Source organism: Salvelinus namaycush, chromosome 1, assembly GCF_016432855.1.
Source record: "Salvelinus namaycush isolate Seneca chromosome 1, SaNama_1.0, whole genome shotgun sequence".
NCBI classification, from domain to species: Eukaryota; Metazoa; Chordata; class Actinopteri; order Salmoniformes; family Salmonidae; genus Salvelinus; species Salvelinus namaycush.
Window position 1 is genome coordinate 29,481,421 of NC_052307.1, and position 137,816 is coordinate 29,619,236.

The 137,816-nt window shown below is 45.6% G+C and overlaps 8 protein-coding genes, 1 long non-coding RNA gene and 1 pseudogene across 12 annotated transcripts in view; 6 read left to right on the plus strand and 4 right to left on the minus strand.

Moving 5' to 3' along the window:
* Positions 1-19,478: 19,478 nt before the first annotated feature.
* Positions 19,479-24,820, minus strand: LOC120051341 (annotated as a pseudogene).
* Positions 24,821-33,944: 9,124 nt separating this feature from the next.
* On the plus strand, positions 33,945-49,990 carry si:ch211-166a6.5 (clustered mitochondria protein homolog). Its single transcript, XM_038974001.1, has 28 exons — positions 33,945-34,211; positions 37,348-37,457; positions 39,359-39,530; positions 40,350-40,487; positions 40,681-40,838; positions 40,915-41,069; positions 41,462-41,584; positions 41,688-41,820; positions 41,964-42,056; positions 42,214-42,380; positions 42,524-42,706; positions 42,937-43,335; positions 43,505-43,578; positions 43,665-43,769; positions 43,912-44,012; positions 44,096-44,248; positions 45,194-45,256; positions 45,392-45,624; positions 45,778-45,862; positions 45,952-46,105; positions 46,219-46,358; positions 46,469-46,549; positions 46,712-46,837; positions 46,966-47,075; positions 47,174-47,267; positions 48,760-48,876; positions 48,972-49,051; positions 49,150-49,990. The coding sequence occupies exons 1-28, from the start codon at positions 34,163-34,165 to the stop codon at positions 49,844-49,846; spliced, it is 4,293 nt and encodes a 1,430-aa protein (XP_038829929.1). The 5' UTR covers positions 33,945-34,162; the 3' UTR covers positions 49,847-49,990.
* A 1,080-nt stretch (positions 49,991-51,070) lies between these two features.
* Positions 51,071-53,526, minus strand: srrd (SRR1 domain containing). The gene is made up of 7 exons (XM_038974216.1): positions 52,877-53,526; positions 52,681-52,721; positions 52,315-52,526; positions 51,945-52,043; positions 51,704-51,855; positions 51,582-51,627; positions 51,071-51,458 (listed from the first exon to the last, which is right to left on the minus strand). The coding sequence occupies exons 1-7, from the start codon at positions 53,023-53,025 to the stop codon at positions 51,204-51,206; spliced, it is 954 nt and encodes a 317-aa protein (XP_038830144.1). The 5' UTR covers positions 53,026-53,526; the 3' UTR covers positions 51,071-51,203.
* tfip11 (tuftelin interacting protein 11) lies at positions 53,303-61,003 on the plus strand. The gene is made up of 15 exons (XM_038974105.1): positions 53,303-53,352; positions 53,791-54,009; positions 54,155-54,326; positions 54,504-54,672; positions 54,798-54,925; positions 57,667-57,828; positions 57,953-58,144; positions 58,277-58,456; positions 58,585-58,719; positions 58,855-58,961; positions 59,088-59,256; positions 59,478-59,721; positions 59,950-60,092; positions 60,247-60,412; positions 60,511-61,003. The coding sequence occupies exons 2-15, from the start codon at positions 53,801-53,803 to the stop codon at positions 60,858-60,860; spliced, it is 2,526 nt and encodes an 841-aa protein (XP_038830033.1). The 5' UTR covers positions 53,303-53,352; positions 53,791-53,800; the 3' UTR covers positions 60,861-61,003.
* Positions 61,004-61,701: 698 nt separating this feature from the next.
* Positions 61,702-76,590, plus strand: LOC120029000 (THO complex subunit 5 homolog). The gene is made up of 20 exons (XM_038974321.1): positions 61,702-61,796; positions 66,196-66,310; positions 66,522-66,665; positions 66,768-66,881; positions 70,071-70,168; positions 70,289-70,435; positions 70,530-70,644; positions 70,923-71,055; positions 71,309-71,386; positions 71,553-71,599; positions 72,537-72,636; positions 73,589-73,697; positions 73,774-73,875; positions 74,001-74,097; positions 74,200-74,311; positions 75,113-75,216; positions 75,451-75,538; positions 75,687-75,802; positions 75,954-76,144; positions 76,222-76,590. Exons 2-20 carry the CDS (start codon positions 66,218-66,220, stop codon positions 76,283-76,285), a joined length of 2,052 nt encoding a protein of 683 aa, XP_038830249.1. The 5' UTR covers positions 61,702-61,796; positions 66,196-66,217; the 3' UTR covers positions 76,286-76,590.
* A 6,339-nt stretch (positions 76,591-82,929) lies between these two features.
* On the minus strand, positions 82,930-86,529 carry LOC120051349 (neurofilament medium polypeptide-like). The gene is made up of 4 exons (XM_038998179.1): positions 85,743-86,529; positions 84,603-84,802; positions 84,281-84,405; positions 82,930-84,132 (listed from the first exon to the last, which is right to left on the minus strand). Exons 1-4 carry the CDS (start codon positions 86,527-86,529, stop codon positions 82,947-82,949), a joined length of 2,298 nt encoding a protein of 765 aa, XP_038854107.1. The 3' UTR covers positions 82,930-82,946.
* Positions 86,530-96,359: 9,830 nt separating this feature from the next.
* On the plus strand, positions 96,360-111,028 carry fancg (FA complementation group G). The gene is made up of 13 exons (XM_039002527.1): positions 96,360-96,559; positions 105,829-105,928; positions 106,088-106,213; positions 106,309-106,484; positions 106,676-106,811; positions 106,905-107,035; positions 107,118-107,264; positions 107,345-107,502; positions 107,624-108,010; positions 109,862-109,902; positions 110,005-110,148; positions 110,236-110,350; positions 110,523-111,028. Exons 1-13 carry the CDS (start codon positions 96,485-96,487, stop codon positions 110,623-110,625), a joined length of 1,839 nt encoding a protein of 612 aa, XP_038858455.1. The 5' UTR covers positions 96,360-96,484; the 3' UTR covers positions 110,626-111,028.
* Positions 111,029-111,537: 509 nt separating this feature from the next.
* LOC120029088 (transitional endoplasmic reticulum ATPase-like) lies at positions 111,538-121,660 on the plus strand. Its single transcript, XM_038974428.1, has 17 exons — positions 111,538-111,679; positions 112,730-112,841; positions 113,020-113,192; positions 116,500-116,642; positions 116,741-116,871; positions 117,091-117,222; positions 117,607-117,709; positions 117,851-117,984; positions 118,219-118,354; positions 118,461-118,573; positions 119,302-119,466; positions 119,590-119,712; positions 119,801-120,013; positions 120,155-120,463; positions 120,665-120,820; positions 120,922-121,076; positions 121,165-121,660. The coding sequence occupies exons 1-17, from the start codon at positions 111,663-111,665 to the stop codon at positions 121,268-121,270; spliced, it is 2,421 nt and encodes an 806-aa protein (XP_038830356.1). The 5' UTR covers positions 111,538-111,662; the 3' UTR covers positions 121,271-121,660.
* Positions 121,661-122,370: 710 nt separating this feature from the next.
* Positions 122,371-126,262, plus strand: LOC120029187. 3 transcript variants are annotated; one of them, XR_005473580.1, is made up of 6 exons: positions 122,371-122,710; positions 123,241-123,274; positions 125,085-125,137; positions 125,334-125,498; positions 125,599-125,681; positions 125,866-126,262. It is a non-coding gene; the product is annotated as an uncharacterized LOC120029187 (long non-coding RNA). The 3 variants fall into 3 exon arrangements; XR_005473579.1 differs by having other exon boundaries at positions 122,371-123,274; XR_005473566.1 differs by lacking the exons at positions 122,371-122,710; positions 123,241-123,274 and having other exon boundaries at positions 124,285-125,137.
* Positions 126,263-129,290: 3,028 nt separating this feature from the next.
* The window catches only part of LOC120029344 (dnaJ homolog subfamily B member 5-like), a 9,710-nt gene continuing 1,184 nt past the window's right edge, over positions 129,291-137,816 (minus strand). For both annotated transcript variants that reach the window (XM_038974605.1, XM_038974667.1), the window contains exons 2-4: positions 136,939-137,191; positions 135,581-136,236; positions 129,291-129,596 (exon numbers count right to left, since the gene is read on the minus strand). In XM_038974605.1, coding sequence (XP_038830533.1) covers positions 129,363-129,596; positions 135,581-136,236; positions 136,939-137,149 — 1,101 coding nt within the window. In that variant the 5' untranslated portion in view covers positions 137,150-137,191 and the 3' untranslated portion in view covers positions 129,291-129,362. The remainder of the gene's footprint in view (positions 129,597-135,580; positions 136,237-136,938; positions 137,192-137,816) is intronic.

The window sequence follows — 137,816 nt, forward strand, 5'->3', positions numbered from 1 at the left end:
ACGCTGGAGAAGTGTGCTCTTCATGGATGAATCCAGGTTTTAACTGTACCAGGCAGATGGCAGACAGTGTGTATAGCGTGTGCAGACAGTGTGCTGATGTCAACGTTGTGAACAGAGTGCCCCATGCTGGCGATGGGGTTATAGTACGGGCAGGCATAAACTACGGACAATGAACACAACTGCATTTTTTCAACGACAATTTGAATGAACAAAGATACCGGGAAGAGATCCTGAGGCCCATTGTCGTGCCATTCATCCTAGGCCATCATCTCATATTTCAGCATGATAATGCACAGCCCCATGTCACAAGGATCTATACACAATTCAAGGAAGCTGAAAATGTCCCAGTTCTTCCATAGCCTGCATACTCACCAGACATGTCACCCATTGAGCATGTTTGGGATGCTCTGGATTGATGTGTATGACAGCATGTTCCAGTTCCAGCCAATATCCAGCAACTTCAAACAGCCATTGAAGAGGAGTGGGACAACATTCCACAAGCCACAATCAACAGCCTGATCAACTCTATGTAAAGAACATGTGTCAGGCAGCATGAGGCAAATAGTGGTCATAGCAGATACTGACTGGTTTTCTGATCCACAGCCCAAACTTTTTTAAGTTGTCTGTGACCAACAGATGCATATCTTCCCAGTCATGTGAAATCCATAGATAGGGCCTAATTTATTTATTTAAATTTACTGATTTCCTCATATGAACTGTAAAATCTTTGAAATTGTTGCATGTTACTTTTATATTTTTGTTCAGTGTACAGTACCAGTCAAAAGCTTGGACACACCTACTCATTCAAGAGTTTTTCTTTATTTTTACTATGTTCTACATTGGAGAAAAACAGTGAAGACATCAAAACTATTAAATAACACATGGAATTCTTCAAAGTAGCCACCCTTTGCCTTGATGACAACTTTGCACACTCTTGGCATTCTCTCAACCAGCTTCACCTGGAATGCTTTTCCAACAGTCTTGAAGGAGTTCCCACATATGCTGAGCACTTGTTGGCTGCTTTTCCTTCACTCTGGAGTCCAACTCATCCCAAACCATCTCAATTGGGTGAGGTCGGGTGATTGTGGAGGCCAGGTCATCTGATGCAGCACTCCATCACTCTCCTTCTTGGTCAAATAGCCCTTTTTTTATTTTATTTTATTTCACCTTTATTTAACCAGGTTAGCTAGTTGAGAACAAGTTCTCATTTACAACTGCGACCTGGCCAATATAAAGCAAAGCAGTGCGACACAAACAACAACACAGAGTTACACATGGAATAAACAAGCATACAGTCAATAACACAATAGAAAAAAAGAACGTCTATATACAGTGTGTGCAAATGGCGTGAGGCGGTAAGACAATAAATAGGTCATAGTAACGAAGTAATTACAATTTAGCAAATTAACACTGGAGTGATAGATGAGCAGATGGTGATGGGCAAGTAGAAATACTGATGTGGAAAAGAGCAGAAAAGTAAATAAAAACAATCTGGGGATGAGGTAGGTAGATTGGGTGGGCAATTTACAGATGGTCTATGTACAGCTGCAGCGATCGGTTAGCTGCTCAGATAGCTGATGTTTAAAGTTAGTGAGGGAAATGTAAGTCTCCAGCTTCAGCTATTTTTGCAATTCGTTCCAGTCATTGGCAGCAGAGAACTGGAAGGAAAGGTGGCCAACGTAGGTGTTGGCTTTGGGGATGACCAGTGAGATATACCTGCTGGAGCGCGTGCTATGGGTGGGCATTGTTATCATGACCAGTGAGCTGAGATAAGGCGGGGCTATACCTAGCATAGACTTATAGATGACCTGGAGCCAGTGGTTCTGGCGACGAATATGTAGCGAGGCCCAGCCGACTAGAGCATACAGGTTGCAGTGGTGGGTGGTATAAGGGGCTTTGGTGACAAAACGGATGGCACTGTGATAGACTGCATCCAGTTTGCTGAGTAGAGTGTTGGAAGCTATTTTGTAAATCACATCACCAAAGTCGAGGATCGGTAGGATAGTCAGTTTTACGAGGGTATGTTTGGCAGCGTGAGTGAAGGAGGCTTTGTTGCGAAATAGGAAGCCGATTCTAGATATAATTTTGGATTGGAGATGTTTAATATGAGTCTGGAAGGAGAGTTTACAGTCTAGCCAGACACCTAGGTATTTGTAGTTGTCCACATATTCTAAGTCAGAACCGTCCAGAGTAGTAATGCTAGTTGGAAGGGCGGGTGTGGGCAGCGAACGGTTGAAAAGCATGCATTTGGTTTTACTAGCGTTTAAGAGCAGTTGGAGGCCATGGAAGAAGTGTTGTATTGCATTGAAGCTCGTTTGGAGGTTAGTTAACACAGTGTCCAAAGAAGGGCCAGATGTATACAGAATGGTGTCGTCTGCGTAGAGGTGGATCAGGGAATCACCCGCAGTAGAGCGACATCACTGATATATACAGAGAAAAGACTCGGCCCGAGAATTGAACCCTGTGGTACCCCCAAAGAGACTGCCAGAGGTCTGGACAACAGGCCCTCTGATTTGACACACTGAACTCTGTCTGAGAAGTAGTTGGTGAACCAATCGAGGCAGTCATCAGAGAAACCAAGGCTGTTGAGTCTGCCGATAAGAATACGGCGATTGACAGAATCGAAAGCCTTGGCCAGGTCGATGAAGACGGTTGCATAGTACTGTCTTTTATCGATGGCGGTTTTGATATCGTTTAGTACCTTGAGCGTGGCTGAGATGCACCTGTGAACAGCTCAGAAACCGGATTGCACTGTGGAGAAGGTACGGTGGGATTCGAAATGGTCAGTGATCTGTTTATTGACTTGGCTTTCGAAGACTTTAGAAAGGCAGGGCAGGATGGATATAGGTCTATAACAGTTTGGGTCTAGAGTGTCACCCCCTTTGAAGAGGGGGATGACCGCGGCAGCTTTCCAATCTTTAGGGATCTCGGACGATACGAAAGAGAGGTTGAACAGACTGGTAATAAGGGTTGCAACAATGGCGGCGGATCATTTTAGAAAGAGAGGGTTCAGATTGTCTGTATGTATGGGTCCAAGTTTTGCAGCTCTTTCAGAACATCTGCTATCTGGATTTGGGTGAAGGAGAAGCTGGGGAGGCTTGGGAAAGTAGCTGCGGGGGGGGTGTGGAGCTGTTGGCCGGGGTTGGGGTAGCCAGGAGGAAAGCATGGCCAGCTGTAGAGAAATGCTTATTGAAATTCTCGATTATCGTCGATTTATCGGTGGTGACAGTGTTACCTAGCCTCAGTGCAGTGGGCAGCTGGGAGGAAGTGCTCTCTCCTTACACAGCCTGGATATGTGTTGGGTCATTGTCCTGTTGAAAACAAATGAAAGTCCTACTAAGTGCAAATCAGATGGGATGGCGTATCGCTGCAGAATGCTGTGGTAGCCATGCTGGTTAAGTGTGCCTTGAATTAAAACAAAATCACTGACAGTGTCACCAGCGAAGTACCCCCACATCATCACACCTCCTCCATGCTTCATGTTGGGAAACACAGATGCTCAAATCATCGGTTCACCTACTGTGCGTCTCACAAAGACACCGCGGTTGGAACCAAAAATCTCAAATTTGGACTCATCCGACCAAAGGAAAGATTTTCACCGTTCTAATGTCCATTGCTCATATTTCTTGGCCCAAGCAAGTCTCTTCTTATTATTGGTATCCTTTAGTAGTGGTTTCTTTGCGTCAAATCGACCATGAAGGCCTGAGTCACACAGTCTCCTCTGAACAGTTGATGTTGAGATATGTCTGTTACTTGAACTCTGTGAAGCATTTATTTGGGCTGCAATTTCTGAGGCTGGTAACTCTATTGAACGTATCCTCTGCAGTAGAGGTGACTCTGGGTCTTCCTTTCCTGTGGCGTTCCTCATGAGAGCCAGTTTCATCATAACACTTGATGGTTTTTGCGACTGCACTTGAAGAAACCTTCAAAGCTCTTGAAATTTTCAGCATTGACTGACCTTCATGTCTTAAAGTAATGATGGACTGTCGTTTCCCTTTGCTTATTTGAGCTGTTCTTGCCATAATATGGACTTGGTCTTTTACCAAATAGGGCAATCTTCTGTATACCACCCCTACCTTGTCACAACACAACTGATTGGCTCAAATGCATTAAGAAGGAAAGAAATTCCACAAATTAACTTTGAACAAGGCAAACCTGTTAATTGAAATGCATTCCAGGTGACTACCTCATGAAGATGGTTGAGAGAATGCCAAGTGTGTGCAAAGCTGTCATCAAGGCAAAGGGTGGCTATTTGAAGAATCTCAAATATAAAATATATTTTGATTTGTTTAACACTTTTTTGGTTACTACATGATTCCATATGTGTTATTTCATAGTTTTGATGTCTTCAGTATTATTCTACAATGTAGAAACTAGTAAAAATAAAGAATAACCCTTGAATGAGTAGGTGTGTCCAAACTTTTGACTGGTGCTGTATATACATATCATGGTGTGTATAGACAGTATGGACAGTATATGAATAGAAAAGGTGTGTACAACACAAGTTATATAGGATGAGCCATGACTAGAATACAGTATACTGTATATTACCTTATGTGTTATCTCATAATGATCTTGACTAACTTACACAGCAATTTTGAGTCAGTTAAAAAATTCTACATAGAGATCATATCATCATATTTTAAGTTAATAATAAGACATAAGGCCCATATATGCTTATATCAAGCAATACGGTACACCAGTCAGCTTCAAATTAAATGTTATTAATATTATACATTTTGGTTTTAAATACATAATGTCACGAAGTGCAAAACTTTATGTTAACAGAACAAAATACATAATTTGGGAGTGAAGCAGAGGGTGAGTGCTCACAGAGCAGGGGTTAGGGGTCAGAGGTTAGGCGTCAGAGATTAGGGATATCTCACAAAGCCCATTTTAAGCAGGGAATCAGCTGCCTAGTCAGAACCTCCAAGCCTCTTCTGTGGTTGAAGAATGTTGAGAAACTGAGATCTACTGTTCAGCTATCTCTGGTCCAGTGCATTACATTAAGCCGCACCTAACACACTGGACCAGAGCTATTGTTCAGCTAGCTCTGACTAGCAGAGGAGAGTGAGGTCAGTGATGATTCATGCCATGTTAAAGGACTGCTGTGGGTTTGTTGCTGGTTGACTGACAGCGAAACCAGCAGAGTTGGGGTCAATTCAGTAAGTACACTGAAATTCCAACTCCAATTCTCTTCAATGTTGGGGTCAATTTCTGAATTGAAACCAACCCTGGAAACCAGTGTCAGAGATATCTCCAGAGAGAGAGGGAATGTATGTATAGCTACAGGGGTGCTGCTGACATATCCTGTATAGCAGGATACTGAATTTCACTCACAAGACATACCGAAACAAGACAACCCTGCCCCCTTGCTCACCTCATACATTCCTGACTCTCCGATAAAGTACTTGGAGGAAAACATTTCTTGTGTCAGTTCCATTAAAGATATATATCATAGTTATTTTTACAATAGTTGAAATACTTAGCCTTTACATCATACAAATAAATACAACAACTTAATTACCCATAGTCAGTCAGTCAGTCAGTTATGCTAGAGAGGAGTGACATCAGAATATCATTTTTATGGTAACACTTTACTTAGGGTGGTGATATGTAGCAATAATAAAGCATTCATAAAGGCTTTATATGCATGACAAAGAGTCAATGCCCTACATGTTTTTATACCCTTTATAAATGTTTTTATGAGGTCTTATGCAGCATCTAAGTAAAGCGTTAGCCTTTTGGTAGTCAGGACTGATACGTACTGATATACAACCACTTAACACAAAGGAGAGGAATCATCGTCCTGCATAATCGTCAGTCTTTGTATATGTATTATAGGAATAATAAAGTCAAAGGCAAAGTAAAAAATAAGTGACTTTATCCTAAATTTCTATCGGTTATTTTTGAGACATGATCAAAAAGTATGTGATTGGTTAGAAACCCACAGTCGGTCCCTAAAACAGGAGGATCTGTCCTAGATCCTTCCGTGTGGTTTTAAGAATCCTGGCTTAGGAAGGCCACCAAAAATTCTGAGATTTTCATACCCAACTACAACATTTTCCGTCAAGATAGAACTGCCAAAGGGGGAGGAGAGTTTGCAAAGTTCTGTCATACTCTCCAGGTCTATGCCCAAACAGTTCGAGCTTCTAATTAAAACAATTCATCTCGCCAGAAATAAGTCTCTCACTGTTGCCTCCTGTTTTAGACCCCCTCAGCTCCCAGCTGTGCCCTGTACACCATATGTGAATAGATTGCCCCCCATCTATCTTCAGAGTTCGTTCTGTTAGGTGACCTAAACTGGGATATGCTTAACACCCCAGCAGTCCTACAATCTAAGCTAGATGCCCTCAATCTCACACAAATGATCAAGGAAACCACCAGGTACAACCCTAAATCCGTAAACATGGGCACCCTCATAGATATTATCCTGACCAACCTGCCCTCCAAATACACCTCTGCTGTTTTCAATCAGGATCTCAGCGATCACTGCCTCATTGCCTGCATCTGCTATGGGTCCGCGGTCAAACGACCACCCCTCATCACTGTCAAACGCTCCCTAAAACACTTCTGCGAGCAGGCCTTTCTAATCGACCTGGCCCAGGTATCCTGGAAGGATATTGACCTCATCCCGTCAGTCGAGGATGCCTGGTCATTCTTTAAAAGTAATTTCCTCACCATCTTAAATAAGCATACCCCTTTCAAAAAATGTAGAACTAAGAACAGATATAGCCCTTGGTTCACTCCAGACCTGACTGCCCTTGACCAGCACAAAAACATCCTGTAGCGGACTGCAATAGCATCAAATAGTCCCCGCGATATGCAACTGTTAATGGAAGTCAGGAACCAATACACACAGTCAGTCAGGAAAGCAAAGGCTAGCTTTTTCAAACAGAAATTTGCATCCTTTAGCTCTAACTCCAAAAAGTTTTGGGACACTGTAAAGTCCATGGAGAACAAGAGCACCTCCTCCCAGCTCTACGGCTGGCCATGCTTTCCTCCTGGCTACCCCAACCCTGGCCAACAGCTCCGCACCCCTCGCAGCTACTTGCCCGAGCCGCCCCAGTTTCTCCTTCACCCAAATCCAGATCGCAGATGTTCTGAAAGAGCTGCAAAACCTGGACCCATACAAATCAGCTGGGCTAGACAATCGGAACCCTCTCTTTCTAAAATGATCCGCCGCCATTGTTGCAACCCCTATTACCAGTCTGTTCAACCTCTCTTTCGTATCGTTCTAGATCCCTAAAGATTGGAAAGCTGCCGTGGTCATCCCCCTCTTCAAAGATCCTCGACTTCGGTGATGTCATCTACAAAATAGCTTCCAATACTCTACTCAGCAATTTGGATGCAGTCTATCACAGTGCCATCCGTTTTGTCACCAAAGCGCCTTATACCACCCACCACTGCGACCTGTATGCTCTAGTCGGCTGGCCCTCGCTACATATTCGTCGCCAGACCCACTGGCTCCAGGTCATCTATAAGTCTATGCTAGGTAAAGCTCCACCTTATCTCAGCTCACTGGTCACGATAACAACACCCACCCGTAGACTTTCTTTTTTTCTATTGTGTTATTGACTGTACGCTTGTTTATTCCATGTTTAACTCTGTGTTGTTGTTTGTGTCGCACTGCTTTGCTTTATCTTGGCCAGGTCGCAGTTGTAAATGAGAACTTGTTCTCAACTAGCTTACCTGGTTAAATAAAGGTTAAATAACTTTAAAAAATTTAAAAAGGAGAAAAGAAACCATTCTTCACTGTGGTTGTCCCATAGAGTTGTATAGAGGGCTCACTTAGATATTCTTAATGTCACTGCCGATGTGGTCACAGAAGGAGCCATTTCAGAGATAGGAGATGAGCTCTCTAGTACTTCTCAATGGGTTCTCCAGTCCTCTTCACGTCACCTGGTAGAGGTTTGGTTCTTCAGGGAAGTCACACCTCTGACACACACACCCAGAGGCAAATGCCATTTTGTCCGAGGAGTTGACTCGACAGTTTTGTGAGGCTCAGACACAAGGCATTCTGGGAGAGAGCTGTGGCTGTATCTGTGGGCGCGTTCAACATTGCAGCCAACTTTAAAGGCGGGTCGAGACTGACTGATCTACAAATCCCCATGCATCACAAATTACTACTATATTGTAGATCAGTCAGTCACAATTTACCCATGATGCATCACGGTTTTGATGCTCTCGAACACAGCCTGGGGCTCTGTGGTCGGCTGTCCTTCATCTTGTTGCTTTCATTACCATTGTTGCTTTCATTTCCAGTAACTTATTAATAACGCTCTGTGTATGTATAAAGCCTTTGTAACTCTCCGTATGGTTATAAATCCTTTATAACTCGGTGTGGTTATTTGGTGTGGTAAGTCTTTATGTGTGTTGCTATTGACTAACTTGACTCCTTTCAGCTCATAGTAGAGCAAAGGGCCTTAACAGTGCATCTCTATTGAACTCATGTGTTGTTATTTAGCCTTTGTTTCTGTGTTTATAAAGCCTTAATTACTGCTGCTCAAAGGCCACACCCATTTTGTCTGCAGCAGAGCAGTGTCCTCAGACTCTCTACACACACAGGAGACATGAGCGGTATTAGCATTACACACACACACACACACACACACACACACACACACACACACACACACACACACACACACACACACACACACACACACACACACACACACACACACACACACACACACACACACACACACACACACGCCTCTTCACGTACACCTTCAGGGTCAGAGGTCAAAGATGGACCAATCACACTAAGGCAGACAGGTTCATAGGCCCGGTCCAGAAACAACCCCTAACAATTACCTTCCATTTGCATATCTGAAAGGACTGGGAAGGAAAACCCAAAAGGATGCTGGCTCCACCTAGCCTTCCAATAGGCTTAGAGAAGTTTCTGCCATTTTGCACACACCTAGATGGTTCTGTCAGATCTGCAGATGATGAAGCTAGCTAGAGAATAAGAAGTGTTTCTGGACCAGGTCGTAAGTTTAGTGACTGCTGTTTAAAGGGAAGATTGGTATAAATTGTGAATGAGTGGAGTTAGAGAGTGGAGTGGGAGAGTTTACTGAGCAAGGGGAGGGAACAAGTAAAGTTTGTGAGTGAAATGAACAAGTGGAGTTATAGAAAAAATTAAGTTGCGCTTCAGGAAGCAGCAACCACTTGGAAAAGCCAGGCAGCCAATCAGGGCTCTGGGAGGGGGCAAGTAGCATGGGAGAGGGGAGAGGCCAGGTGTATGACGAGAAGGGGAGGAGGAGGGGGGGGGGGGGGGGGGGGGGGTCGGAGCTAGCAGGGCAACAGGTGAGAGATGCTAAGAAAAGAGTGTTTAAAAGCCTAGATATGCTGAGAGGAAAGGGCTGAAAATAACACACTACTGAAGAGAGAGTGAGATACTGCATCAATATAACACATTCAAGTTAAGATAATACTTTAGTTAATTAATGCTATTGATTTAATCAAAATTATTTCTACAGTTTTATTATCTACAGTTTTAAAATCAGTCTGTGGATATCACTGAAATACTCTTGTAACTAGTCTGTCAGAAAATACTGTTTTAGCTAGTAGTAGCCTCAAACTAAGTGGTTTGAGAGGCCCAAATCAGCAGTCTTCAATTTCCAGGTAGAGGCTAGGGGAATCTATGGCTATGGGACTCTATAAATCCTAAATATGTATCATTATCAGCCATCTTATCCCACATATGTGGCTATTTTTCCCAAATACGTGGCTCCAAGTTCAAGCCAAAATATTAAGGAAAATATAAAGCCGTGACTATAACTAGGCCATTATATTATGGAAAGGTTCCAACAAACTTATAATGCACCACAGTACACATTGGTGTAACGTCTGCATCCAACTCTCACTCTCAAACACATAGATCCCCTGAACGCAGCTCACTCTCCAGATCCCAATCACCTGAATTCTGATCACCTGTGACACATTATGACACACTATTTAGTTCAGTTCTTTGCACCACATATTGTGAGGTATTGTTTGTTTTGTGACATGTTGTCACGTTCTGACCTTAGTTCCTTTTTTATGTCTTTATTTTAGTTTGGTCAGGACGTGAGTTGGGGTGGGCATTCTATGTTTTGTAGTCTAGGTTTTGTATTTCTGTGTTTGGCCTGGTATGGTTCTCAATCAGAGGCAGCTGTCGATCGTTGTCTCTGATTGAGAATCATACTTAGGTAGCCTGTTTTCCCACTATGGGTTGTGGGTAGTTGTTTTCTGTGTCTGTGTTTTACCATACAGAACTGTTTCAGTTTCGTTCATTTCTCTTTTTGTTTTGTCATTCAGTGTTCAGTTGCATTTCATTAAAATGGACACTTACCACGCTGCACATTGGTCCGATCTTTCATACTCGTCATTAGACGAGGACGAGTACCGTTACACATGTTTATATTTGGAGTGCTGGTTTTCCTGTAATTTATGCCTCCTGTGTATGATAGTTTTTGCCTGCCTCACTAACGATGCCTATTCACTGCCTGTACTTTAGCCTATCGGCTTTCCTTTTATCAACCTATTGCCTGATCTCCCAGATGATGTTCTAGCCTTTTCCCTGCCTGTACTGTTGCCTTTTTGGACCCCCCCCCGTGTATGACCTTCTGCCTGCCCCTGGACCCAGCTTGTGTTTTTTGAAGCTAATCTGGCTGATTGACTCCCAAGTGGCGCAGCTGTCTAAGGCACAGTGTCTGTGCTAGATGCTTCACTAGACACCCTGTTTCAAATCCATGCTGCATTTCTATCAAATTAAGTGCCTTATGTTATAATAGTTTCTGTATGTCATGTTATGCTGTTTCTGCTGCAGCTCACTGTGTATGCCGTGTAATATATTTATTATAACTGCGGACATGTGAGGTAATGTTACTCATTTCATAACCTTTATGGTGTTGTATTCAATTGTGCTTATGTAGCTACCTACATTCTTCTCTTAGTGCTAATTGCCTCAGAAGTATTAGCTTGTATTGTATTTTGACGTTACCCTGGCCTTATGACTCCCAAGTGGTGCAGCAGTCTAAGGCACAGCATCTCAGTGCTAGAGGCGTCACTACAGACACCCTGGTTCAAATCCAGGCTGTGTTTCTATCAAAGTGCCTTATTACATGAATACTTTCTGTATGTGATTTGTATGTTAAATGTATGTCCCATTAGAAAAATACCTTGTTCAGTAATAGTTCACCGCCAACTAACAGGTGAGATTATTTGGCCATTGTGGGCAGCGGCGACCAGATGGAAAAATATCTTCTTATACCACTTGGTCATTTTCTGAGTGCATTCCACACACTGTTTATAATGTCCGCCTTATCCACTGCCCCCATTTTTGAGGTTATAGTCAAGCGCACAGTCTGGTTTGATTTCTCTCTCCCATCAGGTGGAGCACCTTCCCTGTGGGCAACATGGTTGCTGTATGGACAGTGCAGAGGACATGGACGTCTCGTTTGTCATGCCACTTTACTGTCAGCTGTTGACCGTTCTCCTTGAACTCCACCTCCCCGCATATCCTTCCTGTTTGACCTGACTGTGCCACAGGCCCCTGTGCTGTTGGAGAGCAGATGCTGGAAGAGTGTGGGACTGATGTAACAATTTTCCATATACAAAGTGTGTCCCTTGCTGAGATGAGGAGCCAGTACGGTCATCACCACGGACCCGGACACCCCAAGCCCCTCATAATGTTGGATGTCAGTGGTAGACCCTGTGTAAACTATAATGTCCTGGACAACTCCTGTCTTCATTCTGTCTTCATTCGCACATTACCCCAAACCTGTGTCTTTTGGAGGGAATATATTGACGGAACGCCAGCTTACCTTTCCCTAACATCAGGTACTCATCCATGCATAGGTCCTTGTATGGCGCAAAGACCTGACCAAATGCTGATGTCAGGCTGGTAAGAACATTTATTTTGTGTAACGGGGTCATTTAGGTTGGCAGTAGCATTGTTGACGAAATGCAGGCATCGCAGCAGAACTAGGAAGCGGTCTTGGGAAAAGAGGGTGCCAAAGAAGGGAGTTGCAAACATAGGATCTGTGCTCCAGTATTCTCTTAGGGAGTTCTTCTTTACTATCCCCATGAGAAGGACTGTCACCAGGAAGGTATACATTTCACTAATTGTGGTTGTCACCCATTTAGCAAGTTTCCCCCTCACTCCTGGCTCTCTTCTCTTGTAGTTCCAAGGCATAGCGATTGGTCTCCTCTGCGATGTCTCCCACCAGCCCCTCTGTCAGAAACAACTTGAAGCGCTCTGCCTCAGATGGAAATGGCAAGGAGTGTTGCACTCCAGACTGGGACTCATCAACGTAAACAGCAGGGCCAGGAGGGGTGATATGGCTGGCGGCTTTCCAGCTACCACAGAACTCCTGTACTTCAGCCACTGTCGGTCTGCCTTCACCAGCATCTTAAAAGGGACCTGGGACTTTGTCAGTGGACAAGGAGTCCTCAGATTCAGGGTTCTCAATGGCTACAAGGTTGGGGGGGGCAGCTCCTCATTGTCAGAATCTGATTCCTGACTTTCATACTCAGACTCATTGTCAGAATTTTAAGAGAATCTCCAGATTTTCCGTATTTGTGAGTTGTCTCCTTCTGAAAGACATTGATAATGCCTGGTACATAAATAACACTGAGTGGGAGTGAGAGGTTATGTGATTGACTGCTGGCATGTGCCACTTGTATCAATAAGTTACTATCAGAAAATATTTTGTGTGGTAATTATTTACTGTTTTATTCACATGTTTTCAATTTCCGGTGACAAATCATGCATTCTGATTCTTGCATAGACTGTAATGGGCATGTGTGTAAAATACTTTTTTTTAAGGTTGTACTGATTATGATGAACTAAGCTAATTCCAGCTGTTTGTGTGGAGCCATGTTTGTTGACATACAATGCATTCTGGGTTTCACATAATTATGTCAAACCAAAGATGTTATAACCTAGTGAGGTGAATAAGGGTTCACTCATTTTGAGAACTTCTGGAAATTAATGGTGGGATGTGAACGATGGTAGACGCACCCCCTTCATGCATACTATAAACGGACCAAACAGACAATAAATAAACTCGTCTTATTTATGGTTTCTGTGAGGGGGGGAAAAAAGCATGGCAGCGCGCAGAAACTACCCATCGTCGGCTTACTTTCGATATCTAGAGTTCAACTCTCTTTCACACGATGGTGAGCTCACCCGTGATGTGATTAATTTCTATTAGCTACTTCATGTTCGTCAGCTGAGAGTTATACAAATATGCCCGCTTGTGTTACGTCAATCTTTCCTCTGTTAGCGCTAGGACAACTGTAGCCTACATTTTTCCGGGTTTGGATGATTGTGTTATGCTTTAGTTACTTCTGTGAATGTCTGAACATTGCATCCAAAAATAAACTGCTCACATTCTGGACATCACTTTAATGACTGTGTTTGTGCAAAATGTTTCTGAAAACTGTGGCCAGCTCAAATGCTGATTGTTGCGTCATTCGAAACTGACCATTCTAAATAAGCGTTCTAATCACACCGGTTTGATCGTACACTACAGGGACCACTGTAGAATGATCACGTACGTGTGAAAAGGTTAAATTGTATTCATTTGATTATTGCTTAAACAATCAAAGGAGGTTCTATCATAAGTAAACAAAATCAATGCATGAAACCAAAGACTTTCAAACCCTTCATTCTGGGTTGTACAATCCAACGAGAAACTGATCCTCTTTCCATAGCCCTTACTTGTAAAACCATTGCAGTAGAATGTTTTAACTTAAGACGTTCGCTTCATACAGCTACACATATGCTTCATTACACAATTTCATTAATGGATTCTGGCAATGACATTTCAGCTGGAGCTTTTGTCGTGAGTGGCATGTTAATGACAGATCAACCTGATAACCCAAATAAACAATTTTGCACAAGCCTAAATCAATTACGGGCACGGTTGACCACCCCCTCCTTCCCGGCACTCATTCTTCTGGCATTTCTTCTTCAGATAGTGTTTCAGTTTGTCCAATGCTCATGTTCAAAGTGGATGGCCCTTGATAATGTCCCGATTTCTCTCACCTGAGCCACCATGATCCTTTACGGTCCATTATATCTTGTCCTTTTTCCAACCAGTACACCAGCAGCATGAGAAGTTTGGACGGGATCTCTCTCCATGCTCACTCCACGTGGACACATGCCGCACTCCTGAGATAAAAGGCAGTTGATAGCTTCGACTGGACGCTGTGCACAGGTTGCTGGCTCGGACTCAGGAAGGACAGGGCCATAGTGAAAGCCATTGTAGTCATTAATTCAGCCGGTTAGAGGGGGTGAGGCTCACACTGTTCTCGGATGAATTATCCCTTCCATGCATCTAGACACCATCTGTGGTTACCTTCGCCATAACCTCGAAAGAGGACAGACCAGAACAACCGTTTAGTTTAGGGCATTTCTGATTCAGGAAATCCAGGCAAACGATTCACTGTACGACAAATTATTACTTCTACCAATATTCTTAATACAAAGAGAATAACAAGACACATTTGAAACCATTTTTGCAAATTGGCTTACACTCACTCACTCCCCGAAAACTTCAATCCATTTGGAGTAACTGTCAACCCTTACCAACATATATTTTTCCCTTTTACAGGTAGGCATGTGAAGAAAATCTATTTGCATATTTACCAAAGGTCCCCAGGGGACTGGTAATTCCCTCTTTAGACACATGACTCACATCGTGATTCATGCTTCCTAAAAAACAACAACACTGCCGGTTAAATAAAAATAAACGAATCAGAATAACAAGTTCAATTAGAATTACAACCCTTGTGTTACGAATCCCGCCGAGGATGGTGCCTCTTCCCGTTCGGGCGGCGCTCGGCGGTCGTCGTCTCCGGTCTACTAGCTGCCACCGATCCCCTTTTCTGTTTTCATTTAGGTTTGTCTAATTGGTTACACCTGTTTTGTGTTTAGGGTAGGGGGTTATTTAAACCCAGTTGGCCCGCCGACTTTTGTGCGGGCTTGTTATTCTGTTTGTTGTGGTGGTGTTTTTGTGTAGTGGATTCGGTCCTAATTTATGTTGGACAGTATTTTTGACGCGTCTACCCCAGCTCCTTCACGGACGTCGCAACCTACTCCTTCCACGTCAGCGTCTGGTTCAGGCGCGTTGTGTCTCGCGCTCCCGAGGGAGTACGACGGAGCGGTGGCTGGGTGCCAGGGGTTTTTGCTCCAGTTGGAGCTCTACTTGGCTACTGTTCATCCGACTCCCTCGGGAGAGGAGAGTGTTAGCCTCCTCATCTCCTGTCTGACGGGTAGAGCCCTGGAATGGGCTAACGCGGTCTGGAACGGCCCAGACTCGGTTCGAGACCACTACCCAGAGTTCACCCGCCGCTTTCGGGCCGTATTTGACCACCCTCAGGAGGGCCGAGTGGTGGGTGAGCAACTGTTCCACCTCAGACAGGAGACGAGGAGTGCGCAAGACTTCGCGTTGGAGTTCCGGACCTTGGCTGCTGGTGCGGGGTGGAATGACAGGGCCCTGATGGACCATTACCGATGTAGCCTTCGGGAGGACGTCCGTCGGGAGCTAGCTTGTCGGGACACTACACTCTCCCTCGATGAGCTTATTGACATGTCAATACGACTGGACAACCTGCTAGCTGCCCGCGGGCGTTCAGAGGGGGTCCTGTCAGTTCCACCTCCCAGCCCTCCCGCTCCAACTCCGATGGAGTTGGGAGGGGCTGCATCTAGGGGGGCCGGAGGACATCTAGGGGGGCCGCGGACATCGAGCGGGCGTTGAGGGTAGAACCTGTGCCGTCCCAGTGTCCGACTGGCCTTAGGTACGTACCGCTTGGTGTCCGTGATCGATTGATTCGGTGGGCTCACACACTACCTTCTTCGGGTCATCCGGGGATTGAGAGGACAGTGCGGGGTCTTAGGGGGAAATACTGGTGGCCCACCTTGGCTAAGGACGTGAGACTCTATGTCTCCTCCTGCTCGGTATGCGCTCAGAGTAAGGCTCCTAGGCACCTACCGAGAGGGAAGTTACAACCCCTCCCGGTTCCACAACGGCCATGGTCTCATCTCTCGGTAGATTTTCTGACTGATCTTCCTCCATCTCAGGGGAACACTACCGTTCTGGTCGTTGTGGATCGGTTCTCTAAGTCCTGTCGTCTCCTCCCATTGCCTGGTCTCCCTACGGCCCTACAGACTGCGGAGGCTCTATTTACCCACGTCTTCCGGCATTACGGGGTGCCGGAGGACATCGTATCTGATCGAGGTCCCCAGTTCACGTCCCGGGTGTGGAGGGCGTTTATGGAGCGTCTGGGGGTCTCGGTCAGCCTCACCTCTGGGTATCACCCCGAAAGTAATGGGCAGGTGGAAAGAGTGAACCAGGAAGTGGGTAGGTTTCTGAGGTCGTATTGCCAGGACCGGCCAGGAGAGTGGGCAAGGTACGTCCCGTGGGCAGAGTTGGCCCAGAACTCACTCCGCCACTCATCAACGAACATGTCGCCCTTCGAATGCGTACTGGGGTACCAGCCGGTCCTGGCTCCGTGGCATCAGAGCCAGACCGACGCTCCTGCAGTGAGATCAATGGAAGGTTTCTACTGCATTGGAAGTGTCATCCAATTTCTTTGAGTGAGAGGGCTAGATAAAGTATTACTAACCCATTAATTTTAAAGTCCTGCAAATAAGAGCTATAGAACTCTCACCCTCTTATACCATCATGTACAGTGAATAGCATACAGATGGTCACAATATGACCATTAAATTCACATGCTTTACCTAAGCATTCCAATACTAATGAAATAATAAATTCCACTTGCTCATTATTACCCTGCTCTCTGCACCTGACTCCTTCATTTCACCATCGGAATTGTGACACCTTGATAACTCCATAAGGAAATAATTGTATCCCATAAGGTAATTCAATGAATAGTAAAATAGACTAGAGACAGGTTTTCCTCATTCAGGGGCAGCGCTCCCTCTCTCTCCTTATTGTGGTCCAAATCACACATAGGACTATTGATAAATTATAAACTTCTACCTAATTGTCAGTGTTTACATATTACATTTAAATATCTCACCCAATGTCTCTAGCCTTTCTAGTGAAGGTGATCAGACCTTACCAGAAAGTGAGAACAGAGGTCAGAGGTCATTCAACCCAATTAAGTGAGTGTTCTTTCCCTTTTCTTTCCCTGTACCTCAGACTCATTATTTAAATACATTTTGTGTGCCAGATTTACATTGGGTTTTTCAGTACATTTCTTTATCAAGAGAATTTACATGTGTGTAACCAAAACTTGGACAATAGATACTTCAGAAACTTTATGTCCCCTTGAAGTTGCAACCTATCTAACCTGTGAAAAACCCATTAAAACCAAAATAAAAATACCCCACACAATGAATCAAACACAGTATTAACACCACTAACAAATATTCATAACAGTTGGGTTGTGTGTGGGTGCTGGCATATGTGGTAAAAACAAACAAAATGGCCAGGCCTTACTTAATTTGGGAGATCCTTTAACAGCCGGAACCGGGTACCTTTATACTGTACAGTACACAGTCTCAATAACTGCTCTACTAAGGCACCTGCCTCAAGAAGTCTTTCAAAGGGAGAGATACAGAATCATTAGTAATCTTAGTCAGTCCTAAAAATTCTTAATCTTAATCGAGCTTACTTACTTTGGGCAGGAAGTCTTGATAAAACCATGCGTATACAGAATCATACTTCAGATGATACACTGTCCCGTTAAGAGGAATAGGCCCTTCTAAAGTAAACAATCTCAGAACCCCTTTCTTATAATCTTAGCATTTTGACCTGTTGCATTGGCATATGTTCTGTACTGACTGTCCCTGTGACATCAACTAGCCAAAATATGAAACCTGTTGTTTAACAAATCTGCTAGGTCCTTCAAAAAGTTGGTGCTGGCTTATCAGCTCAATATTCGGAACTAAAAACATTTACTTGGATCTACTTTAATTTTCGACACAGTTCCACATAATGGAAACAGATTATTGTTTTAGATGACATTACCTTCTTACTTAAATCACTGGTGTTACCTAAACTATAGAATTGAGTAATAATAATTGGAAATTGTCAAAAATGTCTCTTATTCAATTATTCATACCTCTGTCCCAAATGTCACACTATGTCCCTTACAGCCTGTTTGAGTTCAGTGAGTACCACTCACTTTCACTGGCAGCTTATCTATTTGTCCACAGGAAGCGTATCTCTAACCCAAACTACAGATGTCAGCCTCTAATATAATCAGTCCCAAGGCTCAATCCCTCTGTTCGTCATGTGACCTTGTATTGAAACATTTACTTCTTCAAATTACTAAGATATTGCATTATTAGAGTGCTATCTGAATGCCACTAATATTACCATTCACTTTTTCCAGAAGAAAAAAAACATTCTCACTACTGCTAATACACACAGATTACTATCTTACAATGTTCTGCTTTTACCCCTATTGTAAGATTTAAAAACAAAACAAAACAAACATGATCACTTTCTCCTTATTGGAAGGCATTGTTTTAATTTTACTCTACCCTAACAATGTTAATCTATATATTTATTACCAATTTCTGTTGGACATTCACTTTCTGCTTCACACTTATTAAATGTCTATTATTGTAAGATTAACATGTAATTCGATGAATTTATCGAATATATTGGCCAATTCAGAAGGGAAGAGAGAAACTTTCTGGGATCAACATGTATTATAACTGGGCTGGCACTGTCTATCAGTCCACTGTAGATGGAGTGCTCTGTCCATAATAAGTCTGGCACCTGAGACAGGATAGACTGGGAAACAGAGCCAGTTTCCAACTCCTTCTCGGAGAGTGGTTAAATTTTGCCTTAGAACTTCATCATTTTGGGATATCAACGAAAACTCCATCGGGAGTACAATAAATTGTAGCCTTCATTTTTGTTAAGTCTCTACATGTTAAACATTCATTGGTTCCATTTATCAGGGCATGGGTTTTCTTTCCAAATGTATTACCGGGGTGGAGGAATTCTCATAAGCATTTGTAGTTTTATTGGTTAGGGATTAGTCAAGTCCCGTAACTTTACCAAAAGTGGATATGCGCCAATCTTTGTCGGATACTTTTTTCCCCAGACCCTTTAGACAGTCATACAATGCTTTAACCTTATCTTTATCAAATAATCCACAAAGGGACCACTCTGAACATTTCTCAGAATACTTTTTACACCACTACGTGTGGATGTGCAAGTTACTTCATTAAATCTCTTGTAACCCATTATATCTCCTTTACACTAGTGTTCTATTTATACAGCATATTCGGGAATAGTACTCTCTCCTTTTATATCTTCACATACATAATTCCTATATAACATTATAAATCAACTTAGGTATTTACATACACATCACCCCATGTGCATCCTATGCACCACATGTATCTTCAACGGTTCTCTAGCCTCCCAGAAACTATGGTACAGTGGTCCCAGACCACATAGAAACTGCTGTCGCCGTGCCGACTCCCCTGGAGACTACTTGCCAAGGCAATCCATGGGAGAGGGGGCATCGTCTGAGGGACCTGGTAGGGTCTGCAGCCCTGGGGCCAAAAGCACCGTCCCCTGCCGACCCTCCTACACACACACAGAAAAATAAATTCTAATGAATATCTGCTTTTTCCTACTTCCTACTGAGACCCACAAAGTACTTTGTGAGCTTATGAACCCTAACCTGTAGGAAGTGTCTCTTCCGTATGAAGCGGAGGATCTTCTTCCTCGGTCCCAGAGGGATTCCCAGCTCCGTCAGGTCAGTCTCGTCACACAGAGCCTGAGGGAAGACAGAGAAGAGATGAAGACACACACAGTCTCACCAGTGAGTCACGGTCTAGGTCCACGCTCTGTAGTGTAGCCAGGTGCTCCTGGAGGCCCATTCTGCACAGAGCCTGCGCCAATGCATCACAGGTCAGAGGGAAGTAGTCACGGTTACACCCCTACAGGACAGACAAGGAAGGGGGGGTTATCATGTTATAGATCATAAATATAATGGGATAGTCATTACATTCATACACTGTGATGTCTATAGCGTTAACAAAGTGGCATCTAGATATGAATTGTACTGTACAGCAGGATGTCTATCAATAGTGGCCTACAGTGCCCCCTCATATAGACAATAGAGGCTAGGATGAGTAACATTATATATGTAAGTGTAGCACACTTAATGAATCCACTGTGAGATTCTATTATATGGAGTTTAGCTTGAGGTGTGTCAGTCAGGTAGTATGTAATACTACAGACACAGAGTCTGTCACTGTAAAGACCTGGTTACCTCATCTCTGTCTGCCTCTCCTGATCCGGTCTTCTGATTGGTCAGCAGGTCAAACAGGATCAGCAAACCTGTAGGTGAATCTGAGGTTGTTCAATAAAAGGTCAGCGATAAAGATAAGCTAATCCTGTTTAAAGATGTAGGATTCCAATAGGTGCCATGTTTCCAAGACAGTTGCATTCTTTATTGAATTGTAATTAGAATGGTTGTCAAATAAGTCATATTCTGTGGAGTGTCTGTATCTGTGTATTATGTGTGTCTCACCCATGAGGCGTCCAACCACAGACACTGCTCCAGTAAACTCTGGGTGTCTGTGTTTGAACAGTAAGTGGAGCTTGTTAACCTCTGAGGCCCCAGTGTCCACTGTAGTCTGGCAGTAGGTGGGACTGTTGTAGAAGAGAGTGTCAAAGGTGAATGGTCTCAGACGACTGATACTGGGGAGAGTGATCCTCTGGATGTCCCTGAGAGGGTGAGAGGGGAGGAGGAGAGGGGAGAGAAGGGGTGAGAGAGAAGGGGAGGACAGAGGAAAGAGAAGGGGTGAGAGAGAAAGCGATGTGTCAAAATGCAGTAGTAAATACTGGTTGAGTAGACTGAGGACGCTTATCTGTATGTGTTCTTACTCGGCTATTCCAGTGGCCTGTCCATGTAGTGCACTGTGCCAGTTGACAGGTTGGAACTCAACTCTGTCCACCCAGCCCTACTCCTGGCCTCTCCTGTAATCGCTCCCCATTAGGGACAGGGACGCACTCCTGAAGTCATTCACTACACAGACACAAACACACACACACACTCCTGAAGTAATTCACTACAGACAGACAGTTAACAAACACACACAGTTAACACATACACCCACTCCTGAAGTCATTCACTACACAGACACTCACCACACTGTATGATAGATCTGAAGCGGAAGTCACAGGCGAGGCTGATGCCGTGATCCATGAATACCAGGTGATCTATCACCTGAAAAACACACACAGACAGGCCTTCAGTAGAGCAGGACGCATGTACTCACACACAAAGACAGGCCATCAGTAGAGCAGGACGTATGTACTCACACACACAGACAGGCCTTCAGTAGAGCAGGACGCATGTACTCACACACAAAGACAGGCCTTCAGTAGAGCAGGACGCATGTCTCTCACACACACAGACAGGCCTTCAGTAGAGCAGGACGCATGTACTCACACACAAAGACAGGCCTTCAGTAGAGCAGGACGCATGTACTCACACACACAGACAGGCCTTCAGTAGAGCAGGACGCATGTCTCTCACACACAAAGACAGGCCTTCAGTAGAGCAGGACGCATGTACTCACACACACAGACAGGCCTTCAGTAGAGCAGGACGCATGTCTCTCACACACACAGACAGTTAGAGGACAAAAAAACTAGCACACACACCTAAAATGAGTTTAGTAGGGCAACTAGAGGTAATCCATTATACTAAATGGCTTGGAGACTGATCAGAGGGCAAACCGTAAATCTCTCTCTCTCTCACACACACACACACACACACGTGCACGCACGCACGCACGCACGCACGCACGCACGCACGCACGCACGCACGCACGCACGCACGCATGCACGCACACACACACACACACACACACACACACACACACACACACACACACACACACACACAAACACAGATATCTCTGCTGTGATGTTGTTGACGCCACTCTTGACAGTGTGTGGGCGTGTCTGCTCCGAGGGGGATGAGACCCATTCCTCCTGCAACGCAATTGGCTGGTACTGCATGATCAGCTGACCATGGAAGGGGGGTTAAGGGTGAAGAGAGAAAATAGAGAGTAAATACAGCTAGAGGGAGAGGGTGCAGACATGTCAATTAGGGATGGGGGGGTCGCTACCTAATTGACATGTCTGCACCCTCTCCCTCTATCTGTATTTACTCTCTATTATATAGATATTTGACTACAAGTATCGATTTGTAGCTTGTTCTCCATCTACTTTTTAAATAGTGAGTGAACATATTTTCAGCATATTTTATTTCCATGACTGATTAAAACAAAATGTCTTATGTTCCCTATTGTCTCTGCAGCAGACATACACTGAGGCCAGTTTATTAGGTACACCACCCCGTTCACTAAAATGGTTCACTCCTATAGACAGTGAGCCCCGTGGCCGTGGCTTGCTATATAAAGCAGGCAGACAGGCATCAATTCATTCAGTTACTGTTCAATTGAACATTAGAATGGACGAAACGAGTGACCTAAGCAAGTTTGAGCGTGGTATGATCTTCGGTGCCAGGGGCGCCGGTTCCAGTATCTCAGAAACGTCCGGCCTCCTGGGCTTTTCACACACGACAGTGTCTAGGGTTTACCGAGAATGGTGTGACAAACAAAAACCATCCGGTCAGCGGCAGTCCTGTGGGAGAAAATAGCTTGTTGATAAGAGGTCGAATGAGAATGGCAAGAATCGTGCAAGCTAACAGGCAGGCCACAAACAGGCAAATAACAGCGCGGTATAACAGTGGTGTTCAGAACAGCCTATTGGAACGCACAACTCGTCGGTTCTTGTCACAGATGGGTTCTTGTCACAGAAGAAGCCGCTCCAGTGGGCACGCCATCACCAACACTGGAATATTGAGTAGTGGAAAAACGTCACTTGGTCCGTCGAATCCCGGTTCCTGTTACGTCACGCTAATAGCCGAATCCGAATTTGGCATAAGCAGCATGAGTCCATGTCTCCATCCTGCATGGTGTCAACGGTACAGGCTGGTGGCGGTGGTGTAATGGTGTGGGGAATGTTTTCCTGGCAAACGTTAGGTCCCTTGATACCAATTGAGCAACGTTTCCAGGCCTCGAAGAATTCAAATCAACATGTGTAGACTTTACAGTGAAATGCTTACGTATGAGTCCATTCCCAACAATGCAGAGTTAAAAAGAGAAATAGTACCGAGGCAATGTGCCGGGGAACGAGGTAGTTGATATACAGTGGGGCAAAAAAGTATTTAGTCAGCCACCAATTGTGCAAGTTCTCCCACTTAAAAAGATGAGAGAGGCCTGTAATTTTCATCATATGTACACTTCAACTATGACAGACAAAATTAGAAAAGAAAATCCAGAAAATCACATTGTAGGATTTTTAATGAATTTATTTGCAAATTATGGTGGAAAATAAGTATTTGGTCACCTACAAACAAGCAAGATTTCTGGCTCTCACAGACCTGTAACTTCTTCTTTAAGAGGCTCCTCTGTCCTCCACTCGTTACCTATATTAATGGCACCTGTTTGAACTTGTTATCAGTATAAAAGACACCTGTCCACAACCTCAAACAGTCACACTCCAAACTCCACTATGGCCAAGACCAAAGAGCTGTCAAAGGACACCAGAAACAAAATTGTAGACCTGCACCAGGCTGGGAAGACTGAATCTGCAATAGGTAAGCAGCTTGGTTTGAAGAAATCAACTGTGGGAGCAATTATTAGGAAATGGAAGACATACAAGACCACTGATAATCTCCCTCGATCTGGGCTTCGTAAGAAGCATTTCAAGGTCCTGGAGTGGCCTAGCCAGTCTCCAGATCTCAACTCCATAGAAAATCTTTGGAGGGAGTTGAAAGTCCGTGTTGCCCAGCAACAGCCCCAAAACATCACTGCTCTAGAGGAGATCTGCATGGAGGAATGGGCCAAAATACCAGCAACAGTGTGTGAAAACCTTGTGAAGACTTACAGAAAACGTTTGACCTCTGTCATTGCCAACAAAGGGTATATAACAAAGTATTGAGATAAACTTTTGTTATTGACCAAATACTTATTTTCCACCATAATTTGCAAATCAATTCATTAAAAATCCTACAATGTGATTTTCTGGATTTTTTTTTCTCATTTTGTCTGTCATAGTTGAAGTGTACCTATGATGAAAACTACAGTCCTCTCTCATCTTTTTAAGTGGGAGAACTTGCACAATTGGTGGCTGACTAAATACCTTTTTGCCCCACTGTAATTGAGGTAATACAGTATGTACATGTGGGTAGGAGTAAGCGACTAGGCAATCAGGATATATAATAAACAGAGTGTCAGCATAGTATGTGTGAGTATGTGCATATAGTCTAGTGCGTGTGCATAGAGCCAGTGCAAGGGAGTCAGTGTAAAACAATTAAGACAAAGAAATAAATAATAAAGGTGGGTCAATGTAAATTGTCCGGGTAGCCATCTGAGTAACTGTTCAGCACGCTTATGGCTTGGGGGTAGCAGAGAGAACAGTCTATGAGTTGTCGTTGGCAAACTTAATGATGGTGTTGGCAGTGGTCATTCAGGGCAGGTGGGACTCTATGAGCCCCAAATGCAGCAGGGACTGAACCAGTGGGCCGCAGACCAGAGGAATGTTATGATATCTCATCCAACAGCTGTTCCACACTCACTACCTATTCCTGTTACTTCCCCTCCTCACTCACCGGTAGACCAAGCCTGTTCCAGTCTCTCCGAGTCCTCTCTGCAGATGGGGAGCCACAAGTCCTTGGAGTCTGCACAGTGACAGTAAAACCAATGGGGTTGTACAGGCTGGTAGAGGGGTGGGGTAGGCTCCATGTCAACGAACTCGAAGGGGGAAGTGAAAAAAGGAGATGTCTCACCCACCACACCAGACACTTGTAGTGGTAACATCATTATGACATTATACTGTTACTTGCAGTGTAACTAACGAACTAGAAATCTGTGTTTCTACAAATACACATGAAGCAACACTGAAGAAACTAAAATGTCTAAATAACACTTAGCTCTGCCAAACCAAAACCAATCCTTTAGTCCTCATTTGTTTTCTGCATTCACCTAAACTGAGAAAATCTAGTTTAAAACTTCATAGAAATCCATAGCGGCTATTCTAGTGAGGTAGTAGCGTCACAACCAAGACGTAGCTCGATCTACCTTCCCCTCCACAATTTTTCTTTTTTCTTTAACCTTTATTCAACTCGGCAAGTCAGATAAGAACAAATTCTTATTTACAATGACGGCCTACAAAGAGCAGTCTCTCCACAATCACACAATTCTACAGTTACAGCCAGGAATAATTTAACATTAGCCAGGCAGTTGTCCCTTATCCCTGTAGCTCCAACTGATCAGAGAGGAGACCAGGACAGGACAGGCGAGAATAGCCGAGTAAAAGACTTCTGCCGGGATAAACAAAGCCCTGCTTTATTCTCTCTATCACTGCAAGCATCTCCTCTCCTTTCCTCTACTTTGCTCTCTTTCACTTGCCTCCTCTCCTCCCCTTTCCCCTTTTTTCCTCTACTTACAGCTGAATCGGTCCCTAGCTCAGCCCCAGGTGTGTTCCTGTCCAGAGGTGTGTGTGCAGGTGTATTCAAATCAAATCACATTTTATTGGTCACAAGCAGATGTTACTGCGGGTGTAGCGAAATGCTTGTCCAGAGGTGTGTGTGCAGGTGTGTCAGACAGGTCCTGAACGATGCGGGTGGGGCCAAGCTGAGACCCCCCCCCCCCCGGCCCCACGCCCTCTGACATCACCCTGACATCTCAGGCCTACAGAGAGAGAGAGAGTTGGGTACGGAGGCAGTTACCACAGGGGTGTTGTCTGTGTGATGCTCTGTGCCAGGCTAGGAGCCAGATCAGTGGGAACTAACAGAGGAACTGAAAGACAAATAACAAGAAAACAACCATGTTAGCTAAACTCTGAGCATTAGCCAGAGATACACCAGAGAGTACTGGTATTACCCATGCATGGCATCTCTGTTTAAGATTAGATCAGCAATAGTCCAGATGACAACAGAAGTGCCAGTTCTTTATTATGGCAGCACGTTAACTTAATAGGTTTCTCTTGTAAGATGGAAAGAGAACAGCTGTCACGTTCTGACCATAGTTCTTGTGTGTTTTGCTTGTTTTAGTGTTGGTCAGGACGTGAGCTGGGTGGGCATTCTATGTTGTGTGTCTTGTTTGTCCGTTTCTATGTTTGGCCTAATATGGTTCTCAATCAGAGGCAGATGTTTTGTGTTGTCTCTGATTGGGAATCATATATAGGTGGCATGTTTTGTGTTGGGGATTGTGGGTGGTTGTTTCCTGTCTCTGTGTTTTCTCTGCACCAGCTAGGACTGTATCGGTTTGCCGTTATTTTGTATTTGTAAGTGTTCTCTGTTTATCATTTATTAAACATGTTGAGCACTGGCTACGCTGCATGTTGGTCCGATCCCTGCTACACCTCCTCTTCTCTTGAAGAGAAGGAAGGCTGCCGTTACAGAACCACCCACCAATCTCGGACCAAGCAGCGTAGCAACGGGCAGCAGCAGCAGCAGCAGCAGCGGCCCACTACACAGGACTCCTGGACATGGGAGGAAATTCTGGAGGGAAAAGGACACTGGGCTCACATTGGAGAATATCGCCGCTCTCGTGAAGAGATGGAGGCAGCTAAAGCCCAGGAGCGGTGGTATGAGGAGGCAGCACGGAAGCGTGGCTGGAAGCCCGAGAAGAAACCCCAGAAATTTCTTGGGGGGGGGGGGGGGGGGGGGGCTAAAGAGGAGTGTGGCGAAGTCAGGTAGGAAACCTGCACCCACTTCCTGTGCTTACCGTGGAGAGCGGGAGTACGGGCAGACACCGTGTTATGCGGAAAAGCGCACGGTGTCTCCTGTACGTGTGCCTAGCCCGGTGCGGTACATTCCAGCTCCACGTATCGGCCAGGCAAGAGTGGGCATCGAGCCAGGTGCCATGAAGCCGGCTCAACACATCTGGTCTCCAGTGCGTCTCCTCGGGCCGGTGTACATGGCACCAGCCTTACGTATGGTGTCCCCGGTTCGCCAACACAGCCCAGTGCGGGTTATTCCACCTCCCCGCACTGGTCGGGCTACGGGGAGCATTCAACCAGGTAAGGTTGGGCAGGCTCGGTGCTCAAGGGAGCCAGTACGCCTGCACGGTCCGGTCTATCCGGCGCCACCTCCCCGCCCCAGCCCAGTACCACCAGTGCCTACACCACGCACCAGGCTTCCAGTGCGTCTCCAGAGCCCTGTTCCTCCTCCACGCACTCTCCCTGTGGTGCGTGTCTCCAGCCCAGTACCTCCAGTTCCGGCACCAAGCCTACTGTGCGTATTCAGAGCCCTGTACGCACTGTTCCTTCTCCCCGCACTCGCCCTGAGGTGCGTGCCCTCAACCCGGTACCATCAGTGCCGGTACCACGCACCAGGCCTATAGTGCGCCTCGAGAGTCCAGTGTGCCCTGTTCCTGCTCCCCGCACTAGCCTTGAGGTGCGTGTCTCCAGTCCGGTACCACCAGTTCCGGCACCACGCACCAGGCCTACTGTGCGCCTCAGCAGGTCAGAGTCGGCCGTCTGCCCAACGCCACCTGCACTGCTCGTCTGCCCAGCGCCGCCTGCGCTGCCCGTCTGCCCAGCGCCGTCTGAGCTGCCTGCCTGCCCAGCGCCATCTGAGCCATCCGTCTGCCCAGCGCCATCTGAGCCGCCCGTCTGTCCCGAGCCGTCAGAGCCGCCCGTCTGTCCCGAGCCGTCCGTCAGTCAGGAGCCGCTAGAGCCGTCCGTCAGTCAGGAGCCGCTAGAGCCGTCCGCCAGTCAGGAGCTGCCAGAGCCGCCCGCCAGTCAGGAGCTGCCAGAGCCGCCTGCCAGTCATGAGCTGCCTGCCAGTCATGAGCTGCCTGCCAGTCATGAGCTGCCCTCCAGTCATGAGCTGCCCTCCAGTCATGAGCTGCCCTCCAGTCATGAGCTGCCACTCAGACCGGAGCTGCCACTCAGACCGGAGCTGTCACTCAGTCCTGAGCTACCTCTCTGTCCTGAGCTACCTCTCTGTCCTGAGCTACCTCTCTGTCCTGAGCTGTCTCCTCAATCTAGGGGGGAGCTTTGTGAAGGTTCCTAGGCCAAGGTCGGGGGCGAGGGTCGCCACTCAAAGGACGCTAAGGAGGGGGACAAAGACAATGGTGGAGTGGTGGTCTCGTCCTGCGCCGGAGCCGCCACCGCGGACAGATGCCCACCCAGACCCTCCCCTTGAGTTTTGGGGGTGCGTTCGGAGTCCGCACCTCAGGAGGGGGGTACTGTCACATTCTGACCATAGTTCTTGTGTGTTTTGCTTGTTTTAGTGTTGGTCAGGACGTGAGCTGGGTGGGCATTCTATGTTGTGTGTCTTGTTTGTCCGTTTCTATGTTTGGCCTAATATATGGTTCTCAGAGGCAGATGTTTTGTGTTGTCTCTGATTGGGAATCATATATAGGTGGCTTGTTTTGTGTTGGGGATTGTGGGTGGTTGTTTCCCGTCTCTGTGTTTTCTCTGCACCAGCTAGGACTGTATCGGTTTGCCACTTTTTTGTTATTTTGTATTTGTAAGTGTTCTCTGTTTATCATTTATTAAACATGTTGAGCACTGGCTACGCTGCGTGTTGGTCCGATCCCTCCTACTCTCTTGAAGAGAAGGAAGGCTGCCGTTACAACAGCAGTCAGGAGCACAGGTCAAATTAGTGCCAGCTACCTGGCTTATACTAGAGGCTCATGACAGTGAAGCCAAGCTATTTAGCTAATTAATAGACCTCTGGCTTAGCTACGCTAGTCAGCCAGCCATAAGGCAAAGCTTTCTTAGCCTGGCTGCAGGTTTAAATTGTATTTTTTTATTGTCACATACCCTGGAAAGGCGCAGTGAAATGTGTTGTTTTACAGTGTCAGCCATAACTTATCAGTACAAATTAGGGTTAAGTGCCTTGCTCAAGGGCACATTGACAGATTTTTCACCTAGCTTTAGCTATTATTATTGCTAGTTATCCTTGGTTGCTGTATCTATCTAGCTAGTAGGTTTTTATTTTTTATTTAACCTTTATTTAACTAGGCAAGTCAGTTTAAGAAAACATTTTTATTTACAATGACAGCCTACCCCAGCAAAACCCTCCCCTAACCCGGACGATGCTGGGCCAATTGTACACCGCCCTATGGGACTCCCCATCACGGCCGGTTGTGATACAGCCTGGGATCGAACCTGGATCTGTAGTGATGCTTCTAGCAGTGCGATGCAGTGCCTTAGACCTCTGCGCTACTCAAGATCCCTACCCTGGAGTAGCTACATGATTGAACACCACAGTCCAGTCCTTGCTAGTTAGCTATAACAGACTCACATCAGTCAGTGCAGTGCCCGTTGCTAGCTAGCTAATTGTAGCTAGTCAGGACAGAGAAGGCAGTCCAAAAACAATATGAACTGACCTGCTGCTGATCTGGATAGTTTGATAGGACAGTCGGTCAGGGCACTCACATCAAATTTTCTAACACTACAGACCAATGACTGTATACAGAAGTGCCACCCTGTCACTAAACTAACCCCGGGTTGCCTAATCAATAAAACCATGTAGCTAGCAACATTTGTTGAAAACATTCACAACTAGCTATCCGATTACCCAGAGTGTGCGATAATCACTTGGCTGTAGTGTTGGTGCTTTCAATTTTCAATTGGGAACTCAAAACAACTTGTGGTGAAATCATGACATCAGTGAACTTCAGGTCAGAAAGTCAGAGCGCTAGAAAGATGCCAAATTTGCGACTTGTAATTCCGAGTTGTATGACCTTTCAAAGCGATTTTTCCCAGTCTGGGCTTGTTTTTTCCCCCAGAGTTCCCAGTTGTCTGGAACGTACTGAAGCCACCAGTCGGCCATATTGGCACTTTCCAGTAGGTGCAGTTCTCCATAGGAATGAATAGAATTCTACAGTATTTAAATGAAATGTTTCAAGGACATTATTTTCTTGTTGTGGGGACAGTAACATAAGTCATCTAAAAATATATATACTTTAAGGGAAAAAACGTGTTTATACTTCAAGGAAAATAAATATTTTAATGTTTATCTCAATATGTTTTACAACGGCGGGGGAGTGCCAAAAGATGTCGGCTGCCCCTTTAACGGGCCACTCGAGTCTTCACGTGTGCCTGTGAGTATCACTAGCAGTGGAAGCACACTAAAACATTGAAAAACAACCAAACTAGTGAACAAAACAAAGTAAATATCCAAGAAACACGAGGATAAAGTCTCACTTTAGTAGTTAGACCAACTTTTATGCCTGTCCGCACACACATCTACCCCCCCTTATAATAGTTTTGTAGTGAGCATATTTCTCATGGCAATGACCCAAGTAACTAAACATAATACAGGGGTGGTGTGTATAGAATGAGTGATATTGTGTATCTCCCCTGTGAGTAGGCATATCACCGGTGGAAACCAGATGATTGACAGATCATTATCTCAAAACTCAACTGTAAAGGTTACCCATAATGTTGGACGTTGTTGTACCTCTAATATATAGGTACAACCAGAGCTGTATAATTGTCAAACTTGGTTAGACACTAAAAGGTCAAAAATAATATATTCTAGTGAGATTTCAATCTGGAATGTGATGGGAGTGTAACTTTTCATCAAGTAGGAATGTTAGTGTGTGTGTGTGTGTGTGAGAGAGAGAGAGAGAGAGAGAGAGAGAGAGAGAGAGAGAGAGAGAGAGAGAGAGAGAGAGAGAGAGAGAGAGAGAGAGGCAGGCAGGCAGATGTTATTGACGCCAGGTCTGGTGGCTCTTCGCCGGTGGAGTCGAGGGGAAGCGTCATCATGCTTTAATTCGGCTGGCAGCTAACCGAACACGGCTATGCGAACCGAGCGAGTGTACTCGCATACTCCCTTAAAATACCTTCCCTTGAAAAACGAGAAAAAAGCAGGAATTTTATTTTGTCCATTTTGAGTCGCCGTAGACAGTTTACTTCTTCAAAATTATCACAATTAATGTAATATAACTCAAGAAATCTGTCATTACTTTGACACTTTTTGGCGAGGATATCTTAGTCGCTCAATTTAATATCTAACTAAGATGTTTGGTACAGTATCACTAAGTAAAGAAATGTGCATGAAAACGAGTCGTCTCTTGTCGTTCCTGAAGAATCCCTACTGTTGACCAATCACCGTCGAAGGGGCGTAGACTTCGGCTCCGAATTCCGGCTTGCCTCAGAAAAAATGTCGTGTGCCCGAACAGGCGAAAAACCCTCACCTAAATTCAAAATCAACAAAAACGTCACAAAATGTCGTCATAATATATGCACGAACATGTTCGTCTGGGAAGCATGCAGACGCTTGAGAGTTGCTGCGCGAGGTGGGATAGCTATAACGTTATTATTCCTATTTCTTTCTGCATCACTAGATATGAAACAAAGGGGCAGAAATACTTTGAAAACTTGAATCAACTTTGTTTCAAATCAAATTTTATTTGTCACATGCGCCTAATACAACCTTACCATGAAATGCTTACTTACGAGCCTTTAACCAACAATGCAGAGTTTTTAAAAAGTAAGTAAGAAAAATGTGCTAAATAACCTAAAGGAAAAATAGTAACACAATTAAAATAACAATAATGAGGTTATATACCGGTACTGAGACCATGTGCAGGGGTACGGGTTAGTTGAGGTAATTGAGATAATATGTACATGTAGGTAGGGATAAAGTCACGATGCATAGATGATAAAAACAGGGGTGCAGCAGCGTGAAGAGTGTGAAGGAATGTGTGTGTGTGTGTGTGTGTGTGTGTGTTGTGTCTGTGTGTGTCTGTGTGTGTGTGTGTGTTGGAGTGTCAGTGTAGTATGTGTGAGTGTGTGGTTAGAGTCCAGTCAGTGTATTAGCATGTGCAAGAGAGTCAGAGCAGAATTTTATTATAAATGATTATAAAATAAGGGGAGTCAATGCAAAAAATCTGGCTAGCCATTTGATTAGCTGTTCAGTAGTGTTATGGCTTGGGGGTAGAAGCTGTTAAGGAGCATTTTGGTCCCAGACTTGGCGCCCTGGCACCACTTGCAGTGCGGTAGCAGAGAGAACATTCAGTCTATGACTTGGGTGGCTGGAGTCTTTGACCATTTTTAGGGCCTTCTTCTGACACCGCCTGGTATAAAGGTCCCGTATGGCAGTAAGCTTGGCCCCAGTGATGTACTGGGCTGTACGCACTACTCTCTGTAGCGTCTTGCGGTCAGATTGCGAGCAGTTGCCATACCAAGCCGGAATGCAAACAGTCAGGATAGTCTCCATGGTGCAGCTGTATAACATTTTGAGGATCTGAGGTCCCATGACAAATCTTTTCAGCCCCCTGAGGGGGAATAGGCATTGTCGTGCCCTCTTCACAACTGTGTTGTTGTGTTTCGACCATGATAGGTCCTTAGTGATGTGGACACCAAGGAACTTGAAGCTCTTGATGAATTTCAATGAAATTACGTTGAACCAACGTGGAATAGATGTTGAATTTACATCTGTGCCCAGTGGAGTAGGTTATATATTATTACCTGTAGTTAGGCCTAGAACTGTAGGTTATAACTTTAAGCCTGATCATTAGGGTACAAAACTGACCTTAGATCAGGGGCTATAGGACACTTAATCCTACCTCTTTGGGTGCTCAGGTTTCATTCCTCGAACACCATTATATTTCTGACTGCTCTCCCTGCCACAGGCACTATGATAAGGAGGTGAGGCTCTGTGTGTGATATATAACTGTCTCTAGGATGGAATTCGAAAGAAGCTGTACCAATACCAACCCCTGTAGCCTGCAGTCAAATGAACAAATCACCCTCTAGTGGCCTCATGGGTGGAATGTTATTCATATTTTTTATAATGTCATAATTAATCAACTTTTTTTTTTAAACCCGCTGAAAATCTGATGTTTCTATGTCTGGCCCCGTGTGGCTCAGTTGGTAGAGCATGGTGCTTGCAACGCCAGGGTTGTGGGTTCGTTTCCCACGGGGGGCCAGTACAAAAAAAAAAAGTATGAATGTATGTACTTGTAAGTCGCTCTGGATAAGAGCGTCTGCTAAATGACTTAAATGTAAATGAACAAACGGTTTTGTTATGTTTCAGTCTTCTTTGATGTATATAAAGTGTAATATTGGGATGCAAACTCAAGATGTAATAGATTTCAACTCTATATATGACATGGTACAGGTGTCTTCTTTTTAAGCCCATAACCATGTGTGTGAGGTGTATACTTTTGTTTCAAAGTAGATTTGTTTAAGACTACCAAGAAACACTCTGTGTGACCCTGATTTATCCCACGGCAGTAAAAGGATAAACTGGCATTCCTGCAAAGGGAAGCCCTGCACATGCACATGCACACAAACACACACACACGCACACAAACACACACACACACACACACACACACACACACACACACACACACACACACACACACACACACACACACACACACACACACACACACACACACACACACACACACACACACACACCCCATTCCTCCATTCCTACACACATTACACACCGATCCATCCCCAAGCCTAACCAAGACATCTGTAACTTTACGTTCATGTTCTGTGAAAGGTGAGAGTTTCATAGCATGTGTTCCTTGTTCCCTATGTAAATGTGTGGGTCACCATAATGTATGTGTGATGACTCCCATTTCCCACATCCCTGGGTGTGTGTGTGATTAGTTTGATGGGTGTGTGTGGATAGCATGTTCACACCTTTCCTCCAGGGCAGAGAGAAAAAGAGGGGGAGTGAGGGTAGAGGGGGAGGGGGAAGGATAAGGAGAGAGAGTGAAGAGAGAGAGAGAGACTGAAGAGAGCAAGATTGAGCAGACACACCCATTTTCAACACCTAGGCGAGGCACAGCAGCTTTGAGGGAGAAACAGAGAGTTACAGAAAGGGGGAAGGGGAGAGTTGAGTAATAGGAGGGTGTGGTTATCTTCCAGAGGGGAAACGATAAGCAGAGTTAGCTTGGTGGAACTCACTACACTCTTTCACTTGCTCCCACACACACTTTGCATATACAAATACACACACACAAACTCCTAAACATACTCAATCTCACTCTGACCGGAGGAAGAGAAGAGAGTGGGAACAGCAAGTCTGAGAGAGCAACCGCGTGCCAGCACAGAGAAACAAGAGAGTGAGGGAACAGCAAAAAAGGAAATTGAACATGAAGGACAAAGTGAAGAGAGGAGGAGGAGGAGATCAGGGAACGTCAGGTGAGAAAGAACGACTGCTCAGCCTTGCTCTGGTGTCTGTTTCACAACACTTTCTCTCTTTCACTTTCTCCCACTTCCTTGTTTTTCCATAAGGTCTCTCTCTTTTTCTCTGCTGTTCCAGACTGCCCTACAGGGGGCTATTGTAGCACTGCTGGTCTGCTGTAGCCTGGTTCCAGTCTGGTTCTCTTTCAGTCAAACTGTTGTTGTCTTGCCAAATGGTCTGGTCTGCCAATGCAACACTAACAGTGTGGCATTGTTAAAGGCAGGTAGAGTCAGGAAGCCTGACTATGTCTGCAGGGAACACAAATCCTATGTAGAGAGAATAATGACCAGAGTTCTGGTTGTATAGTTTTCAACACTGCCAATTACTAAGCCATGTTGTTGAAGGAAACAGTTGTATGTATTATGTACATTCCTAGGAGATGCAGGAATGTACCTAATACATAATATCTGCTCTGTGTCGTTCCTCTTCGCCACACCACATCTCTCTGCATGCTACAGTTTATTGTGCCCTTATTCCAAGGGAGGCTTTTCTCCCTCTTCCTTGCTTACACACACACGCACACACACACACGCACACACACCCCTTCTTCCATATTTGTGTCGTGAGCATATTTCTCATGGTAATGGCCCAAGTAACTAAATACACACACATCTGCCTCTGTGTTACTCTCACCCAATACAGGGGTGGTGTGTATAGAATGAGTGATAGTGTGTGTGCGTTTGTGTGTTTTCTCATGAATCCATACCTATGTAGTGAGTGATGGTGTGTGTGTGTGTGGAGGGGGGGGGGGGTTGTTATCTTCCCTGGCATATCTCCCCTGTGAGTAGGCATATTACGGGGGCAGCCAGATGATTGACAGATTATTATCTCGAAACTCAACTGTAAAGGTTACCCATAATGTTGGACACTGTTGTACCTCTAATATATAGGTACAACTAGAGCTGTATAATTGTTAGACTTGGTTCGACACTAAAAGGACAAAACTAATATATTCTAATGAGAGTTCAATCTGGAATGTGATAGGAGTGTAACTTTTTATCAAGTAGGAATGTTAGAGGTGTGTGTGTCTGAGAGAGGAGGGCAGATGTTATTGGCGCCAGGTCTGGTGGCTCTTGGCCGCTGGAGTCGAGGGGAGTAAAGCGTCAGTTCTTCAGTTTGGCTGGCGGCTGGCAGCTTCCCTTGAAAAACGAGAAAAAAAGCCACAATAGTACTGTTGTCCATTTTGAGACGCCGTAGCCAAAATAGTCAGAATTGATCTAAGATAACCTAACTGGGGTCTGCATGCTTCCCAGCCGAAACAGTTCGTAAGAGTTTTTGCATATTTATGACAACATTTTGTGACGTTTTCTGTTCGTTTTTTTTTTTTTCGGACGTTCAGGCACCCAACATTTTTTCTCGAGGAAAGCTGAAGTCGGTAGCTGAAGTCTACGTCCCTTTGTAGGTGATTGGTCAACAGTAGGAATTCTTCAATAAAGTCTTTGTTGTAATTCAACGAGAGACGACTCGTTTTCATGTACATTTTGTATTTGAGAAATACTGCATCAAACATCTTAGTTAGATGTAAAATTGCGCGACTAGGATCTCCTCAGCAAAAACGTCAAAATGAATGACAGATTTTTTTAGTTATCTTGAGTTGTTTATTTATGTCTGACAAAAAAACACTTTTCAACCTATATCATCTAATACACAATACATGTATAATAAAACATAAACAAATATAATGATATGACAAAAAAAGAATGAATAAGCCTTTTCTTACTTTATAATATGTCCATATATAGTTCTAATCTGTTTGAGGAACATATACCCAAAATATTTCACCTTCTTTATTACTTTACCAAACATATCATGACATCAAAATCTGTTCAATGTGTGCACGTCTAAATCAACATTTGGGCCATTAAACAGCGTGCGTCCCTCCTATAGACAAGGGGAGAAGGACTTTGTAAAGGGCTCGATTTTGTCGTTCTGAGCCTATGCAATGTGTCTGCCTTCAACGTAAAACTTTTTTTGTTTGACTTCCTCACAAAATGACTTCTTTACTTTTAGGTTTAAGAAAGTGTGTAGGTCCCATTCTTTATCGTAGAGGAATGAAAGTTATGTATTTAGATCCACCTGCAGGATAAATGTTTTTCTAAGGACCATCCCTTTTGACGTGACTTCGCAGTGAAGTGATATAAATTGATGTAATGATGCAGCCGACCACCAAAGGGAGGCAAATACCATTTTATTCAACAGAGGACCTTTACATGGGGAATGGGGGATACCTAGTCAGCTGTACAACCGAATGCATTCAACTGAAATGTGTCTTCCACATTTAACCCAACCCCTCTGAATCAGAGAGGTGCGGAGGGCTTCCATAATTGACATCCACGTCTTCGGCACCCGGGGAACTGCCTTGCTCAGAACGATAGATTTTTCCCTTGTCAGCTCGGGGATTTGATCCAGCAATCTTTCGGTTACTGGCCCAACGCTTCTACCCACCAGGCTACCTGCCGCACCTAATGGTCCTAGGAAGGTCTGGATTTCTGTCTTCTGACTTATAAAACGGTGGTAAACATATACATATAATTCTAGTTTCCAATTTCGGGAACTGACAGCTTAAGAGGTTTTGTGTAAGCGCACTGTGCATGCTGCAGTACTTGATCAGGTCTGTGTGTGCCATGGACTGTATGGTGAGTGAGTGTGAGTGTCGGTGTGTATGTGTGTGTGTGTCTCTGTGTGACTATGTGTCAGTGAGTGTGTGTAGGCATTCACATGCCAGGGTTGGGTGTGGCAGTCCCTTAACTCTGAGGTGACATCACTGCTTCTAGGCAAATACTGCCAACTCAGACGCAGACCCACCCCTCACACATGCTGGGTCCTGCTCTTGTCTGTGTGTTGAGGTAGGGAACCTCTTCCTTTCCTCCTTCTCTCTCTCTCTCTCTGGCACACAACACACTCACACACACTCTCTCTCAAAGCGGCACTATAGCTGGCTACTGTGTCATCTTGAAAAAAAATGATAATCCCACTGCAACGCAACAGTCTGATATACAACGTTTCTGCGACCATAATTCACCTGAACATGTCCAGGGGTTAGAGTTTGTTCTTAATGATCCTATTGGCATGTTCATTCCCTCCCTTAATCAGATACACTCACACTGACCATTGGGAAAACAGCTGCTGGTACGAAGGAGGAAGAAAACCCATCATTCCTTGTGAAGATCCAGGGGGCGGGAGTAGAACCATTTGAGCTGCAGGTAAAACAAAGAGACACTAACACATAGTAACCAATGATTTATATAAATCCTGGATTGGTGATGATATGTATTGGCCATTGAGAAGCTTTGAAGCCACCGGTCAGCTGTATTAATGGAATTCTACAGTATTAAATGCATTTAAGTATTTTTGTTGTTGTCGTGGAGAAAGTAACATTAGTAAACCAAAGAAATTGTACTTCAAGCAAAAAGTTTTTATGTATTCTTTCATTTAAAAAAATGTTGCGCTCATAATATAATTACAAAGTATGGATTAAGGTGTCTGTAATAGGATAAATGTGGCAAAATGAATGTAGACATTAATAAATTAATTTCTATAGCTTCCAAAATAGCTTAAAATATATAGTGTATATATAAATTAATCATTGACAGTCACACACACGACACATTCTCACACATTGGGCCTGGACCTTTAAACAACCCAGAGCCCCCTGTCCTCCAGGTTATGCACATCTGAAGGAACTGGATGCAGGAGTGTAGGGTGGGACATCCAATAGTACCTCAACGGATACAGACCTGCAGTGAGGGTGGAACAGGAGGTGAAAGGGACCAAAATTAGCACACCATTAATTCATATCACACTAGTGACTACATACCATTAGGCCACAGCCAATCTAAATGTGGAAGCATCAAATCCAATTTTATTGGTCACATACACATATTTAGCAGATGTTATTGCGGGTGTAGCGAAATGCAAACTTGTTAAGTATAATAATGCCAAGTTCACCCACTAACTATTCTAAAGGACCACTATATATTGTGTAATGACCAGTCAAGTGCATGTATGTGCATGTATGGCCAAGCCTGTGAAAGTGTATATTAATTTGAGTCTGTTATCTAAGTAGCATAATAAAAGAATCCCCATCAAAATCCATCAATTTAAGCTTGAGATATATGGATAATCCGCCAATGCCTTCTGCATCTGCTGTGGAAGGTGGCCGAGCTGCTAACCTGGTCTCAGAGCATTTCGTATTATTCTGTATGTAATCCGAGACACTTCATTTAGTAGGATATGTTGCGTTTCGTATGGTATGTATTAATTTGTGAATGTCCATCACCGATTTCCTATGATATATTACGAATTACAATTCATATTATATGTTAAGAATTTTCAAAATGTACAATATGTTACGAATTTGCAAAACGTATCATATGTTACGAATTTGAAAGACGAATTCTAGCTAGGTGGCTAAAGTTAGCTAGCTCGCTAATGTTAGCTAGGCTAGGGGTTGGGGTTAGGGGTTAGGCATAAGTTTAGGAGTCAGGTTAAAGGGGAAGGGGAAGGGTTAGCTAAAAGGGTTAAGTTTAAGGTTAGGGGAAGGATTAGCTAAAAGGGTTAAGGTTACCTGACATGCTAAGTAGTTGCAAAGTAGCTAAAAAGTAGTAAGTAGTTGAAAAGTAGCTAACGGGCTAAAATGCTAAAGTTGTCGTTGATGAGATTCGAACTCGCAACCTTTGGGACTTATGTAACCATACCAAATGTAACATATCAAACTAAATAGAGTGTCTCGGATTCACATACAGAATAATACAAAATGCACTGGAGCTACAGCGGTGTTTCTCTGATAATGCTTTCGAACCGTTGGGACTACAAACTAATATAACGCCACTATGGAAAGGGGAGACTCACGAACACGATGGTGTTCTCCGTTTTGCTTTAGGACCCATCCACAAGTGTCACAGGACTCATCTGAATGTAACCCATGCAAATTAATGGAAGTATGGAGGTAGTTTTGTGCCAACAAAAATAAGAGGTTCAATATGTGTCCAAAAAACGAAAATATTTCCTGAGCTTTCTTATATCTCCTATATATAGGACAGACACTTTCAAAACCTTATTCTTTATGATAAAAAAAATACAATAATTGTGTGTATCTCCGTAGGTCCATGGTTTCTGGCTGGTTCAGGAGGCTGTGATGGCGGTGTTGGGGAGAGAGGAGGTGTTTCCTCGCTCCAGCCTCTCATTGGCCCTCTCTGGGATGACCCTTGACCCCCTGACAGAGCTGCAGAGCCTGAAGAACCTCAGACCAGGAGCCACGCTCCGCCTGGTGGATGGTAGGAGAAGAACTACATTACATACAATACTACTGTCTCCATGGCTACATCCCAAATGGCACCCTATTCCCTTAGTAGTGCACTACTCTTGACCAGGGCCTACTATATACTGTATATGAGTGCCATTTGAGACTTAGCCTCTCTGTCTTCCCCTTTATTTCTTTCTTTCTTTCTTTCTTTTTTTCGTTCTTTCTTTCTCTTCCTCTGCCTTTTTGAAGTTAAATTTGAGTAATTTAGCAGACACTCTTATCCAGAGCAACATACAGTTAGTGCATTCATCTTAAGATAGCTAGGTCATAGTAGCTAACAGCAAAGTCAGAGCTAGTAAAGGGGAAAAAGGTAAAGTGCGAGTGTTAGTTCACGAAAGGCATTATTTTATTTACTTGTTCTTTCTCTCTCTACCACTGCTGACTCAGTTAACATCAAAGTACTGGATGGGTTGAGAACATCAAAGCAGCAGGCTTGGCACATTGATAATCTTTCTGCCAACCAGACTGCTTTTCTGTCTGAATACGAAACAGCCAGGGAAAAACCCAGCAGCAGGGCAGGTCTATGCCTGTGTGTGTATGTGAGGTAGAGAGTCAAGCGAGAGAGAGGTGTGTGTGTGTGTGTGTGAGGTAGAGAGTCGAGAGAGAGAGAGGTGTGTGTGTGTATGTACGTTTGTTCGTGTGTTCATGCATTCGTGAGTTCATGTTTTAATGTGTGTGTGTGTGTGTGTGCGCGCGTGTGTCAGCGGGACAGGTCAGTGCCTGTAGAACTATAACAATTAACCATCGTGCTCATTGGAGTATGGCTTGTCTTTTGTCCTCTGTTCTCCAGAGCCATACTCCCCCAGATCTGCAAGGGTTCATCTGGCTCGTGTGCTGGAGCTGCTGAGAGCTGTTGGACCAAACGATACTCTGATGGAAGGACGATCACCTAGCCTGCTGGACTCACTGACACACACACACTCTACAGGTACGCACGTGACAAACACATTAACACACACAAACACACACACACACTGTAAGGAATCCCACACTCGTCATATTTCCAAGGTAATTGTTCCTATCCAGCTCGAAGGACCATGAAAAAGAGCCCCTCTATTCGTACAGCTTAGAACACTAACAAGTATATTGCCCATTCTCCTCTCTTTCTGCATGTTTTGTAGACTCTTCTGTCCAAGCCAATGGGAAAAGCCTGAAACGCTCGTCCAGCAACACAAAGACTGACCCGGCCAATCAGGATGGAGCTCCTCCTGAGTACCTCCTCCCTGGAGCCGCAGAGAGACCACTACTGGCCATGCTGCCTCACAACACTCAGCCAGAGGTACACACACACACATACACACACACATACACACACACACACTCTTCTCTCTCTGACTCTGTGCCTCTCTCCTAAGGTTCCCAGTTTTCTGCAGGACCTGTCACTCAGTTGTTGGAACCCGCCCCCTGGGCACAGAAAGCTACAAGGGGACTTCCTGTACATCACTGTGGTGACCCTAGAGAGTCGCAAATGTGACATCACATCCTGTCCACGAGGATTCTTCCTGAATAGGTGAGGTTCTCAGAAGTAACAGGAATATACATTGGGGTCTGAAATGATTGACACCCTTGATAAAGATGAACTATAATGACTCTATAAAATAAATGATTCAAATACTGAGCTATATTTTATGCAAAAATATAGGGAAATTATATTACTTTATACTAATACAATTGCTCTTTCTTTGAGCATTTGTATGAGTATAACATAATATAATTTCCCATTCAATATGTGAATTATTTATTTTATACTGTCAATATTGCTAATCTTTATCGAGGGTGTCAATCATTTCGGACCCCACTCTACATGTTATCCATACGAGATTACTTCAGTCAATATATCCCAGCTGCATATTGTTATTATCACAGCAATGACAACAGCAATGTGTGTTGTGTGTGTTCTAGGTCTACAGTAGAGGTGTTTGATCCTCGGCCAACCTCGTCCTCTCCAGTCAGTCACTGCCTCACTGACCTGCTCTCTCACATCAGTCCTGCCTTCAAACAGGCACTCGCCACTCTCAGAGCCAGGTAACAGACACACACGCACGCACGCACGCACGCACGCACGCACACACACACAGTGACGGACCCTATGTTCCGTGTGTGTAATGTAGTGTCTGTCTCCCTGTAGGCCCCAACTGCCACCAGTAGAAATTATGCTGACTCCCTACCGCACACTGAGCTGGCTGGGTTCCCCATCAGCCTCCCACTCCCACAGAAATCCTCTCAGCAGGCTGGGACTGGATCAACACTCTGGAGCACAGGTCTGTGTCACCCACACACACACACACAGTTTAACAGCTCTTCTCAGTGTTTTGGCCAAAGGACGGACGGACGAAAAACCAATCGACCAAGTGACTGACTGACTGACCAATTAACTGATTGATTTGGTGTTTGTGATGTGAAGGTTCCAGACTGGAACGAGGAGCTACAGGCAGCCAGAGATCTGCCTCAGGGCAGTCAGGAGGAGAGACTACAGAGAGACAGAGCTCTACTACAGGTACACACACGTCATACTCACTAGGAGTCCTCCAGGAAGTATTCACTGCTGACAAGCTGTTATTGTTGCTCTCAAAACAGGATCTGTCATGCTGCTGTGCTTGAACTGTAAGGCTATTTAGACATTTCTAGAAAATACATTATTCTCTCTCATTCAGGTGAACAGTGCGTTTGTGTGGGCAGTGGCCCAGGGTGCGGAGACTGTTATTGACGGCTGTGTAGAGCCTATCAGTGGAGGTCCTGATGACCCCGCCTTCCTGTGGGGCGGGCTGTTCCTGAGCCAGGGAGGAGCAGGGATGGCGTTAGGGGGCGAGAGGGGACGCAGGTAAGATCTTGTTCAGCTTGTCTTCAGAGGATCTCATTGTATGTAGCTAGAGAATGACCAGTCTTTTTCATAGTGTATAATCATAGAAAAAATCCTGTTGAACCCATCATGCTGCTGTATAACAACACACCCCTCCCTCCCAGGGTGGCCCAGAGGCTGGAGCTGAGGGGTGTACAGTCCTACAGTGACCTGGAGGGGGCGCTCCAGGGCCTCCACACCCTGCCCACCGCCACCGTGGACTACAGGGGGATCCGTCTGTCTGCCCAAGGCCTGGCCCCTGGTCTGGAGAGCCCAGAGCAGGACCAGGGCCCCTCTGCTCCTACCAGGTACAACTCAATAAGAACATAAACATTAGCTTTTATATGCTCCCCAGTGATTTGTTTAATTAGGACAGTGTTTGCACCTGCAGTTAGTCTTTGTCGGGGGCATGCCACCCTCACCTTCTCCTACCTTCTCTCACCCCCTCCCTCTCTCTCCCCCTATCTCTCTCTCCCCCTCTCACTCCTTTCCTCGCTCTCCCCCTCTCTCCCTCCTTCTCCCTCTCTCTCTCCCCCAGGGGTATTCTGTACGGGGTGGGCGCTGGGCCCCAGGAGTCCCCCCACCGACGCTGTCTCTTGGAGCTGCTGGCTCAGGCTGCTAAAGGCCTCAGCCTGCAGAGACACGCTGTAGTGGGGCCCAACGGCCACCAGGTGCCCCTGTTCACCGCACTTGACGCCCAGGGGCTGCTGGGGGCTGATGGGAGGTTCTACCTGCTAGACCTCTTCAGGAGCCTGCCGGCCGATGCCAACTACTGCCCTGAGGGAGGGAGGCAGAGGGAGGAAGTGGAGAAGAAGGAGGGGTCATGGGAGGAGGGCTGGCCAGAGCAGTACCAGAGCACTTCAGGTCTGCCCAGGAGGTTCCCTCATGGCCTCTGCAGGCTAAGACCAGAGCTGCTGCAGGCCTTCATCCAGGAAAAGTCAGTACTATACACCTCTAGTTAGCTATACTGTAGGAATAGTTCTTATGTACTGTATGCATGTGGGACAGTCTGACGTTTACAGTAACTCTGCAGTAAGATGTCACATTTCTAAATGTTTTTTGTTGTATTGTGTTGTTTTTAAGATTGTTCCCTCCCTCTGTTCCAGACAGTCCCAGTTCACTCGCCGCTGCAAAGAAAGGATGGAAGAGAATGGAGGCGTGGAGGAGTGTGTAAAAGCAGGTGAGGAAAGGCCGTTTTTTATTTTTGCTCTAGATTTCAAGACTATCAGAGCTGACATGTTATTTTGTGTGTGTATGTGTTACCAGGTGACCATCGAGGTACAGATGCAGTGAGAGGTGCTTGTAAAGATGTGGGATCAGTCAGTGACATCATCTTTGAGATGCGCTTCAACCCCAGCGTGTTCTCCCCAGGTATCCCATCTGCTCCACACATGCACGAACACACACAACACACACCCTCCCCTTCCCCATACAGCTGAGACAAAACCACTGCTGTGGCATACCAGAGTGTAAAAGTTGACCCTGTCTCTGTCTCACCCCTCTGTGTGTTCAGACGTGACGTTCCCCAAGAGTGACCATGAGGTCGTGAGGCTGCAGGAGAGGCTACTTAGAGAGGCTGCAGCCTCCATCATCACACAACAGATACCTGCCATCGTTAGTGGAGCTCTCTATTCCTGGAGTTCAGTTTATCAACCTGTCGTAACCTGTCTCTTACTCTAGCTGTCTGTGTGTCTCAGGTGGAGGCATGCCTGCAGGGCAGTGAGATGCCTCTAGATGGCGCTACGCTGAAGCAGGCGCTACACCAGAAGGGCATCAATCTCCGCTACCTCGGTCAGCTGACCAAGGCCATCAGCCAATCAGAACACAAGGAGCGGCTTAGACATATAATGGTCAGACTCAAAACTCACTCACACACAACGCAACGGCACTCGAAGAACAGGATATACATACGCTGAGTGTACAAAACTTTGGGAACATGCTCTTTCCATGACATAGACTGGCCAGGTGAATCCAAGTGAAAGCTATGATCCCTTATTGATGTCACTTGTTAAATCCACTTCAATCAGTGTAGATGAAGTGGAGGAGACAGGTTAAAGAAGGATTTTAAGCCTTGAGATAATTGAGAGATGGATTGTGTATGTGTGCCATTCAGAGGGTGAATGGGCAAGACAAAAGATTTAAGTGTCTTTCAACGGGTATGGTAGTAGGTGCCAGGTGCACCGGTTTGTGTCAAAAACTGCAACGCTGCTGGGTTTTTCATGCTCAACAGTTTCCCGTGTGTATCAAGAATGGACCACCACGAAAGGACTTCCAGCCAACCTGTGGGAAGCATTGAAGTCAACATGGGCCACTATCTCTGTGGAATAGTTTCGACGCCTTGTTGAGTCCATGCACTGACAAATTGAGGCTGTTCTGAGGGCAAAAGGGGGTGCAACTCAGTATTAGGAAGGGGTTGCTAATGTTTTGTACACTCAGTGCATGTATATATACAGTATATATATATATATAGGAGTGGCAGGTAGCCTAGCGGTAAGAGCGTTGGGACAGTAATCGAAAGGTTGCTAGTTCAAATCCACGAATGGACAAGGTGAAAAATCTGTTGATGTGCCCTTAGGTACTTAACCCTAATTGCTCATTGTTGCTGTTGATAATGGCAGACCCTGGCTAACTATGACCCCAGTCTCAGGGGGAGTTTCTAACTCACACATGCGTATATACACTTATACAGGTGGGAAACAGGACAAATATAAGCACCCACCTAATAAATGTTTTATAAGCGCTGTGATGATAGGGATTTTCTAAACGTCACGCACCCTCGCTTTTCTCTCTTACAGAGGCTGGCTGTTGGAGAGATTGTGGTTCGTTCTTCCAGAAGGATCTTCAACAACTTCCTGCAGGTACTGAAACAGTCTTCATTACAGTGTCATTATCACAGTCCTTATTGACTGGTCTGGGGTCAGTTCCTTGACTGGGTGTAGGGAAAGCGTCATTACTGTCTGTAACCATAACAACCTCCTCTCCTCTGTCCACAGGGTGTGGAGGTGTCAAGTCTCTCTGCAGCTGTCAGTCACTTCCTCTGCTGCCTATTGGTTGCCCATTACAGCACCGCACCCACAGGGGAGGAGCCTAAGAAGAGGTCCAGGAGGCGGGGTCGTGGGGGAGGAGCTTCAGACAGTACTGCCTGGAGTGCACTCAGTGGAGCTGAGCTCTGGATCCTGATTGGCCAGGACGCAGCAGAGACCTATGACATCACTCACGGCCTAGGGTTGGCACATTTAATGAATTAGTCATCAATCGATTAATCAATCAATTAGTCCATCACTTGTTACTTGTACAGTTCCTTGCGTTGTCACCTAATGATTATGATAGTATAATAATACCAGTAGTTAGTGTGAGCTGATGTGTCTCTGTGTTGCAGTTCCACTGCTGACCACCTAGTAGAGACGTATGGGCTGCAGAAGGTCTCCCTGCTTAGAGAGTTCTGTTTGAAGACTGGATTACAGGTACACACACACACACACACACACAAGTACACACACACATACACACACCTTCTCACACAGACCTCACAATCTTTATGTGTGTCCCTCAGCTGCGACTGAGAGAGTACTTCTTCGACAACCGAACTAAGGCTCCCATTGGTCCAGACGACGTGCTCAACATTTTTCCTGTTGTTAAGCATGTCACCATGACGACACATGATGCCTCGCGAGCGTTCCGAGCTGCTCAGAGTAGCGTTCAGAAAGGTGAGGTGGGCGGGTCACTGCTTGGTTCAACACACCTGGTTAGAGTTTGTTGGTGTGTGTATTTCTGTCATTGACACCAGCGGATGTGATATGTATGTTTTCCCGTCCCCCAGGCATGATGGAGCAGGCGTATGAGCGTCTGAAGGAGGCAGCGTATCTGTTTGGTCGTGTGTGTGACGACCTGAACGCGGAGGCCTGCTCCTGTCTAAGCCTGATGGCCAGAGTGGCTTACTTACAAGGCCAGCCCACAGAGGTATATACACACACCTCAGATTATGGCCTCAAATGTAAGGCATAGGATATGTACGGCTGTGTAACTCACTATTATCCTGTGCCTCTCTACCCCCACCCACAACCCACCAGGCCCGCAGTGTTCAGCTCAAGGCTGTGGTCATTAGTGAGAGAGTCCTGGGCTTTGACCACCCCAACACTATCCAACAATACGTAAGTACCACATTGTCATCCATTACTCATTCAAAGCACCACCGCCCTCTGGGCATATCAAAACTCCCAAGGATCAATAAACAACAAGTTGGCCTTTGTTTACCTTATTTATTTGTAATCCGAGTCATCTTTAGCTAAGTGAATGAGGTGTGTGCCCTGTAGGCTCTGTTGGCGGTGTATGTGTTCGCTGGAGGAGAGTCTACTCTAGCTCAGAGGTGTCTGTTCAGAGCCCGTCTCCTGATGCTCACAGTCCATGGAGAGGACCACCCCTACACCGCTACACTGGACGTAAGTCTGCTACACTCCAAACCTACAACGTTATACTGGAAGTGAGTCTGCCATACCCTAACCCACCCCTACACTGTTACACCCCCAAGACCTGTTAGAGGAGACTAAACTCTCTCCCTCTCTCTCAGAGCTGTCTAGGTTTGGTGTTGCCGACCGAACAAGCAGGGCAGTTCCTACAGAGCGCACTCAAAATCAACACTTCCTTCTTTGGCCCCACTGATGTGCACACTGCTCTCAGGTATCAATCGCTTAAATCCCTCACTCTCTCAACCAATCAATCAATTAACCAATCAACCAAGTCACTACTCAATCACTCTATCTCCCCCATCTCTCCAGTCAGCATCTGTTGTCCCAGTGGATGTGTGGAGTGGGAGACTATCGTTCTGCCATGAACCACGAGAAAGAAGCTCTGTCTGCCTTCACCAGCTTGGTCTGTACCTAGCATACTGTGTGTGTGTGTGTGTGTGTGTGTGTGTGTGTGTGTGTGTGTGTGTGTGTGTGTGTGTGTGTGTGTGTGTGTGTGTGTGTGTGTGTGTGTGTGTGTGTGTGTGTGTGTGTCAAATCAAATCAAACTTTACTTGTCACATGCGCCGAATACAACAAGTGTAGACGTTAGCGTGAAATGCTTACTTACAAGCCCTTAACCAACAGCGCAGTTCAAGAAGAGTTAAGAAAATATTTACCAAATAAACTGAAGTAAAAAATAATTAAAAGTAACACAATAATAACATAACAATAATGAGGCTTTATACAGGGGGTACCGGTACCAAGTTAGTGTGCGGGGGTACAGGTTAGAGGTAATTTGTACATGTAGGAAGGGGTGAAGTGACTATGCATAGATAATAAACAGCGAGTAGCAGCAGTGTACAAAACAAATGGGGGGGAGGGGGTCAATGTAATAGTCTGGCGGCCATTTGATTAATTGTTCAGCAGTCTTATGGCTTGGGGGTAGAAGCTGTTACGGAGCCTTTTGGTACTAGACTTGGTGCTCCGGTACCGCTTCCCATGCGGTAGCAGAGAAAACAGTCTATGACTTGTGGGACTGGAGTCTCTGACAATTTTATGGGCTTTCCTCTGACACCGCCTCTTATATACGTCCTGGATTGCAGGAAGCTTGGCCCCAGTGATGTACTGGGCTGTACGCACTACCCTCTGTAGTGCCTTACGGTCAGATGCCGAGCAGTTGCCATACCAGGCGGTGATGAAACCAGTCAGGATGCTCTCGATAGTGCAGCTGTATAACTTTTTGAGGATCTGGGGACCCATGCCAAATCTTTTCAGTCTCCTGAGGGGGAAAAGGTTTTGTCGTGCTTTCTTCACGACGGTCTTGTTGTGTTTGGACCATGATATATCGTTGGTGATGTGGATACCAAGGAACTTGAAAACGCTTGACCCGCTCCACTACAGCCATGTTGATGTTAATGGGGGCCTGTTCGGCCCGCCTTTTCCTGTAGTCCCCGATCAGCTCCTTTGTCTTGCTCAGATTTAGGGAGAGGTTTTTGTCCTGGCACCACACGGCCAGGTCTCTGACCTCCTCCCTATTGGCTATCTCATCGTTGTCGGTGATCAGGCCTACCACTGTTGTGTCATCAGCAAACTTAATGATGGTGTTGGAGTCGTGTTTGGCCACACAGTCGTGGGTGAACAGGGAGTACAGGAGGGGACTAAGTACACACCCCTGAGGGGCCCCAGTGTTGAGGATCAGCGTGGCAGACGTGTTGTTGCCTACTCTTACCACCTGGGGGCGGCCCGTCAGGAAGTACAGGATCCAGTTGCAGAGGGAGGTGTTTAGTCCCAGGGTCCTTAGCTTAGTGATGAGCTTCGTTGGCACTATGGTGTTGAACGCTGAGCTGTAGTCAATGAACAGCATTCTCACATAGGTGTGTGTGTGTGTCTGTGTGTAACCCTGTTGTCTCTGTCAGTATGGTGATGACCACCCACAGAGACGTTGCAGCTATGAGTTCCTGCGTTCCATTACCCAGCAAGCAGTGCGTGTGGAACGCTCTCTGAGGCAAGGCGGGAACCCGCTCACAGCTGAGGTAATAAAACCCTATTCTGTTCTCTTTGTGTACTAAATAAAGGTCCAGAAAAGGTGACCATTAAATTCCCTTCTGCCTGTCTCCTCTCTCCCCAGGGGCAGTCTCTGTCTCCCTCAGCTGAGACCACTCTGGAGCAGCTGGCCCTGGTCACAGGCATCAGGACACCAAGCCACAGGTAACACACAAGAGAAGGATTGTATTAATATATATGTATTCATATATTACCAAAATTATATTAGCAGACATGAATCTAAGCGTGTTCTGGTCTCTTAGTGACAGGCTCCTGGAGTTCAAACAGAAGCTGATGGAACAGAGAGAGGCAGAGGAGGCCGCTAACGCCAAACCAGACAACACACACACAGAAACAGTGAACGGAAAGGAAGTGAAGACCCCTGAAAGAGAGGAAGAGGAGGATGGGGTAGTCCAGGAGACCACCAGTGAGGAGCTCCCAAAAGAGGTAGATCCAGAGAAGAACACAGCCGACAAACAGACAGTGGACGGCCATCAACTGGAGGCCAATGACTGGTCCGTAGATGTGGGCTCAGTAGTAAAGAGCATAGTAGTGGAGGAGGGCTCAGCAGTAGAGGGGTCAGCAGCAGAGAGTAAAGCAGTAGAGAGTGGAGCTGTAGTAGAATCCAGTGAGAGAGATGGAGATGAAGACAGAGCTGCCCCAGAGGCTGAGCAGCACACAGGGACAGAGGATGGAGAGGCAAACCTGATGGCTACAGAGGAAATGCAAACTGAGCCAGTCAGAGACTGTATAGAGGAGAGCCAGAGTCTGACACAAAATGGAGGTTTAGAATCGGAGGGAAACCAATCAGACAACGATGGGGAGGTAGCCAATGAGAAGCCAGGGTCAGATAAGGTCAGCGGTGTGAACGGAACGCCAAGCACCAGCAATGACCAATCAGAGCCTCAGGAGGTCTTTGCGAACAGGGACGCCTCGACGACCATCAGCCAAACAAAATAAACACTGGTCACAGCAGAGGGCGAGATGCTAGCTAATGGAACAATGGTGTCAGAGAGTGAAGACAGAGAGGGAGGGACCATCATAAGAGCCTAGTGGTTAGAGCATTGGACTAGTAACCGGAAGGTTGCAAGATCGAATCCCCGAGCTGACAAGGTAAAAATCTGTCGTTCTGCCCCTGAACAAGGCAGTTAACCCACTGTTCCTAGGCCGTCATTGAAAATAAGAATTTGTTCTTAACTGACTTGCCTACTTAAATAAAGGAAAAATAAAAAATAAAATAAAAAAGAGCAAATGACCATAGAGAGGAGTCATAGGACAGACAGGCAGCTGCCAACAAGGCGGTAACTTATTAACGGTGCTGTTGATTCAGCTGGATCAGAATCTTTAGAGCAGAGAGCTGTGGAGGATGAGATGAAAAACAAAAGCAGAAAGAGAATATAGAAGTGTACCATTGTCCTTGACCTGGTGGTTTCTTTACTGATACTGGGAGAGGGCTACACTTTGTGTTGCTTTTTTTCAATATTAAACATTTTACTCTTGACTGTTAAACAAACCAGTGTTTTTCTTACTGCTGTTGTCTAATTTAGTTACAGATAAATCAACTGTTATAACAGCATAAAACTGAATGTTTACACTTACACAACTGAACCAAAATAATAAAAACATTGGGAAAAAGAGGCAGTCTGGTAATTGTTCTTTTTTGTTTATTCTTCCTCCAAATTTGATAACATACATACATTCCACAGATCAACAAACACACACAGGTCCACAGCACTCACACACTTCTGCCAGATTTTCCGACTGTGGAAGTGAATCAGACTTGGCTTACGTCCAGTATCCACCATCCTATCCAGGGTTTTTCCTGGATCAAAAAGGGGCTTAGGGGTGGGCGTGGTTTGCCGTAGTAGTGAGCACAGATGACCGTCGGCGTGGCTACATTTTAGAGGACCCTATCTTGGTGCTGTATCGAAAAGTAAGACATTTCCTGCAATTCTATATATTCTGCCATGGAGCTGAGAGAAAATGTTGCAGTTTTAAAGCTAGTTTCCTGCAATTCTATGCATTTCACCATGGATAATGCTGTGTTCTTTTGTTCAAACATAATAACAAAAGGAATACTGCTAAATTCATTGTTTTTGGAATTTTCAATTCTCCCTGTCTAGCTTTTATTTTGGTGATTGTTAGTTCTCAAAGATTATATTATTAAAAAAAAATATATGTTCATTGACTTTTCTACATACTTTATATCTAGTTTTAGTTTAAGTTTAAACTTAACGCGTTTTTCCACCCTGAAAATAAATTTACCCCAAAAAGAAAATGTCCCACCAAAGGATTACAAGGGCAAAAAAAATCCTTGTTATTCTCTCATTTCACTGGGAACCACAGAGACCACAATGATTCCTTCATCCTCCACCTCTCTCATCTCTGTGGGCCTCTGTATGATCTCCAGATCGGGGCAGTGTTGGTATTGGGGCTCTGGTGCTTCCCCCCAGGTGGATTGTGGGAGGTTGCAGAGGCTGCTGGGCTTGAAGGTGATGAGGGCAGTGTCATTGAAGATGTCCAGGAGTCGGGACGGGCATGGAAGGGGCCACTCCTCACACACACACACAGCCTGACACACACAGGGGGGTTAAGGGTCAAATACCTCCATAGACAGTGTAGCTATATGTAGCTATACTGCATTTCTATTGTATATCTATTTTCTAATGACACTGTACTTAGTTTCAAAGGATACGTGTGCTATGTAGCTGTAGTCTCTCTTGAGTTCTCTCTGAATCATCCTGAAGAAAAGACAATCGTTAGAGGATCACACACACATACACACACACACATACACACACACACCTACACACACACCTGTCCTGTATGCCTGCAAAGCTGTTTCCTATGATAGTCAGTAGAGGCAGTGCATCTCTACTCCAGTTCTTCCACAGCAGGTTGTTGTACAGAGCCTTCCCACAATGCATCAGGTAGAAAAGAGTTGGCCTCGACACTGCTCGCTTTCCCTCCTGATGACATCACACACATGAATACAATAGTACTTCATTAGTCCATCTCCAGAGACAAAAATTGTGTTCTGTATTTCTTCTACACACACCTCGTTCTCAGTCAGCACGGTGAGGCCAAGCTGTCTCAGTACCTCCATCTCCCCTGAGGAAAACACAGGGTCGTACACACTGCACTGCTCCATAGGGATCTAGACAGGAATACAGTATACATTACATACAGTATAGTACGGAATATAGGGTCGATTAAGGCAGCCCTCCACACCTCTCTGATTCAGAGGGGTTGGGTAAAATGTGGAAGACACATTTCAGTTGAATGCATTCAGTTGTACAACTGACTAGGTATCCCCCTTTTCCATTACACACTGCACTTCTTCATGGGAATCTAGAGTGGGACAGGAGGAATACAGTGAAGCCGTGTCTTTAGGCCGTGTCTTAGGTCTTGAGAGAGAGAGCGAGTACCTGTAGTGACTCCAGAATCAATAGCAGCATAGCTAGTTGGTAACGAGCTGTCACACAGGAAGAGAAGGAGCCCAGACCATAACACACACACTCCAGTGGGCCGCTAGGGGCCTCCCGGGCCCGGTCCCTACCCTCAGGTCCTGGGTCAGAGCCTGCTGCTGGGTCCCCTCCAACCTCTGGGGAGTCTGCCTTACCCACAGCCGTCAGTCGATCTGAGAAAGGAAGGAACTCTATTACCATAGTGTTTACACTTATCCAATTCTTTCAGGTTTAGTGTGTCGCTATTGGTAGAGGCTGGAAGTTATGGGACTGGCCAACTGGGACCGGATACGGAACAAGATTATCCATTCGAGTTCTGTTACGCACCTCTCCACTCAAACCAGAAGTCTGCACACCTCAGTTCAGCCCTACAATGGGAGAAATAAAGCAACATAGTTATATTTTTGTGTCAACTGCTGTGATTAGATAGGCCTACTGTCCACCTTTGTACAATACAGTACATTGAATGACATATGGGAACAGTCAGGATAATCCTTGATTTTAATAGCTTTGTTCTTCTTACATGGTTTCTGTGATCCTTTGTTTGGTCCTGTCTGTGTCCACAGCGTCGGCGTGTCCAGGTTCATGACAGGCCGTGTGAGGAATCTTCCCTCTGCGGCCTGCTCCCTTCCGTCGCCGGGCCACCTGCCACTCCTCACCGCTGTTCGGCATCTGGAATAGTTCGCTTATCTACATCCACACAACAGCTCACCTAACCAACACAGGTATTAGACTCATGAATTTATGATAATAATACTGTCACTAATTGTGTTATCGTAGGGAGAATTAATAAAACAAAAGTTAGTAGCTAGTATTTCTGGCAACACAAGGGGGACTGTTTTGAAAGTTACGCACGCAAACCCATTTTGCTTCCGGTGTAATATTTGTCAAGGGGAAGTACTTGGGGTTTCGTCTTCGTTACAATGCTAGCTAGATAGCGGTACACATTGTCCATATATTTTTGCGTTCATCGATAGTTGCAACAACTGAGCAGTTCAGGTAAGTAATTAAGTTCAATTTACTTTCCTAGACATGTAAATCGAGCTGGTCCCTCCAACAACGCATAGCCAGAGCAGGAAACCTGATGTCCCATGACGACGTTAGACTAACTTAGCTAGTTTGGTAGCTAGAATTAATATATAACTAGCTAACAGTATATAGATCTAAATCAGCTTTATCAATGTCAACTTGTATATTCTGCATGCTAACAGGGTCATATCACTTCAGTTGTTTCGCCATAAAGCCTATGCCATAAAGCAAGCAAGTCCAGACAATAAATATCAAACGTTAACGTTACTACTTTCTAAAACGTGTAGTCCATAGAATGTATAGTGTATGCGCAACCTACGTTTTAATCATCCATATGAGGAAGTGACTGGGTAATTTCTGTTAACTATTCCTTAACGATGAAGGCTTGAATAACTGTTTTCTTCTCAGAGACCCAGCCATGTCTATGTCCCACCTGTACGGACGGCAGGGAGAGGAGGAGGATGAGGGGGTGGAGGTAGAGAAGTTTGAGGTGACCGAATGGGACCTGGCCAATGAGTTTAACCCGGAGCGCCGCAGACACAGACAGACCAAAGAAGAGGCTGTCTATGGCATCTGGGCAGAGAGGGGAGACTCCGACGATGAGAGACCCAGCTTCGGAGGGAAGAGGTAGGAGGCTGGTTCCTGTACACTCTCCACCTGATAAAATGCTGATGACTAAACTACACACACATTCAGAAAGAGGAGACGGTGGCAGAGATGGATGTCACAATCTCATGGTCTTCATTGGGTTTGTGTCTACTCTTAATCCCAGGTCTAAGGACTACTCTGCCCCTGTGAGTTTTGTGAGTGCTGGGCTGCGCAAGTCTGCAGCAGAGGAGAAGCAACAGCAGCAGATAGGTGGAGGGTCAGATGACTCTGACAATGACAACACTCCTCCTGCCCAACCCCCACCCCGCGACACTGCACCTAAGAAACTGCAGACGGTAGGTGTGTGTGGTGTGTGTTTTATGGGACCTTGAAGGAGCATTAGGTTCTGTGAATCAAAGGTTCAACACAGACTCACGTATTAATGACCAATAGACAGAATTATTAGGAGGGTTGATTTTTGTCGTACTTGCATGGTTAACTCTGTCTTAACCTCTTCTGTCTGATTTCTCCAGGGCGGTAATTTCCGTGGCAATAGCCAGTCCCAGAGGACGGGGTTTGCGGCCGGTATCCGAGCTGGAGGAGACTTGGGCACTTGGGAGAAACACACCAAGGGGATTGGCCAGAAACTCCTCCAGAAGATGGGCTATGTACCAGGGAAAGGACTGGGGAAGAACGCCCAGGGTGGGTATGAGAGAGAGAGCATGAGAAAGAGGGGAATTCTGCTAATTCTTCTGTTAAGGTTCAAATGTCCTCTGTCGAATGCTGCCTCTCTCCTCAGGTCTGACCTCTGAACCTTCTCTCCTAAGGTATTTTGAACCCCATCGAGGCGAAGCTTCGGAAGGGAAAGGGGGCGGTGGGCGCCTACGGCAACGAGAGAACCAAACAGTCACTACAGGACTTCCCTGTGGTTGACTCCGAGGAGGAGGAGGAGAAGGTAGCTCTCTCTTTCTGTTTCTCCCCATCCTCAACCACTTCTGTAGTCTGCGCACAGATCTGAAAGGGACTGGTTAGGTATAAACAATGCAGTGATGACCTTTCCACTATATTCCGGTCTCCTATTCGGTCCTTTTAGATTTGTGAGCACAACATCTGTACCTGGTTTAATGATGTATGCCTTTGCTCGCCTGAGGTAGAGTATCTCATGATAAGCTATAGACAACTCTAGGTAGATAGTGTGTTCATCTGTATTTTTCGTAGCTGTTTACATACCACCACAGACTGAGGCTGGCACTAAGACCGCACTCAATGAGCTGTATTCCGCCACAAGCAAACAGGAAAACGCTCACCCAGAGGCGGTGCTCCTAGTGGCCGGGGACTTTAATGCAGGGAAACTTAAATCGGTCTTACCAAATTTCTATCAGCATGTTAAATGTGCAACCAGAGGGAAAAAACTCTGGACCACCTTTATCCCACACACAGAGATGCATACAAAGCTCTCCCTCGCCCTCCATTTGGCAAATCTGACCATAATTCTATCCTCCTGCTTACAAGCAAAAATGTAAGCAGGAAGCAACAGTGACTCGATCAAAAAAAGAAGTGGTCAGATGACGCAGATGTTAAGCTACAGGACTATTTTGCTAGCACAGACTGGAACATGTTCCGGGATTCTTCCGATGACATTGAGGAGTACACCACATCAATCACTTGCTTTATCAATAAGTGCATCGAGGACGTCGTCCCCACAGTGACTGCCGCTTTCAAGGAGCGGGACTCTAACCCGGAAGCTTATAAGAAATCCCACTATCCCTTCCGAACCATCAAACAGGCAAAGCGTCAATACAGGACTTAGATCGAATCGTACTACACCGGCTCTGACGCTCGTCGGATGTGGCAGGGCTTGCAAACCATTACAGACTAGAAAGGGAAGCACAGCCGAGAGCTGCCCAGTGACAGGAGCCTACTAGACGAGCTAAACTACTTCTATGCTCGTTTCTAGGCAAATAACACTGAAACATGCATGAGAGCACCAGCTGTTCCGGGAAGACTGTGTGATCACGCTCTCCGCACCCGATGTGAGTAAGACCTTTAAACAGGTCAACATTCACAAGGCCGCAGGGCCAGACGGATTACCAGGACATGTACTGCAAGCATGCGCTGACCAACTGGCATGTCTTCACTGACATTTTCAACCTCTCCCTGTCTGACTCTGTAATACCAACATGTTGTAAGCAGACCACCATAGTCCCTGTGCCCGTGAACACTAAGGTAACCTGCCTAATTGACTACCGACCCGTAGCACTCATGTCTGGAGTCATGAAGTGCTTTGAAAGGCTGGTCATGGCTCACATCAACACCATTATCCCATAAACCCTAGACCCACTCCAGTTTGCATAACGCCCTAACAGATCCACAGATGATGCAATCTCCATTGCACTCCACACTGCCCTTTCCCACCTGGACAAAAGCACCACATAGGACACCTATGTGAGAATGCTATTCATTGACTACAGCTCAGTATTCAACACCATAGTGCCCTCAAAGCTCATCAATAAGCTAAGGACCCTGGGACTAAATACCTCCCTCTGCAACTGGATCCTGGACTGCCTGACGGGCCGCCCCCAGGTGGTAAGGGTAGGTAACAACACATCCGCCGCACTGATCCTCAACACAGGGGCCCCTCCTGTACTCCCTGTTCACTCATGACTGCATGGCCAGGCACGACTCCAACACCATTAAGTTTGCTGATGACACCACAGTGGTAGGCCTGATCACCGACAACGACGAGACAGCCTATGGGGAGGAGGTCAGAGACCTGGCCGTGTCGTACCAGGACAAAACCTCTCCCTCAACGTGATCAAGACAAAGGAGATGATTGTGGACTACAGGAAAAGGAGGACTGAGCACGCCCCCATTCTCATTGACGGGGCTGTAGTGGAGCAGGTTGAGAGCTTCAAGTTCCTTGGTGTCTACATCACCAACAAACTAACATGGTCCAAGCACACACAGACAGTTGTGAAGAGGGCACGACAAAACCTATTCCTCCTCAGGAGACTGAACAAATTTGGCATGGGTCCTCAGATCCTCAAAAGGTTCTACAGCTGCACCATCGAGAGCATCCTGACGGGTTGCATCACTGCCTGGTATGGCAACTGCTCAGCCTCCGACCGCAAGGCACTACAGAGGGTAGTGCGTACGGCCCAGTACATCACTGGGGCAAAGCTTCCTGCCATCCAGGACCTCTATACCAGGCGGTGTCAGAGGAAGGCCCTAAAAATTGTCAAAGACTCCAGCCACCCTAGTCATAGACTGTTCTCTCTGCTACCGCATGGCAAGTGGAACTGGAGCGCGAAGTCTAGGTCCAAGAGGCTTCTAAACAGCTTCTACCCCAAGCCATAAGACTCCTGAACATCTAATAAATGGCTACCCAGACTATTTGCATTGCCCCCCCCCCCCAATTTTACAATGCTGCTACTCTGTATAGTCACTTCAATAACTCTACCTACATGTACATCGACTAACCGGTGCCCCCACACATTAACTCTGTACCGGTACCCCCCTCTATATAGTCTCGCTATTGTTATTTTACTGCTGCTCTTTAATTACTTTAATTTCTTATTCTTATTTGTACTGCATCGTTGGTTAGGGGCTCGTAAGTAAGCATTTCACTGTAAGGGATATTCGGCGCATGTGACTAATACAATTTGATTTAACATACCTTTATCCCCCTTTTTCTAGGAGTTCCAGAGGGAGCTAGGTCAGTGGCGTAGGGACCCTGCAGGTGGTGGAGGGAAGAAGAAACCAAAGTATTCCTACAGGACTGTAGAGGAGCTGAAGGCTAAAGGCAAGCTAGCTGGACGGACCACACAGACACCCGCTGGAGAACTGGCTCAGGTCAAGGTGGGGGACACTTGCGCGCACACACACACACACACACACAGTTACACATTTAAGTATCCAGAAACTGATTTAAACGCTTGAATTTTATAATTTAAGAAGAAAAAAATGCTCCCCCTCTCTCTAGGTGATAGATATGACAGGCAGGGAACAGAAGGTGTATTACAGTTACAGTCAGATGACTAACAAACTCAGTGTACCAGAGGAGGCTCCACTGAGCGTGGCCACACGTGAGCAGAAGACGTCTGGCTTTGCCCTGCCAGAGCTGGAACACAACCTGCAACTACTGATCGACCTGACTGAACAAGACATACTACAGGTAGCCCCTAACCCCTAGGATACACAACTTTCTGCTTCTGAGACAACACATCTCACCAATTACTATAACACTATTTCCAGAGAGTTCAGAAACTCATATAAACTCACAATATATTCCCCTGTCTGTCTGTAGTCCTCACGGCGTCTGCAGCATGAGCGTGATGTGGTGGTGACTCTAAGCCACGAGAGCTCCGGTCTGCAGACGAGGATCGGGACGGAACGGGATGCCATCCAGAGGCTAGAGGCAGTACTGCAGCTGGTGGATCGCTTTCAGAGCGGGGAGACTGCACCTGGGGTAGGACCCAGCCTGCAGGTACACACATGTTTGTGCTCTCTCAGGACAGGTCATTGTTGAAGATGGAGAATAACAGTGGTCCCAGTATTGAACCTTGTGGTACAAACTTTTCTTTATTGTATTTTACTCCGTCTTTCTCTCTCTAGGAGTGTGCTGGCGTTTTTGAGACTCTACAGAGTGAGTTCTATGAGGAGTACAAGACTTTAGGTTTGGGAGATCTGGCTGCAGCTGTAGTACATCCACTACTCAGAGAGAAACTACGCACATGGGATCCTCTCAAGGTACACACACACACTCCCTTGCGTGCTCCACCTTTTAGTTGTGGAAGCACCACCAAGTGCATGAAAACACTTGCATGTACTCCTAGTTCCCTCCACTCCTGCTGGAGTCCTGCTGTTTGTGCTGTTTGTCTGTAGGACAGTTCATATGGTCTGGAGGAGGTGGGTCAGTGGCGAGCCATCCTGGAGTCTGATCAGCTTCACCACGCCAACGCCCCTGAAGCACACATGGACCCCTACCACAGGTAAATCAATACCACTTCACACCTCAGAGGTGTGTGTCTGTGTGTGCACAGTGGGCAAGTGGGAAAAATACCAGAATGTCAAGCCTTATGCGAGTGAATATAACGTGTGTGTGTGTGTGTGTACAGGCTGCTGTGGGAGGTGTGGATCCCTGTGCTGCGAGTGTGTGTGTCGGGGTGGCAGCCTCGTATGGTAGGACCCATGGTGGACTGTGTGGAGGTCTGGGCCCCTCTGCTGCCCCTCTGGATACTAAACCACCTCCTGGAACAACTCCTCTTCCCCAGGCTGCAGAGAGAGGTAGAATCACACACGCATCAGCGCTATACCAGTGATACAAAGATGAAGTCTCGTGATGTGGTGCCAAGCTTTCTGTTAAGAAAGGAAGAAACATTTCACAACTGTAAAGTAGTTTGGTCTTGGTGGGGTAGCTCAAAGCGTCACTTTTTTCTACCCAGAATCATAAACATCATGAATGCACTCATACTACCCCCACTAACCCCACCCCTTCTCTTTCATAGGTGGATAGCTGGAACCCCCTGACCGACACAGTGCCCATCCACTCCTGGCTCCACCCCTGGCTGCCTCTGCTCCAATCACGGCTGGAGCCTCTCTACCCGCCCATCCGCAGTAAACTGGCCAATGCGCTGCAGCGCTGGCACCCGAGTGACGGCTCCGCCCGCCTCATCCTCCAACCATGGAGAGACGTGTTCACGCCCGGTGCCTGGGAGGCCTTCATGGTCAAAAACATAATCCCTAAACTAGGTAAACATACACACACTTACCGTCAGTGGCCCCTGAAGCCAGCTGAATGACACTACGCTGTGTGCGTCCCAAATGTCACCCTCTTCCCAAGATAGTGCACTACTTTTGACAAACTCTGGTCATAAGTAGTGCACTATAAAGGACATGGGGTGCCAAAATGTGGACGCAGACAAATATTACTGGATAGTAGAACAGTAGTTTCTTACTTCCTACTCTCCTTCCCTATAGCTCTGTGTCTGGGGGAGCTGGTAATAAATCCTCACCAGCAGCAGATGGAGCCGTTCAATTGGGTGTTGGACTGGGAGGGCATGCTGTCTCCCTCCAGCCTCGTATCACTGCTGGACAAACACTTCTTCTCCAAGTGGCTACAGGTATGTATGTGTGTGAGAGCACAGAGGTTGTGCTTAATGACAATTGACTTACTCCTGATGTGTTTACCTGTGCTGTTTTTTTAGACCTAAATAGTCTGTAAATGTTCAGAACTATGCAGAGATAATTGATTTGTGTGTTTGTCTGTTTGTGTAGGTGCTGTGTTCGTGGCTCAGTAACAGTCCTAACTATGAGGAGATTACAAAGTGGTACCTGGGCTGGAAGTCCATATTCAGTGATGCTGTTCTGGCTCAGCCACTCGTTAAGGACAAGTTCAACGAAGCTCTGGACATCATGAACCGCGCTGTCTCCTCTGGCCTTGGTTCGTATTAGACACACACACAGTTCCAAACAACATGAATTGATCACGACCTTTGGCATAGGTTAATATGATACACACGCACCCTTCTCTTTCTGCAGGTGGGGGGTACATGCAGCCTGGTGCCCGTGAGAACATAGCATACCTCACACACACAGAGCGTCGTAAAGACTTCCAGTACGAGGCTCTGCAGGAGCGCCGGGATGCTGAGAGCGTGGCGCAGCGAGGCATCGGTGCCAGCCTGCCCACCAACTTCAAAGACCTGATCCAGACCAAGGCTGAGGAGAACAACATTGTCTTCATGCCGCTGGTTGCCAAACGCCACGAGGGCAAACAGCTGTACACCTTTGGACGTATCGTCATCTACATAGACAGAGGAGTGGTCTTCGTACAGGGAGAGAAGACCTGGGTCCCTACGTCCCTACAGAGTCTCATAGATATGGCCAAGTGATAGAGGGAGTACATAGAGATGGAGATAAGGTGAATGCTGTGTAGAGGCAGCACGCTTGTCATTTGTTTGTAATAAGTTTGATATTCAGCTGGTGATCACTGAAATATGTAATTGGAACCATGAATAAATGATTTGACTTTCTACATAAGTTATTTTTTGTTGTAGACTCACCGCTGCAAGCCAAGAGTATTTCTCGTAGGAGTTTAAATTACTTGGCTGTAAAATCACGATAACCAAAATAGACATTTTGGCTGACTGAAACCCATTTTTTTAACCTTTATTTAACTAGGTAAGTTAGTTAATAACAAATTCTTGTTTACAATGATGGCCTAACCCGGATGACACTGTGCCAATTGAGCGCCGCCCTATAGGACTCCCAATCACAGCTGGTTGTGATACAGCCTGGATTTGAACCAGGGTGTCTGTAGTGACGACGCTAGCACTGAGATGCAGTGCCTTAGACCGCTGCACAACTCGGGAGCCCTTATGTATGTTTGCCTACCTACCACTGTTGCACAACTTCTAGTGAGAAGAGAACTCCCGAGTGGCAAAGCGGTGTAAGACACCTGCATCTCAGTGCTAGAGGTGTCCCTACAGACCCTGGTTCAATTCCAGGCTGTGTCACAACCGGACATAATTGAGAGTCCCATAGGGCAGCGCACAATTGGCCCAGTGTCGGCTGGGGCAGGCCGTTATTGTAAATAATTTGTTTTTAATGGACTTGCCTAGTTAAATAAAGGTTAATTATTAAAGACAATGAACTTCCTGAGGCGCGGGACTCCAGTACCCTAGATGGCGGTATGCCTCACTAATGTACCTGCTGCCGTGACCAACGAAGAAGACTGTTACCCATAGTGCTTTGCGTTTGAACTGGAAACTACGAGCTTAATGGACAAATGAATGTTGATTTAGTTTTCCGTATTTTATATCGTTTTGGTGAGTATATTGTGTATGGTGCCTGCAATATTTGTTATTACTACTTTGATAGCTAGCTTGTACATTTACTAACTTTAGCTAGCTAGCAACACCATCGTTATAAAAAATATTTGCCATTTTGGCCAGATCATAGATATAGAGGACTCATCGTGGATAACTCATTTTGGCATGGACATAGTCACATATTGCCTGGAAACCCGATATTGAATTCTACGTCGGCAGCATTGAGCGTTTGAATCAGGAAAGATTCCTAATGACCTCTACAAAGCCTTCACTTTACCTGTTGTCCGACCATGCGGTTGGCCCTTTTGGCGGTAGGAATGTAAGACTATCCACAGATTTGTAATTACATCAACTTTCAAAGCGATGGGTGCAAGTGCGTTCAGAGTTATCATCTGAAGCATGCGCAGAAGCATGTAAACACGTGCACGGCGCATGCTTCAGGTGCTATAAATTTGAATGCATCAGAATCACAGCATTAATGCAAATTAATTACTTAAAAATCATACAATGTGATTTTCTATATTTTTGTTTTATATTCCGTCTCTCACAGTTGAAGTGTACTTATGATAAAAAATTACAGACCTCTACATGCTTTGTAAGTAGGAAAACCTGCAAAATCGGCAGTGTATCAAATACTTATTCTCCCCACTGTATATCCACAGTAAAATTAGTCCTATATCGACATAACCTGAAAGGCCACTCAGCAAGGAAGAAACCACTGCTCCAAACCCACCATAAAAGAGCCAGTCTACGGTTTGCAACTGCACATGGGGACAAAGATCGTACTTTTGGAGAAATGTCCTCTGGTCGGATGAAACAAAAATAGAACTGTTTGGCCATAATGACCATCGTTATGTTTGGAGGAAAAAAGGGGAAGCTTGCAAGCCGAAAAACACCATCCCAAACGTGAAGCATGGGGGTGGCAGCATCATGTTGTGGGGGTGCTTTGCTGCAGGAGGGACTGGTAAATAGAAATAAATGGCTTCGTGAGGAAAGAAAATTGTGTGGATATATTGAAGCAACATCTCAAGACATCAGTCAGGAAGTTAAAGCTTGGTCGCAAATGGGTCTTCCAAATGGGCAATGACCCCAAGCATACTTCTAAAGTTGTGGCAAAATGGCTTAAGGACAACAAAGTCAAGGTATTGGAGTGGCCATCACAAAGCTCTGACCCCAATCCCATAGGAAATTTGTGGGCAGAACTGAAAAAGCGTGTGCGAGCAAGGAGGCCTACAAACCTGACTCAGTTACACCAGCTCTGTCAGGAGGAATGGGCCAAAATTCACCCAACTTATTGTGGGAAGCTTGTGGAAGGCTACCCAAAACGTTTGACCCAAGTTAAACAATTTAAAGGCAATGCTACCAAATACCAATTGAGTGTCTGTAAACTTCTGACCCACTGGGAATGTGATGAAAGAAATAAGAGCTGAAATAAATCATTCTCTCTACTATTATTCTGACATATCACATTATTAAAAGAAAGTAGGGATCCTAACTGACCTAAGACAGGGAATTTTTACTTGGATTAAATGTCAGGAATTGTGAAAAACTGAGTTTAAATGTATTTGTCTAAGGTGTAGGTAAACATCCGACTTCAACTGTACAAGTATTCAGACCCTTTACTCAGTACTTTGAAGCACATTTGGCAGCGATTACAGCTTCAAGTCTTCCTGGATATGACGCTACAAGCTTGGCACACCTGTATTTCAGGAGTTTCTCCCATTTCTTCTCTGCAGATCCTCTCAAGCTCTGTCAGGTTGGATGGGGAGCGTCACTGCACAACTATTTTTTGGTTTTTCCAGATATGTTAGATCGAGCTCTGGCTGGGCCACTCAAGGACATTTCAGAGACTTGTTCCGAAGCCACTCCTACGTTGTCTTGGCTGTGTACTTAGGGTCATTGTCTTGTTGGAAGTTGAGCCTTCGCCCCGGTCTGAGGTCCTGGGCACTCTGGAGCAGGTTTTCATCAAGTATCTCAGGACTTTGCGTCAATCATCCTTCCCTCGATCCTGACTAGTCTCCCAGTCCCTGCCGCCACCACCATGCTTCATCGTAGGGATTGTGCCAGGTTTCCTCCAAAAGTGACGCTTGACATTCAGTCCAAAGTGTTCAGTATTGGTTTCATCAGACCAGAGAATCTTTTTTCTCATTGTCCGAGAGTCTTTTATGTGCTTTTGGCACATTCCAAGCGGGCTGTCATTTGCCTTTTACTGAGGAGTGGCTTCCATCTGGCCACTCTACCATAAAGGCCTGATTGGTGGAGTGCTGCAGAGATGGTTGTCCTTCTGGAAGGTTCTCCCATCTCCACAGAGGAACTCTGGAGCTCTCTGAGTGACCATCAGGTTCTTGGTCACCTTCCTGACCAAGTTTATTTATATAGCCCTTCTTACATCAGCTGATATCTCAAAGTGCTGTACAGAAACCAAGCCTAAAACCCCAAACAGCAAGCAATGCAGGTGTAGAAGCACGGTGGCTAGGAAAAACTCCCTAGAAAGGCCAAAACCTAGGAAGAAACCTAGAGAGGAACCAGGCTATGAGGGGTGGCCAGTCCTCTTCTGGCTGTGCTGGGTGGAGATTATAACAGAACATGGCCAAGATGTTCAAATGTTCATAAATGACCAGCATGGTCAAATAATAATAATCACAGTAGTTGTCGAGGGTGCAACAAGTCAGCACCTCAGGAGTAAATGTCAGTTGGCTTTTCATAGCCGATCATTAAGAGTATCTCTACCGCTCCTGCTGTCTCTAGAGAGTTGAAAACAGCAGGTCTGGGACAGGTAGCATGTCCGGTGAACAGGTCAGGGTTCCATAGCTGCAGGCAGAACAGTTGAAACTGGAGCAGCAGCTCGACCAGGTGGACTGGGGACAGCAAGGAGTCATCATGCCAGGTAGTCCTGAGGCATGGTCCTAGGGCTCAGGTCCTCCCAAGAGAGAGAAAGAAAGAGATTTAGAGAGAGCATACTTAAATTCATACAGGACAGTGGATAAGACAGGAGAAGTACTCCAGATATAACAGACTGACCCTAGCCCCCCGACACAAACTACTGCAGCATAAATACTGGAGGCTTCTCCCAGACCAAGGCCCTTCTCCCCCGATTGCTCAGTTTGGCCGGACGGCCAGCTCTTGGAAAAGCCTTGGTGGTTCCAATCTTAAGAATGATGAAGGCCACTGTGTTCTTGGGGACCTTCAATGCTGTAGAAATGTTTTTGTACCCTTCCCCAGATCTGTGCCTTGAGACAATCCTGTCTCGGAGCTCTATTGACAATTCCTTCAACCTCCTGGCTTGGTTTTTGCTCTGACATGCACTGTCAACTGTTGGACCTTATATGGACAGGTGTGTGCCTTTCTAAATCATGTCCAATCAACTGAATTTAACAAAGGTGGACTCCAATCAACTCGTAGAAACATCTCACGGATGATCAATGGAAACAGGATGCACCTGAGCTCAATTTCGAGTCTCATAGCAAAGGCTCTAAATGCTTATGTAAATAAGATATTTTAGTAATTTTTTGTTGACATTTGCAGAAATTTCTAAAAACCTGTTTTCACTTTGTCATTATGGGGTATTGAGAAAAAACATACATTTAATCATTTTTAGAATAGGGCTGTAACAATGTGTAAAAAAGGGGTCTGAATACTTTCCGAATGCACTGTAAATCTGACTTTATTCATGTGAGTAATCCAGGAATGTTACGTGTTAATTGACACGAACGCCAATGGTAAAATGTCTTCTGTTCTCCGCACCACTATTGCCATTGAGGGTTTCCACCATGCTTCCGTTGTCAACTGGGTGGGGATTTCTATAGGTTGTACAGACACTACAATGGCACAGATATAAAGGCAAGTGCTCTATCTCTATGGGCCAGAGATGCAGTACTTATGAGATAGGAATCTCCATTGGATTTGAATTAATCCCCATTATGTACGTTGCCCGTACATTGTCAATGGGCTGTGCAGTGCATTCTGGGTACAATCCTGCAAAGAAAGCACTCCTTCAAGGAGTGAATGGGAGTCAATTGGGTGCAAGCACAAAAACCCAACATGAGCATGAATTACGTGAACTAGAAGCTCAACATTACAAATATTTTCTGAGTTTAGAGATAATTAATTCTCTGTAATGTCACGATTTCAAAGCTATATGACATGTACTTTCGAGGAGAATATGCATGTTTCTCGACTATCTCGTACGTTTAAATGGATTGTGTGACGATTATCTTAGCAACTGCGTTACGCAGCATGACAATGAACGTGATTGGTTGACAGTCTGCTGGGTGGGGCGTTATACGTTTCTCCGTTCATTGGCCACTGGGATTCCTATCTCCTCCTTTCTCCAATATCTCTGTCGTGCCTAGCGTATCTAGCTAGCTTTCTATATAAATCAGTTTTCTGTATTTAGTGTCCTCTGACGTTCACAAGCCATGTCTGATGCCCTGAAGAAGCGCAAGTCGAAAGTGCTCCGCAGCGAGACGGGAACACCGGAGGGGAAATGCGGCCGCGGAGAGGGGGACCAGGTGAGCACTAGTCTCTCTAGACAGACGGGTTACCTTCCACAATATACCAATGGTGCTGTTGTCTGGGTTTTCAAAACTAGGTGAGCAAAGGAGTGGACAGCAGATACGGGTGGGCGGGCGCAAGTTGAGAACTGTAGGACGAGGGGAGGCAGAGGAGTATAGAGAGAGGAGGGGAGGGAGCGTTACTGAAATTGACTGTGTGTGTTTTCAGGACATACGTGTGTACAGTGAGGAGGTGGAGCTGGATGGCAGGGACCCTGAAGAGGACTACCAGCAGTATAAACTGACCTGTGAAGCTCTGGCAAAACTGATGAACGACATCCAGGAGCTGAAAGCCAACGGTGCCAAGGATGGGGTGAGACACACTGTCAGAAAATGAGTGTCCTATACAATCAGACGCTACTCTGTCTTTTAAGCGAATTGCTCTGACCCACATGATGTCTGCCCTTCCCTCCAGTGTGCTGAGGTAGAGGAGAAGAGGATGCAGAGCTGTATCCACTTTATGAGCCTGAAGAAACTCAACCGCCTGGCTCACATGAGACTGAAGAGGGGGAGAGACCAGACACATGAGGTACATATACAGTGAGGTCCAAAAGTATTTGGACAATAGCAAGGTTTCCATCCAGTTGGCGACAAATTTTCATGCGAATATTGTAGAATCCACATAAAGAAAATACGCTTATTTTCCAATCAGGAGTGGGTTGACACCAAATGGACTTGTTGCGGGTAAAAATCAGTGCATGATGACTTATTGAACACAATGTACTTTTTCACTTAAAAATCTAAAGTTCAATGTGTTTTACCATCACATTTTCAACTATACAGATACACGACATGGCCAAAAGTGTGTGAACACCTGCTCGTCGAATATCTCATTCCAAAATCATGGGCATTAATATAGAGTTGAGCCCCCCGTTTGCTGTTATAACAGCCTCCACTCTTCTGGAAAGGCTTTCCACTAGATGTTGGAACATTGCTGCTGGGACTTGCTTCCATTCAGCCACGAGCCGTAGTGAGGTAGGGCACTGGTGTTGGGTAATTAGGCCTGGCTCGCAGTCGGCGTTCAAATTCCTCCCAAAGGTGTTCGATGAGGTCGAGGTCAGGGCTCTGTGCAGGCCATTCAAGTTCTTCCACACTGATTTCGACAAACCATTTCGTATGGACCTTGCTTTGTGCACAAGGGCATTGTCATGCTGGAACAGGAAAGGGACTTCCCCAAACTGTTGCCACAAAGTTGGAAACACAGAATCGTCTATGCTGTAGCGTAAAGATTTCCCTTCACTGGAACTAAGAGGCCTAGCCCAAACCATGAAAAACAGCCCCTGACCATTATTCCTCCTCCACCAAACTTTACAGTTGTCACTATGCATTCGGGCAGGTAGCGTTCTCCTAGAATCCGCCAAACCCATATTCTTCCGTCCAACTGCCAAATAACTTATTTCCACTGCTCCAGAGTCCAATTGCGGCGAGCTTTACACCATTCCAGCCGACGCTTGGCATTGCGCATGGTGATATTAGACTTGTGTGTGGCTGCTCGGCCATGGAAACCCGTTTCATGAAGCTCCAGACAAACAGTTCTTGTGCTGATGTTGCTTCCAGAGGCAGTTTGGATCTCGATAGTGAGTGTTGTAACAGAGGACAGACCGTTTTTAAGTGCTACGCGCTTCAGCGTTTTGGTACCCTTCCCCAGATCTGTGCCTCAATACAATCCTGTCTCGAAGCTCTACAGACAATTCCTTTGACCGCATGGCTTGGTTTTTTCTCTGACATGCACTGTCAACTGTGGGACCTTATATAGACCGGTATTTGCCTTTCCAATTTTTTTAATTTTATCTTTCATTTAACTAGGCAAGTCAGTTAAGAACCAATTCTTATTTTCAGTGGGTTAACTGCCTTGTTCAGGGGCAGAACGGCAGATTTTTTAACCTTGTCAGCTCGGGTATTCGATCTTGCAACCTTTCGGTTACTTGTCCAACGCTCTAACCACCTGCCTTACATTGCGCTCCTACTTGTTACGCGAGGGCAGCAAGAAGCCAAGGTAAGTTGCTCGCTAGCATTAAACTTATCTTATAAAAACAATCAATCTTCACATAATCACTAGTTAACTACACATGGTTGATGATATTACTAGTTTATCTAGCATGTCCTGCGTTGCATATAATCGATGCGGTGCCTGTTCATTTCTCATCAAATCACAGGCTACTTCGCCAAACGGGTGATGATTTAGCACTGTCGTTGCACTAAACATAAACATCAATGCCTTTCTTTAAAATCAATACACAAGTATATATTTTTAAACCTGCATATTTAGTTAATATTGCCTGCTAACATGAATTTCTTATAACTAGGGAAATTGTGTCACTTCTCTTGCGTTCCGTGAAAGCAGTCAGGGTATATGCAGCAGTTTGGGCCGCCTGGCTCGTTGCGAACTGTGTGAAGTCCATTTATTCCTAACAAAGACTGTAATTAATTTGCCAGAATTGTACATAATTATGACATAACATTGAAGGTTGTACAATGTAACAGCAATATTTAGACTTCGGGATGCCATCCGTTAGATAAAATACGGAACGGTTCCGTATTTCACTGAAAGAATAAACGTTTTGTTTTCGAAATGATAGTTTCCAGGTTCGACCATTTTAATGACCTAAGGCTCGTATTTCTGTGTGTTATTATGTTATAATTAAGTCTATGATTTGATAGAGCAGTCTGACTGAGCGATGGTAGGCAGCAGCAGGCTCATAAGCATTCATTCAAACAGCACTTTAGTGCGTTTGCCAGCAGCTCTTCGCTGTGCTTCAAGCATTGAGCTGTTTATGACTTCAAGCCCATCAACTCCCGAGATTAGGCTGGTGTAACCGATGTGAAATGGCTAGCTAGTTAGCGGGGTGCGCGCTCGCTCTGAGACTTGGAGTAGTTGTTCCCCTTGCTCAGCAAGGGCCGCGACTTTTGTGGAGCGGTGGGTAACGATGCTCAGAGGGTGGCTGTTGTCGATGTGTTCCTGGTTCGAGCCCAGGTAGGGGCGAGGAGAGGGACGGAAGCTATACTGTTACACTGGCAATACGAAAGTGCCTATAAGAACATCCAATAGTCAAAGGTATATGAAATACAAATGGTATAGAGAGAAATAGTCCTATAATAACTACAACCTAAAACTTCTTACCTGGGAATATTGAAGACTCATGTTAAAAGGAACCACCAGCTTTCATATGTTCTCATGTTCTGAGCAAGGAACTTAAACGTTAGCTTTTTTACATGGCACATATTGCACTTTTACTTTCTTCTCCAACACTTTGTTTTTGCATTATTTAAACCAAATTGAACATGTTTCATTATTTATTTGAGGGTAAATTGATTTTATTGATGTATTATATTAAGTTTTAACAAGTGTTCATTCAGTATTGTTGTAATTGTCATTATTACAAATTCATTTAAAAAATCGTCCGATTAATCGGTATCGGCTTTTTTTGGTCCTCCAATAATCGGTATCGGCATTGAAAAATCAGAATCGGTCGACCTCTAGTAATTTCTAAACGGTTCCCCAGATATGGATGACAGTACCCTCAAATTAAAGCTGACAGTCAACACTTTAACCTCATAGTCATGTGCTGGAGTAAGAGCCAAAACAGCAGAACATTTGTCACTGTCCAAATACTTTTAGACCTCACTGTATATACACTTTCACACGTAACGTTTTCAAAAACCCTCTACACACCCACAGAAAGCATCTAACACCCCTTCCTCCCCTCTCTCCCTCCAGGGCAAGCAGAGAGTAGATGTGTTGCACCTGCAGCTCCAGAACCTGCTCTATGAGGTCATGCACCTGCAGAAGGAGATCAGCAAGTGTCTGGAGTTCAAGTCAGTACCACTGGAGGGGATCCAATTCACATTTGCTCCAAGTTTGTAGGGCTAAGTCCAGGAATGAGAAGCTTCAAGAGTATTGCGCTTTTCTAAGTTGTTGATTTTGTGTGTGTCCAGGTCTAAACATGAGGAGATAGATCTGGTGAGTGTAGATGAGTTCTACCAGGAGGCCCCCCCTGAGATCTCCCGCACCTCCCTCACTAAGGATGACCCCCACCAACTCACACTGGCCAGGTTGGACTGGGAACTGGAGCAGAGGAAGAGGTGCCACATACACTGAGACACTGTTTTTCCTCTGTAGGTTGCCTAAGCAGTAAATTAACTCCCACTTTTCTTTGGGCACTTTGTGTGTGTGTAGGCTGGCTGAGCAGTACAAGGAGTCTCTGTCCAGTAAGGAGAAGATCCAGAAAGGCATTGAGGTGAAGAAGGAACACCTGAGTTCTCTACAGCCTGGACTCAACGCTATCATGCAGGTAACACACTCTCTCACACCCCCTAGAACCTGGACGCAATGCGGTTACACAGGTACAATGAAGCAAAGTGAACTTAAATATCCCTGGAAGCCATAGCAGCATTCAATTGACAGAACAACACCAGTCCCACAGAGCTTTTACAAGTCCAGGTTTCTGACTGGTATGGATGGCTGGACTTGTGCATGATAACACACACTGCAGGCAGGGCCTTCTGAAATGGCCTTGTACCCAGAATGTGACCTACCAGGCCTGAAACCTAAACATGTCTCACTCCTCAGGCATCCCTCCCGGTTCAGGAGTACCTGTCAATGCCGTTTGAACAGACCCAGAGACAGACAGAGATCGCCCGCCACCTTCCCCCCTCTCTCTACGTCCTCCTGGTACAGGCCAGCGCTTACGGACAGGCCTGCGGTGAGTGTTTTTGTATGTTTACTTACATTTTGTGAAAAGTTTGATCATACGCACCCTCCTTAAACTTTAGGCGCTGGGCTAGTAAAGGATGCTTGTAAAGAACAGGAAGGCCCGCACACTGTTTATGCTCCCAGTTCACCGCTTTATTGACGACGTATCAATCCAAAACGGATCTTCGTTAGCTTCTTTACTTTCTTGTGAACAGAAGTCCGAGGACATGTGGTTTTCATGTTTGTATTTGTGTGTGTTTCAGATAAGAGCCTGAGTGTGTCCATCAGTGGAGATGTGGACGAGGCCAAAGCTCTGTCTAAACCTCCAGAGGACTCCCAGGGTAAGACTGCAGCATGCCTGGCTGCCTGTTAATGACTACTGTGTGTTCGACAGGGCAGTGATTAAATACAGAACGCTCTGTGTGTATTTTTTGACGGGGCAGTGGTGAATTAGAGAATAGTGTGGGCATTGAAGTGTGTGTGTTCTGATTTGTCTCTCCTCTCTAGATGATGATTCTGGTGATTCTGATGCAGAGGAGGAGCAGGAGAAGACGGTCTGTCCCACACCATGCTGCCACTAGAGGCCCTTCTAATACCATTCTGTACACACATACACACACACATCGGTGTCACAGAGTTCACCTCTCCTCTACACACATTGTCCCAACAACCTCTGCTGACACACACACACACAATGTTATAGCAGACAGGGAAAGGAGGTCTATTGATCGCTTCCTGACAGGTGCCATGTGGTGGGTTCTGGGAAGCATGGATAAGATGGGTCACTGTAACCCAAGCCCACCCACAGTTGGCAGTCATACTCTACTCCTCACACACACACTCCCTCACACACACCTTACACACTCCGACACATACAGCCAAGCTTTTTTTATAATTTATTTATTTATTCATATTTTTGCTGAAGACAACTGTCCGTCTGTGATTTGCCTGGTCACATTACTGCTGCTCTGTCACTACACTTCAGCTGACCCTCCCTCCCTTCATCTAGTCTTTCTCTCTGAAATAATTCTGAGGTGAAGGGCAAGCCAAGGTTAACTCTGTCCTCCTATAGCTGGCTGCAATGATAGATCTGTTAGGTTTATAGATTGTGTCCCAAAGAGCACCCTATTCCCTATATAGTGCACTACTTTAGACCAGGGCCAGACATCCGTACATCTGATTAATTAAGCAATAATGCATGAGGGGATGTGGTATATGGCCAATATACCACGGCTAAGGGCTGTTCTTATATTGGCCATATACCACAAACCCCTGAGGTGCCTTATTGCTATTATAAACTGGTTACCAACGTAATTAGAGCAGTACAAATATTTTCTGGGGTCATACCTGTGATGTACGGTCTGATATACCACAGCTGTCAACCAATCAGCATTCAGGGCTCGAACCACCCAGTTTATAATGAGCAGTAGAACATGATGGCATGATAAAATACTAATGGTAGTACTCCCCCATTTGTATGTCTGTCTGTAGAAGAGGAGGCGACCTACTACAGGTGGTCAGCTGGATGATAAGAGACGTGAGATGCTGAAGAGACACCCTCTCTCCCTTTGCCTGGACCTCAAATGCAAAGGTACACACATACTGTTCCTGCTTCTCAGTCTCCCTGGGACAGTAGAGAGGCTCATTCAGCGCTATATGATAGGACTGTTAGGAACTGATATTAATCGTGCTGATGAGGATTCTGTGGACAGTGTATATGATGATAAATAGGTGGGTTCTTGTATTTGTCCTATTTCGATGATGTTTTGGAGCTTAGATGACAGTAAATAAACTGTTCTTGTCCAATGGGCAATGACATCACTACAGAGGTTACACAAGGTCACCTCTCCTCTCCTGCCTCTGCAGTCAGACAGAACCCAATGACACCCTGAGAGACTGACACACACACGCACACACTGCTTTTAATGCAGCGAACAGCCAAAAACTGCCCGTGGTTTAGAGGACAACGGAGAGAGCAAGAGGAGGCTGATGAAAATATGTTGAGAATAAGGTGTGACTGCTGCAGCCCTACATTGCTGCAGCCCGACACTGCTGCCAGCTCCACCTACACGCACTGTCCGCGCCCGCCTATCAGTGGATGGATGAAGTTATGCCTGCAATGCTGAACATCCTCCTCCTTCTCCACCCCCCCTCCCTCTTCTCATCCCCATTTCCTATCTTCCGCCCCTCGTCTTCTCCCCCTGTCAGCAGGGTATAAACAGTCCCTCTCCTTGGCTCAACCTGTCCTATAAACCTACCTACACAGTAGCACTACGTGGCAGACTGGGGCAGTGACACCATGACATCATACTATACATTGTACTATATAATTAAGTGTCAATTTACACTGAGATGACTGTTGCAGGTGGAACCTTTTGGCAGAGAGGCAATTTACAGTCCACGGTACATAGATGGCGTCACGCTCACATAGACACGCGTCCCATCTCCCTGTTTGCCGAATAGAATATATATATATATATATGTAGTAGATGGCATCATGCTCACAGACACACCCAGTGAACCTCCTCTCTCTGTGTCTCTAGACGGCAGCGTGCTGCATCTGTTCAACTACTACCTGATGAACCTGAACATCATGACTGTCAAGGCCAAAGTCTCCACCGCCACAGACCTCACTGGAGCCATCAGCGCAGGGTACGTGTCAGCGACCCGTGTTTGTGGAGTTTGGAGTGTGCGACCTGTGCTGTAACAATTGTGTTCTCTCTCTCAGGGAGCTGTTAAATTCCGACACGCTGCTCAACTGCCTGTATGCCAATGACCAGGGCCGCGAGACACCCAACCCCGCTAACCGTTACCAGTTTGATAAAGTGGGGTATGGATGCTTCCCTAACGCCGGACACCCGTATACACACCTTGTACAGTTGCTTCAGTATCAATACAGATATTGTTTGATGATTGTAGGATCAGTTTGGCTGATTATGTTGTGTTTTCTTGCAGGATTAGTTCGTTTGGAGACTATGTGGCAGAGTTGGGTCATCCCTACCTGTGGGTGCAGAGTCTAGGAGGACTGCAGTTCCCCAGTGATGCCCCAGAGGTGTGTGTGGGTGGCCCTGCCGTTGTGTATAGTAAAATGGCTCCTGCTATGGGGTGTGCTTTCTGTGTGTGTCTATACCTGCTATGTGTGTGTGTTTTTCAGGGTTTGCGTGCAGGCAGTTCTCTTAGTGCCAGTCACATGGAGAGCACCATGAAGCTGCTGAGAGGACGAGTCCAGTCACGCCTGGCCCTGCACAAACAGTTCTCCTCACTAGGTACACACACATCTGGCCTTGCACAAACAGTTCTCCTCACTAGGTACACGCACATCTGGCCCTGCACAAACAGTTCTCCGCACTAGGTACACACACACATCTGGCCCTGCACAAACAGTTCTCCTCACTAGGTACACACACATCTGGCCCTGCACAAACAGTTCTCCTCACTAGGTACACACACATCTGGCCTTGCACAAACGGTTTTCCTCACTAGGTACACACACATCTGGCCTTGCACAAACAGTTCTCCTCACTAGGTACACACACATCTGGCCTTGCACAAACAGTTCTCCTCACTAGGTACACACACATCTGGCCCTGCACAAACAGTTCTCCTCACTAGGTACACACACATCTGGCCCTGGACAAACAGTTCTCCTCACTAGGTACACACACATCTGGCCCTGCACAAACAGTTCTCCTCACTAGGTACACACACATCTGGCCCTGCACAAACAGTTCTCCTCACTAGGTACACACACATCTGGCCTTGCACAAACGGTTCTCCTCACTAGGTACACACACATCTGGCCTTGCACAAACAGTTCTCCTCACTAGGTACACACACATCTGGCCTTGCACAAACGGTTCTCCTCACTAGGTACACACACATCTGGCCCTGCACAAACAGTTCTCCTCACTAGGTACACACACGTCTGGCCCTGCACAAACAGTTTTCCTCACTAGGGACACACACGTCTGGCCCGGCATAAACAGTTCTACTCACATTTCTCATCTCTGGCTACACACACACAAAATAACTCCTGCATGTTGTTGGTATTGTTTGTCTGGTTTCAGAGCACAGTATAGTTCCAGTGTCCACGGAGTGCCAGCACCTGTTCCCTGCTAAGGTTCTCTCCCGCCTGGCTCGCTGGACAACCATGTCACATCAGGAGTACACAGTAAGACACGCACAACCTCACGTTTTGTTTCATCTCGCTACGCAATCGAGGAGTACACAGGAAGCGCACAAACTTGACTACAACTCAACCTCGCACTCACTATAACTTCTGGCTCTCATTGGAGCTGCGGTGAAAATGGTGTTGCTATAAAAAGCATTGTATAAAACAAGGCGGTTTAATTAAGTAAAACGTATACTGGTGGCTTACTTTTCTTTGTGTGTTCTATCTCTCTAGAATCTGTCGTTCACGCAGCATGTGTCAGACGCAGGTCTGGCTCGGGAAACTGACCTGTTCTTCATGGCTGTGGTGGAGAGAGGAACAGGTAAAGATCAGGGCCCAAAGTGATGATTCACTACTTAATATATGAAGACATTCCTGAAGAAATGGAGGCCTCTCTCTTTGCTTTGTTTGGACCATAAGATTCCTTAGAAAAGTCTGGAACCATAAGCTATTTCTCTTTCCCCCCTCAGCTCGTCTTCAGGCTGCAGTGGTGTTGAACCCCCGCTATCCAGAAATCTCTCCTCTGTTTGCTCTTTCACTCAGCTGGAAGGGCGAGTGCAGCGGACGTACAGATGACAACCTTAGAGTGAGTGTAAACACACACACACACACACACATCACACACTGAATATGAGACTCTAACCCAGGGGAGGATCTCTATATTCTATTATGTCCTTTGATGTCACTGGTTAGTCATGCACACCGGCTGTGACTGACATGTGTAACCGCTCCCCCAGGCCATGGAGAGTGAGGTGAATGTGTTTAAGTCAGAGCTCCAGGGGCCCCGTCCAGGGCACCAGCTGCTAACCAATCAGGTGGCTCGTCTGTGTGTCTGTCTGGACGTATACCTGGAGACCGACGGACAGGATGACAGCGTGGAGGGACCACGGGAGTTTCTCAGAGAGAAGATGTGTCTACGCACCGTAAGGTACACACACACGCACGCGCGTACACACACACACACTCCTCAGTATTTCTGACAGCGTGTTTCTCTCTGTGTTTCAGGGGTCCGAACCGTCTGAAGCCGTTCAAGTACAACCACCCCCAGGGCTTCTTCAGTCACCGCTGACCTCCGCCTTAACCGCTATCCCTTCACCTCTTATATCTTACACCTGATTTCATAGCCCACCTCAGGGCTTCTTCAGTCACCGCTGACCTCCCCCTTAACCCCTATCCCTTCACCTCTTATATCTTACACCTGATTTCATAGCCCACCTCAGGGCTTCTTCAGTCATCCCTGAACTGTACCTTCTGCCACGTCCCTGCCCTCATATCCCCCTCTCTTTTTTAATACACTGTAGTTTTGTCTGTTTTAGTTTCACACATTCTGTGTGTTGGTTGGACAATAAAAAGCTAGTGATTTTGTTTGAATCAGCAAGTTCTCTGTATTTTTTGTTATTTGCTGCTATGATTTATGTTCAGCTGTATTCTATCATGAATTACCTCTCCTTTCTTCCGCCTCTTTTAGCTATTGCATATTTCATTATCTCTCCCTGCCTTCCCTCTCCCTCTTGTTTTCTTTCCTCTGCATCGGATCACATTATTTTATGGCTTTTATTATCTTGGCTCAGCACTTCTCTAAGCTGACTCATGCCCACTTGTTCTGGAAATACAGAGAATACATTATCACACACACACACCTAAAAATGCGTTCTCTATCCTGTAGTTAGTGTAGTAAGAGCTGATAACAGGACTACTGGTGGACTGGATCACTGCTCTGGATTTAAACGGACATTGGTGCAGCATCACAGAACGCCAGTAGCCCTCTCCCCTGCAGGACAAGCATTCCGCTGTTAGGATGTAGCCACGGTGTTTTTTGGGGCTCCTTATGCCATGGTGATCATTCTGAGGACGTTTTTTGCTGCAGGTTGTCTCCTGTTAATACACAGTCATCCATCAGGCATAAAGAGATTACATTTTGCCATTACAACCCCAAGGAGAAACCTAATGATCATGAGGAAAGAATTCAAGGAGAAACGTAACGTTTATGGTGATATACAGTCAGAATTCAGGGCGATGCAGCATCTCGATGTCAACAGAGCAACTTCCTAAAGAAAGTATTCAGACCCCTTAAAATATTCCACATTTTGTTGTTACGGCTTTAATTCGAGATGGATTAACTATACAGTACCAGTCAAAAGTTTGGACACACCTACTCATTCCAGGGTTTTTCTTTATTTCTACATCAAAACTATGAAATAACACATGGAATAATGTAGTAACCAAAAAGATGATAAAAACAGAAGAATATAAAATAAAAAATATATTTTGATTTGTGTAACATTTTGGTTACTAAATTATTCCATGTGTTATTTCATAGCTTTGATGTCTTCACTATTCTACAATGTAGAAAATAGTAATAAAAAAAAAGAAACCCTTGAATGAGTAGGTGTGTCCAAACTTTTGGCTGGTGTACTGTACAGTATATATTTTTCTCACCCGTCTGTGCAATACCCCATAATGACACAGTGAAAACATGTTTTTAGAAATGTTTGCAAATATATTGAAATTGAAATCCAGAAATGCCAAATTTACGTAAGTATTCACACCCCTGAGTCAATACTTGATTGAAGTACCTTAGGCAGCTATTAAAGCTGTGAGTCTTTATGGATGAGTCTCAAAGAGCTTTCCACACCTGGAATGTGCATCATTTGCCCATGTATTATTTTCAAAATTCTTCAAGCTCTGTCAAATTGGTTGTTGAACATTGCTCGACAACCATTTTCAGCTCTTGCCATAGATTTTCAAGTAGATTTAAGTCAAAACTGTAACTCGGACACTCAGGAATATTCCCTTTCTTCTTGGTGTATTGATACACCATCCAAAGTGTAATTAATAACATCACCATGCTCAAAGGGATATTCAATGTCTGCTTTTTTATTTTTACCCATCTACCAATAGGTGCCCTTCTTTGTGAGGCATTGGAAAACCTCCCTGGTCTTTGTGGTTGAATCTGTTTGAAATTCACTGCTCGACTGAGGGACCTTTTTATAGATAATTTGTATGTGTCAATTTGTATGAGTCGAGGTGTCAAATCAAATTTTATTTGTCACATACACATGGTTAGCAGATGTTAATGCGAGTGTAGCGAAATGCTTGTGTTTCTAGTTCCGACAATGCAGTAATAACCAACGAGTAATCTAACCTAACAATTCCACAACTACTACCTTATACACACAAGTGTAAAGGGATAAAGAATATGTACATAAAGATATACGAATGAGTGATGGTACAGAACGGCATAGGCAAGATGCAGTAGCTGGTATCGAGTACAGTATATACAAATGAGATGAGTAATGTAGGGTCTGTAAACATAAAAGTGCATAGTTTAAAGTGGCTAGTGATACATGTATTACATAAAGATGGCAAGATGCAGTAGATGATATAGAGTACAGTATATACATATACATTATATTAAGTGGCATTGTTTAAAGTGGCTAGTGATACATTTTTTATCAATTTCCATTATTAAAGTGAGCTGGAGTTGAGTCAGTATGTTGGCAGCAGCCACTCGATGTTAGTGGTGGCTGTTTAACAGTCTGATGACCTTGAGATAGAAGCTGTTTTTCAGTCTCTCGGTCCCTGCTTTGATGCACCTGTACTGACCTCGCCTTCTGAATGATAGCGGGGTGAACAGGCAGTGGCTCGGGTGGTTGTTGTCCTTGATGATCTTTATGGCCTTCCTGTGACATCGGGTGGTGTAGGTGTCCTGGAGGGCAGGTAGTTTGCCCCCAGTGATGCGTTGTGCAGACCTCACTACCCTCTGGAGAGCCTTACGGTTGTGGGCGGAGCAGTTGCCGTACCAGGCGGTGATACAGCCCGACAGGATGCTTTCGATTGTGCATCTGTAGAAGTTTGTGAGTGCTTTTGGTGACAAGCCGAATTTCTTCAGCCTCCTGAGGTTGCTGCGCCTTCTTCACAACGCTGTCTGTGTGGGTGGACCAATTCAGTTTGTCCGTGATGTGTACGCCGAGGAACTTAAAACGTACTACCCTCTCCACTACTGTCCCGTCGATGTGGATAGGGGGGTGCTCCCTCTGCTGTTTCCTGAAGTCCACAATCATCACCTTTGTTTTATTGACGTTGAGTGTGAGGTTATTTTCTTGACACCACACTCCGAGGGCCCTCACCTCCTCCCTGTAGGCCGTCTCGTCGTTGTTGGTAATCAAGCCTACCACTGTAGTGTCGTCCGCAAACTTGATGATTGAGTTGGAGGCGTGCATGGCCACGCAGTCGTGGGTGAACAGGGAGTACATGAGAGGGCTCAGAACGCACCCTTGTGGGGCCCCAGTGTTGAGGATCAGCGGGGTGGAGATGTTGTTACCTACCCTCACCACCTGGGGGCGGCCCGTCAGGAAGTCCAGTACCCAGTTGCACAGGGCGGGGTCGAGACCCAGGGTCTTGAGCTTGATGACGAGTTTGGAGGGTACTATGGTGTTAAATGCTGAGCTGGTGTCAATGGACAGCATTCTCACATAGGTATTCCTCTTGTCCAGATGGGTTAGGGCAGTGTGGATACTTTCTGAAGGCACTGTACATGCTCTCCAGTCCCTAAGGAAAACATTGTTTCCATTGTAACTCCACAGCATATCACAACTACTGACTCCACTGTAGTTTCCACAATGATTGTGGACAACTGTCACATCAAGGACATAGACAGGACTCTAAAACTGACAAAGGAAGCCTTTGTTATGAAATAAAGGTTGTGATGTCTGTTTATAGCACTTCTCATAATGTGGTCTCACTGCTCTGTCTTTAGCAGCACATGCATGGAGCCTCAGATGAACTGGTGTAGATCATCTCTGGCTTGGCAGGTTACTCCAGAATCGATCTACTATATGGTGTACGTTATCATATTATTTATGATGATAATTATGCTTTTGGACTGTTTTGATCCATGCTTACTGTTTCAGCAGGCTAGCTTTGTGGAGCAGGTATAGAAGAGAGTTCAAATGAGGGTGCGATGAGGATGAGAGACCTAACCTAAGGATAATCGCGAGAGATGTGCAGGGGGCAGCTGTATTCTCTAACTCCAGGATGTTGTGGAGTAGAAAGAAGAGGGGGAACCGCTCTGTTCAGGTAGCGCTGTTCTCCAGAACACCTGATTTATGTATGAGCCCAGGCTATGTGACGTCAGAGCAGGGAGGGGAGGTGCACTCCTCAGCCGCAATGCAGTACAGAACACACACACACACACACACACACCCACATAGTGAGATCCTCACACCTCTCATCTTCCTCACCTCCGCTGTGCTTTTCATACCACCTCAGTTGGTGTTCCGTTCAGAACTGTTCCTTTCTTCAGAGTGTGTAGAACTGGCATGTACAGTTGAAGTCGGAGGTTTACCTACACCTTAGCCAAATACATTTAAACTCAGTTTTTCACAATTCCTGACATTTAATCCAAGTAAAAATTTACATACACTCAATTAGTATTTGGTAGCATTGCCTTTAAATTGTTTAACTTGGGTCAAACGTTTCGGGTAGCCTTCCACAAGCTTCCCACAATAAGTTGGGTGAATTTTGGCCCATTCCTCCTGACAGAACTGGTGTAACTGAGTCAGGTTTGTAGGCCTCCTTGCTCGCACACACTTTTTCAGTTCTGTCCACAAATCTTCTATAGGATTGAGGACGGGGCTTTGTGATGGCCACTCCAATACCATGACTTTGTTGTCCTTAAGCCATTTTGCCACAACTTTGGAAGTATGCTTGGGGTTATTGTCCATTTGGAAGACCCATTTGCGACCAAGCTTTAACTTCCTGACTGATGTCTTGAGATGTTGCTTCAATATATCCACATAATTTTCTTTCCTCATGATGCCATCTATTTTGTGAAGTGCACCAGTCCCTCCTGCAGCAAAGCACCCCCACAACATGATGCTGCCACCCCCGTGCTTCACGGTTGGGTTGGTGTTCTTCGGCTTGCAAGCCTCCCCCTTTTTCCTCCAAACATAACAATGGTCATTATGGCCAAACAGTTCTCTTTTTGTTTCATCAGACCAGAGAACATTTCTCCAAAAAGTACGATCTTTGTCTCCATGTGCAGTTGCAAACCGGCCTTTCAGGTTATGTCGATATAGGACTCGTTTTACTGTGGATATAGATACTTTTGTACCGGTTTCCTCCAGCATCTTCACAAGGTCCTTTGCTGCTGTTCTGGGATTTATTTGCACTTTTCGCACCAAAGTACGTTCATCTCTAGGAGACAGAACACGTCTCCTTCCTGAGCAGTGTGACGGCTGCGTGGTCCCATGGTGTTTATACTTGCGTACTATTGTTTGTACAGATGATCGTGGTACCTTCAGGCGTTTGGAAATTGCTCCCAAGGATGAACCAGACATGTGGTGGTCTACAATTTTTTTTTCTGAGGTCTTGGCTAATTTCTTTTGATTTTCCCATGATGTCAAGCAGAGGCACTGAGTTTGAAGGTAGGCCTTCAAATTCATCCACAGGTACACCTCCAATTGACTCAAATGATGTAAATTAGCCTATCAGAAGCTTCTAAAGCCATGACATAATTTTCTGGAATTTTCCAAGCTGTTTAAAGGCACAGTCAACTTAGTGTATGTAAACTTCTGACCCACTGGAATTGTGATAAGTGAAATAATCTGTCTGTTAACAATTGTTGGAAAAATTACTTGTGTCATGCATAAAGTAGATGTCTTAACCAACTTGCCAAAACTAGAGTTTGTTAACAAGAAATTTGTGGAGTGGTTGAAAAATGAGTTTCAATGACTCCAACCTAAGTTCCGACTTCAACTGTACATGAGAGGAACTAGACGGAAGCGATATAATTTCTGTCTAGTACCTCAGTACTATACCAGTAAATTATATATTTTAGCCAGCAATTTGTTTCTCACTGGACACGCACTGGTTGAATCAATGTTTCCACGCCATTTCAATGAAATTACATTGAACCAATGTGGAATAGACGTTGAATTGACGTCTTTGCCCAGGTCAGGTCGAGACCATCACCGCGACAATCAGTATAATTCACACCAGTGTATATTTTAGTATTAGAATGATATAATGATGAGAACACACAGAAATTGTTCAGTTTGAACCTTTTATTAGTTACATCAGTTTGTATTGCATATTCTCAGCAGTTTATACATGGCACAGTCATCCCTGACTTCAGAGTTATCCTCCCTGACCTAGCATACTAACAACAGCACAGTGACTCAGCACAACCATCAGACAGGGAGCTGTTTAAGGTGCACAATGAGCGGGTTCATAGTCTCTCTGCTTTTTATAGTCGTCAATATAATATACTAATTTATATCGTCATAAATACACACAAACAGTACAATATATCCATCTGACACAATCTTTTATAGACATTTGTTGACATCTCTGCCCTTGAAGGCTTCAGAAGGTACATGGCACTGTGCTGTGCTCCCAGCCAGAGCGATGTTGCTGTTTTAATGCACTTGTTATTATTGACGGGAAGTCAGACACATTCAGATAGAGTTTAGAGCATTCTGCATTCTTTACAGTCATACATTAGAAGAAGCATCATATCAGGGTTGAGTACCCAGGGATTAGTAACTAGAGAAACACTATTGCTTTGCTTGTTTACTGTTTGTCTCCTACTCTGCTCTGGCCTCCCTTTACAAAGGCTGCTCAGATCTTCAGTAGCCTCCCTCCCTTCCCCCTCCCATCCCTCCCCGATAGTTCTTTGGCGTCTCTCTCTCTCACTCCTCTTGGCTCATACACAATGCGTTAGTGATTCACTTCATGGCTTTCTCTTTGACCTCAGTGCTGGAGGACTTTTCGTCCTTCTCTGCCTTCCCTTCCACCTTCGTATCCTTCACCTCTGTACTGTCGGACCCTTTAGAGGCCTCCTGCTTGTCCTCCTTCACCTCCTCTTTGGGCTCTGGTTTCTTCTCTTTCTTGCTCTCTGTTTTCTCTGGTGATTCTTTGGGGGCAGGCTTCAACTCTGCCTGAGGTTTGTCGTCTGTTTTGGATGGGGCCTGTTTCTCATCTTCCTTCTTAGCAGGGGTGGGGCTCTCCTTGGCGGGGGCGGGCTTCTCCTCTGCAGGCTTGGCCAAGGCGGCGGCAGGAGGGGCAGGTGTTGGGGTCTCCTCTGGCTTGCTCTCCTTGGGATCTGGTTTGTCTGTCTTCTCCTCAGCCTTCTCTTTAGGCGGGCTCTCACTCTTCTCTTTCTCCTTGGGTTCTGGCTCCTGTTTCTTCTCCTCTTTTACAGGCTGGGGTTGTTCCTTCTCTTTCTTCTCCTCCTTGGCTGGTTTGTCTTCTGCAGGGGGCTTGGCCTTCTCCTGGATGGGGGACTTGGGTTCAGGAGACTTGGGGAGGGGGGACTTGGGAGGAGGGGACTTTGGGGATTTGCTAGGGGGAGATTTAGATGGTGATTTCACAGCCAGGGATTTGGGCTGGGGAGATTTCTCTGTGGGAGATTTGGGGGCAGGAGACTTGGCGGGTGATTTGGGGAGGGGAGATTTGGCTGGGGGTGATTTGGATTCAGGGGATTTGACGGCGGGAGATTTGGGCTGGGGGGTTTTGGTGGGAGACTTAGATGGAGAAGCAGCCTCCTCAGGTGACTTAGACTTCTCTTTATCCTCACCTGCCTCCTCTTCCCCCTTATCCTCAGATCCTTCCTCTTCCTCCTTATCACCCTCTTCCTCCTCTCCTCCCTTATCCTCAGATCCTTCCTCTTCCTCCTTATCACCCTCTTCCTCCTCTGCTCCCTTATCCTCAGATCCTTCCCCCTCTTCCTCTTCACCCTTCTCCTCTTCCTCTCCTTCCTCTGTCACCTCAGTGACCTGTGTCTCATCCGTCTGTTCCTCCAGTATGACTGTGTCTGAGAGCTCCTCCCCCTTCAGCTTAAGGTGAACGGAGGAGTAGGAGAACAGGCTTGGCCCAGATAGGAACCTAGTCTCCTCCCCTTCCAGCAACTTCCTGTTTAGGGGAAGAACATGGGAAGTACAGTCTGAGTTGGGTGTGTCAATACAGTCTCCTGTTTAAAAATATATATATATTCCAAGAGCAAGGTTGTTCAGAGCCAGTCTGAACACCTTTAACCTCTCCCCCTTAACCCCTGACCCACCTGTAGGCAGCTATCTCTATGTCCAGAGCCATCTTGACGTTCAGCAGCTCCTGGTATTCTCTAAGCTGACTGGCCATCTCCCACTTAGTACTCTTCAGCTCACCGTCCAGCTGGTGGATGGTCTCCTACACACACACACACACACACACACACACACACACACACACACACACACACACACACACACACACACACACACACACACACACACACACACACACACACACACACACACACACACACACGTTGGTGAGCAATGTGTGTCAGAATGAAGGAGAAAGAGAAAAGCCAGACTGATGGTCAGTCAGGCAGAGGAGTGTACCTGTAGGGAGTGGATATCTCCATGGTGTCTGTCCTCACTATCCATGCATTGTCTCTCCAAAGAGTCCTTGGTTCCTTTGAGGGTCTCCAGTTCGATGGTGCGGCTCTGCAGCTGCCGTCTATACTCGGCTATCTCCTCTTGGGCACCGCGGATTGCATCCGTGTTAGAGTGAGCTGCATCCGCCAACCGTTCCATACGCACTTCAGAAGGGGGGGACAGGGTCAGAGACAGGGTGTTAGAGGTCATGGGGACAGGGGCTATAACCCAAAATTATAAAATAGTCTCCTGTCTTAGTACTGGCCAGGTGCCTGAATGCTTTTCTGTATTGAGCTTTAGTAAAGGTCTGTCACTGAGAACACACATCCTCTCCTCCAGGAAGGAGTGACCATGACAGTCTGTCTGTCAGAGGTCTGACTCAGATACATGACACTGAACAACATATTGATAAATCTTGTCAAAAGAAACTTCCAAGGAGTCTTGAATGCGCCATCTGTGTTTTTAGGGACCTAATACTGCTGACTCATAGTTGCCTGCGGCAGGAATGCATGATGAACAGTAATAAGATTTTCCAAACAGGACTGTAGGTGACAGGCGGCAGGTGGACAGATAGTTAAAGACACGAGTTTACACCAGACAGAACACTTAGTCCTCTCCATAAAATAAACCAGTGGGCTATTTCACCACATTATTCACATCCAATACTTTTTCCAAGTGCAATCATAGTCTATCATTTCATAACTATGGCGTTTGATTCGAAAGTACCCTTGTCACTCAAGGTGTCATTATAGTAATTGGTATGCACTCATTGGATGATGTTTACGCAGGTTTAGCTGAATATATAGCCTAGAGAGTTTAAAGCAGTTTGCTTCCAATGATCTGGTGATCTTACGAGGCATCAATGTCCCAAATGGGATTGATAATAGCCTATATGCACCACTATGTACCATTAGCCCATTTGATTGTAAAACCAAAGCGCTCCCAAGTTCAGGGCCATGGACAGCGAACAAGGATGCGTCACCGCACGGCCACACATTATAGTCCTATAAGACTATAAAACTGGCTTTCTCACCACCACTCTCGGTAAAACCAGGTGGGTATTAAAGATATTAAGGTAGATTGATATAAAGTTGCACCTCTCACCTTTGAACCATCCCTCTGCCTGCATTGCGCTCTTGGTCGCGTGGCCATCCAGCTGTGCGCGGATCTCCCGCAGTGCGCTCGTGACGTCCGCCTTGATCGTGTCTCGAGCCTCGAACCTCACCTGTGCACCCTGGATCTGTGCGAGCATCTCGGCCACCTCATCCTCGTGGTTTTTCTTCAGGAACGCGGCTTCTTCCTGCAGCGCGAACAGCTTCTTGTCCAGCTCCAGCCGCGCGAGCCCAGACTCATCCACATACTTGTTCATGACGCGTGCTGCGGACTCCAGCTCCTCCCGGCTGCGTGCCTCGTCCTCGAGCCTGGTCCGCACATGCTGGATGTCCTCTTCAAGGTGGTCATGCTCCAAGAGTGTGCGTGCCTTCTCCCCGGTCAACTGCTGGACCATAGCCCTCAGGTCCCCCAGCTCACGCTGATAGTGCTCTCCCACGGTATCCCGCCCCGTCTGGCTCTGTCGCAGCGCAGCCGCTTCCTGCTCCAGATTCGAGTTAATCAGCTCGAGGTTCCGCACCTTGTCGATGTAACCGGCGAACCGGTCGTTGAGTGTCTGCAGAATCTCCTTCTCGTTCCTCCGAGTCATGTCGCCATTAAAGATTTCCAAGCTGTCGGCAGAGGCTGCCTGGCTGTAGGCCGGGCGGCGGCGCTGGGAGGTCGTCCATGGCTGGGAGTGGTAGCCGGAGGAGGAGAGGGAAGCGGCGGGCCGGGCAGAGTGTCCCTGTGGTGTCCTGGAATAGGAGCCGTGGCCGTAGAGGTAGTCCATTGGGTAGCTCATCTCTAAGCCGGATGCAGACTGCGGCAGGGTGAAGAGAGATGAGCTTTTATACCGCGGGAGGAGAAAGTCACAACTCAGCACGAACAATCTCTCTCTTTAAAGAGACATCTTCGCTATCGTCATCACTACTCCTTCCTTATCACACAGACTAACTACAGAAACACCATGATACAGCGCATGATAGGCTTCTTGAATTTTCACCCAAATGTCCAATTGTATGATATTATCCCACAATGGGATTATGTGCCATGTTCGTTACAGTAGACCTAGGCCTATAGGCTTCAACTTTTTGAAACAAATGATGTCCACAATACCATGTTCATCAGAAGAAAAGTATATAGTTAATACAAACTGGGTTTAAATGATATGATTGTGTTTGGACTAGTTGAACGTTTAATGTGCAGCTCTTCTTTCTATTTGTCAGTGCTGTGAAAACATGACAGTGAAAGTGTGTGTGGTTCTGTCAGTGGGCCAGGTGTGTCCCCCAGGTGGGTTGGAGTGGATCTGCAGACTCACACTGCAGAGGTAATCCGACTGCACATCAGCAGAAAGCAGCCCGTCCTCTTTGTCTCTCCCCCCTCTCGCTCTCCCTCTCTCTCACACACACACCTGGCTGGTCCACTGACAACTTTACACCTCATAACAGTGTGTGAGGTTTGACGTCTTCATCATGATCCTCAGAAATGTATATAAGTGGATAGATCAGAATGACCGCTGTCAATAACCCAGGTTCTTTGAAAAATCAGACAGCGGAGAATTAAGTACGCACACTGCTATTTTAGTGCGGTCCTTGTAGGTGTGTCAGCTGATTTGGAAGAATGTGTCTGAGGAGGATAATTCTGTCCCTACTACAGCACCTATTGATCAGACTCCTTCAGGCTACACACACACACACACACACACACACACACACACACACACACACACACACACACACACACACACACACACACACACACACACACACACACATACGGCTGTAAATCTTAAGGGAACACCTTAAATATCTCTCGGTCACTGTAAAGTTCTGCAGCCCCATTTTCCACAACGTTATACCGTCATGATCTTGGATACAAAGACTGAAATATTTCTGCACGTGTCAACATTGCACAAACCCTTGTATTTTCTCTTTTATATGGCAGGTGATAACCCTCAGACCGAGACCCATACGTTGTCATGGCCTTCTCCTCAGTGACATAAACTCTCACATCACATTGACATTTTTGTCATTTAGCAGATGCTCTTATCCAGAGCGACTCACAGAAGCCCAGTCGGCATGGTGATTCGAATCAGCAACTCTTTGGCCCAACGCTCTTAATAACCGCTAGGCTACCTGCCACATATTTCTCATCACATTTATAATCACATATTTATCAGACAGAGTATCACATTTAGACCCGAAATGAACACTCCACATGCTTCTAGTCCCAGTTACTCACTACATCCACTATATATAGTGCCTTCGGAAAGTATTCAGACTCCTTGAATTTTTCCTCATTTTGTTACGTTACGTCAGCAATCTACACACCCCATAATGACAAAACGAAAGCAGGTTTTTAGAAATGTTTGCAAATGTATTAAAAATTAAAAACAGAAATACCTTATTTACATAAGTATTCAGACCCTTTGCTATGAGACTCGAAATTGAGCTCAAGTGCATCCTCTTTCCATTGATCATCCTTGAGATGTTTCTACAACTTGATTGGTGTCCACCTGTGGTAAATTCAATTGATTGGACATGATTTGGAAAGGCACACACCTGAGAATTGTCCGTAGAGCTCCGAGACAGGATTGTGTCGAGGCATTGATCTGGGGAAGGGTACCAACAAATGACTGTAGCATTGAATGTCCCCAAGAACACAGTGGCCTCCATCATTATTAAATGGAAGAAGTTTGGAACCATCAAGACTCTTTCCAGAGCTGGCCGCCCGGCCAAACTGAGGAGTCGGGGGAGAAGGACCTTGGTCGGGGAGGTGACCAAGAATCCGATGGTCCCTCTGACAGAGCGCCAGAGTTCCTCTGTGGAAATGGGAGAGCCTTCCAGAAGGACAACCATCTCTGCAGCACACGACCAATCAGGCCTTTATGGTAGAGTGGCCAGATGGAAGCCACTCCTCAGTAAAAGGCACCTGACAGCCTGCTTGTAGTTTGCCAAAAGGCACCTAAAGACTCTCAGACCATGAGAAACAAGATTCTCTGGTCTGATGAAACCAAGATTGAACTCTTTGGCCTGAAAGCCAAGCGCCACCTCTGGAAGAAACCTGGCACCATCCCTACGGTGAAGCATGGTGGTGGCAGCATCATGCTGTGGGGATATTTTTCCCTGGCAGGGACTGGGAGGCTAGTCAGGATCGAGGCAAAGATGAACGGAGCAAAGTACAGAGAGATCCTTGATGAAAACCTGCTCCTGAGTGCTCAGGACCTCAGACTGAGGCGAAGGTTCACCTTCCAACAGGACAACGACCCTAAGTACACAGCCAAGACAACGTAGGAGTGGCTTTGGGACAAATCTCTGAATATCCTTGAGTGGCCCAGCCAGAGCCCGGACTTGAATCCGATCGAACATCTCCTGAGAGACCTGAAAATAGCTGTGCAGCAATGCTCCCCATCCAACCTGACAGAGCTAGAGAGGATCTGTAGAAAAGAATGGGAGAAACTCCCGAAATACAGGGGTGCCAAATATTTTTTTAACTAGGCAAGTCAGTTAAGAACAAATTCTTATTTACAATGACGGCTTACTGGGGAACAGTGGGTTAACTGCCTTGTTCAGGGCCAGAATGACTGATTTTGACCTTGTCAGCTCAGGGATTCGAACCCAATGCTCTAACCACTAAGACTTGAGGCTGTAATCGCTGGCAAAGATGCTTCAACAAAGTACTGAGTAAAGGGTCTGAATACTTATGTAAATTAGCAACAAAAATGTCATTATAGGGTATTGTGTGTAGATTGATGAGGGGGAAAACACAATTTAATCCATTTTACAATAAGGCTGTAACCTAACAAAATGTGGAAAAAGTCAAGGGGTCTGAATACTTTCCAAAAGCACTGTGAGTTCACTGCGAGTGGAGCAGAGATCACTGAGCCAGAATGGAGGGGTGGAGGGGTGGCCTGCATTCTCAGTCCTTGGAATGTCAATCAGTTTGAAGTTTGAGGAAGGCAAGTGAAGTGAAAAGGGATGAAATAAGAGAAGAGGGGAGGAGGGAGATGAAGAGGAAGGGGAGATAGACTTGATGGACATGGAGGGAGGAGAGAGATGATGGAGGGAGGGTGAAGAGAGTGACCTTGGGAAGACAGAGCTCTACTGGCAGGCCTCATATAGATGAGTCAGCGTCTGTACATTTAACGTTTTGGATGATATTACATTGTGTGTGTGTGTGTGTGTGTGTGTGTGTGTGTGTGTGTGTGTGTGTGTGTGTGTGTGTGTGTGTGTGTGTGTGTGTGTGTGTGTGTAAGAGAGTGATCTCAACCATTTCCAGGTCCAGTGACATGTACTTGTCTTTGGTGATCTAAACGCCAGAACTCGACAAGAACCTGACACCTTCAGCACACAGGGGGACAAGCACCTACCTGGAGGCGACAGCATTCCCTCCCAAATATGCCCCCCTAGACACAGCTACAACAAAACAACCTTTTTGTCACAATTTTTGCAGCTCTGTCGCACACTGGATCTGTACAGTCAATGGTAGGCTTCGAGGGGATTCCTACAGTAGGGTAACCTACAACTCATCTCTTGGCCATAGTACATATGGACAACTTTTTATCACCAAACTCATCCTAGAGTCTCTCAGCTCGTTCACAGTCAGCCAACTGACACCCTTATCAGACCACAACAAAATCACAACCTACTTGAACAGAGCAATACTCAGCCATGAGGTAGCGAAGCCGAACAAACTGCATGCTATTAAGAAATGCTATAGGTGGAAGGAGGGTAGTGTAGAAACGTACCAAAAAACAATTGACCAACCACAATCCCTCCTAGACAAAATGTTTATCTTCAATAGTGAAGGTGTGAACTTAGCAGTAGGAATTATCAAATAAAAACATTCTAGAAGAAAACCTAAGAAAACAAAAATGAGAAAAATCTTGATGAAGAATATAAAAACCTAAGAAAGAAATTGAGAAACCTATCCAACCAAAAACACAGATTACCAGAACCTACGCATTCACTATGGGGAAACACTAAAACAGTAAAGAAATACACAAATAAAAAATAAAGAACAGCATGTCATAAAACAGCTCTCTTGTGATTGAAGAATACAGAATAAAATCACTGCTGTGGAAATTTAAACACATTAAACAAACAACACAAAGAGCCATCTATCCAAAATGGAGATGTATGGATGAACCACTTCAACAACATTTTAGGCCATATAACAAAGAACCAAGAGCAAACACATATGCATGATCATTTGCAAAACTCAGAATCAGCTATTAAAGACTACCAGAACCCGCTGGATTCTCCAATTACATTGAATGAGCTACAGGACAAAATACAAACTCTCCAACCCAAAAAGGCCTGTGGTGTTGATGGTATACTAAACAAAATGATAAAATACACAGACCACAAATTAAAATGGCCTATACTTAAACTCGTCATTATTATGCTCAGCTCTGGCATCTTTCCCAATATTTGTAACCAAGGTCTGATCACCCCAGTCCATAAAAATGGAGACAAATTTGACCTCTACAGTTACACTGGAATCTGCGTCAACAGTAACTAAAGGAAAATCCTCTGCAGTATCATCAAAAGCAGACTAACATTTCCTCAGTGAAAACAATGTCCTGAAAAAATGGCAAAATGGCTTCTTACCAAAATATCACACGGCAGACCACGTGTACACCTTGCAAACCCTAATTTACAAAACAAAAAAGCTATTCTAAGATCAATGTACACAAACAAGTGTGCAGTTAATATTGGCAATAAAGAGCCGTGGGGCGAGACAGGGATGCAGCTTGAGTCCCACCCTTTTCAACATATATATACAGTATATATCAATTCATTGGTGAGGGAATTAGAACAGTCTGAATCACCCTGCCTCACCATACTAGACTCTGAAGTAAAATGTTTACTGTTTGCAAATGATATGGTGCTTCTGTCCCCAACCAAGGAGGGCCTACAGCACCACCTATATCTTCTGCACAGATTCTGTCAGACTTGGGCCCAGATGGTAAATCGCAGTAAGACAAAAATAATGGTGTTCCAAAAAAGTTCCACTTGCCAGGACAATAAATGCAAATTCTTTCTAGATACCGTTGCCATAGATTATACAAAGATGTATACCTACAGTTGAAGTCGGAAGTTTACATACACCTTAGCCAAATACATTTAAACTCCGTTTTTCACAATTCCTGACACTTAATCCTAGTAAAGATTCCCTGTTTTAGGTCAGTTAGGATCACCACTTTATTTTAAGAATGTGAAATGTCAGGATAATAGTAGAGAAAATGATTTATTTCAGCTTTTATTTCTTTCATCATATTCCCAGTGGGCCAGAAGTTTATATACTCAATTAGTATTTGGTAGCATTGCCTTTAAATTGTTTAACTTGGGTCAAACGTTTCGGGTAGCCTTCCACAAGCTTCCCACAATAGGTTGGGTGAATTTTGGCCCATTCCTTCTGACAGAGCTGGTGTAACTGAGTCAGGTTTGTAGGCCTCCTTGCTCGCACACACATTTTCAGTTCTGTCCACACATTTTCTATAGGATTGAGGACAGGGCTTTGTGATGGCCACTCTAATACCTTGACTTTGTTGTCCTTAAGCCATTTTGCCACAACTTTGGAAGTATGCTTGGGGTCATTGTCCATTTGGAAGACCCATTTGCGACCAAGCTTTAACTTCCTGACTGATGTCTTGAGATATTGCTTCAATATATCCACATCATTTTCTTTCCTCATGATGCCATTTATTTTGTGAAGTGCACCAGTCCCTCCTGCAGCAAAGCACCCCCACATCATGATGCTGCCACCCCCATGCTTCACGGTTGGGATGGTGTTCTTCGGCTTGCAAGCTTCTCCCTTTTTCCTCCAAACATAACGATGGTCATTATGGCCAAACAGTTCTATTTTTGTTTCATCAGACCAGAGGACATTTCTCCAAAAAGTATGATCTTTGTCCCCATTTTTATGGCGGTTTTTGAGCAGTAGCTTCTTCCTTGCTGAGCGTCCTTTCAGGTTATGTCGATATAGGACTCGTTTTACTGTGGATATAGATACTTTTGTGCCTGTTTCCTCCAGCATCTTCACGAGGTCCTTTGCTGTTGTTCTGGGATTGATTTGCACTTTTCGCACCAAAGTACGTTCATCTCTAGGAGACAGAACACGTCTCCTTCCTGAGCGGTATGACGGCTGCGTGGTCCCATGGTGTTTATACTTGCGTACTATTGTTTGTACAGATGAACGTGCTACCTTCAGGCGTTTGTAAATTGCTCCCAAGGATGAATCAGACTTGTGGAGGTCTACAATTTTTTTTCTGAGGTCTTGGCTGATTTATTTGGATTTTCCCATGATGTCAAGCAAAGAGGCACTGAGTTTGAAGGTAGGCCTACATCCACGGGTTCACCTCCAATTGAATCAAATTATGTCAATTAGCCTATCAGAAGCTTCTAAAGCCATTACATAACTTTCTGGAATTTTCCAAGCTGCTTAAAGGCACAGTCAACTTAGTGTATGTAATCTTCTGACCCACTGGAATTGTGATACAGTGAAATAATCTGTCTGTAAATAATTGTTGGAAAAATACTTGTCATACACAAAGTAGATGTCCTAACCGACTTGCCAAAACTATAGTTTGTCAACAAGAAATGTGTAGAGTGGTTGAAAAACTAGTTTTAATGACTCCAACCTAAGTGTATGTAAACTTCCGACTTCAACTGTACCTCTGCCTAAACATCAAAACCACAGGTAACTTCCACAAGGCTGCAAACGATCTAAGAGACTAGAAGGCTAGAAGGGCTTTCAATGCCATCAAAACGAACATAAAACTCTACATCCCAATTAGGATCTGTCTAAAAATACTTCAATCAGTTATAGAACCCGTTACTCTCTATGGTTGTGAGGTCTGGGGTCCACTCACCAACCAATAATTCCCAAAATGAGACACCCAATGGAGACTCTGCATGCAGAATTCTGCAAAAATATCCTTAATGTGCAACGCAAAACCCCAAACAATGCATGCAGAGCAGAATTGGGACTATATTCGCTAATTATCAAAATCCAGAAAACCAATTCTGCAGCCACCTTAAGGGAAGTGATGCCCACACATTCCACCACAAAGCCCTCACTTACAGAGAGAGGAACCTAGCCAGCTGGTTCTTGGGCTCTGTTCACAAACAGGCCTCACAGAGCCCCAGGACAGCAACACAATTAGAACCAACCAAATTATGAGAAAACAAAAGGATAACTATTTAACACACTGGAAAGAATAAACAAAAAAAAAGAGCAAACTGGAATACGATCTAGCCCTAAACAGAGAATACACAGTGGCAGAATACCTGACCAATGTGACAGACATCACTGACAACATGAATTGGTCCATTTACACAGACAGTGTGGTGAAACCAAATCAAATTTGATTTGTAACATGTGCCAAATACAATAGGTAGACCTTACAGTGAAATGCTTACTTATAAGCCCTTAACCAACAATGCAGTTTTAATAAAAATACATAAAAATAAATAAAAAATGAAAGAGCAGCAGTAAACTAACAATAGTGAGGCTTTATACAGGGGGTACAGGTACAGAGTCAATGTGCAGGGGCACCGGTTAGTTGAGGTAATATGTACATGTAGGTAGAGTTATTAAAGTGACTATGCATAGATAATAAACAGAGAGTAGCAGCTGTGTAAAAGAGGGGGGCAATGCAAATAGTCTGGGTAGCCATTTGATTAGATGTTCAGGAGTCTTATGGTTTGGTGTAGAAGCTATTTAGAAGCCTCTTGGACATAGACTTGGCGCTCCGGTCCCGCTTGCCGTGCGGTAGCTGAGAGAACGGTCTATGACTAGGGTGGCTGGAGGCTTTGACAATTTTTAGGGCCTTCCTCTGACACCGCTCGGTCCTGGATGGCAGGAAGCTTGGCCCCAGTGATGTACTGGGCCGTACGCACTACCCTTTGTGCCTTACCGTCAGAGGCCGAGCAGTTGCCATACCAGGCAGTGATGCAACCAGTCAGGATGCTCTCGATGGTGCAGCTGTAGAACCTTTTGAGGATCTGAGAACCCATCCCAAATATTTTCAGTCTCCTGAGGGGGAATAGGTTTAGTCATGCCCTCTTCACGACTGTCTTGATGTGCTTGTACCAAGTTAGTTTGTTGGTGATGTGGAGAGCAAGGAACTTGAAACTCTCAGGAGGCAATATTAAAACAGCCCAGGTTATAGCAACCTCATAATGGGTATAGGGAACATTTGAGTATCATGTAGTAGCCTAAACCTATTGATGTTACATTGAACTGGGTCAATGTAATAAAGCACCAGATGTCCCAGGAACGCCAAGAATATCATCAAGGACCTCAGCCACCCTACCCACGCCTGTTCCCCAGAAGACAGTGCAGGTGTGTCAAAACTGCGACCGAGAGACTGAAAAACAGCTTCTATTTCGAGGCCATCAGACTGGAAATAGTCACCATTAACTGGTCTCCACCCAGTATCCTGCCCTGAACCCTAGTTACTGTTCTAGCCGGCTACCACCTGGTACTCTACCCTGCACCTTAGAGACTGCTGCCCTATGTACATAGTCATTGAACACTGGTCACTTTAATAATGTTTACATACCATTTTTTTATACTTCATATGTATATACTCTATTCTAGTCAAGGCTGATCCTATATACCATCACAGTGCTAGAGGTGTCACTACAGACCCTGGTTCGATTCCAGGCTGTATCACAACCGGCCGTGATTGGGAGTCTTATAGGGCGGCGCACAATTGGCTCAGCGTTGTCCGGGTTAGGCCGGGGTAGGCCGTCATTGTAAATAATTATTTGTTCTTAACTGACTTGCCTAGTTAAATAAAGATTAAATAAAAATCGAATAAAAAAATATCTACTGCTGTACACATTTTCTATTCATACTGTATACTGTCCATAGTCTTTATACACACAAATATATTTACAGTATATTCCGGACTCTGACATTGCTCGTTCTGACATTTGCACCTGCGATAACATCTGAAAAATATTGTAATGAAACAGGCAGGGAGCAGGTCTCGAACCCTCGACCTTCGAGCCCGAGGTCCGGCGCGCTATCGACTGTGCCGCAAAAACTCGCTCGCGCGGCAGAGTCGTTTTCTGCGCTTATAAACCCAGGGTCGTTACAATATGTGTAAAGTTGATTTAATTTTATTTGAATGGCACTTCCTTACCTCCTTTTAAAGTTATGGCCATATTAGAAACACATATTTCCCACAGATCCACAAAGAATTGGAAAACAAGTCAAACACTGATAAACTCCCATATATGTTAGGCTAAATACTTCAATGTGCAATCACAGCAGCAAGATTTGTGACCCGTTGCCATGGAAACAGGGCAACCAGTGGAGCACGTACAACATTGGTAAATACAACCGATATGATCTGTTTTCTTATCGTCCCCTACTGTTCACACTACAACTATTTGCACATTGTTAAAATCACTGTACATAGCTGATAACATTTGAGTGCAATGTTTACTGTACATTTGTATTTTTTACGTTGTTAGTTTATTCTCACTTTTGTTTTTTCCCACATGTTTTGGCAATGTAACATGTTTCACATGCCATTAAAGCCCCTTTGAATGGAATCGAGTGTTACCTGCTTTATCCAGTAGGCGGCGGTAGAGCAACATGGACGTACGCCGGACAGAACATTCTTCGCTGACAAATAGCTTCCTGTCTTTGACTCCAGAGAGGGAAAGTTCGAAACAACAACAAAGAAACATGAGCGGTTGTATTTTGAATGATTTGTAAAGGATTGTGTGACAACGATGTCTCACGTAACTGCTCCATGTTTGCTGGACAGATGGACTGAAGAAAATAACGCTGTCGTAGACAAGTGGAAGGTGAGCTACTATAGCTAGCTAGCTAGCCAACAAAAGAAGGGTCATGTCTAGATGGATCCAACATTTGTAAAACGAAAGTATACGCGATATATATATATTTTTTAAACATTTTAGCTAACCCTAATCCTTTTCCTAATATTAACCTAATTCTCAACCTGTCACGTAAATTCTCCTAAACTTTCTACAAATGATGGATCCCTTCTTGACCACAAATTGTTACCCTCAATCAATTGAATTTCGGCAGTTAACGTTATACTGAACAAAAATATGAACGCAACATGTAAAGTGTTGGTTTAATGAGCTGAAACAAAAAGCTTATTTCTCAAAAATGTTGTGCACAAAGGTGTTTACATCCCTGTTAGTGAGCATTTCTCCTTTGCCAAGATAATCCATCCATCCACCTGACAGGTGTGGCATATCAACAAGATGATTAAACAGCATAATCATTACACAGGTGCACCTTGTGTTGGGGGCAATAAAAGGCCACTATAAAATGTGCAGTTTTGTCACAACACAATGCCATAGATGTTTTAATGGAGTGTGCAATTGGCATGCTGATTGCAGGAAGGTCCACCAGCGCTGTTGCCAGATCATTTCTCTACCATAAGCTGCCTCCAATGTAATTTTAGAGAATTTGGCAGTATGTCCAACTGGCCTCACAACTGCAGACCACGTGTAACCACGCCAGCCCAGGACTTCCACATCTGACTTCTTCACCAGCAGGATTGTCTGAGACCAGCCACCTGGACAGCTGATGACACTGGGTTTGCACAACCAAAGAATTTCTGCACAAACTGTCAGAAACCGTCTCAGGGAAGCTCATCTGCATGCTCATCTGCATTTGCTTTCACATTCATTGCTATGTTTACATACATTCATAGCAATGAATGTGAAAGCAAAGACTCAGACCACAAAATAGGTGAAGTAAACTGGCAAAAGAGTTGAGTCTTCATTCAAAGGCAAGGACAATGTGAATACAAAGAGAACAGTTATTTCGCTTTTTTTTTACCCCAGAGTTCACTTTAAAGAGGACTATATGAGAATACACCATTAGACATGAAGGAAAGGAACCAATATCTTTTTCCAACATTAACTCAATGCACTCTGGGTTTTTACAAAGTGCAGGACAAGCCATTCCATTAGCATGTGTTATCAGACAGCTAGCTCAATAATGGACTAAAGGAGCCTAATGTTACTCCTTAGTCCAGGGACCTTACATGTTCTGTTTAAAGGGAGAATTTGCTCTGGAAGCCAAAACAGCCAAATACTCCATTTAAACGTGAATCAATTCTCAATTGCGATACGGTTCTAGAAACATAAATCCCTCTACTTTAATATCACATCAAAACAATTTCACAAATGCAAAATATACACTTACTGTACACTGCTTTAACACAATTGCAACCGACAGTATTTTTCAGTGACAACACGTTTATGATGTCGGTCTTCCGTTTACACGCAAGTTCTGAGATGCAGATAGCTAATTAGCACAGGTAGTCCACTCTCTCATCAGTCTGTTTTCCATAAACAAGTGCTCATAACATGGAAATATGGCTGTGTGGGAACCCTAACACTTACCCTATAAAAGTGTGTATAAATAAAAAACTCTCAATGAAATGAGAGAGAAGGGCCTTTTGCTTCCAAAACCGTACAGCAAGTGATGCGTGCTAATGTTCAGACCAAGCATCACGGCTCTTAAACTCCCAACTACAGAAAACGCCTTCGTCCAATGACTCGTGGAATGTAATAGATCTGAGAGTCATGATAACCCTTTATCAGACAGCTAGATATTTTCCTCATCAATGTACACAAAATACCCCAAAATGACAGTGAAAACAGGTTTTTAGAAAATGTATTTAAAAAGTACTAAGGGTCTGAATACTTATGTAAATGTGATATTTCAGTTTTTATTTTCAATAAATTTGCAACATTTCTAAACCTGTTTAATCAATTTTAGAATAAGGCTGTAACGTAACAAAATGTGGGAAAAGTAAAGGGGTCTGAATACTTTCCCGAATGCACTGTGCCTATTTACATTTTGGAAGCTAATAGATTGCATTTAGTTGAGACAATTATAATCAGAAGATAATATTAACATGTGAATGTTATTGGTAACACTAACTTCAGATTAAATAGTTATGTAATTAAATTGTACACCCAATGTAGGCTACTGTCCCTTTAAGGGTACAAAAGCAATGCTAGCTCTATGTTGCGATTCTCACCAAATATTGTTGTCTTCTCACACTATTCAAGACCCATCATCAAATAAACAGTTTATGAAGCTCTCTCAGCCTGTAGGTCACATAATGCAAACAAATAGTTTGAACATCGTGTCGGTACAAAACTCCACATTTTTGCATTTCTGTTCACGCTAGACAATAGAGATTTAATATACAAAAACTGCACACGTTTTTCATCATCAACCAGGTTTCATCCAACCTTTTTATGCAAGTAAAGTACATGTCGGATAAAAAATGTCATGACAGGCCTGATGGAAACTTTTCAAATGTCGACAAAACCAAATACGCTAGACAAGGTGGGATCTTTTTGTCTGTAAAATGATTTATGCGAGAAATGTTGGTGGAAACGCTTTTATAAGCATATTGATATAATAACATCATATGGAAGTGAACTTGGAGTCACGCGATGACATGTCGTGTGGTCTAGGGCTGTCCCCGACTAAAAAAATCTTAGTAGACAGAGAGTCGTCTGTTCTTTCAACCAATCGATTGTATTTTGCCATATGTAGACACACCCAAAGTTTTAATAAAATCAACTATATGTATGCTTCTGAGCTTGTCTGATGCATTATGCATTTTGATAAAACATTATTTGTGTCTTCATTTAAGAGGGAGCTAGAGATCAATATAGCCTAACCAGAATAAAAATGTAAACTGTTCCTGACCACCGCAGATTCTGCCATTATGCTCCTGAAGTTGCCGGTAATAGGCTACGCCAGCGGTCGGCAACCTTTTCCATTTGGAGTGCCAATTTATCATACCATTTCCACTGATCTCCGTTCCAGTTATGATTTTCATATGCACATTTTCGTTAGTTTCATTTAATTTATAATAGTCTTATCTCAAGATCCATGTCATGTGGTTGATCCAAATTCTATCTAAATGAAAATGATACTTTTAACATTGTAACTTCTATTGTCATTGCAGATATGTAAAAATAGCCTACATTAAGCCAACAAATTAAAACATTGCAGCCTGCAGGTAGAAAATATCCTGATAAAAATAATTATCCTATAAATCACATTGGCTAGGCATGAACCTGAAACATTGTATCAACTTGGTCCAGCCCAAAGCTCGTGCTAGCAACATTGTATAAATTATTCTGGGCCCTCAGTTTCCGTGCCAGTGAGCTCTGGACAGACACAGCTGTAGGCTATTTGCACAAGGGATAAGAAGTAATCAGAGAGGCATCGGCGCATGACATTTTTCCCTCTTTCATGTTGTGGTTGTCGAAAGCGAGAGAACTGAAAAGATTTTCAAATAGGCTACGTTGAGGAATTGTCATTATCAATGGATGTAAAAACACACTTAGTTTACTTGCTGTTTGAGGTGAAAAAAATGACTGAGATACTCCACAGTGGTGGTGAGTTAAAGGGCCTACATTTACGCGCAGGCCAGGTAGCCTAGGCCTACTTCTATGCATGAAAAGGTGCGTGTTCCTACTCAAGATTGACAGTAGCGCTCCAAACAAAAGACAATTTAATAAATTGACCACTCGTAAATGGAATGAAATAAACCAAAACTTGTTGCAAACAACGTGTCCACAAGACTGTAATAATAGTATATTGAATGCATACTTTTTATTTAACTAGGCAAGTCAGTTAGGAACAAATTATTATTTACAATGACGGCCTACCCCAGCCAAACCCTAACCCGGATGACGCTGTGCTAATTGAGCGACGCCCTATCACAGCCAGTTGTGATACAGCCTGGAATCGAACCAGTGACTCCTCTACCACTGAGATGCAGTGCCTTAGACTGCTGCGCCACTCAGGAGCCCATTTAATAGAAATGACAGTAACTGGAAATGAATGGTAAATGTACTACTGGTGATGTGATACTGGTGTGACATCCTGCAGCCTCCACAATGGATTAGTCCACTCCGAGAAGTGTGAATCAGACAGGTTCCTCGTGTGCCATAAAAATATATTTTTATATATATTTATTTGGGACTGCTAGACTAAAAAAAACTTGGTCGACCAACAGCCTATCTACCAAACAATCGACCAGTCGACTAAATGGGGTCAGCCCTAGTGTGGTCCTCCCACAAAAACGTGTTCAATCAATCAATCAATCAAGTTTATTTTATATAGCCCTTCGTACATCAGCTAATATCTCGAAGTGCTGTACAGAAACCCAGCCTAAAACCCCAAACAGCAAGCAATGCAGGTGTAGAAGCACGGTGGCTAGGAAAAACTCCCTAGAAAGGCCAAAACCTAGGAAGAAACCTAGAGAGGAACCAGGCTATGAGGGGTGGCCAGTCCTCTTCTGGCTGTGCCGGGTGGAGATTATAACAGAACATGGCCAAGATGTTCAAAATGTTCATAAGTGACAAGCATGGTCAAATAATAATCAGGAATAAATGTCAGTTGGCTTTTCATAGCCGATCATTAAGAGTTGAAAGCAGCAGGTCTGGGACAGGTAGGGGTTCCATAACCGCAGGCAGAACAGTTGAAACTGGAACAGCAGCAAGGCCAGGTGGACTGGGGACAGCAAGGAGTCATCATGCCCGGTAGTCCTGACGTATGGTCCTAGGGCTCAGGTTCTCCGAGAGAGAGAAAGAAAGAGAGAAGGAGAGAATTAGAGAGAGCATACTTAAATTCACACAGGACACTGGCTAAGACAGGAGAAGTACTCCAGATATAACCAACTGACCCTAGCCCCCCGACACATAAACTACTGCAGCATAAATACTGGAGGCTGAGACAGGAGGGGTCAGGAGACACTGTGGCCCCATCCGATGATACCCCCGGACAGGGCCAAACAGGAAGGATATAACCCCACCCACTTTTCCAAAGCACAGCCCCCGCACCACTAGAGGGATATCTTCAACCACCAACTTACAATCCTGAGACAAGGCCGAGTATAGCCCACAAAGATCTCCACCACAGCACAACCCAAGGGGGGGCGCCAACCCAGACAGGAAGATCACGTCAGTGACTCAACCCACTCAAGTGACGCACCCCTCCTAGGGACGGCATGAAAGAGCACCAGTAAGCCAGTGACTCAGCCCCTGTAATAGGGTTAGAGGCAGAGAATCCCAGTGGAGAGAGGGGAACCGGCCAGGCAGAGACAGCAAGGGCGGTTCGTTGCTCCAGAGCCTTTCCGTTCACCTTCACACTCCTGGGCCAGACTACACTCAATCATATGACCTACTGAAGAGATAAGTCTTCAGTAAAGACTTAAAGGTTGAGACCGAGTCTGCGTCTCTCACATAGGTAGGCAGACCGTTCCATAAAAATGGAGATCTATAGGAGAAAGCCCTGCCTCCCGCTGTTTGCTTAGAAATTCTAGGGACAATTAGGAGGCCTGCGTCTTGTGACCGTAGCGTACGTATAGGTATGTACGGCAGGGCCAACTCGGAAAGATAGGTAGGAGCAAGCCCATGTAACGCTTTATAGGTTAACAGTAAAACCTTGAAATCAGCCCTTGCCTTAACAGGAAGCCAGTGTAGGGAAGCTAGCACTGGAGTAATATGATCAAATTTCTTGGTTCTAGTCAGGATTCTAGCAGCCGTATTTAGCACTAACTGAAGTTTATTTAGTGCTTTATCCGGGTAGCCGGAAAGTAGAGCATTGCAGTAGTCTAACCTAGAAGTAACAAATGCATGGATACATTTTTCTGCATCATTTTTGGACAGAAAATTTCGAATTTTTGCAATGTTACGTAGATGGAAAAAGCTGTCCTTGAAACAGTCTTGATATGTTTGTCAAAAGAGAGATCAGGGTCCAGAGTAACGCCGAGGTCCTTCACAGTTTTATTTGAGACGACTTTACAACCATCAAGATTAATTGTCAGATTTAACAGAAGATCTCTTTGTTTCTTGGGACCTAGAACAAGCATCTCTGTTTTGTCCGAGTTTAAAAGTAGAAAGTTTTCAGCCATCCACTTCCTTATGTCTGAAACACAGGCTTCTAGCGAGGGCATATTTGGGGCTTCACCATGTTTCATTGAAATGTACAGCTGTGTGTCATCCGCATAGCAGTGAAAGTTTACATTATGTTTTCGAATGACATCCCCAAGAGGTAAAATATATAGTGAAAACAATAGTGGTCCTAAAACGGAACCTTGAGGAACACCGAAATGTACAGTTGATTTGTCAGAGGACAAACCATTCACAGAGACAAACTGATATCTTTCCGACAGATAAGATCTAAACCAGGCCAGAACTTGTCCGTGTAGACCAATTTGGGTTTCCAGTCTCTCCAAAAGAATGTGGTGATCGATGGTGTCAAAGGCAGCACTAAGGTCTAGTAGCACGAGGACAGATGCAGAGCCTCGGTCTGACGCCATTAAAAGGTCATTTACCACCTTCACAAGTGCAGTCTCAGTGCTATGATGGGGTCTAAAACCAGACTGAAGCATTTCGTATACATTGTTTGTCTTCAGGAAGGCAGTGAGTTGCTGCGCAACAGCTTTTTCTAAAATTTTTGAGAGGAATGGAAGATTCGATATAGGCCGATAGTTTTTTATATTTTCCGGGTCAAGGTTTGGCTTTTTCAAGAGAGGCTTTATTACTGCCACTTTTAGTGAGTTTGGTACACATCCGGTGGATAGAGAGCCGTTTATTATGTTCAACATAGGAGGGCCAAGCACATGAAGCAGCTCTTTCAGTAGTTTAGTTGGAATAGGATCCAGTATGCAGCTTGAAGGTTTAGAGGCCATGATTATTTTCATCATTGTGTCAAGAGATATAGTACTAAAACACTTAAGTGTCTCTCCCGATCCCAGGCCCTGGCAGAGCTGTCCAGATCCAGGACAGCTAAGCCCTGGAGGAATACGCAGATTTAAAGAGGAGTCTGTAATTTGCTTTCTAATGATCATGATCTTTTCCTCAAAGAAGTTCATGAATTTATTACTGCTGAAGTGAAAGCCATCCTCTCTTGAGGAATGCTGCTTTTTAGTTAGCTTTGCAACAGTATCAAAAATAAATTTTGGATTGTTCTTATTTTCCTCAATTAAGTTGGAAAAGTAGGATGATCGAGCAGCAGTGAGGGCTCTTTGATACTGCACGGTACTGTCTTTCCAAGCTAGTCGGAAGACTTCCAGTTTGGTGTGGCGCCATTTCCGTTCCAATTTTCTGGAAGCTTGCTTCAGAGCTCGGGTATTTTCTGTATACCAGGAAGCTAGTTTCTTATGACAAATGTTTTTCGTTTTTAGGGGTGCAACTGCATCTAGGGTATTGCGCAAGGTTAAATTGAGTTCCTCAGTTAGGTGGTTAACTGATTTTTGTCCTCTGACGTCCTTGGGTAGGCAGAAGGAGTCTGGAAGGGCATCAAGGAATTTTTGTGTTGTCTGAGAATTTATAGCACGACTTTTGATGCTCCTTGGTTGGGGTCTGAGCAGATTATTTGTTGCGATTGCAAACGTAATAAAATGGTGGTCCGATAGTCCAGGATTATGAGGAAAAACATTAAGATCTACAACATTTATTCCATGGGACAAAACTAGGTCTAGAGTATGACTGTGGCAGTGAGTAGGTCCAGAGACATGTTGGACAAAACCCACTGAGTCGATGATGGCTCCGAAAGACTTTTGGAGTGGGTCTGTGGACTTCTCCATATGAATATTAAAATCACCAAAAATTAGAATATGATCTGCTATGACTACAAGGTCCGATAGGAATTCAGGGAACTCAGAGAGGAACGCTGTATATGGCCCAGGAGGCCTGTAAACATGTTGGGAATGCATGTGTTGGGAGCACAACATCTTCATGCTTGTGTGACAGTTTTGAATGTGGGTCCAAAGGGAAATAAAAGTAGTATTCGTCTTTTTCGCCCCCGAAGGACACTGTATACCAGTCGTCCCCGCCTCCCACTGACACAGCAGATGGGATGCAAGGGCGATACCGTGTACTAGCTAGCTTGCTAGTTAGCTAACACACGATGTCGCTCCCGCCTGCTGTGTACCGGAGTTCTCCTTAGGACTAGCTGGCTAAGCTAGCACACAGTATCCCTGCTCCCGCCTGCTGAACACCTGCCCTCGCTGTCGTTACACAGAACTGCGGGAAAACAGTGCCCGATAGGTGGGGGCGAAGGACACTGTCTACCGGTGTTCGGCTAGCTAGCTACCGTTGTACCCCTTCTTCTGTGGGGTTTATCGGCTGCTGACATCCAACTTTATTGTTCATTAACGGCCCCTACTGTACTAGAGTGCCCCGCCTCCCGACTATCCTAATTTAAAAAATGACCAAGTATAAAGATGTAGGAACGCCCCAAATTGCGGGCAGCAATTGCACCCTTCTCATTTATTAGGCTACAGATGAAATAAGTTAAGATGAATTTCACAGGTGAAAGTGCACATTGAGGAGCTTGGTGCTCCTTTCCAATAAATATTGATTGTCTTATTCTGGTGATATGATCGCTATTTTGTCCTGAATAATTTCATCATGTAGTGGGCAATACCAGCTTTGTATCTGCAAGCTGTTGGCTAGAGCGCACTTGCCAATACCAGAGGGGGCACACCTTATATAATGTAAACAGTAGAGTTGAACATTTGTGGAAAATCATTTAGCTTGTATTTTTTATTCGATACATTGGAAATTAACCGTTAATGTCGTTTTATGGGCACTACGGCATCACGCACAGCCTTTTCTCCGCAACAAGTCAATTTGATGGAAACCCATCTCTGGTAGGAAAATGCCATATTGTTTTTATGCAAAAGAAATGTATGTTCACATGAAAATCTGTCGCCAAATGGATGGTGGCACCAATGTGAGGGGATTTGGCAGGGGAAACAGTGTTGCAGTAGCCTATTGTGTGGTGTGGGAATAATAACATGCGAACCTGGAGAGGTTGGTGTTCACATTGCCTTGAAAAAGGAAACAGCACCGTGGAATTCAAGTGTACCAAACTCAGACCACTTCTCGATATGGTCTCGGTTCAGTTCGCTACAGGGCTCTTTTCTAAGGGTCTGAGTTCCTTTGGAGCATTAACACTGAACAGAAAATTAAGCGAACAGCTCTGAGTTCACAAAAATTGTCTGAAAGGGACCAAGTGTGAAAACACCCTAACAAACGTGTCTTTTCAGCAACATCGTGACAGAGGAGACGCAGTAACTCGGGAACAGGGTCTGACACTACTGAAATGGTGCTACGTGGAGAGTCACAAACTACTACAGAAAATACAAGGTGCAATATCTAAGATGGCATTTAATTTAAGCTAGCACCCCCAAAACAGTCATACAGATAAGTCTCCCCTCCTCATCCCCCCCTCCTCTCTCCATCCACCCCACCTTCCCTCACCTCCGCTCCATCCCTTTCTGCCCCCTCACCTCCCTTCCCCTCCAGGTGTACTTGCGGTGCCGGCCCATATCCAGTTGGAGTTGACAGTGGTGTATAACTGCTGTCTGTTCTCCTTCAGTCAGACACAACTCACTGAGGCAGAGCATCTCCTCACACACAGCCTGGAGAGAGGTACGAAACACACACTCACACAGGTAGGAAACACACACATCTATCTTTGCCCTCTTCCCCCATCTCTCTCACCTCACCCCCTATACTTTGTGCAGCTCTAGGTGCTGTAGGTTGTGATCGTCCACCTCCCAACCCCCCAGTGTTCTGGTGTATGGTTCTAAAGTCCCTGGGTTCCACACCTTCCCTGCGCTCCTGTACTCTGCAGCTGCTCTGTCTGCACTGGGCTCTCTGGCTGTCTACATGGAGACTGGGGCACATACAGGAGCTGCAGGTAGTGTGTGTGTGTGTGTGTGTGTGAAACCAACCTGTTATTGGATTTCTCTGTGTGTAAAACACTAGGATTGGCGTATTAGGTCATGATGAAGTAATCAGAAATTAGGTCTTGAAACAATAGTTCTTTACCGTTACACACTGACATCACATCACAAATATTCATATTTTTCTGGTTCCCTCTGTCTGCAGGAAGAGCTGCGATCTCTCTCTGAGGGACTGGGGGCAGGAGAGGTGACTGTGGAGAGGAGTGCAGTCAGGCCAGCGGTGCTAGTGCACCCCAGGGATCTAAAAGACCTCCTTCTCATCTGCACTGTCATCGCTCAAGGTCTGAACCATTGAGCTCCCCATGCTGGTTAGTTTAACCCTTACCTGTCCAAGGTCAGAGAGGTTTAACCCTTACCTGTCCTTACCTTTGCAGGTGCTGAGCTGCTGTGTGAGGGGCGGTGTTCAGAGGCCCTGACTGTTCTTCAGAGAGACTCCTCCCCATTGGCCCCCAGAGAACTGCTGGCCCAGATACACACACTCACAGGCCTCTGCCTCAGCCGCACGGTAAAAACACACACACCTCACAAGCCCTTCAGACGCATGGTGAGAGAGAGAGTGATGACCACTGAGATGTGTTTATGTGCAGGGTCGTCCACACAGTGCTATGCAGTGTTATAGGAAGGCGTTGGAGACGGACGTGAGGTGTGTGTGTGCGCTGCACCAGAGCATCCTGGTCTACAGGCAGCTGGGAAACACACAAGCAGAGATCCAGGCTCTACGTCTGCTACACTCAGTGAGTGACACACACAGATTAAAGGCATCTGTCTGAGGCAGTAGTTGACTGAGATGTGATGGGTTTTGTGTCTGTGCCAGGTTCTGATGATGCCACCTGCCACCCAGCCTGCTGTGGCCCCACCTATCATCTGTCCCGCCTCTCTGCTCCCTGGCCAATCCCTATCCAGCCTGCTTTCTGTCCCCTCCCCCCTCAGCGTACTACACAGTCTGGCTCAGAAGTGTGTGCTCCACGGAAGGCAAGTTCCCAGATAGTCAACATACCTCCTAGGAACTTCTTCAGATTTGAGAGGGTTGAATTTGTACCACTGTTGTTTATCTTGTAGTGTGCTATCCTATGGTTGTGTGTTTGTGTTGTAGTGTGTCAGAGGGTGTAGAGCACTACTTGGACCTCCTAGCTGCTCTTCAGTCAGACCACCAGCTGTCTCAGGGGTTCTCTGAGCCCCCTTCCCTCCCCAGGTTACCTGAGCTCTACCTGGAGGCTGGCTCCTCCCTGTTGACGGCCCAGCGGCCTGCAGACTGCCTGGCACTTTGTGATGAAGTCATAAGTACGACTCTGGAGCTGCTCCCAGAGAGGCTGTTGCTGGAGGAGCCCATGGAGGCGTCTGTGCCTGGGTCTCCAGACAAGCTGGGGTTAGGCCAGGACCGGCTGGGTGTGGTGCTGTGGTCTGGGGCTGCCTACCTTCTCCAGGCCCACTGCTACTCCCACCTCAAGGACTGGAAGCAGGCTGTCACCCACTACACCAGGTGAGCCTCATATCGCATCACACTTCACCCACTGTGCCAGGTGAGCCTCATATCGCATCACACTTCACCCACTGCGCCAGGGGAGTCTCATGTCGCATCACACTTCACCCACTGCGCCAGGGGAGTCTCATATCGCATCACACTTCACCCACTGCGCCAGGTGAGCCTCATATCGCATCACACTTCACCCACTGCGCCAGGTGAGCCTCATATCGCATCACACTTCACCCACTGCGCCAGGGGAGTCTCATATCGCATCACACTTCACTCACTGCGCCAGGGGAGTCTCATATCGCATCACACTTCACCCACTGCGCCAGGGGAGTCTCATATCGCATCACACTTCACACACTGCGCCAGGTGAGTCTCATATCGCATCACACTTCACCCACTGCGCCAGGTGAGTCTCATATCGCATCACACTTCACCCACTGCGCCAGGGAGTCTCATATTGCATCACACTTCACCCACTGCGCCAGGGAGTCTCATATCGCATCACACTTCACACACTGCGCCAGGTGAATCTCATATCGCATCACACTTCGCCCACTTCACCAGGTGAATCTCATATCGCGTCACACTTCACCCACTGCGCCAGGTGAATCTCATATCGCGTCACACTTCACCCACTGCGCCAGGTGAGTCTCATATCGCGTCACACTTCACCCACTGCGCCAGGTGAATCTCATATCGCGTCACACTTCACCCACTGCGCCAGGTGAGTCTCATATCGCGTCACACTTCACCCACTGCGCCAGGTGAGTCTCATATCGCGTCACACTTCACCCACTGCGCCAGGTGAGTCTCATATCGCATCACACTTCACCCACTGCGCCAGGTGAGTCTCATATCGCGTCACACTTCACCCACTGCGCCAGGTGAGTCTCATATCGCGTCACACTTCACCCACTGCGCCAGGGGAGTCTCATATCGCGTCACACTTCACCCACTGCGCCAGGTGAGTCTCATATCGCGTCACACTTCACCCACTGCGCCAGGGGAGTCTCATATCGCGTCACACTTCACCCACTGCGCCAGGTGAGTCTCATATCGCATCACACTTCACCCACTGCGCCAGGTGAGTCTCATATCGCGTCACACTTCACCCACTGCGCCAGGTGAGTCTCATATCGCGTCACACTTCACCCACTGCGCCAGGGGAGTCTCATATCGCGTCACACTTCACCCACTGCGCCAGGTGAGTCTCATATCGCGTCACACTTCACCCACTGCGCCAGGGGAGTCTCATATCGCGTCACACTTCACCCACTGCGCCAGGTGAGTCTCATATCGCGTCACACTTCACCCACTGCGCCAGGTGAGTCTCATATCGCATCACACTTCACCCACTGTGCCAGGTGAGTCTCATATCGCATCACACTTCACCCACTGCGCCAGGTGAGTCTCATATCGCGTCACACTTCACCCACTGCGCCAGGTGAGTCTCATATCGCATCACACTTCACCCACTGTGCCAGGTGAGTCTCATATCGCATCACACTTCACCAGGTGAGTCTCATATCGCATCACACTTCACCCACTGCGCCAGGTGAGTCTCATATCGCATCACACTTCACCCACTGTGCCAGGTGAGTCTCATATCGCATCACACTTCACCAGGTGAGCCTCATATCGCATCACATTTCACCCACTCCACCAGGTGAGCCTCATATTGCATCACACTGCACCAGGTGAAGCTCGCATCACATCAAAACATAGAAGTTCCCATTAGACTGGTCGGATTACCGACTCCACCAGGTGAGCATCAGTCCTTACACCTGAGTGCTGAAACTGTGTCTTCTAGTTCTGAGGGAGTGTGTTCCAGTTCTGAAGGAGTGTGTGTTGTTTCAGGTGCATCAACCTGCTGATGAAGGTGTGTGTTAAACAGAAAGGTGAGTATTCAGACTGGCCACTTAGACATGCATCAATTGATGTATGTTTGTTGATTTGTGTATCTGGAGGTTGTCTTGACATGTGTTGGTGTTGTGTTGCAGGCTGTGTGAAGCTGGAGCTAGGTGTTAGGACCCTGCAGAGGCTGAAAGGGCTGGCTCTGGCAGGGAGAGGAATCAGCTTCACACACAGAGACCAGAAGAGGGAATCCCTGAGAGACCTACAGCTCAGCCTTCAGGCTGCACCAGGCAACTACAGGGTTAAATTGTCTTTATGTAGACTAGTATCTAGTAAGTAATACATGATTGTAATCCAGCCCCTGGGTGTGCATACAGGGTGTGCGAGCGCTGGGCTGTGGCTGACTGAGGTGCTGTGGAGGCTGGGAAGGAGACAGGAGGCTGCAGCCTTTTGGGAGAAGACCCAGAGCTCCAGCACAGCTTCATCATTAGAGTAAGATGACATCAGTTGTCAATGGTTCACTACAAATGATCACCTGGATTTACTCGCAATACAAATGGGAAAACATGTTCGAAAAACATTGTTTTGAGTATAAAATTGAGAGTTATAGGTGTCATTTGAGACACATCCTAATGCTCTGTTTGTCTGCGTTCTCTCCTTCCAGAGGTGTTCCCCTGTACCTGCTGGACCCCCAGACTGGCCCCTCCCTGGACCTCACTGACCTCCGACGCAGAGTGGAGGAGTTCATCAACACTCGGCACAGCTAGGGGGTGTCTCCAGAAACACTGGCGTGTCCACATAGGCTCTGGGATGTCCTCATAAGGCTTAGTAAGCCCTGTACCTGGGACAAGCTGGTTTTACCCACCCAACAGTGTGAGGTTCATATCCTGGCTGAAATGGAGTTCCAATTAAGTGGAGTTTGAACACTATTAACCTCTGAAGCCCAGCCAAGATTTTGGAGGATGGCCACTCGAGACTAGAACTCTGTAGACCAACTGTGAGCCGTAGCCATACTGCTTGGTGAGGCAGTTGCCTGTCCTGTTCATCATACAGTAGTACATTATTGTGATATGACAAATATGATACGATGTAACCTTATTTCTGTAAATATGTAATATTTTTGTTTGAAATTCTTTTGTATTTACTCAGCACCATAAAGAGTGTGGTTTATCTCTTCTGTGTCGATTATTGTTTTAATGAATGTTTAGTGTGGGAGATTTGGAGCTAGCAAGCCCCTGTTACTGGTAAAAACAACTGTCTCTGTTTTGCTATTAGGATGAACTTGTGCTATAAGGTTAGCTCGAGAGAGATAATGTTATAAAGTAACACAGTGATTATATACAGTCAGCGTGATATGGAGGATTGCACTTATTTTACGCCCCAACAAACCGAGGCAGAGTCGAGATATGGACCAGAGAATGGACCGATAATGCCACTAAGCCGGTTTCAATAAATCGAGTGCATCTGCCATGTCGCCATAGCATCAACGCGGTGCACTCTGATTGGAACATAGCAGTTTAATGACAGGCACCTTAGCCAATGCGTCTGAGTGCATGGACGTCGCCCACTAACTGTCTGTGGATCCAATTGGTCACAAATGTCACAACGTTCTAGAAATGTTAAAACGGCCAATGTGATTGGGTTCTCGAATGTAGTAGGTTTGTCTCGTTATGCATCGATTTGAGAGCTCGAGTCCACAACGGTAGCAATTGGAACTGAAGAGAACGGTGTGAAGTTACTTTGCCAGTGACGCTTCACAAATAGCGAGCTACTTTTTATTTATACATACTATTTCAGTAGGACCATGGCCTCGGGGGGAGAGTAAGTAGAAATGTGTTACCAGTTGGCTAACTACCGTTAGCTAAACAGCCAACACATCTAGAAAAGTATATTTTCACAAGCGTGTTACTAAACTCGAGTATTATACCTCAGCTAAGGTTAGCTAGCTAGTTAGCGTATATGTCATGCCCTACTAACGTTACGAATTAACTTGGCTAGCTAACTAACGTATGAGTTAATGTAAAGTGTAATTGGGACCAGTTATTGGAATGACCCAAACTACTGTTAGTGATTGACAAAGCTACTGTTAGTGATTGACAAACATTTGTAGGTAGGAAGTTAACGTTAGCTAGTTAAGTTACGCTTTGTCAAGCTAAGTTGGCTGGGCCTACCGGCACATTTTACTAACTATGTAAGCTAACTAGCCTGTGACACGGGCCTGCAGGCTTGACAAGCTCATCCAACGACCATGATGATAAATTAGAGGCAGGAAATGTCTAAGTTACTGCAAATTCAATTCGTTAAAAGTTACTAGTTAGCCAACTCGCTAGCTACCTAACGTTAGGTAATGTAAGTGGCTACCTAACTCAAAGCTGGGTGAAAATGTCGGCCTTGTCACTGGCTTAGCTAACATACTAGCCTAACGTTACCAGCCTAGCTAACTAAAAAAACGGTTAGTTTTATGATGGTTTAGGTAATTTAGGAGTATGGCATATTGCGAAATTGTAAACTAGATATCTAGCTAATGCAATAAGGTTTATATACCGAACTAGCTAACGTTAGCTACATCAATGTTTTAATAGCCGTAGCTCGGGATCCCAAAAGTTGTCCTTTTGCTGTGTCATCTGCTCACTGCTGCTGAGCTAACGGTAGCTAGCTAGCCAACATTTGCTAGCTGGCGATGAATTAACAGTATTTATGCCGAGTTATCTAACATTAGCATAGTTGACTAGCTGACTACGAAAATTACGTTTCTAAATCAATAATCTGAATAAGACAAGGACTGAATAATGTGTATGGAGTAACAACTGCGAATTATCTAACGGTCAGCTTTGAGTTTTAATTTGTCGCTTTTGTTTCTGTTTGAACTAGATCCAAAAATGATGACCTTTCCACTGCGATTCTGAAGCAGAAGACCAGACCAAACAGATTGATTGTCGATGAATCCATCAATGAGGACAACAGTGTGGTCTCTCTCTCTCAGGTAGGCCTAAAATACAGGTCATTGGGTGGATTTGTGTTCACGTTTAGAATCCCAGAATGTGATTATTTTATTATGTGTTATTTTGGTACACTGCTGCTTGTATGGAAAAGATCTGGTCCTGCTGTCTACGTTTTCAGTACACTTAGTAAAATTCATGTCATTCGTGCTCTGTTTTTAGGCAAAGATGGATGAGCTGCAGCTGTTCCGTGGCGACACAGTGCTGATGAAGGGGAAGAAGCGCAGGGAGTCTGTGTGTATTGTCCTGTCTGACGACACCTGCTCTGATGAGAAGGTCCGCATGAACCGTGTGGTCCGCAACAATCTCCGTGTCCGTCTGGGGGATGTCATCAGGTACACACACACACACACACAACTGTATATTAACTGGATGGCGCCGATAGAGATGGCAGCTAAGCTTCAAGTCCTTAGGAAACTGCATTTTTTGTTGTTGTATTTCTTAAATTGTTAGCCCAGAAAACAACCTTAAGTGTTATTACATACAGACGGGAATAACTATTGGATATCAGAGAGACGTCAACTTACCAGCACTACGACCAGGAATACGACTTTCCCAAAGCGGATCCTTTGTTTTCACCTGCCAGGGCATTTGAACTGATTCGAGGCTTACCAAAACAACTCTGTCGGAGGAGATGGTGCTGGGGTGGTCTTCTAGTGAAGCTTCTGATGCGTGCACACCACCCATAGCTTCCGAGTATATTACTCGCTATTGTCCAGTCCCTAGTTAACAAAGTTGCCGAAATTAGGGCAAGAGTAGCTTTCCAAAGAGGGATCCGGGATGGTAACCTACTGTTTCACGGAGACATGGCTAGCTGGGGACATGCTGTCGGAGTCCTTACAGCCAACGGGATTTTCAGTGCATCGAACAAACGTCTCTGGTAAGATGGGCGGGGGTGTATGTTTCATGATTAACGACTCATGGTGTAATTGTAACAACATAGAAGGGCTCAAGTCCTTTTGTTGACCTGACCTAGAATTCCTCACAATCAAATGCCGACCGTATTATCTCCCAAGAGAACTCTCCTCGGTTGTCACAGCTGTGTATATCCCTCCACAAGCGGCTACCAAGACGGCCATCAAGGAACTTCACTGGACTTTATGCAAACTGGAAACCATATATCCTGAGGCTACATTTGTTGTAGCTGGGGATTAGAACAAAGCTAATCTGAGAACAAGGCTACCTAAATACTATCAGCACATCGATTGCAGTACACGAGAAACACACTCGACCACTGCTACTCTAACTTCCGCAATGCATACAAGGCCCTCCCCTCGCTCTCCTTTTGGCAAATCTGACCATTACTCCATATTATAACTCTCCTCCTATAGGCAGAAACTAAAACAGGAAGCGCATGTGCTTATTTCTATCCAATGCTGGTCTGACCAAACGGATTCCACGCTCCAAGATTGCTTCAATCACGTGGACGGGGATATGTTCCGGGTAGCTTCAGACAATAACATTGACCTATACGCTTACTCGGTGAGCGAGTTTTTATAAGGAAGTGTATAGGAGATGTTGTACCCACTGTGACTATTAAAACCTTCCCTAACCAGAAACTTTTGCAGCATTTGCGCAAAACTGAAAGCATGTACGACTGCATTTAATCATGGCAAGGCGACTGGAAACATGACCGAATACAGTGTAATTATTCCCTCTAAGGCAATCAAACAAGCAATTCAACTGCTCAAACACGAGATGTATGTGACAGGGTCTACAGACAATCAAGGATTATAAAAAGAAAATGAGCCCCATCACGGACATCGATGTCTTGCTCCCAGACAAATTAAACAGCTTTGAGGACAATACAGTGCCACGACACGGCTCGCTACCACAGACTGTGGGCTCTCCTTCTCTGTGGCTGACGTGAGTAAAACATTTAAAGGTGTTAACCTTCGCAAGGCTGCCGGCCCAGACGGCATCCCTAGCCGCGTACTCAGAGCATGCGCAGACTGGCTGGCGTGTTTACGGACATATTCAATCAATCCCAGTCTGCTGTCTCCACATGCTTCAAAATGGCCACCATTGATCCTGTTCCCAAGAAAGCTAAGGTAACTGAACTAAATGACTATCGCCCCGTACCACTCACTTCTGTCATCATGAAGTGCTTTGAGAGACTTGTCAAGGATCATATCACCGCCACCCTACCTGTCACCCTATACCCACTCCAGTTTGCTTAGTGCCCCAATAGGTCCACAGACGATGCAATCACCATCACACTGCACACTGCCCTATCCCATCTGAACAAGAGGAATATGTAAGAATGCTGTTCATTGACTACAGCTCAGCATTCAACACCATAGTACCCTCAACTCATCATTAAGCTTGAGACCCTGGGTCTCGACCCTGCCCTGTGCAACTGGGTCCTGGACTTCATGACGAGGCGCCCCCAGGTGATCAAGGTAGGAAACAACGTCTCCACTCCGCTGATGCTCAACACTGGGGCCCCACAAGGATTTGTTCTCAGCTTTCTCCTGTACTCCCTGTTCACCCACGACTGCGTGGCCATGCACGCCTCCAACTCAATCAAGTTTGCAGATGACACCAGGGTGTTGTGTTAGGCTTGATTACCAACAACAACGAGACAGCCTACAGGGAGGAGGTGAGGGCCCTCGGTGTGGTGTCAGGAAAATAACCTCTGTCAATGTCAGCAAAACAAAAGAGATTGTGGATTTTAGGAAACAGCAGAGCGAGCACCCCACTATCCACATCGACGGGACAGCATTGAAGGTGGACAGTTAAGTTCCTCGGTGTACACCGACAAACTGAAACGGTCCACACACACACCGACAGTGTGGTGAAGGCGCAACAACGCCTCTTCAACCTCAGGAGGGTGAAAAAAAAATATGGGTTGTCACCGAAAACCCTCACAAACTTTTACAGGTACACAATTGAGAGCATCCTGTCGGGCTGTATCACCGCCTGGTACGCCAACTGCACCGCCCTCAACCGCAGGGCTTTCCAGAGGGTGGTGCAGTCTGCACAACACATCACCGGGGGAAAACTACCTGCCCTTCAGGACACCTACATCATCTGATGAAGGCAAAAAAACCAAGGACAATAATCACCCGAGCCACTACCTGTTTACCCTGCTTCCATCCAGAAGGAGAGGTCAGTACAGGTGCATCAGAGCTGGGACAGAGGGAGAGAAGCTGTTTTTCAATCTGAAGGCCATCAGACAGTGAAACGGTCACCACTAGCACAGAGGTGGCTGCCTACCTACAGACTTGATATCATTGGCCATAAATGGGACACTAGTCCCTATCATTAATAAATGGGACACTAGTCCACTTTAATAATGCCACTTTTAAGAATGTTTACATATCTCGTATATGTATATACTGTCCTTCACGATCTATTGGGTCTTAGCCGCTCTGTCGCTGCTCATCCATATGTAATACTTATATATTCTCATTCCTTTACTAGATTGTGTGTTAGGTTTTGTTCATTATTAGGTTTTGTTGTAGAATTGTTAGATATTACCTGTTAGATACTGCTGCACTGTCGGATCTAGAAGCATAAGCATTTCGCTACACTCGCAATAACATCTGCTAATCTTGTGTATGTGACCTATACGATTTGATATATAAATAATATTCCCAAAGCAAATTGAGATGAGTGTTTCTCTTTCTCCTGCTACAGTATCCAGCCATGTCCTGATGTAAAGTATGGGAAGAGGATTCATGTTCTGCCTATTGATGACACAGTCGAGGGGATCACTGGCAACCTGTTTGAGGTCTACCTCAAACCCTACTTCCTAGAGGCCTACAGGCCCATCCGCAAGGGTCAGTACACACACCTGTTAACAATCATTTTGTTTCCAAAGTGAGACTGAACAATAGACTTTGTTCTGTATTTAATTATGTGATGGCATTGTGTGTAGGTGATATCTTCCTGGTTCGGGGGGGTATGCGTGCGGTGGAGTTCAAGGTGGTAGAGACCGACCCCAACCCCTACTGCATCGTCGCCCCGGATACAGTCATCCACTGCGAGGGAGAGCCTATCAGGAGAGAGGTGGGTCACAACCTACACCATCACTTGTGGGCAGAGCACTCTTCATTTAGCCTATGGAAATGTAGGAGCTGTGCTTGCTTTCCCGAAGTCCACAGCCACAGGGGGGGTGTTATCGATATTGAATCGTGACCTATGTATCCTGAAGTCCCTGCCAATACCCGGCAAACGGTAAGCAAACCTACCCTCTGACTTACTTCTGTGCGTTTCCTGTGTTTGTAGGATGAGGAGGAGTCCCTGAATGAGGTGGGCTATGATGATATCGGAGGAGTGAGGAAGCAGCTGGCTCAGATCAAGGAGATGGTTGAGCTCCCTCTCAGACACCCTGCACTGTTCAAGGCTATAGGAGTCAAGGTAAAACACAGAGAGCTCCTATCTTCTAGGCCAGGTGTATTCAACTCTTACCCTATGAGGTCTGGAGCCTGCTGGTTTTCGGTTCTACCTGATAATTAATTCCACTCACCTGGTGTCCAAAGTCTAAATCAGTCTCTGATTAGAGGGGAACAATGAATTAAAGCAGTGGATCTGGCTTTGAGGTCCAGTATTTAGTTTTAAGGTTCTAGGCCTTCTGTCAGCCTCTATACACTTTCTTGATTAGTAGAGTTTAAACGCATGCTTTCTTGACTTTTAAAGTCAATGATTTCAGTTGGCATAAGCATAGGAAACATTTTGTTGTATTGGAAATGTCCCCTGTCGTCAACACTAAGGAGATTGACATGTACCTCCACTCTCCTCCAGCCCCCCCGTGGTATCCTGCTGTACGGACCTCCCGGTACAGGAAAGACCCTGATTGCCAGAGCTGTCGCTAACGAGACCGGAGCCTTCTTCTTCCTCATCAATGGTGAGATGCTAAACCTTACCCGGTCCCTGGTAGAGGATCACTGTCCATGATATCACTATTCTTTTGTCATTTTGTGGTAGCGGTTTTGATTTTGCTCAGTATGACCTCTCTTGGTCTGTGTGCCGGTCCGTGTGTGCGTAGGTCCTGAGATTATGAGTAAGCTGGCTGGAGAGAGTGAGAGCAACCTGAGGAAGGCCTTTGAGGAGGCTGAGAAGAACTCTCCTGCCATCATCTTCATTGATGAACTGGATGCTATCGCTCCCAAGAGAGAGAAGGTGAGAGAGGGAATGGGTATTAATGGTGTATATTGGTTGATGTGCAGAAGAGGTTAATCAAAATGGAATACAAAGGAACCTGAAATCCCCTTTAAAGGACAATAATAGGTCACCCAACAATGACACTTTAATAAAGACCAAGTGTAGCAGCTATAAATGGTGATCTGAAATTTTCTGTAGACCAACTGTTAGATGGAGAGACATTTCATGCTGTTATGTTGACTGTGTTTGTAGACTCATGGAGAAGTGGAGAGGCGTATCGTGTCTCAGCTGCTGACCCTGATGGACGGGCTGAAGCAGAGAGCTCATGTCATCGTCATGGCAGCCACCAACAGACCAAACAGCATAGATGCTGCGCTTAGAAGATTTGGTACGTATACACACTATCTGTTGGATACAGGGTGTTATTGATGTTTTATTGTGCAGGTGTTGTGTATTGGTTTTCCCAATGCTATAACGTGTGTGTGTGTGTCCAGGGCGTTTTGACAAGGAGGTGGACATTGGTATCCCCGATGCTACAGGCAGACTGGAGATCCTGCAGATCCACACCAAGAACATGAAACTGAATGATGATGTTGACCTTGAGCAGGTGTGTGCTGACTCTTTGGGTGTTTCTCATATGCCTAGGGCTGGGTGATATGGGCCAAATATCATATCACTATTTCTCTAATTTCTGACGGTATTTGATGTTTCCGAATAATCGTTAGAAAATGTATGCTTTGTGTAGTTCATGGCAACAAATGAATTCTAAGTAGTTTTTATGGGTTTTCTCCTTTTCTGTTTGCTTTATACCGTTCAACCAAATATAGAGGCCAAACTGACAGTATTCTGGTTTGTACAACTTTGCATATGATACTCGACCAATGGGTGTCCATTTGCATTATTGATCAATTCCAGCATTTTCGTTATTTATTTAATGCACTAATTTATCATTGTCATTTCTTTTGTCTTAGAAATACTCTTTCTTATTTTCGCCACTAGGGTTAGTCGGACGATTTCTGGGGATCTGTTTGGCAAGCTAGAAAGTTTGCTAGCAGTTGTTAAATGTTCTCAGCATTTAGCAGTTTCTTACTGGCGATTTTAAAAATGTATGATTACCATAATCTTCTAAACATTACTGAACAACTTTAATGTAACAACTATAACGGTATTTTTGTGTTGGAGAAAGTAAAAATCCAAACCGGTCCGTGAATGAATACCAGTATAATTTTTACTGTTTACTGCCCAGCCCTGCATTTGCCAAACCCATTTAACTGTCAGCATTGTGTTCTGAGGGGCTCCTGCATGTGTTAACTCCCTTTGTCTTTCTTTGTATAGGTGGCTAATGAGACCCACGGCCACGTGGGTGCTGATCTGGCTGCCCTGTGCTCAGAGGCTGCTCTCCAGGCCATCAGGAAGAAGATGGACCTCATCGACCTGGAGGACGAGACCATCGATGCGGAGGTCATGAACTCCCTTGCCGTTACCATGGACGACTTTAGGGTAAGAAACACTCTACCAAGTGTAAACTACGTAGGGTAGACTACACACATCACAATCCTGCATATAATAACTATACATCTACCTGTTATGTGTTTTTATATTAAACGTGGGTATTTGTTTCAGTGGGCTCTCAGCCAGAGTAACCCATCAGCTCTGAGGGAGACAGTGGTGGAGGTTCCTAACATCACCTGGGGGGACATCGGAGGACTGGAAGACGTCAAGCGGGAGCTGCAGGAGCTGGTGCAGGTAAGGCGTGCGCACATAGTTTAACCTTACACGTTGTCATACCTAATTACACATTATCATACCTAATTACTTCTTATTTTCCCTGTAGTACCCAGTGGAGCACCCAGATAAGTTCCTGAAGTTCGGTATGACCCCTTCAAAGGGAGTGTTGTTCTACGGGCCTCCGGGTTGCGGTAAGACCCTGCTGGCCAAAGCCATTGCCAACGAGTGCCAGGCTAACTTCATCTCCATTAAAGGACCTGAGCTTCTCACCATGTGGTTTGGAGAGTCAGAGGCTAACGTCAGGGAGATCTTTGACAAGGTATGACATAGTGACTCACCAACAATAAGTGAACATTTTGTATTAGTGCACTATAGTAGATTCTAAATCAACATGGAGAAAAACTGGGGTGTTAGGAGATTGAACCGCAGGGTTCAATGCTGTGTGTTTCTCTGTGTGCAGGCTCGCCAGGCAGCCCCATGTGTGTTGTTCTTTGACGAGTTGGACTCCATAGCGAAGGCCCGTGGCGGTAATGTGGGAGACGGTGGCGGAGCGGCCGACCGTGTCATCAACCAGATCCTGACTGAGATGGACGGCATGTCCAGCAAGAAGAACGTCTTCATCATTGGCGCCACCAATCGCCCCGACATCATCGACCCTGCCATCCTCCGACCCGGCCGTCTGGATCAGCTCATATACATCCCTTTGCCTGACGAGAAGAGCAGGATCAATATTCTCAAGGCTAACCTCCGGAAGAGCCCCATTAGCAAGGTAAAACACAGTTCCCCAACAGTCCACCCTTCTACGCCTGTCATCATGCCAATGTAGCAAGGGCTGATGATGCCGTTATAATATAAATGTAACAAGATTTAGTGGCTCACACCAATCTGTAAGATGTTTCAGGTGCTATAGATCTGTCATATATCCTTGAAGATGATTGGTTAAACCCGGTCTCTTCCGTCTGTCCTGTAGGATGTTGATCTGGACTTCCTGGCTAAGATGACCAATGGGTTCTCGGGTGCTGACCTTACAGAGATCTGCCAGCGGGCCTGTAAGCTGGCTATCAGAGAGTGCATTGAGAACGAGATTCGCCGGGAGAGGGAGAGGCAGACCAACCCCTCTGCTATGGTCAGCTCACAGCTCGCTCACACACCTCACTTGCTCATTTAACGTTTCTCTCCCTATGTCTACTTTTCTCTTTTTCAATTAACCTTTCTCCTCGTCTCCAGGAGGTGGAGGAAGACGACCCTGTGCCTGAGATCAGGAAGGACCACTTTGAGGAGGCCATGCGATTCGCCCGCCGCTCCGTCAGTGACAATGACATCCGCAAATACGAGATGTTTGCCCAGACACTGCAGCAGAGCCGAGGATTTGGCAGCTTCAGGTACGGGTGTGACTGCGACTGCGAGGTGGGGTCGGTGGTGTGTTTTTTTTTTTGTGTTTTTTTTAATGGTGAATATTGTCTCTCCCAGGTTCCCCTCCAATGCTGCAGGGGGCACCGGTCCCAGCCAGGGTACTGGGGGCACTGGTGGGGGGCCAGTGTTTAACGAGGATAATGATGATGACCTGTATGGATAGATGGACGGATGGATGGTGCCACATGGTGGCCAGCTCTGTTATCATACCTGTACAAACACTCAAACCCAATTGACCATTTTTAGGACTCTGTGCTTCTTTCATGTGTTTCTTTTTGTATGATTCCTCTCTGGTGGAGAAAACATGTAGCTGCCTGGTTTGATCTGGAAGGGGGGCAGTGGATAGAGGTGATTGGTTGATGGGGGTGGGGGGGCTTGAGTGGCCTCATTCTGAGTTTATTACAATCCCATGTGACTGGTTTTAGTTGTGGGATTCTATGCGAGACTATAAAATGGGATTAAAGAATAGCTAATGACTTAATTTTTTTATGAGTAGTAGCATATAATGTATGACAAGTTTGAAAATGTTGAATAAAATCTCACGAAATGACAATGTTTGACGTTATTGATGTCTGTCTGTTCCAATTCCTTGTTTGACACCAGGTTCACCATAACAAAGTTGTCTAACCAGGTTCTCATTCCTTTAGATGGGATGTCAGAGGTCTGACCTATTGTGGGACCGGGTATTGAACCCAGGACATCTGCATGCTTTAGGACCGTGTTAGCCCACTGTGCTAAAAAGCCTCTTTGCTCTGGTCGCTAACCTGAGCCCTTAGGTCTTCAGGGTTAGTTACAACACAAGCTTGTTCAGAAGGAGTGTTAACCCTAGTGTCCTTCCAAACCTGGTCACTATACCACCATGACAACCTTGCGTTAAATACCTGTAAATTAAATTACAATGGGTAGGAGTTGAATGCATGAGCTGTCATTAACGTTTATATCCAAAATGGTGGCCATTGTTTAAATGTCTGCAATCCCTTATCTGACCACACTGTGTCCCACTTACCTGACCAGCTTATCCCAGGGTGCAAAAACCGCCATTTACACTTTGACGCACATGATATTGATGTTGACTGTTTATATTCAAATGTATTTAATAAGCCTGAGTGTTATTCTGTCTACGAGTACAAATGGTTTATTTGCAGGTGGGCTGTTTCGGGGCCTGTTCCTCTAGATGCGTAAAGTCCGTTTGGGCTGTTTTCCAACAATTTGGGTTACAGATCCAGCCAGACTTTGAACTTTGTCTAAAACCAGAGTGACTCCTGAACATTACACACTGGCTGACAGACATAAGAACTATCACTCCTTACGGTTATTTACTCTAGCATGTTATTTATACACGGATGTAACTTCTCACATTACAGGGAACCTTTACTCTATCCACAGGTGGAAAGGCGCCAGGATGGTTGTGACTAAGCTGCACTATTGTCTTAATTCCTTCGTCACTATTTGCGCGCCATGTGGTTCAGAGCAGCGTTGAAAGGGTATATATAGATGGTAGCAATTTACTGGAACAAACGCAATTTTAAACTGAAGCTGAAACAAGTAGCGGGGGTAATTCTGATTTTAGCAGCATGACCTCAGACCACTCAACCTGCTTTGGGTATTGTACTATGCTGTAATACAATTCTCTATCACGTGACATAATGTAATAGGATGATACTATTATTTAGAAATGTGTTCAAGCCAGCCTGTGACTCATAGTTGGATTAGCTATTTAGCTACAGAAGCTAAGTTAATATCGTTATATTATGATGGGTTCAGAGATGTTTGAAAGCGAGACCGAGAAAAGGGGGGATTTGGCTGTTTTAACTGTACTATGTATATGGGGCATCATACCCCTGTCTCAGATGATATAAGCACTTGTCACACGTGAGACCCCTGTGCTGAGTTGATGAATTCCGACATGAGTGATAATCTAACACCGCATTCAGATTTAGTCATGGTGACTTGCAACTCACTCCCGGTCATCTGGGTCATTCTCCGAGTCCTATAGAGATGGTTTGACCTCCTCTAGCGCTAGATACCATGTTGCTACCTCATATACAATTCCATTAATTCATAATGTGTTTGTCTGCCTGCCTGTCTGAACCATACGTTTCTACGTGACCCTGTCGTCTGGGCACCTGGAAGAGCGCTCCCGGACAGGTCAGAATGCTATTAAAAGGTAACATTTTAAACCAACATTTCAAGCTAGCTGTGGAATGAGTTTATGGTACGTTAACTCCGTAACACGAGCATGCGCAAACATTCTTGTTCCTATTGTGGTGATAGGATAAATGAGAAGGCATGTGCATGCACGCAACTGGAAAGAAAATCTAGTTTAATTGCAAAAAGAAGTGTCAGGACACCTATAATTGGCATAAAAAATAGATGCTATTTGTGTATGTGTGTATGGTTTGACCATCTGCTTCTCCAGGTGAAGCAGGAGGTGCTGGCGGCTCTAGACTGGCTACAAACACAATGATTGTGCTGCAGTTTACAGTAAAGAGCAGGAGGTGGGGGAGGCACTGGCTCTGAAAAAGTGAGCCACACACACAGTCTTTCCAAGGCCATTCTACGCTTCCGGGACCATTCTGACACACAGGAAGAATAATCAGGTCAAGGAAGAGTAGAAGTTTGATCAAAGAGCATTACGAAAAGTCTTTAAAAGCTACACATGATCACAAGTATGTGGACACCTGCTCGAACATCTCATTCCAAAATCATGGGTATTAATATGGAGTTGGTCCAGACCTTTGCTGCTATAACAGCCTCCACTCTTCTGGGAAGGCTTTCCACTAGATGTTGGAACATTGCTGCGGTGACTTGCTTCCATTCAGCCACAAGAGCATGAGTGAGGTCGGGCACTGATGTTGGGCGATTAGGCCTGGCTCGCAGTTGGCGTTCCAATTCATCTCAAAGGTGTTCGATGGGGTTGAGGTCGGGGCTCTGTGCAGGCCAGTCAAGTTCTTCCACACCGATCTCAACAAAACTTTTCTGTATGGACCTCGCTTTGTGCACAGGGGCATTGTCATGCTGAAGCAGGAAAGAGCCTTGCCCAAACTGTTGCCACTAATTTGGAAGCACAGAATTGTCTAGAATGTCATTGTATGCTGTAGCTTTAAGATTTCCCTTCAGTGGAACTAAGGGGCCTAGCCCAAACTATGAAAACACAGCCCCAGACCATTAATCCTTCTCCACCAAACTTTACAGTTGGCACTATGCATTGGGGCAGGTAACTTTCTCCTGACACCCGCCAAACCCAGATTTGTCCGTCGGACTGCCAGATGAGGAAGCTGATTGTTGGCAAGGTGTCATCCTATGACGGTGCCACGTTGAAAGTCACTGAGCTCTTCAGTAAGGCCATTCTACTGCCAATGTCTGTCTATGGAGGTTGCATGGCTATGTGCTCGATTTTATACACCTGTCAGCAACGGGTGTGGCTGAAATTTCCGAATCCACTAATTTGAATGGGTGTCCACATACTTTTGTACATATGGTGTATGTGTGTCAAGTGTGTTGATCCCCTGTGCAGTCCCCCAGGCCCTGCGTCATGAGGATGTGTTTCTGACCTCTAAGCTGTGTAACACCCAGCATCAACCTGACTACGTAGAGACAGCCTGTAGTAAGAGTCTAATACACCTGGGACTGGAATACCTGGCCCTCTACCTCATGTACTGGCCCACAGCCTTCCAGTGAGCAACACACACATACGCCTAATCACACCTTGAATTTGTCCCACACATGTTAGTCCTCTGAGCTGCCTGCGTGTTCTCCAGGCGTGGGACAGAGCTGATGCCCAAGCGGGCCGTTGGCAGTGTGTGTTACGATGACATACGCTACTGGGAAACCTGGGTTGCCATGGAGAACCTGGTTGATAAGGGGCTGGTCCGAGGCATTGATCTGTCCATCTTCAACTAGGTATGGGACTGTGTGTGTGTGTGTGTGTGTGTGTACAGTATGTTTTTGTAATGGTGTTTCACTCTGTGTGTTAGTAGGTGGAGTGTCACCCATGCCTGTCCCAGGCCGAGCTGCTGAGTCACTGCAGGTAGGTGTGTGTGGGTAGTGCTGAGCAGTCCAGGGCTTCGCCTGACGAATCCTGCCTGCTGCAGGACCCTGGACTGGGGGGCTGTCACCCTCCACCACAGAAAGACCCCTGCTCAGGATATACTCACGTAACACACAGTGTAACTAGCCGTAGTGTAATTAACAATGCTCAAGTGTGTGTGTCTCTCTGTCTCCAGGTGGCAGGTACAGAGAGGGGTGGTCTGCATCCCCAAGAGCGTTACTCCTTCCAGGATCCTGCAGAATCTGCAGGTCAGGAGGACAGCGCCATCTAGTGGAAGGAATACCAATTGAACTGCATGATGTTTTACCAGTTTGGAAACTACTCACCTCTTCCCCAAAATGTGACTTTTCGCTGGCTGAGTCTAGGAAACTACAGGCTATAATTCTGTGTAGCTGCTGGGATTGTTTTCTTGAGTGGGAATTTGTTTGTCTGATTGACAGGTGTTTGACTTCTGTCGGATGAAGACCTGGAGCAGATCGAGTCGTTCAACAGAAACGAGAGGTACATCATCCTGGCTGTGGAGGTGAGTTGTGATTGTCTCAGATGAGACCTCAGGGTGCAGGTCAATAGTCTTATATACAGCCTCATTCCCTAGTCACAACTAGATAGATGAGGATGCCATATGAGACTACTGAGATGCTGAGTTTCAGTTGAGCCATGGGGTTTTGTGGTGGTACTGAATGGAACTGTGTGTGTTCTCTTCACAGAGGGACAGAGAGTGGAGGGACGCAGACCACCCTCATTTCCCGACCTGATCTAGAGTCAGCTCTACTGGCCCCACATCTAGAGACAGCTCTTTAGCACTTTGAGATATCAGCTGATCTAAGGGCTATATAAATACATTTGATTTGCTGACCCACACATAAAATTTTATTTATACAGATTACCTGGATCTGAGTCACTAGAGATTTGAATATTTGATCAGACAAGAACCATCTGTAATGCAGCTCATGTTCCCTTAGTAAGAATCCACATACATCTTAATTCATTATTAGTGGGAAAATATATTTGTTTCTAATCCTTAATTTTGTTATACTCCAACTGATCCAGTGTTCCGATGTGTGGATATCTAATCTGTGAGATTGTTGGACAATAAATGATAGATACATCATCCTTTCCTTCCGTCCTTGAAGTAACAGAGCTGAGTGTGATGATAGGTGAAAGCAGTCGAATGGGGGTCGGCTACAAATAACTCCTCACATAAACAAAAAAGACCATACATAGCTCAATACTTGGTTTATTGGTTGTCGTTGTAAAATTCAACTCACATGAGAAACTTTGTCAAAAGTACAGAAGCTGTGGAACAGTGAGAATCACTCAGTCGCAGGAAAACACATTCTCACACAGCACCAGGCTAAGGCTCACTTCCTGCTTTAGCCCCACCCCATCCAGAGACCCTGTGGCTGCTCTGCTTGACAGGCATCATGATTAGATTCAGATAGAGTCACTGATTTCTGTCAATCTCTCTCGGTGCCTGTATCTGAACATGAAAATACGTTTGGCACAACCTATAGGCAGGGAGCAACAACCGTATCATTCTGTTTCCTTACATATTCCTCTATACTGTAGACCAGGGCTCTCCAACCCTGTTCCTGGAGAGCTACCCTCCTGTAGGTTTTCAGTCCAACCCCAGTTGTAACTAACCTGATTCTGTTTATCAACCTGCTAATTACTAGAATCAGGTGAGCTAAATTATGGTTGGAGTGAAAACCTACAGGACTGTAGCTCTTCAAGAACAGGGTTGGAGAGCTCTGCTGTAGATATTTCTTCAATAGAAAACATATTACAAGTGGCAAAAAGACCAAGAAAAGGGTCTCCATTTAATAGAAACAGTACCGGGAACCAAAATGAGTACCAGCATCTATTTCATTCCTTCACTTCAAGCACCGCATACAGTATCACTCCCACTAAACTCCCCACAGCCAAAAGACCGCATCCACAGTAGATCAGTCCTGGCTATCTGGGCAGGTTTACATTGAATGTGTTTCACAAAACCTATCATAAAGTTTCATAGAAATGTGTCTTCACATTCTCTGCTTTTAACCTGTGGACACTGAGTGTGTGTATGTGTGTCTCCAAGTTAAGGCACTTACCAGTCACTCATTGAGTCAGGGAGAGCTTAAGGCAGTTATTAAAGACTTAATCATTCCCTTTGAGAGCCACACACCACAGGGATCAAAGCACCTATGGATGACAGACTTAGATGAAATGGTTCAATTCTGGTCCTGGAGGGCCAAAACCCTTCTGTCTTTTGTTTCTACCTGGTAGTTAATTGCACTCACCTGGTGTCCCAGGTCTGAATCAGTCCCTGATTAGGAGAGGGTAAAAACCAGAAGTTTAAGCCCTGACCTAGATGATGATGACCCATAGTGCAGGGGTATTCAACTCTTACCCTATGAGGTCCGGAGCCTGCTTTTCTGTTGTACCTTTTAATTAATTGCACACACCTGATGTCCCAGGTCTAAATCAGTCCCCGATTAGAGGGATAAGAATGGGGGGGAAAGCAGTGGAAAAGGCTTCGAGGTCCGTAGTTGAATTTGAGGGCCAAAGTGGATCACACACTGCTGGGCTGTTGGGGTTCTCAGCCAGTCAGGGGGTCTGGACCAGAGACATAGATACAGAGTTCAGCAAACTGTCCACCATGTTACAACCAAACCTTTCACAAGAATTACAGGCTCATTTGCACTTCAAGTGCTGATTATAGTGAGCAAATCCAAATCTCAAAATATGTTTGCCAAACTATATATCTATGTCAGTGGTTCTGCACTGGGAGGACCTGGTAGTAGTGGCTGTAGCAGTAGCCTTGTCCAGCAGATAACACAGAGTTCACACATTATGCTTTATTAAACATTAGAAACAGAAACAGATGATTACGTTAAAATGGGGAGCAGAGACTGAAGCTGCTGGTAGATAAACAATAAAATAATCCACTTTCAACTTTCCTCTGGAAAATCCTGGACAATCTTCTCTTTTTCAAATAAAGTGTTCCTCTCAACTCATCCATAAGAAGAGGATCAGAGGGATGTATAAAACCCTTGATAAATGTGTAGAAAAAAAGAGCATTAAGAAAAGGAGTTCCGGTAAAAGCCAAAGCCACGCTGAGCCGTTCCTCCGTATCACTTCGCCATGTCCGTGTGTGTGCGCTTGGGCGAAAAGAAACAAAAACATCCTAAAACTGGAGGTCCTCTTGTCATTCCCAGAAAAAAAAACTTTCCCTTAAAAATACAAGTGTTCATGTTGTGTTGTGTGGTAGAAACAGTGAGTTCTTGAAATGGGGGAAGAGGGGTTGGGTCCAACTGCTAAAAACGGTTTGTGTCTATGTGGTGGGGTGGGGAGGGATGGCTAGGGGGGTAATGAGTCTGGGGGGGTGGGGAAGGATGGCTAGGGGGGTAATGAGTCTGGGCGGGTGGGGAAGGATGGCTAGGGGGGTAATGAGTCTGGGAGGTGGGGAGGGGGGTAATGAGTCTGGGGGGGTGGGGAAGGATGGCTAGGGGGGTAATGAGTCTGGGAGGTGGGGAGGGGGGTAATGATTCTGGGGGGGGTGGGGAAGGATGGCTAGGGGGGTAATGAGTCTGGGAGACGGGGAGGGGGGTAATGAGTCTGGGAGGCTGGGGAGGGGGGTAATGAGTCTGGGGGGGTGGGGAAGGATGGCTAGGGGGGTAATGAGTCTGGGAGGTGGGGAGGGGGGTAATGAGTCTGGGGGGTGGGGGGGACGGGGGGTAATGAGTCTGGGGGGTTGGGGAAGGGAGGAGTGTAAGGGGGTAATGAGTCTGGGGGGTTGGGGAAGGGAGGAGTGTAAGGGGGTAATGAGTCTGGGGGGTGGGGGTGGGGGGGTAATGAGTCTGGGGGGTTGGGGAAGGGAGGAGTGTAATGAGTCTGGGGGGTTGGGGAAGGGAGGAGTGTAGGGGGGGTAATGAGTCTGGGGGGTTGGGGAAGGGAGGAGTGTGGGGGGGGGGTAATGAGTCTGGGGGGTTGGGGAAGGGAGGAGTGTAGGGGGGGTAATGAGTCTGGGGGGGTGGGGAAGGGAGGAGTGTGGGGGGGGGTAATGAGTCTGGGGGGTTGGGGAAGGGAGGAGTGTAGGGGGGGTAATGAGTCTGGGGGGGTGGGGAAGGGAGGAGTGGGGGGGGGGGGGTAATGAGTCTGGGGGGTTGGGGAAGGGAGGAGTGTAGGGGGCGTAATGAGTCTGGGGGGGTGGTGTGTTGTCCTAAGACTGGGGTAGGTGTTGTCTGATGATCTCTCTGGACTGGGGAGGGATCCTGTCTGGGAAGCGAACCGTGAACTCTACGATGAGGTCGCCGCGCTGAGTGGGGCTCTTAGGGAGGGGCAGGCCCTCCCCCCTCAGCCGCTTTACCATCCCCGGCTTGATGACCTCATGGCAGGATAGCGGGATGACGCGGTTATCCAGGGTGGGAATGTTCACCGTACAGCCACACAGCGCCTGGGGGAGGGGGATATGAGAGGGTTTACTACTGTATCATATGACACAAGCATGTTTACTATATGACTGCTTCATTACAACAGTGATTCTCAATCTGTTCCTCTTGACGTTGCACATAGTTGTTCTACTCACACCCAATGATGACAAAATCATATGTTGTTAGTTGTTAATTAATTCAGTGATTAAGGATAGGTGAAAACGTGTGTTTCGGGAGCTATGGACGTAGTAAACTAGTATCTGTTCCAGTTTAGCAGTCTAGAACACAGGTTCAACTGGAGAACATTAGAGAACATGACTTGGCGCTCAGAGTGGAACAGAATGACATCATCATCTACAATGGATCACTCCCTCTCTGACACTAAAACAAGTTTCCCGAACTTGGAAAACCCCAGTGTGTGTGTGTGCTTGTGTGTGTAGGGTTGATAGTTGGGGGGTTGTAGAGTGCACAGGAGGCTAATTTTAGAGTGTGATCTCATTTCTACAGCTAATGAAGTAAGACCGAATAAGCTGAGGTCGTGGTCACACACACACACACACACACACACACACACACACACACACACACACACACACACACACACACACACACACACACACACACACACACACACACACACACACAGAGAGAGAGAGAGAGAGAGAGAGAGAGAGAGAGAGAGAGAGAGAGAGAGAGAGAGAGAGAGAGAGAGAGAGAGAGAGAGACTGAAACCTGGGTGTCCACTGATCTTAGGTCTGTTTTGCACCCTACAATTAAGTAAAAGTAAACTGATCCTAGATCTGCAACTCCTACCCAGAGCAGGCAGCACACCATACTAAACTCCAACCCTAACCTAGGGCCAGGGTTGGGTAGTAACTGAGTAATCAGAATACAAAAACAAAGTAACTAATCAGCTTGGATTAATTACAAAAATGAATAATCTGATTATACTTGCATTCTTAAAAACAACTGATTGCATTTGGGATTACTTCATCTAATCTCAAGAGGCAACATTTGTAAAACTTTGCCAGTATTTGCCCACTTTCATTTAGCGCACCCTCAAGACTTCTCACACGCTCTTAAAGCTTCTATCGTTCTGCTGATCTCTCATCAAGGATGGATGGCTTCTTTAGTATTAAACTGGTTGAATGAATAGGTAAGGCTTGCAAAACATTTACACCTAGCCTTCTGGTCAGACAGTCGTCATAGAGTTCCTGCTTGCTGCGTTGCACTTTCACTCTTTCTCCGTTGTGAGCTCTGTCCGTAGCAGTAGAGAAATGCTTTCTGATTGCGCAATATTTCAAGACACAATCCCAGAAAAACACTGAAGAGAATTGGGTCCCAGCGTTCTGTAGGTCTGAATTCTATTTATCAACTCTTACTATTGAACATAGGGCACTCACGTTGGCCATTCAAGGTGACCACATAGGCCTATATATTACATTTACTGGTGTAAATAATACGGCAGACTATCAGTAGTCTAACTATCAGTAGTCTAATATTAGGCTAGATTTATTGTTTGCAATCTAGCTAACTACTTCTTCATTTGGGGAATTAGCCCCAAATGAATTTGTTTGTGATTTTTGTGCCCTAAAATAGTTACTTAATCTCTATTGAACAAAAAAAATCTACAAATGCTGGGACTGCATTTTGACAGTTGCTATATACTAGCAACAATTGCCTAATTGTCAAACTCAAAATTCGTGACAATTTAGGGTGTGCATCATAAAAATATCTGGAATTGTGCATTCAAATTAATTTATTGATCATACCATTTAATTCTAGTACTTAATGAAGCAGGTTGAATTACTTAATAAGATGATTAGGCAACCCGTTTTTTCTACTGCGTGACCCCGCAACAAAATGTTGGTGCGACCATATCATGGGCTGGTCCCAACAACTGAAAATGTTGGTATGGAGCCGTGTGACTATGCTCTCACATATCAAACATATGAGTTGTAGGATATTTATGCTCTCACATATCAAACATATGAGTTGTAGGATCTTTATGCTCTTACATATCAAACATATGAGTTGTAGGATATTTATGCTCTCACATATCAAACATATGAGTTGTAGGATCTTTATGCTCTTACATATCAAACATATGAGTTGTAGGATATTTATGCTCTCACATATCAAACATATGAGTTGTAGGATCTTTATGCTCTCACATATCAAACATATGAGTTGTAGGATCTTTATGCTCTCACATATCAAACATATGAGTTGTAGGATATTTATGCTCTCACAGATCAAACATATGAGTTGTAGGATCTTTATGCTCTCACATATCAAACATATGAGTTGTAGGATCTTTATGCTCTCACAATAGTCCCCAATTTAGAAATACTAATGTTACTCAGTTAAATAATACTGTATTAGGTGAGCTTTTTTTATGTTTTAAAATATCTGGTAATCCCAAAGTAATCCAAAAGATTGCGTTACTCATTTTGAGTAATCCAAAGGATTACGTTACTGATTACTTTATTTTTCCATGTAACTGTAATCAGTAACACATTACATTTTTAAAGTACTCCGCCCAACACTATCTAGGGCTGGATTGAATCAGTAGCGCCGAAGATAAGCATGATTGAAATTTGAAGACAATGTTTCCGCGTTCATGGTGACTGCATTCTCGGTAAACGCTGCATATGTCGCCTCAATCAAAAATGACCTTTACATTTCAACCGCGCTACAAAAATTATATTCTGCGCTATGGATTGAATCCAGCCCCTAGACAAGTTGCCATGACACTGGAGGCACACAGACAGCTGACATAAGGCCAGTCTAATGATGTAAGCCTCAGCTCAGACAAGGCAGCACCAGAATAATATATACCACTCCTGATAAATTCAAACTTTGATTAAGTGCAGTAGGCTTACAGTTTTCCAGTCCCAATTCAATAACATGAAACTATTTTGAATTGTATGTTCCAGTTTAGTGCTTACAAGTTGCCCAATCAGGTGTCAACAGTCCCAGTTAGCAGTTGCCTAATCCAGTGTTTACTAACCCCCGCGCCTCAACCCTGCCACCCGCCAAAATATAAGGCATCCAGAAACTATTGCCTAAGAGTTATCACATGCTATGTTGTCTTTGCCAATGCATATAGCATATTTCTCTGTAATATCAGAAGTCAAGTTCCTCTTAGAGTTAGCGATAGCCTTCTAAGTATGATTGTGTTTGTGTGTTCTTCCTTCCTGTTTTTCACACTGACGCTGAATGGCAAACTGTCCTGATTTAGAGAGAACAGCCGGAGAGACAGCAGGGCTTGAAGCCTGCAGTTACAGGTTAAGGCCACCGGCTCCAGTGATGACATAAAAGTCCAGACTCCAGACATCCTTGGTAGAGGTCATAGAATGGTCATAATGCAGAGGTAACAATTGTCTTTAGCAGACTAAAGAGCCTTCAGCTCTGCACTCTGCAACGTAGCTCTCATTGGGCTTGTTATTGTTAGACCTAAAGCCTGTGTAAAACAGAGGGCCTAAAACCAGCCAGTGTAGCTAGCATAGGGTCTGACCCAGCTATTTTAGGGCCAAAACCCAGCCAGCATAGCTAACGGAGTGTATAAAAGCAGCCAGCCCGTCAACAGCGCCCAGTGCCAGACCTCTGTAATCATACCTTCCTGTTGGATGGAAGCAGAGCTCCCTGGCAGCTCCAGTTAAACTATATTTTTCAGATAATGGTTCAGATTACCCAAATCCCCAATACTCTCTCTCCCTTCAACATCTCCCCTTCCTCCCTCCTCGCCCCTCTCCGGTCTCTCTCCGGTCTCTCTCAGGTCTCTCTCAGGTCTCTCTCAGGTCTCTCTCAGGTCTCTCTCAGGTCTCTCTCCGGTCTCTCTCCGGTCTCTCTCCGGTCTCTCTCCGGTCTCTCTCAGGTCTCTCTCCGGTCTCTCTCCGGTCTCTCTCCGGTCTCTCTCCGGTCTCTCTCAGGTCTCTCTCAGGTCTCTCTCCGGTCTCTCTCCGGTCTCTCTCCTTCACTGGATCTAAATGAGCATTTATTGTCTTTACTGGTTATATTAGGGGCTTGATTCAATCCGTATCGCGGAAGTTCAGCACTATAGCACGTTTGAAATGTAAATCAAATAAAAATGTTATTGGTTATACACATATTTAGCAGATGTTATTGCGCGTGTAGAGAAATGCTTGCGTTCCTAGCTCCAACAGTGCTGAGGCAATGTTCCCGCGTGCGCAAAGACTGCGCTCACAGTAAACGATGCATATGTCGGTTTAATCGGAAATGACCTTTAAGTTTCAATCACTCGACAGCGCTGAACTTATCCACAATACGGATTGAATCAAGCACTTGGTCTGCGTCCCTGATGGTACCCTATTCCCTATATAGTTAATGCATGAAGAGTAGTGCACTATCTCATAACTGCGTCCCTGATGGTACCCTACTCCCTACATAGTTAATGCATGAAGAGTAGTGCACTATCTCATAACTAAAATATATTTCTATGGCAGTATATGACATTAAGATAGAACAGTTTATGACAGCAGTAAAACAGGCCTACTGGTTAATGAGCTTATCTGAGCACTGCGGTACGTGTATAATTAATACAGTATGTACTTAACAAGCTCCTGTTTAGGGTCTGCCAGTCCATTAATTTAGGCAGAAGATAAATGGCAGCTATATTGGAACTATAAAAGAGTGTTTCATTTCACAGGCTGGTCACAGCTGAGCTTGTGACCACACAGGAATAGAGGTGTAATTAAATGAACTGTCTGTCAGAGTACCACCCTCACACCACAATCCTCTCTCTCTTGCTCTCTCTCTTTTGCTCTCTCTCTCTCTGTGTCTCTGTCTCTCTGTGTCTCTGTCTGTCTCTCTCTCTCTGATTCTCTCAGTCTTTCTCTCTCTCTCTCTCTCTCTCTCTCTCTCTCTCTCTGTGTCTCTCTCTCTCTCTATCTCTGTCTATAGCTCTCTCTCTGTCTCTCTCTATCTCTGTGTGTGTGTCTCTCTCTATCTGTGTGTGTGTGTGTCTCTCTCTGTCTGTCTGTCTGTCTGTCTGTCTGTCTGTCTGTCTGTCTGTCTGTCTGTCTGTCTGTCTGTCTGTCTGTCTGTCTGTCTGTCTGTATGTCTGTCTGTCTGTCTGTCTGTCTGTCTGTCTGTCTGTCTGTCTGTGTGTGTGTCTCTCTCTCTCTCTGTATAAAAGAGAAAGAGAGCTGTCTAAGTGTATAAATCCTTTATTGTGTGTTTTTGCACTACATGGTGAGTACCATAACGATTGTGGTGCTCATTAAAAGAGCTATCATAAAGGAAGACATATGAGGCAGGACAGGGCAGAGTGTGAGTGGGCCTGTCACACAGGGACAATACATTCCCCCGTGCTCACTCACACTGCAGCGGCAGAGAGACATTCTGCAAAGCACTCAGTCTGCCCACCCAGAGCTCAGCTCACTTCACAGATAGACTGGAGGGATGTGTTGAACAAGGTCATGTACTCAGAGGGACAGACTCTTTTAGGTGGAGTACCAATGTTTAACTGCACACACACACACATCTTCCACCACTGCCCACAGCCTAGTGCTAGAAACATGAACACCAGTGTACTGCTGTTAGAGGTGCCCGGGGCTCTGAGTCAGAGAGAGTAGGAAAGAGTGAGATATAGAGAGTAGGAGAGAGAGTAGGAGAGAGAGAGAGTAGGAGAGAGAGATGTGACTTTTGATGCTATTCATTAGAACATCTCCACTTACTAAAATAATATTAACTTAACAAACACACCCTTGTGAAAACCTAGAGGCAGATAGAGTTTGAGTCTCCTGTAGAGTAAAACATTTCAAATCTTGTCTGAACAGGTTAATACCACAGGCCTCCAGTTCTATGTGAGTGTTCTGTAGGGTATTTGTGGATAGAAGGAGAGAGAAAGAAAGTAAAAGAGCACTTTGTCACAGGCTGCTAGTTTTGTAATAAGGTATTTGTGGAGACAAAGGCTGTGTGAGAAAGACAGAGCGACAGACAGACCGACAGAAAGACAGAGCTACAGACAGACAGCTCCTACCTCCTTCAGACTGATATTGCCTGTGTAGATGATATTGGCGCCGTCCCTCCTAAAGTGGGCGTGTCCTTTGTCTCTGAGCACAAAGGCGATGTCTGCAGGAATGTTCTCTGGGGTCTCGTCCCCCTCCTTAGGGAAGGTGATCTTGGTGCCCTCCTTCCATCCCCTCTTTATCACGATGTTCAGGATCTTGTCCTCCGTCCGGCTGCTCCTGCCATCAGGGTTCAGCCTCCTCCTGGTGATCTTCATCCGCTTGGTGCAACCATGGAAGATCTCCTCCAGAGACACCTTCAGCTCGTGGACGACTGGGGGGTCCTGCTGCCTCCTGGACCCCCCCAAACGCTCCGACTGCACCCCCCTCCTCCTGCCCCCGCCATGGCCAGGGAAGCCGTTGACCCCCCCGGGGAAGCCGAAGTGTGTGAAAGAGGCGAAGGGGTCTTCCTTATCCAAGTCTGTTTCCATGTCATGGTCGTTGGGGACCTTGGAGTGGACGCCGTTGGAGCGGTTGTGGTGGTTGCGGTGCGGTCCGAAGAACATATCGAAGGGGTTGGAACCGCCGAAAAAGGAGGCGAAGGTGGCATGGGGGTCCCCGTGGAAGGTGTAGTGGTACGACCCACCAGGAACCCCAGACTGACCACTACTGCCCCCTGCCTTCAGACCTGACCGAGAGGGAGAGAGAGAGGGCTGTGAGTACACACACACACACACACACACACACACACACACACACACACACACACACACACACACACACACACACACACACACACACACACACACACACACACACACACACACACACACACACACACACACACGTAGCCTAATTCCCCTTCCGTAGAGAAAGGAGAGAGTTAAATAGTTTTAGAGATTTGTTTACAGCAGGTAGGAGGGAGTTTGAGGAGCGGAGGCCCTGGAGGCATGAGTAGCAGTCAGAGCGAACCCACGTGGGTGAGAGAGTTCCCACGGGATCCGGTGGGGGTGGGGGGGGGGGGGGGGGCAGTGGTCTAGCAAGAGCCTTGCTGCTACAGAAACAGATAAGACTACCCACAGCTAAACACACACACACACACCACCTCACTGCTATTCTTATCTGCGCCTCCGCATGGATTCAGGCCTATCTGAGAGACGCAAACACACTGTGGAAAGACCTGGTCAGACAGGAGAGAACACACAGTCAGACTGTCAGAGGGTAGAGGTGGAAGGGTGAGGTAAGGGGGATAGCTAAATAAAGAAAGGAGTCTGCTCAGTGTTCTCTCTCTCTCACACACACACACACATAACGATAAATGACTTCATGACAGTTATATAATCACACCGACAGCACTCTCATAATACTGAGCACCCTCTCTTTCTCTTACCCTCCTCCCCTAGCTGGTCATAGATGACCCTCTTCTTGGGGTCACTCAGAACTTCGTAGGCCTCAGCGATCTCTTTGAACTTGTCCTCTGCGTTGGCGTCTGTGTTCTTGTCTGGGTGGAACCTCAGTGCCATGCGGCGATATGCCTTCTTGATCTCCTCCTCGTTAGAACCCTTAGGGATACCCAGCGTCTTATAGTAGTCCTTCCCCATGGCAACGACCTTTCTGTGACCCCCAACACACACCCTGGCACTCTGGAGGTAGAGGGAGAGAAAGGTTACTGGGTTAGGCATACTCCTGGGCCTGAAAAAAACTGATCCACACAGCCTCTCTGGTGAGGCACACACACACACACACACACACACACACACACACACACACACACACACACACACACACACACACACACACACACACACACACACACACACACACACACACGTGAGTATTCTAATGAATCTTGAAGTGTTTACTCCATCACAGATGATTTGTGGAACTTGCCATGTTGCTATGCTATGGTAATGTAGTAAGGTGTTGCCATGGCAGTGTAGTAAAAGCTCAAAGTTAGTGAATGTGAGGAACTCCCTACCATCTGGCACCTCTCAATCTGCTACACACACACACACACACACACACACACACACACACATGCTATCAGTAGTCTTATAAAACCGCAGCCCTGTTAGCCTAAATATGACACTATGCGTCTGTCATTGTAGGCTACAGTCTGCCCTGTGAGCTATTTTATAGCTGGATAAACTACAACAGATGGTAGGCTATTTGTATGGCCTATGTATGGTTGTTATTTAGGTTTTCCTGTAAATATCTTCATCACTGTGAATCTCTACGGTAGAAAATGAGACAAAGAAACAGCACCTG

What these genes read in the sequence shown, in the direction of transcription:
- LOC120051349 (XM_038998179.1), bottom strand. Translation starts at nt 86,529, where the DNA reads ATGAGCTACCCAATGGACTACCTCTACGGCCACGGCTCCTATTCCAGG. An exon ending in GGCAGAGGGATGGTTCAAAG is followed by an intron (nt 84,803 to 85,742) that starts GTGAGAGGTGCA and finishes CCCCTTCTGAAG; the next exon opens with TGCGTATGGAACGGTTGGCG. An exon ending in ATAGAGATAGCTGCCTACAG is followed by an intron (nt 84,133 to 84,280) that starts GTGGGTCAGGGG and finishes TCCCCTAAACAG; the next exon opens with GAAGTTGCTGGAAGGGGAGG.
- fancg (XM_039002527.1), top strand. Translation starts at nt 96,485, where the DNA reads ATGTCTCACGTAACTGCTCCATGTTTGCTGGACAGATGGACTGAAGAA. An exon ending in CTGTCGTAGACAAGTGGAAG is followed by an intron (nt 96,560 to 105,828) that starts GTGAGCTACTAT and finishes GTGTCTTTTCAG; the next exon opens with CAACATCGTGACAGAGGAGA. An exon ending in GGTGTGTGTTAAACAGAAAG is followed by an intron (nt 109,903 to 110,004) that starts GTGAGTATTCAG and finishes GTTGTGTTGCAG; the next exon opens with GCTGTGTGAAGCTGGAGCTA.
- tfip11 (XM_038974105.1), top strand. Translation starts at nt 53,801, where the DNA reads ATGTCTATGTCCCACCTGTACGGACGGCAGGGAGAGGAGGAGGATGAG. An exon ending in GGGTAGGACCCAGCCTGCAG is followed by an intron (nt 58,457 to 58,584) that starts GTACACACATGT and finishes TTCTCTCTCTAG; the next exon opens with GAGTGTGCTGGCGTTTTTGA. An exon ending in CACATGGACCCCTACCACAG is followed by an intron (nt 58,962 to 59,087) that starts GTAAATCAATAC and finishes GTGTGTGTACAG; the next exon opens with GCTGCTGTGGGAGGTGTGGA.
- LOC120029000 (XM_038974321.1), top strand. Translation starts at nt 66,218, where the DNA reads ATGTCTGATGCCCTGAAGAAGCGCAAGTCGAAAGTGCTCCGCAGCGAG. An exon ending in CCAACGGTGCCAAGGATGGG is followed by an intron (nt 66,666 to 66,767) that starts GTGAGACACACT and finishes CCTTCCCTCCAG; the next exon opens with TGTGCTGAGGTAGAGGAGAA. An exon ending in CCTGGACCTCAAATGCAAAG is followed by an intron (nt 72,637 to 73,588) that starts GTACACACATAC and finishes CTGTGTCTCTAG; the next exon opens with ACGGCAGCGTGCTGCATCTG.
- si:ch211-166a6.5 (XM_038974001.1), top strand. Translation starts at nt 34,163, where the DNA reads ATGAAGGACAAAGTGAAGAGAGGAGGAGGAGGAGATCAGGGAACGTCA. An exon ending in CCCCAGCGTGTTCTCCCCAG is followed by an intron (nt 43,770 to 43,911) that starts GTATCCCATCTG and finishes CTGTGTGTTCAG; the next exon opens with ACGTGACGTTCCCCAAGAGT. An exon ending in TGTCTGCCTTCACCAGCTTG is followed by an intron (nt 47,268 to 48,759) that starts GTCTGTACCTAG and finishes TGTCTCTGTCAG; the next exon opens with TATGGTGATGACCACCCACA.
- srrd (XM_038974216.1), bottom strand. Translation starts at nt 53,025, where the DNA reads ATGCCGAACAGCGGTGAGGAGTGGCAGGTGGCCCGGCGACGGAAGGGA. An exon ending in CAAAGGATCACAGAAACCAT is followed by an intron (nt 52,722 to 52,876) that starts GTAAGAAGAACA and finishes CTCCCATTGTAG; the next exon opens with GGCTGAACTGAGGTGTGCAG. An exon ending in CTTCTGGTTTGAGTGGAGAG is followed by an intron (nt 52,527 to 52,680) that starts GTGCGTAACAGA and finishes TTCCTTTCTCAG; the next exon opens with ATCGACTGACGGCTGTGGGT.
- LOC120029088 (XM_038974428.1), top strand. An exon ending in CTACAGGCCCATCCGCAAGG is followed by an intron (nt 116,643 to 116,740) that starts GTCAGTACACAC and finishes CATTGTGTGTAG; the next exon opens with GTGATATCTTCCTGGTTCGG. An exon ending in CTTCTTCTTCCTCATCAATG is followed by an intron (nt 117,710 to 117,850) that starts GTGAGATGCTAA and finishes GTGTGTGCGTAG; the next exon opens with GTCCTGAGATTATGAGTAAG.